The sequence below is a fragment of the Eschrichtius robustus genome, chromosome 9 (genome assembly GCF_028021215.1).
Source record: "Eschrichtius robustus isolate mEscRob2 chromosome 9, mEscRob2.pri, whole genome shotgun sequence".
Classification (NCBI taxonomy): domain Eukaryota; kingdom Metazoa; phylum Chordata; class Mammalia; order Artiodactyla; family Eschrichtiidae; genus Eschrichtius; species Eschrichtius robustus.
In genome coordinates this window covers 56,451,274-56,595,452 of record NC_090832.1, presented here as the reverse complement: position 1 = coordinate 56,595,452, position 144,179 = coordinate 56,451,274, and positions in this window count along the sequence as shown.

The following is a 144,179-nucleotide window of genomic DNA, read 5'->3' as shown; positions in this document are numbered from 1 at the left end:
AAGACACTGGCATCCATTCCACTGGTGAACTCTACCAACCTTTTAAGGAAAAATGTGTCAAATGTGGATTGGATGGGTTTCATTTAAGAAAAGAATAAATTGAAAACAGAGAGCATCAAGTTACATGAATTTAAGTGTGACTTGGTGGCATGGAATTACAGACAACTCCACCCCAGGTGCAAGCAAAGGATATTTATGGGAAATGTATGATTTACCTAAAAAGAGCTGTATTTTAGGTTGAATATGCCCAATTGGCCATCAGGGGGCACATGATAGTTTTGAAAGTAAAACATTTTCCTAAAGAACATGAACATCAGCAATGCTCAGTGGCAAATATGTGTTGGATTGATCAGCACTGTCCCTACCACACCAAGTCTCTTTGGAAATATTAGGATCTGAATTTACTGTATTGAACTAGGTGGAAATAACATTTCTGTAGGCTCATCAACAGGACTGAAATAATCATCATTATTGTTAACCCAAATAAGGATATTTGATGAAACTCAATTCCAGGAGAGTCGTACAGCTGGAGATACAGCAGAGGTCCAATTAAATTGTCCATTGAATAATGACTGTAAGGTAACACCATTCCCAAAAAGGTTGCTTTTATAGGTTTTTATCCTTCCCAAGGAGACTACTGGATATCTAATCACTATGGAATCTGTCATTAAAAGCCAGTGTCTAAGTGGGCATAGAGGGAACCTACCTCAACATCATAAAGGCCATATATGACATACCCACAGCAAATATCATTCTCAATGGTGAAAAACAGAAAGCATTTCCTCTAAGATCAGGAACAAGACAAGGATGTCCACTCTCGCCACTATTATTCAACATAGATTTGGAAGTCCTAGCCATGGCAATCAGAGAAGAAAAAGAAAAAAAAGGAATACAAATTGGAAAAGAAGAACTAAAACTGCCACTGTTTGCAGATGACATGATACGATACATAGAGAATCCTGAAGATGTCACCAGAAAACTACTGGAGCTAATCAATGAATTGGGTAAATTTGCAGGATACAAAATTAATGCACAGAAATCTCTTGAATTCCTATACACTAACAATGAAAGATCAGAAAGAGAAATTAAGGAAACAATCCCATTCATCACTGCAACAAAAAGAATAAAATACCTAGGAATAAACCTACCTAAGGGGGCAAAAGACCTGTACTCAGAAAACTATAAGACACTGATGAAAGAAAATCAAAGATGACACAAACAGATGGAGAGATATACCATGTTCTTGGATTAGAAGAATCAATATTGTGAAAATGACTACACTACCCAAAGCAATCTACAGATTCAATGCAATCCCTATCAAACTACCAATGGCATGTTTTACAGAACTAGAACAAAAAAATCTTAAAATCTGTATGGAGACACAAAAGACCCCGAATAGCCAAAGCATTCTTGAGGGGAAAAAATGGAGCTGGAGGAATCAGACTCCCTGACTTCAGACTATACTACAAAGCTACAGTAATCAAGACAATATGGTACTGGAACAGGATAGAAAGCCCAGAGATAAACCCACGCACCTATGGTCAACTAACCTATGACAAAGGAGGCAAGGATATACAATGCAGAAAAGACAGCCTCTTCAATAAGTGGTGCTGGGAAAACTGGACGGCTACATGTAAAAGAATGAAATTAGAACACTCCTTAACACCATACACAAAACTAAACTCAAAATGGATTAGAGACCTAAATGTAAGACCAGACACTATAAAACTCTTAGAGGAAAACATAGGAAGAACACTCTTTGACAAAAATCACAGCAAGGTCTTTTTTGATCCACCTCTTAGAGTAATGGAAATAAGAACAAAAATAAACAAATGGGACCTAATGAGACTTAAAAGCTTTTGCACAGCAAAGGAAACTACAAACAAGACGAAAAGACAACCCTCAGAATGGGAGACAATATTTGCAAATGAATCAACTGACAAAGGATTAATCTCCAAAATACATAAACAGCTCATGCAGCTCAATATTAAAAAAAACAAACAAACCAATCCAAAAATGGGCAGAAGACCTAAATAGACATTTCTCCAAAGAAGACTTACAGATGGCCAAGAAGCACATGAAAAGCTGCTCAACATCACCAATTATTAGAGAAATGCAAATCAAAACTACAATGAGGTATCACCTCACACCAGTTAGAATAGGTATCATCAGAAAATCTACAAACAATAAATGCTGGAGAGGGTGTGTAGAAAAGGGAACCCTCTTGCACTGCGGGTGGGAATGTAAATTGATACAGCCACTATGGAGAATAGTATGGAGGTTCCTTAAAAAACTAAAAATAGAATTACCATATGACCCAGCAATCCCACTACTGGGCATATACCCAGAGAAAACCATAATTCAAAAAGACACATGCACCCCAATGTTCACTGCAGCACTATGTACGATAGCCAGGTCATGGGAGCAACCTAAATGCCCATCTACAGAAGAATGGATAAAGAAGATGCGGTACATATATACAGTGGAATATTAGCCATAAAAAGGAATGAAATTGGGTCATTTGTAGAGACATGGATGGATCTAGAGACTGTCACAGACAGTGAAGTAAGTCAGAAAGAGAAAAACAAGTATCATATATTAACGCATATATGTGGAACCTAGAAAAATGGTACAGATGAACCGGTTTTCAGGGCAGTAATAGAGGCACAGATGTAGAGAACAAACATATGGATGCCAAGGGGGAAAGTGGGGGTGGGGGGCGATGAATTGGGAGATTGGGATTGACATGTATACATTAATATGTATAAAATAGATGACTAATAAGAACCTGCTGTATAAAAAAATAAAATGTAAAAAAAAATTTTTTAATTAAAAAAAAATAAAATAAACAAAAGCCAGTGGCTGAGTGTGCTAGAGAATCAAGACAAATAAACAAGTTGTGTCAACTACCACTGGGTAGTATGTAACTGAGCAATGTGATCTTTTTTATTGTTCTCTAACTGTGGTACATCTGACACCTAGAAGTGTCTGTAAAATCTTGTACTATGATATCTGGATATGGTTACATTCACAAACCAAATAAAATCTAGAATTTACTAAATAATAACCCTTATTAAGAACAAAGGACATCAGGAATGTATGGCACAAGGAAAACACTTTTTTTTTTCTGATGGGGTGATAAAGAGAATGATACTGTGTGTCATTTATTACCTCAATACCTCTGACAGCATAACAAAGTATAGAAAAGCCTGTGCAGGTTTACTGATAAAATTAAATAAAAACAAAATTTATGTAAATGATGAGTCCCAAAGTGAGAAACTATTTTGGAAAACTAAGAAAAGACTCCAATTGATATAAAATCCATGGAAACCAATAAGTGAACTTGGTATTAAAATTATATAAACTTGAATGTCATCATTAACACATATAAAAACTTCCAAATAACTCTGAATGATAAATGAAAATCAGAGATCAAACAGAAAAAAAGAATATCAAGGAATATGTGAAGAGACATGATCACAAGTAACAAAATTTGTAGATGGAATATGTATTCCCCTTTGAAAAGTTCAAATCTTGGTCAATTGGGGTATTTGTTGGATTTCTCTTTTATATGAGATATTGTAGAATATGCAGCAAGGAAATTATAAAAAAGATACCTGACTAACATGTAGCAAGATGGTATTGACTGAAGTCCCAGAAAAGGGTGCGAGAAGTTAAAATAGCTGGCCTGTGAGCCATTTCTTCATACATTTCCTAGAATTTCCTGGAACTAAGGTGGAGGAAGAGGGCGGGAAAGCAGGAATAATCTCCCTATAAACATACTAGTAACTGCACCACCTGGTAAGTAGGTTGATTATGTCTTTTAGGAGGATGATTCTTGTCTTTAGAATACCACTATCAGAATAGAATACAGACTGTCCCTCATTTTGAAAGTCCTTCATTTAGCGTTGTTTATGGTAAAAAAAAAAAAAAAAACTTAGAATGTATTGATATGTTTGCACTATCTCCCATAGAGTACTTATATAATAAACAACAAGCCCCAAATGGTATACAAATACATATGTATATGTATACCGTTATAAAAATAACTTTATATCAGTAAAAAACTGTATATCAGTAAAAAAAAATAACTTTAAAAGACAAAAATACTCATTAACAAAATAAAATAGAAATTCTATTGAAACAATATTTTTTCTAATACATATTAAAGAATAAATTTGTATGCTTTTATCACTTTATAAAATTTAAGGCATGATACAAAGATAACTAAGGAAAAAATAAAGAGTTGTTTATTTATGAGTTGTTAAGAATTCATCCAAATTCTATTCCTTTTTTATAAGAACAATATATGAATAAGTTAAAAATTAAAGAAATTAAAGCTAGTATAGTTAATTCTATTTAAACATCTTATTTCACATGTGAAAAAGTATTGTATTAGGTTAGCAAGCTGCATTAGCAAATGTCTCGAGATTTCAGTGGCTTAACAATAAAAGCTTATTTCTCACTCTGGATAACAAGGTTGAAGCTATAAGTTACAAGGCAGTTTTCCTCCAAATGGTGATTGAGAGACCCAGTCTTTTGAGTTGGGAGTTTGTCATCCATTAGGGGATCATTGTGTGTGTCCAGCTGGTGCAAGGCGAGTCTTAAAAGCATATCGAGTTTTTAAAAGCTTTGACCAGGAAATAACACAGATTATTTTCACTTTAAGTGCACTCCTAGAACTAGTCAAATGGACACATCCGGATGGTTAGATTGACTAAGTAGTTGGTTCTCCATAGCATCTCTGTACTGTAGAAGGCGAGCAGAAATTTAGGTGGACAGCTAGCTATTTCAGAAGCAACGTATGGTTTACTGTGTTGTTGTAAGTTCAAAGTTGTAACCCCAGCCTTGTCACTAACTTGCTGCATAACACTATGTACTTTTTTTTACCAGATTTTAGCCTTAGTCTCCTAATTTATAAATAGGAAAATGCTGAACTAAATAATCTCCAAGTTTTTATAGTTATACATTTAAATTTTTAATTAACAATTTACCTATCCACTCACAAATAAAATATGTATAGCAGAGGTTCTAATCGGGTGTGTGCATAACCACCGTATGATGCCTTTATCACTCTTAACAAAGGGTTAAAAATAAGATAAATGGATTTTAGAAACTATATTCATGTTATCAATTTAATTCTAAAATATAAATATTTCTACCCTCAGACTTGGCCCGATGACAAATATTTGGAGAATGTATTATCTTCACAGTTCAACAATAGTATATTTAAAGTATTTTAGCTAAAATATACTTTTTTTTTTTTTGCATTATGTATTTATTTTATTTGCTTTAATAGAATGTCACCCTGGTGACTTTTTTAAACATCTTTATTAGAGTATAATTGCTTTACAATGCAGTGTTAGTTTCTGCTATATAAAAAAGTGAATCAGCTATACGTATACATATATCCTCATATCCCCTCCCTCTTGCATCTCACTCCCACCCTCCCTATCCCACCACTCTAGGTGGTCACAAAGCACAGAGCTGATCTCCCTGTGCTATGCAGCTGCTTCCCATTAGCTATCTATTTTACATTTGGTAGTGTATATATGTCAATGTTACTCTCTCACTTCGTCCCAGCTTACCCTTCCCCCTCCCTGTGTCCTCAAGTCCATTCTCTAAGTCTGCATCTTTATTCCTGTCTTGCTCATAGGTACTTCAAAACCACTTTTTTTTTTTTTTTTTTTTTTTTAGATTCCATATATATGTGTTGGCATACGGTATTTGTTTTTCTCTTTCTGACTTACTTCACTCTGTATGACACTCTCTAGGTCCATCCACCTCATTACAAATAACTCAGTTTCATTTCTTTTTATGGCTGAGTAATATTCCATTGTATATATGTGCCACATCTTCTTATCCATTCATCTGTCGATGGACACTTAGGTTGCTTCCATGTCCTGGCTATTATAAATAGAGCTGCAATGAACATTGTGGTACATGACTCTTTTTGAATTATGATTTTCTCAGGGTATATGCCCAGTAGTGGGATTGCTGGGTCGTATGGTAGTTCTATTTTTGTTTTTTAAGGAACCTCCATATGTTCTCCATAGTGGCTGTATCAATTCATATTCCCACCAACAGTGCAAGAGGGTTCCCTTTTCTCCACACCCTCTCCAGTATTTACTGTTTGTAGACTTTTGATGATGGCCATTCTGACCGGTGTGAGGTGATACCTCATTGTAGTTTTGATTTGCATTTCTCTAATGATTAGTGATGTTGAGCATCCTTCCATGTGTTTGTTGGCAATCTGTATATCTTCTTTGGAGAAATGTCCATTTAGGTCTTCTGCCCATTTTTGGATTGGGTTGTTTGTTTTTTTGATACTGAGCTGCATGAGCTGCTTGTAAATCTTGGAGATTAATCCTTTGTCAGCTGCTTCATTTGCAAATATTTTCTCCCATTCTAAGGGTTGTCTTTTCATCTTCCTTATGGTTTCCTTTGCTGTGCAAAAGCTTTTAAGTCTCATTAGGTCCCATTTGTTTATTTTTGTTTTTATTTCCCTTTCTCTAGGAGGTGGGTCAAAAAGGATCTTGCTGTGATTTATCTCATAGACTGTTCTGCCTGTGTTTTCCTCTAAGAGTTTTATAGTGTCTGGCCTTACATTTAGGTCTTTAATCCATTTTGAGTTTATTTTTGTATACAGTGTCAAGGAGTGTTCTAATTTCATTCTTTTACATATAGCTGTCCAGTTTTCCCAGCACCACTTATTGAAGAGGCTGTCTTTTCTCCACTGTATATTCCTGCCTCTTTATCAAAGATAAGGTGACCATATGTGTGTGGGTTTATCTCTGGATTTTCTATACTGTTCCATTGATCTATATTACTGTTTTTGTGCCAGTACCATACTTTCTTGATTAATGTAGCTTTGTAGTATAGTCTGAAGTCCAGGAGCCTGATTCCTCCAGCTCCGTTATTCTTTCTCAAGATTGCTTTGGCTATTTGGGGTCTTTTGTGTTTCCATACAAATGGTGCAATTTTTTGTTCTAGTTCTGTGGAAAATGCCATTGGTAGTTTGACAGGGATTGCACTGAATCTGTAGATTGCTTTGGGTAGTTGAGTCATTTTCACAATGTTGATTCTTCTACTCCAAGAACATGGTATATCTCTTCATCTGTTTGTAACATCTTTAATTTCTTTCATCAGTGTCTTATAGTTTTCTGCATACAGGTCTTTTGTCTCCTTAGGTAGGTTTATTCCTAGGTATTTTACTCTTTTTGTTGCAATGGTAAATGGGAGTGTTTCCTTAATTTCGCTTTCAGATTTTTCATCATTAGTGTACAGGAATGCAAGAGATTTCTGTGCATTAATTTTGTGTCCTGCTACTTTACCAAATTCATTGATTAGCTCTAGTAGTTTTCTGGTGGCATCTTTAGGATTCTCTATGTATAGTATCATGTCATCTGCAAACAGTGACAGTTTTAGTTCTTCTTTTCCAATTTGGATTCCTTTTATGTCTTTTTCTTCTTGAATTGCCTTGGCTAAAACTTCCCAAAGTATGTTGAATAAAAGTGGTGAAAGTGGGCAACCTTGTCTTGTTCCTGATCTTAGTAGAAATGGCTTCAGTTTTTCAACTTTAAGAACGATGTTGGCTGTGGGTTTGTCATATATTACCTTTACTATGTTGAGATTAGTTCCCTCTATGTCTACTTTCTGGAGAGTTTTTACCATAAATTCGTGTTGAATTTTGTCAAAAGCTTTTTCTGAATCTATTGAGAGGATCAGATGGTTTTTCTCCTTCCATTTGTTAATATGGTGTATCACATCGATTGATTTTCATGTATTAAAGAATCCTTACAATACTGGGATAAACCCCACTTGATCATGGTGTATGATCCTTTTAATGTTCTGTTGGATTCTGTTTGCTAGTGTTTTGTTGAGGATTTTTGCATCAATGTTCATCAGTGATATTGGCCTATAGTTTTCTTTCTTTGTGACATCTTTGTCTGATTTTGCTATCAGAGTGATGGTGGCCTCGTAGAATGAGTTGGGGAGTGTTCCTCCCTCTGCTATATTTTGGAAGAGTTTGAGAAGGCTAGGTGTTAGCTCTTCTCTAAACGTTTGATAGAATTCACCTGTGAAGCCACCTGGTGCTGGGCTTTTGTTTGTTGGAAGATTTTTAATCACAGTTTCTATTTCAGTGCTTGTGATTGGTCTGTTTATATTTTCTATTTCTTCCTGCTTCAGTCTCGGAAGGTTGTGCTTTTCTAAGAATTTGTCCATTTCTTCCAGGTTGTCCATTATATTGGCATATAGCTGTTTGCAGTAACCTCTCAAGATCCTTTGCATTTCTGCAGTGTCAGTTGTTACTTCTTTTTAATTTCTAAGTCTATTGATTTGAGTCTCCTCTATTTTTTCTTGATGATTCTGGCTAATGTTTTATCAATTTTATCTTCTCAAAGAACCAGCTTTAATTTTATTGATCTTCGCCATCGTTTCCTTCATTTATTTTTCATTTATTTCTGATCTGAAATTTATGATTCGGCTAACTTTGGGGTTTTTTTTTTCTTCTTTCTCTAATTGCTTTAGGTGTAAGGTTAGGCTGTTTATTTGAGATTTTTCTTGTTTCTTTAGGTAGGACTGTATTGCTATAAACTTCCCTCTTAGACCTGCTTTTGCTGCATCCAATAGGTTTGGGGTCATCGTGTTTTTCACTGTCATTTTTTTCTAGGAATTTTTGGATTTCCCCTTTGAGTTCTTCAGTGATCTCTTGGTTATTTAGTAGTGTATTGTTTAGCCTCCATGTGTTTGTATTTTTTACAGATTTTTTCCTATAATTGATATCTAGTCTTATAGCATTCTGGTCAGAAAAGATACTTGATACGATTTCTATTTTTTTAAATTTACCAAGGCTTGATTTGTGACCCAAGATATGATCTATCCTGGAGAATGTTCCATGAGCACTTGAGAAGAAAGTGTATTCTGTTGTTTTCGATGGACATCCTATAAATATCAATTAAGTCCGTGTTGTTTAATGTGTCATTCAAAGCTTGTGTTTCCTTATTTATTTTCATTTTGGATGATCTGTCCATTGGTGAAAGTGGGGTGTTAAAACCCCCTCCTATTATTGTGTTACTGTCGATTTCCCCTTTTATGGCTGTTAGCATTTGCCTTACGTATTGAGGTGCTCCCATGTTGGGTGCATAAATATTTACAATTGTTATATCTTTTTCATGGATTGATCCCTTGATCAGTATGCAGTGTCCTTCTTTGTCTCTTGTAATAGTCTTTGTATTAAAGTCTATTTTGTCTGATACGAGAATTACTACTCCAGCTTTCTTTTGATTTCCATTTGCATGGAATATCTTTTTCCTTCCTCTGACTTTCAGTCTGTATGTGTCTCTAGGTCTGAAGTGGGTTTCTTGTAGACAGCATATATACAGGTCTTGTTTTTGTATCCATTCAGCCAGTCTATGTCTTTTGTTTGGAGCATTTAATCCATTTACATTTAAGATAATTATCAATATGTATGTTCCTATGACCATTTTCTTAATTGCTTTGGGTTTGTTATTGTAGGTCTCTTCCTTCTCTTGTGTTTCCTGCCTAGAGAAGTTCCTTTAGCATTTGTTGTAAAGCTGGCTTGGTGGTGCTGAATTCTCTTAGCTTTTCTTGTGTGTAAAGGTTTTAATTTCTCCGTCGAATCTGAATGAGATCCTTGCTGGGTAGAGTAAGCTTGGTTGTAGGTTTTTCCCTTTCATCACTTTAAATATGTCCTGCTACTCCCTTCTGGCTTGCAGAGTTTCTGCTGAAAGATCAGCTCTTAACCTTATGGGGGATTCCCTTAAGGAATTCCCTTGTATTTTATTTGTTGCTTTTCCCTTGCTGCTTTTAATATGTTTTCTTTGTATTTAATTTTTGATAGTTTGATTAATATGTGTCTTGGCGTGTTTCTCCTTGGATTTATCCTGTATGGGACTCTGTGTTTCCTGGACTTGCTTGACTATTTCCTTTCCCATGTTAGGGAAGTTTTCAACTATAATCTCTTCAAATATTTTCTCAGTCCCTTTCTTTTTCTCTTCTTCTGGGACGCCTAAAATTTGAGTGTTAGTGTGTTTAATGTTGTCCCAGAGGTCTCTGAGACTGTTCTCCATTCTTTTCATTACTGTTTCTTTATTCTGCTCTGTGGTAGTTATTTCCACTATTTTATCTTCCAGGTCACTTATCCGTTCTTATGCCTCAGTTATTCTGCTATTGATTCCTTCTAGAGAATTTTTAATTTCATTTATTGTGTTGTTCATCATTGTTTGTTTGCTCTTTAGTTCTTCTAGGTCCTTGTTAAACATTTCTTGTATTTTCTTCATTCTATTTCCAAGATTCTAGATCATCTTTACTATCATTACTCTGAATTCTTTTTCAGGTAGACTGCCTATTTCCTCTTCATTTGTTTGGTCTGGTGGGTTTTTACCTTGCTCCTTCAACTGCTGTGTGTTTTTCTGTCTTCTCATTTTGTTTAACTTACTGTGTTTGGGGTCTCCTTTTCACAGGCTGCCGGTTCGTAGCTCCCATTGTTTTGGTGTCTGCCCCCAGTGGGTAAGGTTGGTTCGGTGGGTTGTGTAGGCTTCCTGGTGGAGGGGACTAGTGCCTGTGTTCTGGGGGATGAGGCTGGATCTTGTCCTTCTGGTAGGCAGGACTGCATCCGGTGGTGTGTTTTAGGGTGTCTGTGAACTTATTATGATTTTAGGCAGCCTCTCTACTAATGGGTGGGGTTGTGTTCCTGTATTGCTAGTTGTTTGGCATAGGGTGTCCAGCACTGTAGCTTGCTGGTTGTTGAGTGGAGCTGGGTCTTAGCGTTCATATGGAGCTCTCTGGGAGAGCTATCACCGATTGATACTGTGTGGAGCCGTGATTGTCTCTGGTTGTCCAATGTCCTGAACTCGGTTCTCCCACATCAGAGGTTCAGGCTTGACACCCAGCCGGAGTACCAAGACCCTGTCAACCATACGGCTCCTACTATAGATTTTTGAGGGTCTCCACTTTCCTGTCACCCCACTGCCTCCGGCTTCTTACCGCCACCACCTCCCGCTGCAGCCTCTAAATTATACCCTCAAGCAAATATATTTTCCTTTTAATTTCAAGGAAGTTTTGAGTTACTCCTATTTGCAAAAGTTTTTACAGTTAGGGTTTTAAAGACTTCTAAAATTGAGACCTTTTCTAGAAACCATCAATGGCAATGCTCTAATTAGACAAAAGAGCAGTAAAAAAATCTTGTGTCATTATTAGTTTCAGGTTTGAAAGTATTTTAAGGTATAATTGAATTTTAAAACCTTCATTTATGCAGTAGTTAGAGGGTTAAAATCTTCATTAGGTGAGAAGGGTGTATATTTTAATGTCCAAAAGACATTACACTTTTATTATTTTTATAACTCTATTGTGAAGGAACTAAAGAGTTTCAGTAATTAATTATCTACTTCAGTTCAACATAGTTTCTGCGACAACAACAAAAAGGTTTTTATTGTACTTAATAAAATCTAATCTAATAGATACTGTGATAGAATCTTAACATAATATATACAAAACTCATCCCTCCCTCAGGCTCCAAAACCAATTTACATGTAGATGACACAATTTTATATCTCCTTTAGCATAATTTAGTTTGCATTTTCAGAAAGCATAAAATGAGCACTTTTCTGTCATGGTAAACAACAAAATTGTGAATGGATACTTCTCCCATAGTACAAAACACAATTTGAAGAACAATAATTGTGAAGTTCCTTGGGGATTGTAATTGATCTAATGCATAAATTTGAAGATAATATTATTTTCAAATAATAATTTATTTTTGATTAAACATTTATGGTACACTGGTTTTCTTCTCCACTATATCATATATGTGTGTATAGTCTGTATTAGTTACAAATCTTGTAATTATAGAAAAGTTATAATATTCTCATACAACAAATATCAGAAGTTTTCCTTCCTCACAGTTTGGTGTACATATGATTATTATCCCTACAATGCCCTGAAATGTAGCAGTTGAACTTTACCACCCAGATTATCAGCATGTATTCTCTCTCCTCATATGTTCGGACTCCCTACTCCCCGGCAATGGCTAGTTCTGCTTTGACCTCACTGTTAGAAACTGGTTTCTTCCCTTTCGACCTGTGGTCACATGTGATATTCAGGAAGTCTAAAGAAATACCCTGTTCTTCTCATCTTCCACCACCAAAGCACATCATCACCACCTGGGGTAGATATCTCAAGTGATGGTAATAGAAAAGATATGATCCCTTGTGCAGAATATTTCCTTGGTCACAAAACTCATCTTGGAACTTGGGAGGAGGAGTAATTGCCTTCTCTGCCTCTTTGGGCTACATCAGTCAAACCTCATACTCACCAAAGGCATCCTGAGACCTACTTTTATTGTATAATCCTAAAATGCTCAGGAATGCAAACAATAATTCACTTATTGACATAGATATTGCAAAGTAAATGTAAGATTAAGGGTAGTAGAAATTGTCTGGGAAACAGCATGTAATATACAAATAAATAGATCCACTGAAAATAAAACTCGGGCAAACATACTAGCTACATTGCTAATGGAAAATATTCTTTGATGTTAAAACATGTATTACATATTTTAAAAGAGAAAAGATAAATATGACCAATAAACACAGAAACTATCTTTGACTCATCTACTTTGTATGCTTTACTCTAAACACAGAAGTCCCATGCCCAAATAATAAAGTCCTCATTCATCTGAACTCAGCTAGAAAGAGCCAGGGTGTTACCCAGTGAGGTTCATAGTGTCTGAGTATGCAGATTTCATGTTTCAACTTCAGGGGGATCATTTCATGGACCAATACAAATTGTATTCACTCTCTTCCCTACGATTGTACAATTTGACATTCCTAACACTAGTGTATCTCTGTCTCAATTACTCTATTTCTACATCTGTTCTTAGATGCATATCCTGAAGCTGAAGAGGGAAATTGTGAATAATAGATTCAAAGACAGGTACAAATGGAAGCAGTAAGACAGAAACATGCTTGGAGGCAGCTACTGTCAGTGGAGTATAATTTTTAATCAATTGGACTATATTTTAAATAGTTTCTCCTCATCATTTTTTAGAAATAATACGAATGAAATGGCTTTTCCCTGCCATCACAGGGACGTTGAGGAAAGCAAACTATTCTGCTAATTTTCTGTTATACCTTAAGACTTTATTAAAGGATACGTAAGAGAGAAATTTCAGAAATGTATTCAACATTTTGAACTAATACCCTTAATCAGGTACACTTAATATTTGACCAAACCCGTTTGTATTTTATTTCATTTAGAAAAGTTTATATTTTATTAAAACTTATTTGAGTTGCAGAATGCCTTTCATCAATAATGTAGTCTTTTATCAGCCTTTAGAAACAATTTTTTAAAATTACTATCTTTATTAATTATATGAATTTGTTAAAATCTACTAAATTATCAGGCATAAACATGTTCTTATTAATCAACCCTGATTACTTGAGTTGAGTGCTTATCCCGTCTTAAACTCTCTCTTTGAGTTTTAGACATTAATAATACATTAGGCATAGTATTTCCTAAGAAAATCTCAGAGTAAACAGAACTCATATTCCTTTTATCAAAAACAATTAGAAACTTAATGCAACATTATGCCCAATACTTAATCTACTGTGTTAATAAGTAGTCATTTTAATGGCTCCTTTGGTTTTGGCCTTGCAAAACTCGTGTAAAATATGTCTGATTGTTATGAATTAAAATTGCAATAACATTTACTATCAAAACACCTGTTAGAATATTGCAGAAGTCAATATTTATGTTACAATAAATGATAATCTAAGGAAAAATATTTAACATATTCAGTTCCAATTACTAGAATCACTTGAGAGTCATGTGTTATTGGCTTTTTAATTTTGAGAAACACTTGTAAACTGATTTCAATTCAATTCACAAGCAATTACCCAACAAACACTATCTACTGAACACTGTATTAGATGCTAGGGAAATAAAGATGAATAAGGCATGGTCTCTGCCCTTGAGGCAATAACTGTCTTGTGCAATGCAGACACATAAACAGTTGGCCATTATAAAAAATGATGAGTGCAAGAAAAGAGACATGTATAAGTTTTAGTGAAGACAGATAAGGGAAAATGATTTCTACGAAAATAAGATACACCATAGAATAGAGGCAGTTTTATTGTACGTGGAATAATTCAATATTTTAAACACAAGGTATTTTTAGCGTATGTTTATATGTTGTAAAATGAGTATTTAAACTGTTAAATTTATAATAGTACTACGCATATAGTACTACATGTACGTTACTATAAAATAATGATAGTTAAATTTGAATATTGATAAAAAGCAATAAAGTATATTTTTGACAAAAAGACTAACATGACAAAAAAGAAAGAAAAATACAGGAGAAGTAGGTAAAAGTGGTAAAATCTGTAATTCAAATTACTGAAGAATTTTAAAACAATCTTTGCTTATTTAACAAAACAAAAAAGGCAGTTAGGTGATGTTGAAATAATTCATGTGAAAATGAAGAAGCTCTGGTACTGTTTATGGAGATAAAGAAATGGTATATAGAAACTTTCAGAAAGTCAATTGAGTTTTAGAGGAGGCATAGAAAGACAAAGAAAAGCAAAAATTACTAAAAATTATATAGTCTAAAAGAATAGAAAAAATGCTGAAACAATCTAGAGAATATCATAAATTTAGAATGTGAATCTGGGAGTGAAATCAGTTGATTTGATGTTTAGGCTTTGATAGCATATTGCTTAGACGCATGTCTGTAGGTAACACAGAATGAGAGTGCTTGTGAGAGCTCATTAAATACAAATATGTGAAAGTCATCAGGTTAGTATAACTTGATTGGATTTTAGGTGCGATAATTGGTACTTGAGAACTGAGTATAAAGAGAAAACAGCAGGATACCAAGATAAAGGATTCATGCCTCACACATAACCTTTAATGAATATATGCTTGGAGAAAGAACCATAAGAGGATCAGAGATAGAACATGGATCACAGTGTAAAAAAGCAGATAAACACTATATGAACACTTAGCTTTCCTGAATTCAAATATGGCCCATAGGCATGCATCAGAACAAAACACAGCAAAATGAAAAATTTAAACCAAAAGAGAAACAATTATTTCAATTCTACTAAATTAGCATAAGGTTAAGAATGAACTTGTCATAGGTAATTTCTGTAAACTTTGTGCAAGTTTCCCTCCAATTTGTGTGAGAATATAGGGCATAAAAATAATTAAATTCCATCAAAACCTCAAACTTTTGTCTAACTTTTTAATCTGATGTCTTGATAAACAATGATGATTTTTTTCTAACCCTAAAAGAAAAGCTGCTACGCTGGCTTAGTTGCAAAATGGTTAATTTTATCTATAATATATAGCCATCCTAAATTATTCTGTAAAAGATAAATAACTGCATAAGATTACATAACTGTGTAAGATCACATAACTGTGTAAGATTAGCTTCGAAAGGCATGCATAAAGTATAACAGAATAAGAAATGGCAATAATATTCATAGAAAATAGATGAAAATCAAGTTCAAAATGTGATTTCAGAAATGAATATGTGTCTCATTAATTACTAAAATATGAATAAACTGTACTGTCAGTTAAAAGATGAAGATTATATAACAGTAAAAGAAAAATATGTAGCTACGTTTTTAAAAAATGAAAACAGCAAAAATATAAGGGCATAAACTTCACAGTGGATATGTGAAAAATATGTGCTAGGCAAATACTAATCAAAAGATGACAGTATAACTGTATTTACATGTGACCAAGTAAACCTTAAGACAAAACTTTGCTATATATAGCAGTGCGTGTGTGTATTTATGTTTGTGTGTATGTATATGTGTTCATATTGCTAAAAGATTCAATTGGAGACTATTAAAATATTTACCTTTTATGTACATGAAATATAAATAGTTAATATAACTAAATAATAAAGAATGCTAAATAACAACTCATAGCAAAAATTCATCAAATAACAATACTCAATGACAAACATATTAAATATTCAATAGCAAACATAAAAATAGCAAATAGCAAACTCAATAGCAAAAAATTCATCAAACAATTTGATTAAAAAATGGGCAGAAGATCAGAACACTTTTCCAAAGAAGACATACAGATGGCCAACAGGTATGCATCATCACTTATATTCAAGGAAATGCAAATCAAAACCACAGTGAGATATCATCTCACACCTGTTAGAATGGCTGTTATCAAAAAGACAAGATATAATAAGTGTTGTTAAGGACGTGGAGAAAAGGGAACCCTTGTGCACTGTTGGTGGGAATGTAAACTGGTGTGGCCACTACGGAAAAAAGTATGAATGTTCCCCAAAAAGTTAAAAATATAACTAGCATATGATCTAGCAATTCCATTTCTATGTATTCAAATGAAGAAAATGGAAACAATAACTCAAAATGGTATCTGCACCCCTCTGTTCATTGTAGCATTATTGACAATAGCCAAAATCTGGAAACAAGTGTTCACTGATGGATGAGTGGATAAATAATATTCACACACACACACACACACACACACACACACATTGGACTAGTATTCAGCCATAAAAAAGAATGAAATCTTGCCATTTATGCCCAACATAGATGGACCTTGAGGGCAGTATGCTAAGTGAAATAAGTCAGGCAGAGAAAGACAAATATATGATATTACTTATATGTGGAATCTAAAAAACAAAACAACAGCAACAACAACAACAAAAAACAACCAACCTTATAGATACAGAGACTAGATCAGTAGTTGTCAGAGGCAGGGAGTGGGAGGTGGACAAACAGGTTAAGGGGGTCAAAAGGTACAAACTTCCAGGTATCAGATAAGTTAGTCATGGGTATATAATGTACAGCGTGGTGACTGTAGTTAGAAATAATGTATTGCATATTTGAAATTTGCCAAGATAATAGATTTTAACAGTCCTCACTACAAGAAAAAAACTTGTAACTATGTATGGGGACAGATGTTAACTAGACTTAATGTGGTGATCATTTTGCACTACATACAAATATTGAATCATTATGTTGTACACATGAAACTAATGTAATGTTATATGTCAATTATACTTCAATCAAAAAAAAATGACAATAACAAAACTTGGTAAACAATGATATTTAATAACCTTTACTATTTTAAGAGAACAAATGAAAATAAATGAGCTAAACATCTAAATTAAAGAGACTCAGTCAAACTGTGAAAAAATAATAAGCCTTTGTTAATTAGACACATGTCATTGGATGCCAATTTCTTAGATACTGATCTGTTCTCATAGAGGAGAACATTTACTGCGTTTATATAGTTAATGTTATAACATTCTATCCAATGAAGATATCCTTTTTCAATAGTTCTCACAATATGGAATAAAATAGTTTTAAGTAAAAGACTAGAAAGACAGAGGCAACTGACCGTGAGCACAGAATTCACAGAGCAGATGGTGCATTCTAGGGGCATCTTGTACACAGGGAGATGTGCCATTTTATGTGACATTAAAAACTGGTGAAATTCTTTTTCAGCTCATTCTGGTGTAAAATAAAGTTTTCTTATGGTCCAGGTCTACATGATAGACAAAATTTGAAGTTTCTCTAAGACGTATAGTAAATCTTGATTAAAATCATGCTAACCAACACAACCTTGTAGGAGAAGAACAAAGTTGGAGGACTAACACTACCCAACTCCAAGACTTACTATAAAGTTACAGTAATCAAGACAGTGTGTTATTGGCAAAAGAACAGACAACTAGATCAATGGAACAGAATAGAGAACCCAGAAATAGGTCTACATAAATATGGTCAACTAATCTTTGACAAAGGAGCAAAGGTGATAACATGGAACAAAGTCTTTTCAATAAATTGTGCTGAAACAACTTGACATCCACATGCAAAAAGAAAAATGGAATCTAGACACAGACCTTATACACGTCACAAAAATTAACTCAAAATGGATCACAGACCTAAACATAAGACATAAAACTATAAACTATAAAACTCCTAGAAGATAACACAGAAGAAAACCTAGATGACCCTGGGTATGGCCATGACTTTTTTGATATAATACCAAAGGCACAATCTATGAAAGACATCACTGATAAGCTGGACTTCATTAAAATTAAAAAATTCTGCTCTGTGAAATACAATATCAAGAAAATGAAGAGACAAGCTACAGACTAGGAAAAAATATTTGCAAAAGACACATCTAATAAGGACAGTTACCAAAACATACCAAGAAATACTAATATTCAACAATAAGAAAACAAACAATTGTTTAAATAGTGGGCTAAAGACCCTAACAGACACCACACTAAAGAGGATATACAAATGGAAAATAATCATATGAAAAGTTCCATATCATATGTCATCAGGGAAATGAAAATTAAAACAACAATGAGATACCACTACACAGCTATTAGAAGGTCAAAATCTGAACTGTCAGTGCCAAATTCTGGCAAGAATATGAATATGAAATGGTACAACTATGTTTGGGAAACAGTTTGGCAGTTTCTTACAAAAGTAAACATAATCTTACCATATAATCCAGCAATCTAGCTCCTTGGTATTTACCCAAAGGGGTTGAAAACATGTTCACATAAAAACCTGCACACCGATGTTTACAGTAGCTTTATTCTTAACTGCCAAAATTTTGAAGTAACCAAGATGTCCTTCGGTAGATGAATGAATTGTGGTACATACATGCAGGCTTGTGATATTATTTAGCACTAAAAAGAAATGAGCTTTAAGTTCTAAAAAGACATGGAGGAAACTTAGATGCATATTACTAAGTGAAAGAACTCAATCTGAAAAGGCTATATACTGTATGATTCCAACTATATAATATTCTGGAAAAGGCAAAACTGTGGAGACAGTAAAAAGATCAGTGGTTGTCGGGGAAGAGGGATGAATAGGCAGAACATAGAGGATTTTTTAGGCCAGTGAAAAATATCATACTCTGTATGATATTATAATGATGGCTATGTCTTTATATATTTAGCCAAATCCATAGAATGTACAATACCAAGAGTGAATCCTAATGTAAAGTACAGATTTTCGGTAATAATGTAGGCTCATCAATTGTGACAAAGTCACCATGCTGCTGGAGGATGTTGATAATGGGGAGACTATACATTTGTGGGGGCAGAGTGTATATAGGAAATATCTGTCTCTTCCTCTTAATTTTGCTGTGAAGCTAAACCTGCTCTAAAAGTAAAGTCATATATTGATATATATATATAATATGTATTACAATAGATAAATGATAAATATATAATTTTATTATAATACATTTATAAGGAATATATGATAAATATATATTTTTTTCTTGCCAAGAATAGAATAAGATCCAGGAATGAGAATGATCAAAAGACGACATGATTAAAAATAAGAAAAACTGTTTAATCACATGTGGTTAGGAATTCCCCATAATTCCTAGAAAGTGAGGATTATAAATTTACATCTTATATTAATTTATATTATTTAATGTATTAACATAACTCATTAACTAAACAGATGCTTATAAGCTACTAGGTGTCATGTTTTTCAAAACATTAGTGAGTAAATAGATACACGATCCTTGGCTTTATGGAACACGTTGTCTGATGAGGAAGAAGATGACTAATCGAGAAATATCATAAATGATCGTAGTTGGGACAAATGCTGTGAAGGAAATACAAAATGCTATGGAAGAGCACACTTGGGAGATTAAAGGTATTGATGGTCTCCCTGATAGACACTGCGGTGTAATGGATGAGGGAAGAAGAGAGGGAGACCATCCTGTGGCAAGCTCTGGGGAGGTGTCAGGACAAAGCCAGGGCAGTTTACCTTGGCCCAGCTGTTCTGAAGACAGCCAGAGGCTGACTGAATCAAATGCTAATCCAAACCTCCGGAATGGACTTGATTAGTGTCCTTGTTATAAAATCTAAAAAATCATTCTTATCCTCATCAAAGATGCATTTAATGGGACAAATTCCACTTGAAATTCCCTGGATGAAAAGGGACCTGTGAGGTCTGAGAGACTGTAAGAGGCTAGAGTAGAGGGAGGGACCCTGCATGAGGTGCCAGATGAAACAGGACAGGTCCAGATGATGCAAGTCTTGTGAACTCTCCACAGGAGCTTTTCTTATAAGAAGTGGGCAACGATTAAAAGTTTTAAGCATTGGAGACACATTTTTGTGCATTTTGGAAAAGTCAGCCGAAGTGTGAAGGATTGATCACAAGCATGTGTCAGTGGATATGGAGTGATTGTAGGAGGTTCATATAGTATCCCGGGTCAGAAAGCATGGTAGCCTTGACTAGGATGATGAGGTAGAGAAAGGGAAGTGGAAGGAATTGAGAGTCTCAGTGGAATGTGTGGTGAAGAACAGGGGGGTAACAAGTATGATTCCTACTTTTTAGCTTTTCTAACTAGATGGAGGTTGGTGCCATTCACTGAGAAATGTAAACTGAAAGAGGATACAATTTGTGGGGGAGATCATGTGATTTCATGTGGCTACATTAAATGAGCCACCACTTCCTCTCATCCTTCTCGGAAGTGCTCAAGCACCATATGGGTGAATAATTCCGTAAGGTTGTTGAACATAGTCTGCAAATGACTGAAAGATTGTCCTGATTGACTTCAAAGTCCTTTGTACCTTTAAGTGTTCATGATTCTAAATATTATATAAGCCTCTTCACCGTGTAAAAAATGAAATAAGAAAAGACTGAGGAAAGAGAAGGGGGATGAATAGTTAACTCCTCTTTGGTGCAGATTTATTACATATTCTAAAGTAAGAAGTTTGTTTCTCATATGAGATTCTTTGATCTGGCTTTTTCCTTTGTTTTTGTTTTGTTTTTTGTGGGGGTTTTTTTGTTTTGTTTTGTTTTGTTTTTGCCTTTTAAATCTAGAACAGTAGTTCTCAATCTTAGATGTACTTGTTTTATTCTAGGGTGGAGTCCAGGCACAGGAGATTATTTTTTTAAGCTCTCCAGATAACCCTAATATGAAGCCAAAGCCAAAACCCACTGACTGGTAAATAAAAAACAAGTGTCTTTTCTTCTCCCAGAATTAGAGCTTTGTTAGCAACTATATAGAAATATATGCAAAACACATATAGGATTTTAAATTTTCTATTAGTCACATTAAAAAAGTAAAAAGAAACATGTTAAATTAATTAATAAGATATTTAGTTTTACGTAATATATATAGAATATTTTCATCTCAAATGTAATCAATACACAACTTTATTAATGAAATATCTTATAATCATTTTTGGTACCAAGTTTTTGAAATCCGGTGTGTATTACACATATATTCACAGTAAATCTCAAATTAGGCAATATATTTTCATCAACAATGCTTGATCTTTATTTTGATTTAATAAAATTTAAAAATGAAAAATTAGATTCACATATCCAAGTTGTTCCAAGCATACTTAAATTTTCCATCAGATACTTTATCATTCATTTCATCAAAAAATTTATATTGATTATATTTGGAAATAATAATGATCAGTTTTTAAATTTAAATTTATATTAAGCCTACTTATATTAATTTATATTAATTAAAATTTCATTTTAAAACCAATCAACTTACATTAATATTAGTCAATTACATAAATTAAATTAAAACTAATCAATTAAATAAAATTAGAAATCCATTACATCAGTTGCAATAGTCACATTTCATTTGCTTAACAGCCACATGTGGCTGTGTCTACCATATTGGAGAGTGCAGGCTTAGAATATCAACGATATCCTAATGCTTTATAAACAGAATTTCAAATCCTGTAAACATTTTTTAACATTGGTAATATTAATCCTATCATACAGATTTAGGAATTTGAGGCTCAAGGTGGTTTAGAACTTTACCTATATTCACATATTAAGAAATACAGTTCAAATTCAAGCCCAGTTCTATCTGACTGGATGTTTTTTCTCTTTCCATTACATTATTGCAGTATCCATTATACTCTCTGTCTTCTTCAGAAAATGTAGAGCACATTTAATATACTAATTAGAAAGCAAACCACGGAAATAGAAAAGGACTTGCTGACAGGGAGACAGTCGACATCTTTTTAAAATACTTAAGCCCTATATTTTGTTTAAACAAATAGAAATAAATAACCAAGCCACTTGTTCACAACATTTACCTTACAAAAAGATGATGCTTGTTTAATTACCTGTGTAATATGCGTAATTTTAAAACAGAAGAAACTATGCCTATATAGCCCCTAAATTCCCTTTTTTTAAAATCTAAAACTATTTTAATTGGAGCTTAAGAACTCGCTAAAGCTATTTCTAGTTTCTCTCAGTTTTCCTAACACTAATATATATATATATATATAAAAAATTTCCTAACACTAATATATATATATATATATATATATATATATATTCTTTAGAATTCTACTTTTGGTTTGAATGGAGCTTTTGGTTTAAAAAAATTGATAACCAAATAAAACATTACTAAAACTGATTTACAAAGTTGATTGAGATGTCCTCGACATTTTGTTAGAGGCTAGCTTTATCTCAGTTGGGATATGAGTGTATCTTATAGTTTCATTTAGCTCACTGATTAATAAGATACAGGTATTTTATTCAATTTGAAGTCTGGCTTCTATTACCTGCCCTCTCTTTACTCTTTTGCTTTCTCTTATGTTACTTGCTAACCATCACTGGGGGAGGAGTGCTGCTCTAAACCACAGAACCATCTGCAGCTGTGACCTTGAGTCATATTTTGTGACTCACCACTGTCTCTACTGACTGTGCCAATCATATCTGCAGGGAAAAGGCAGTTGTAAGATTCTGGGAATAAGAACTTCCCCATTTTCTCTAATTCTTTCTCCAAGTTAAAAGAAGAAAAAAAAAAAAGCAATAAGGAGATTAGCCTGTTCTTTCTGTTATTGTCATGGCTTAGTGGCTCTGGAATCAGTTTGTAATAACAAATAAGACTTGGTGAAAACTTTGCCTCTATCCCAACATAACACCTGGGAGGAGGTTTAATATACTTTTGGAGGAAAGACGTCATCTTAAAACTGAGATCCTTCTGTTGAGTGAATGGCATTTTTATAAGAAATGTTCTTTTGTGCAACTTAATACTTCCTATATATTTCTCTCAAATAGCTCTCTTTTGGTGTGAAAAATGCAAATGAGGTTTATATTTGTACAGTGCATGGTATGTGTTTGTTACATTTAAATGTCCTCACAGCCTACCCAAAGATCTCAATGTGCTCTCTTAAAACAATTATTTCCTTGGAACTTATCTACAGGAGGAGCATCTTGCTGTAGAAACTGTCTAGCTTCATATTATCTTTTAACACTCTCCTGTCAGAATATACCCTCAAGGCAAACTATTGTAGATTTCTTCCTAAAAGATAGTAAAACACCATGGGAATTTAAATTATATTCAATATGTTATTTAAAAGTTAATTATGCTTATGGTTTCGAATGGATTTCTTAAAATGGTAAACATGTATATATGGAATCAAGATGGTTGTGATGTTGAAAGAAATGATATTGACATCCTTATTTTCTCTTTTGAACTATAATTTTCTTCAACATTTGTGTGCCCTTCTCAGAAGCTGAGAAACTTCTGCTGGAGAAGCAGGATCCTAATTAGGAGGGTTAGAGTGCTGGGTTTGAATGTCAGCTCAGTTTAGAGGTTTTGTAGCCTTGGCAAGTTAGCTGACTGATGTTTATGGTCTCGTGTCCTGTAATTAGAGATAACAGTGACCTCTGCAAAGCGTTATTTTAAAGATTAAATGTGAAGCCCTCTGAGAAGTTTCTGGAGTACAGTAAATGTGCAATATGTTTTTTTGTTTTTGTTTTTTGTTTTTTAGTAGTAGTAGAGTGGTTGCTATAAACTAAATGCTTCTGTTCCCCCCCAGATTCATATATTGAAACCTAATCTCCAAAGTGATAGTATTTGGAGGTGGGGCCTTTGAGAATTGATTAGGTCATGAGGGTGGAGCCCTCATGAATGAGATTCGTGCTCTTATAAAAGAGACCCAGGGCTCGCTCTTCCCCTCTTGTATTGTGAGGACACTTGGAAGAAGGCTGTGTATGAACCAGAAAGGGGGTGCTCACAAGAACCCAACGATACTGGCACCCTAATCTCAGACTTCCAGCCTCCAAAACTGTGAGAAATGAATTTCTGTTGTTTATAAGCCACCCATTCTTTGATAATTTGTCATAGCAGCCTGAAAACACTGACAGTGATTATTTGGAAAAATTAAAATTAAATGGCCATTTTGGACCTGCTTATCTATATGTACTACTTCAGGAAGACAACTGGTAATTTTAAAGAACACTGAATAGACACAGATCAGGGATGAACAAATTAGTGATAAATGTCTAAACCTAGGAAGGTCATCAACATCTATTGGGTAGAAATCCTGCTACTGCTAAATTAGTTTGTGTGTGTGCATATGTGTGTGTACATGTGACATGTTTTCACTTGAAAGGCATAATGTGAATTAAATGCTGAAATTGTTGAGCATTTCATGCTGAAATTGGGAGTGGAGAACATTCTCTAAATTCCTGTTGGATTTGCTAAATGAATAAAATTTATGACCCAATCATTTAAATGCATTCCAAAATGTATAATATTATCAAATCTAACTGCTATCTAATTTAACTTACAGGATCTGTGATATTTTAGAGCTGAAGGAAAATAGTTATACCTCTGAAAATAATGCTGCGGTTTAAAAAGTGTTGGTTTTAGTTATTTTCAGGTTTACATTTACCAGGAAACTTACAGATAGGTGTGATTTCTTCAACAACATCAACTGATTTTGATTAACCACAACATGCCATTTCATTTTGTAATTTAAATGCCAGATGTTTAAAGACCAGGATTTATTAACCTACCTAGTATTTAATAGCCTTCATGGAATCTTTAAATAATAGTTGGATAGACCTGGGTAAGATTAAATTAGAATTTCACTGTATTAAGCCAAGTAGTCTAAACTCATTCTTTCATGCAAAACTAGTCAAAAGAGTTTGTAAAGTATTTTATTTACCTTTCTCTTTGGAAATAAATGCATTTGCTTTCTCTTGTTTATATTCAAAACAATAATAGGTACATTTAAATTAATTACATTTAATTGAACTGCATTTCACTTAATTGCTAGTAGTTAGAACAATTCACAACATGCTGATATTCAAGTCCCAACTGACTGTCATAAAAATAAAATTAAAACATTTGAGAAAAGTTACATTTGTTATATGTAATTTTCCTTTTTTAAAAACAATTATACAGAAATTCATTTTATAAGGAACCATCTAAACTCAAATGTGTCTCCAAGTCACTTAAAGGTGGGGAGAAAAATAAAAAAAGGCTGAACTTGTAAAAACAGAGAGTAAAATTGTGGTTGCCAGGGCCTGTGGGTATAAACTTGCAACTAGTGCATAAAATAAGTCCAGCATGGTGATATGGTGATTATAGATAACAACATTGTATTATAAACATCAAACTTCCTAAGAGACTAGATCTTAATTATTCTCACCACAAAAAAGACATTTGTGACCTAATAGGGGTGCTAGCTAAGGCTAACGATGACAATCACTGCAATGTATAAATGTATCAAATCAACATGGTGGACACCTTAAACTCACACAGTGTTATATGTCAGATATATTTCAATAAAATAGTCCTCACTGAATCATATGAAGTGTATAATTCACAGGAAAACAGCATGATGAATACAGAGTTGAAAATAAAAGCAGTTATCTTTTCCTGATATCATTCCATGAGCAGTATTTGCGATGCCAACATTTACAGTCACAAAGTAAAACATGCTTTTTTATGACCTCATATTACCTCAAAACAAACAAACAAACTAAAACAAAACAAACCCTGAGAAATGGGAAGAAGAATAGAAAGAGCATGGAGCTCAGAGCTCTTAAGTGAATTGTCAAGAGCTAAAAGCAAAAACAACAAAAAAACAAATAAACAAAAACACTACCATCCACCCTGCCAGAGACTGTAGCATTTACAGAGGGCATTTTATACAGGCATAAGTGATTGTTCTTTCATAGTCCAGAAGGTGAATTTATACTCTTGTTCTATGCTGTAACTAGCCGTGAGACTTTGGACAGTCATTCAAATATTCCATGTTAAATTTCATCTTTGAAATTTATATTATTTAAAAACATGGACTCATAGAGCTTTTAGAGCTGTTGGATATTATAGAATATGTAAATGTCTCATGAATTATAGCTCAGTAAATATTATTTTTCTAGTTATGTGTGTGTATAATTTAATTTACTTTTTTCATAACCATTCTAAGCAAGGTTATAATAAAACTTTGATAGAACATGATGATACTATTTAGAGACATGAACAGTAAATGACAATATTAATTTTAATGTTGGGTCTATCTCCATCGTGTATTATTTTGAACCAGTAATCCCTTTAGTTTGTTTCTTCATCTATGAAATGTGAATAATAAAGCCTATTGCACATTGTTATGGTCAGGTATGTGAGAGTGCACTTAAAAAAGGATATAAATTGAAATCATTACACAAATATGAATTATAAAATATTTTACATGGAATTGATATCAATATATTAACATACTGGCTATATTTTAAGTCTATAATTTGCAGGCACTTTCATATGTGTTTTCTTTGATCCTTATAAAAACTCTGTTGGGGTGAAATCTCTGCTTTATTTCCCACCTAACAGTAAGAAACTGAAGTTTCAAAAGGTAAAGTAACTTGTAGAAAGTCTCTCTCCCCTATACTGGCAGGGAGGGACTTGCATCCCAGTATATGCCCTTCTTTTTTAGAACTCTGATAAACCTACTTGCTTTTGTGGAAAACCAGCTCCTCATCTTAAGAGTTAACAACTAACATTATTGAACTGTTTGTTCAGTTTTACACCTTTTGTTTTGTTTTACCAGAGTAAATTTTCTGATTCCAAGGAACGATAAGGATCTCCCAAGGGCAATTTGCTCTTGACTTGCTGCCATAAGTATACTTTACTTTTCTCTTACTCATTTGACTTCTCCATTGTAACATACTTCATTAAAGACATAGCAGAGACCAAAAATGTGCAAAAGTAGATTCCCTGTTATATCCGTCCTGTGTCATTGTTTAAAGACAAATTATTTGGGTTCCACCTGTAAATATTATAACTATCTGCCAAGAGAAAGTGCAAGGGACAACAAAATGGTTACTCTTCCAAAGTTATTCCTCTCACACTGAGGTACTGGGTAAAGAATCATTAATTTCTTGATCTGGGGATCATTAGTAATATTTATATAAACTTCCCTTTGGACAAGTTCTGTTACTTCTAACACATTTTTCCTAATTTCATTAGTAATATGAATATAAGACAACTACAAGGAATGCTTAGTTGAGGAAGATAAAGCCATACATATTTAAAATTCTGATAATTACATATTATTCCATTGATTATATAAGGAAATATTATTAGAGAAAAACTGACACATTCTTCTAAATCAAGTTGCATTTAAACTAGGCATACATTTTTGTAGTATCTGTATATTTTGTTTAAAATTACAAGATGTAAATTAATGGAGACAAAAGTAGAGGTTAAAGGGTAAAATAAGACAAAAAGTGAGACTGCTTGTGATAGCAAAAGTCTTACTCGAACTGATATTTGAACTTATTTTCTTTGCATTTTACAACATACATTTTCATTTACACTCAGTTCATGGCATACAAGTGTCAATACGCCTATTAGTCAATAAATCTAGGTCCTAGAAGCCTGATTCAATGCTCAAAACAAACAGAATACAGCATGTATTATCCCTTTTGATAAACTGCAATAGTCATACCTCCCTTCCAGAGAATACCTCTAAGTCCACTTTTTAACCATTTTTAATATAAATACCACTTTAAGAATCTGAATAAATATGTCAAACTGCTCCCCAAATAAATGCTATGTATACTGAACAAGGCATGCAAACTTTGTTTGCCTACAGTTGCGGGGGTTCTTCGAACTGCCTGAAAATCATTTAAATCTGTAGTCACCCAATATTTAGTGTGGAAAAAGAAAAAAAAAATCACATCTACACACTTACTTACAAAATCAGATGAATGTCAACAATGAGAGCCTGTGGAATGTTCTAACTGCTCTCTCTAGCTGTACATTTCTTCTTAGAATTTCAAAATACTCAAGAATTTTTCTATTGTCATTTGCCTTTACTTTCACAAGCCTCACAGTCCTCTGTGGCTCTGGTAATTGACTCCAAACCTTTGAATGGACAGACATCTTTTCTTTGACTAGTCCTAGGGGCTCTGCCACAGTCAGAAGGAAAGCTTCCAGGCAGCTACGGAAGAACAGATATTCTTGCTACTTGCGTTAAAAATTGCCTTAATCAGGGCTTGACCAAGCCTTTTGTCCCCACTTTGATAGTATAGTAGTGTTCATTGTATCATAAAAGGAAGGATTCCTTGATAGAGAAAATTATTCTGGTTCTCCAAATCTAGATGGCACCTGGACATGGGTGTTACCTTGCCACCCAAAATAGCACCAAATTCACTCTTCACAAACCATATCAAAAGTCAGAGGGACAATTTTTTTAAAAAGCTTATGCAAGCTAATACTGTTTCCATGTCTGTAACCACCTTCAATAAAGCTGACTGCAATAATGAACAATGCTTAAGTGAATAATTTATGCATATTCAAATTTTGGAAATCCATGCATCAATTATATTCTTCTAAATATTGAAGTGACATTTTCAAATTGGTTCACCTTTAAATTCTTAATTTCTACACTTAATGTCATGCTTTAATCAAATATGTAGTCCAAGAAATTATTTCCCTGCCTTCAAAGTTAAAGCAGGAAAAAGAACTTATACCATAGTGTAAACACATGTGCCCAATAATATATAATTCTTAGTAATCAAAAAAGCAAAAGTGGAATGTGTGAATTACTTGGCTGGATTCTGCTTAAATACTGAAGCATGGATTGTCTCTGGCAAAACTTAGAAAAACCAACTCTGTCAGGAGAAATTGTGCTTTAACAACAGACTGCTTGGAGGGTGTCATGAGTGGACAATCACTAAAATACAGATTGAAAGAATGTATTGTTTAGCCACCCACAGAAAATGCCACTCTTCCTATCAGACATATTAGATTAGAGGAGCTAATACAAAAAAAAAATAATTATACTATTCCTAATTCCACAGTGTTTGTGAAATGATGTTGTATTCTAAAATAAATGAGAAAAGTTTCTACATAAGCAATGTACCAGTTTCTGGTAAGACTTCTATAATCTTGACATAAAAATACGATTAGAAGATGAACATTAAAAATGAAAGTTGTATGGAAATTTTGAATAAAATAAACACACATTTTTTGCAACATTAAGAAGCTTACTAAGGCCTTTCTTTTGTATTTAAAGGCAGTGCTGTCGCTAAAATTTCTTGTTAAATCTGTTTTCTATGCAGCATTATCTGTTATTTAGATAAGACAGAAAACATAGACATTGAAAATTCACATTTATATGTTCATTTCTGAATTCCAACTAAATGAAAGCAAAGAAAGTTATAAATCCACAAGACTATAGAAACTGAGAACACATGAGAGAAGTAAATACAATTTTGGAGGATGAAAACTAAGTGAACAGGTGATAGTTATATTAATGACAAAAGCCAAAACCTGTTTATATAGAGAGATTTAAACAAGAGGTATCCTGTTTGAGTCTTGGAAGCCCAGAAAGTTTCACTAATTGGAGTAACTGCTGAATGTAAGGGCAGAATTGGGTGTAAAATCAAGAGAGATGATTGAAAAATCTGCATAAAGAGGTTTAAATCCTTAACTCTTTCCTACTAAATCACTCAGCCAGATCCTATGTCCCCATTACGCTAGCTGGAGACAAGAAGTTCACTCTTTACAAATGGGGGACCAGAAAGAAAACCAGACACAAGGGCCTAGAGGGCTTATGTAAAAGGCAGAAGCTGATTAAGTGAATGAACATCTGCTGATGAATGGCAAGATACTTATCCACTTTCCCATGTTTAATTCCCAGGCTAAGCTTACACTTCCAGGAAGGAGGTTAAAAAATGTGGATTATCTAAAGAAAAAATTTTTTTAATTATTCCATTTTGTGAATATCAGTTGAAGTGCTTGGTTCATACCAAAACAGCTGACAGTGAAACCTACCAGTAGACAAGTTTCACTCATGTGCATGAGAGCCTCCTGTCAGTTTTTCGTGACTGTTTTAAATATGTGCGCTAGCCTGTGATGGTTAATTTTATGTGTCAAGTTGACTGGGCTAAGGGATACCCAGATAGCTGGTAAAACATTAATTCTATTATTTCTGGTTTGTCTGTAGGGTATCTATAGAAGAGATCAGCATTTGAATTGGTAGACTGAGTCTATATATATATATACACACACACACACACACACACACACATATATATACACAAAGTATAGTATATATATATATATATCTACATCTATATCTACATATATATATGTTCATTTTTACAACAATATTTGGTTTTTGGGTTTTTTTCCCCTAGAGTTAGCACAGGTGGGAGTAAATACTTTACTCAGATAATCTCTAATGCCCTTCCCAACCTTTAAATTCTAGGATTCCATGAATTATTCAAATGATAAACATTATAAAATATAGCTATTACAGATAAAAAGTTCATTTCATGTTAAAGCTACATTGCTTTAAATGTGTTTTTGCCATAACTCAAAATTAGAGAAATATTTTCAGTCAAGCATGAATTTCATTTTATGGGGAAAAAAAAGGTTTTCAATAATGTGCTAAAATGGATAGTCTATAGTAATAAACAATTAGGTATGTTCAGATGCAATAATTAGATTTATGCTTATAGTTTCTAAAAATGAATGTAGTAAATTATCAACAACTGTAGGGAATTCAGAAGGCTTCTACTGATGTAACATCCTTTAACAACCATAAACTATTAATAATAGCTATTAGCAAAATCCCAAAACTTTCATTCTATTCACGGAGAAAACCAAATGTGACTATTTCATTTCTTTCCTATATTAGATATGAACTTATTTTCATTTACATCCTTTTATTGTTATCTATTTTTTCAGTGATTATTATCACAGACTCATAAGTACAAATTTAGTGTATTTAAATATGTACCACAACGCTTTGATATGAACATAGATTAAGACACTTATTTTCAACGCTAACCTCTCGAGATAGAATGCACAACACATTCTCACACTCACAACCTTGTGTGACCATAGTCTCACGATGTCCCTCATTACAAGATGCACATATATAAATGCAATGCTTTTGCAATTTAATCATTTTCAAAATACTCTTCATTACACAGAGGAAGACTCAAAACACCATATTACCCATGGACTAAATAACATAATGACCAGAGTCAATACCCTCAATATCCATTGTGGGAGAGCATTTTATCAGAGCTCAGTGCTGATTTCGAAACATTGAGATGATACCTACTACTGTAGTTTTGTTTTGTTTTTGATTTATGTGAGGTAATATTTAAGGCCCAATTTTATTTATAATGCTATCCAATTACCTGACGTAAAATAATGTTAACATTAAGCTCTTAGAAGATAGACTACTTTTTCAAATTTATTACATTAGTCATCAAAAGATATTTTTATTTCAGTAAGAACTGTTTTGCTTGTCCAAATATCCGCATAATGCCTTTGTTTCTTTGTCTCCCAGCTAATTCAGAAAGAATGACTATTAAGATCAGGAGAGCCAGATCCTTATGGTTTATTACAGCCCCTATCAACAAGTCTATAGATCAACAATGGTGAAGATTGCTTCGGATATTTGTTGCATAGCTTGGGGAGGCAAGGATTCAGGTCAAGGTCAGTTTATAATATCAACATTTCAGATATTAGGTGCCTAGCAATGAATAAGATTACATTTAGTCACTCAGTTTTCTGCAGCTTAGCTCGGCCCTTGGGGATGATCAACTTATTATTAAATGGATATAAGTAGCTAAAGTATTGTGATAGGAAGGCAATAGATTTGGTGGGAGGGAACTTGAAAACCATGGTGTATGCTCTGTGAAAGTATCTCTGTCTGTATAAGGCAAAGACTGATACATTTTGTGACTCCTGAGGCTTATTGGAGTTCACATAATATAAAATATCACTGTCAGATTCGGTTTACCAGGTGTTCCTATTCCCACCTGTCCCTAGAGGTCATTAAACCCGAGGTGGTCAATCCTTGCAAATATAAGAAATTTAAACATTTTATATATGGTGGTTCCTGTATTCATTAAAAAATAGATTGAAGCCCTAAAGTAACAGGCTCCAATAAAGATTTTATGGCTAACATAATTAAATAAAGATAATCCTGTGATATCCATTTAGTATGATATTTTACAGATAAAATCTAATACCAATTTCCTGTTAGGGAAATGCTCCACTTTCTGCTTTAACAAGATAAGACAAATATCTGTAGTTTAAAAAAAAATCCATTACTCTAGGAGGTGGATCAAAAAAGATCTTGTGATTTATGTCAAAGAGTGTTCTTCCTATGTTTTCCTCTAAGAGTTTTATAGTGTCCAGTCTTACATTTAGGTCTCAAATCCATTTTGAGTTTATTTTTGTGTATGGTGTTAGGGAGTATTCTAATTTCATTCTTTTACATGTAGCTGTCCAGTTTTCCCAGCACCACTTACTGAAGAGACTGTCTTTTCTCCATTGTATATCTTTGCCTCCTCTGTCATAGATTAGTTGACCATAGGTGCGTGGGTTTATCTCTGGGCTTTCTATATTGTTCCATTGATCTATGTTTCTGTTTTTGTGCCAGTACCATAATGTCTTGATTACTGTAGCTTTGTAGTATAGTCTGAAGTCAGGGAGTCTGATTCCTCCAGCTCCGTTTTTTTCCCTCAAGACTGATTTGGCTATTCGGGGTCTTTTGTGTTTCCATACAAATTTTAAAATGATTTGTTCCAGTTCCATAAAAAATGCCATTGGTAAACTAAAAATTCTAAAAATAGAATTACCATATGACCCAGCAATCCCACTACTGGGCATATACCCAGAGAAAACCGTAATTCAAAAAGACACATGCACCCCAATGTTCATTGCAGCATTATTTACAATAGCCAGGTCATGGAAGTAACCTAAATGCCCATCGTCAGACGAATGGATAAAGAAGTTGTGGTACATATATACAATGGAATATTACTCAGCCATAAAAAGGAACGAAATTGAGTCATTTGTTGAGGCATGGATGGATCTAGAGACTGTCATACAGAGCGAAGTAAGTCAGAAAGAGAAAAACAAATATCATATATTAACACATGTATGTGGAACCTAGAAAAATGGTACAGATGAACCGGTTTTCAGGGCAGAAGTTGAGACACAGATGTAGAGAACAAACGTATGGACACCAAGGGGGGAAAACCGTGGTGGGGTGGGGATGGTGGTGTGCTGAATTGAGCGATTTGGGATTGACTTCCCAAAAGGCAAGAAACCCCCCACATACCTGGGTGTATAAAATTGATGACTGATGTGTATAAAATTGATGACTGATTAAAAAAAATATATATATATCAAATATCTAGCAATAGTTTAACAAACGTGTGAAACTCTACACAGAAAACTACGAAACATTATTTGGAGAAATTTAAAAAAAAAAAAAAATCCAAAGCAAGCACTAACAATTTGTGTAAATCCTTGAGGGAATGAAATAAAAAAGTAAATATATATCTAATTTCACTAATATTATTGACATATGGAGCATCAGATGAGATAAAGAATAAGGAACAGTACTATAGGCAATTTATGGAGAGCTTAGATTATTTATCTTCTTCTATATAGCCACAAATTGAATATATGGGGATATTTGCACCATGTAAAACCATGGGTTATATCAGCATTGTTGGAAGAAAATAAAAGATGGAACTATTGCCATTAAAACTTTTCCTGCTCTTTTACACTACATGTTTAATTAGATAATTTTACCTTTAATAATTACTATGAAATCTGATCCAAACTCAAGCCAAAGAGAAAGTATTATGGAATGATTAATAACTTACTTGTAATATCCATTGAAATTCTCATATATTGCATTGAGAATAATCAGTGATATTGACTGAGGTAATATGAACTTAATTAAGGAATAATTTGACCAAGAGGAAGAGTAAAAGAGGTACATAGGTGCTATGATAACTTGTCACAGAAAATGTACTTCCTTAAACTACTGGGAGCATACATATGCAATAGAAAGTTAAGGATTTAAAATGTATTTATTAAAAGAGGAGGGACCTTCAAGATGGCGGAGGAATAAGAGGTGGAAATCACCTTCCTCCCCGCAAATACATCAAAAATACATCTACATGTGGAACAACTCCTACGGAAGACCTACTGAACGCTGGCAGAAGACCTCAGACTTCCCAAAAGGCAAGAAACCCCCCACATACCTGGGTAGGGCAAAAGAAAAAAGAAAAAACAGAGACAAAAGAATACGGACAGGACCTGCACCTCTGGGAAGGAGTTGTGAAGGAGAAAGTTTCCACATACTAGGAAGCCCCTTCACTGGTGGAGACAGGGGGTGGGCGAGGGGGAAGCTTCAGAGCCACGGAGGAGAGCACAGCAACAGGGGTGCAGAGGGCAAAGCAGAGAGATTCCCGCACAGAGAATCGGTGCCGACCAGCACTCACCAGCCCGAGAGGCTTGTCTGCTCACCCGCCGGGGCGGGTGGGGGCTGGGAGCTGAGGTTCAGGCTTCGGAGGTCAGATCCCAGGGAGAGGACTGGCGTTGGCTGCGTGAACACAGCCTGAAGGGGCTAGTGCACCACAGCTAGCCGGGAGGGAGTCTGAGAAAAGGTCTGGACCTGCCTAAGAGGCAAGAGACCATTGTTTTGGAGTGCCCAAAGAGAGGGGATTCCTTCCCTGTCTGCCCACAGAAAGCAGAGCACTGCCTAAAGGAGCTCCAGAGATGGGCGTGTGCCGTGGCTATCAGCTTGGACTCGAGAGATGGGCATGGAACGCTAAGGCTACTACTGCAGCCACCAAGAAGCCTGTGTGCAAGCACAGGTCACTATCCACACCCCCACGCCCCCAGAGCCTGTGCAGCCCGCCACTGCCAGGGCCCCATGAGCCAGGGAAAGTTCCCCGGGAAAACACAGGGTGCGCCTCAGGCTGTTGCAACGTCACACTGGCCTCTGCCGCTGCAGGCTCACCCCGCATTCCAATTATAACTACCATACCCCTCCCTCACCCGAGCCTGAATAAGCAAGAGCCCCCTAGTGAGCAGCTGTTTTAACCCCATCCTATCTGGTGGCAACAGATGCCTGAGGGCACCTACACACAGAGGTAGGGCCAGAACCAAAGCTGAATCCCACGAGCTGTGCGAACAAAGAAGAGAAAGGGAAATTTCTCCCTGCAGCTGCAGGAGAAGCGGATTAAATCCCCACAATCTACTTAATGTACCCTGCATCTGTGGAATACCTGAATAGATAATGAATCACCCCAAAATCGAGGCAGTGGACTTTGGGAGCAAATGTAGACTTGGGGTTTGCTGTCTGAGACTGATTTCTTTCTGATTTTTATTTTTATCTTAGTTTAGTTTTTAGCGCTTGTTATCACCGGTGGATTTGTTTATCGGTTTGGTTGCTCTCTTCTTTTTATTATTATTATCTTTTTAATAATTTTTTATTTATTATTTTCTTTAATTTTTTTTTTCTTTCTTTCTTTCTCTCTTTTCTTCTGTGCCATGTGGCTGACAGGGTCTTGGTGCTCCGGCCTGGTATCAGGTCTGATCTCTGAAGTGGGAGAGCTGAGTTCAGGACATTGGACTGCCAGAGACCTCATGGCCCCCTGTAATATCAACTGGCGAGGGCTCTCCCAGAGATCTCCATCTCAACGCTAAGACCTAGGTGCACTCAACAACCAGCAAGCTCCAGTGTTGGAAACCCCATGCCAAACAACTAGCAAGACAGGAACACAACCCCACCCATTAGTACAGAGGCTGCCTAAAAACATACTAAGTTCACAGACACCCCAAAACACATCACCAGACGTGGCCTTGCCCACCAGAAAAAGGCACCAGTCCCCTCCATGAGGAAGCCTACACAAGTCAATGAACCAACCTCACCCACTGGGGGCAGACACCAAAAACAATACGACCTACAAACCTGCAGCCTGCAAAATGGAGGCCCCAAACACAGTAAGTTAAACAAAATGAGAAGACAGAGAAATATGCCTCAGATGAAGGAGCAAGGAAAAAACCCACCAGACCAAACAAATGAAGAGGAAATAGGCAGTCTACCAGAACAAGAATTCAGAATAATGATAGTAAAGATGATCCAAAATCTTGGAAATAGAATGAAGAAAATACAAGAAATGTTTAACAAGGACCTAGAAGAACTAAAGAGCAAACAAACAATAATGAACAATACAATAAATGAAATTAAAACTTCTCTAGAAGGAATCAATAGCAGAATACTGAAGCAGAAGAACAGATAAGTGACCTGAAAGATAAAATAGTGGAAATAACTACCACAGAGCAGAATAAAGAAACAATAATGAAAAGAATGGAGGACAGTCTCAGTCTCAGAGACCTCTGGGACAACATTAAACACACTAACATTCAAATTATAGGCGTCCCAGAAGAAGAGAAAAATAAAGGAACTGAGAAAATATTTGAAGAGATTATAGTTGAAAACTTCCCTAACATGGGAAAGGAAATAGTCAAGCAAGTCCAGGAAATGCAGAGAGTCCCATACAGGATAAATCCAAGGAGAAACATGCCAAGACACGTATTAATCAAACTATCAAAAATTAAATACAAAGAAAACATATTAAAAGTAGCAAGGGAAAAGCAACAAATAAAATACAAGGGAATTCCTTAAGGGAATCCCCCATTAGGTTAAAAGCTGATCTTTCAGCAGAAACTCTGCAAGCCAGAAGGGAGTAGCAGGACATATTTAAAGTGATGAAAGGGAAAAACCTACAACCAAGATTACTTTACCCAGCAAGGATCTCATTCAAATTTGACAGAGAAATTAAAACCTTTACAAACAAGCAAAAGATAAGAGAATTCAGCACCACCAAACCAGCTTTACAACAAATGCTAAAGGAACTTCTCTAGGCAGGAAACACAAGAGAAGGAAAAGACATACAATAACAAACCCAAAACAATTAAGAAAATGGTAACAGAATATACATATTGATAATTAACTTAAATGTAATGGATCAAATGCTCCAACCAAAAGGCATAGACTGGCTGAATGGATACAAAAACCATACCCATATATATGCTGTCTACAAGAGACCCACTTCAGACCTAGGGACACATACAGACTGAAAGTGAGGGGATGGAAAAAGATATTCCATGCAAATGGAAATCAAAAGAAAGCTGGAGTAGCAATTCTCAAATCAGAAAAATACACTTTAAAATAAAGACTAGTACAAGAGACAAAAAAGGACATGACATAATGATCAAGGGATTAACCCAAGAAGAAGATATAACAATTGTAAATATTTATGTACCCAAATAGGAGCACCTCAATACATAAGGCAAATGCTAACAACCATAAAAGGGGAAATCAACAGTAACACAATAATAGTAAGGGGCTTTAACACCCACTTTCACCAATGGACAGATCATTCACAATGAAAATAAATAAGGAAACACAATCTTTAAATTACACATTAAACAAGATGGACTTAATTGACATTTATAGGACAGTCCACCCAAAAACAACAGAATACACTTTCTTCTCAAGTGCTCATGGAACATTCTCCAGGATAGTCATGTCTTGGGTCACAAATCAAGCCTTGGTAAACTTAAGAAAACTGAAATCGTCTCAGGTATCTTCTCTGACCACAACGCTATGAGACTAGATACCAGATACAGGAAAAAACTATAAAAAATACAAACACATGGAGGCTAAACAATATGCTATTAAATAACCAAGAGATCACTGCAGAAATCAAAGAGGAACTCAAAAAATACCTAGAAACAAATGACAATGAAAACACAACAACCCAAAACCTATGGGATGTACAAAGGCTGTTCTCAGAGGGAAGTTTATAGCAATACAATCCTACCTCAAGAAACAAGAAAAATCTCAAATAGAAAACCTAAACTTATCCCTAAAGCAATTAGAGAAATAAGAACCAAAAAACCCCAGAGCTAGCAAAAGGAAAGAAATCATAAAGATCAGATGAGAAATAAATGAAAAAGAAATGAAGAAACAATAGCAAAGATCAATAAAACTAAAAGGTGGTTCTTTGAGAAGATAAAAAAAATTGATAAACCATTAGCCAGACTCATCAAGAAAAAAAAGGGAGAAACTCACATCAACAGAATTAGAAATGAAAAAGAAGTAACAACTGACACTGCAGAAATACAAACGATCATGAGAGGTTACTACAAGCAACTATATGCCAATATAATGGCCAACCTGGAAGAAATGGACAAATTCTAAGAAAAGCACAACTTTCAAAGACTGAACTAGGAAGAAATACAAAATATAAACAGACCAATCACAAGCACTGAAATTGAAACTGTGATTAAAAATCTTCCACAAACAAAAGCCCAGGACCAGGTGGCTTCACAGGTGAATTCTATCAAAGATTTAGAGAAGTGATAACACCTATCCTTCTCAAACTCTTCCAAAATACAGCAGAGGCAGGAACACTCCCAAACTCATTCTATGAGGTCACCATCACCCGGATACAAAAACCAAAGATGTCACAAAAAAGAAAACTACAAGCCAATATCACTGATGAACATAGATGCAAAAATCCACAACAAAATACTAGCAAACAGAATCCAACGGCACATTAAAAGGATCATACACCATGATCAAGTGGGGTTTATCCCAGGATTGTAAGGATTCTTCAATATATGCAAATCAATCAAGGTGATACACCATATTAACAAACTGAAGGATAAAAACCATATGATCATCTCAACAGATGCAGAAAAAGCTTTTGAAAAACGTCAACACCCATTTATGATAAAAACTCTCCGGAAAGTAGGCATAGAGGGAACTTACCTCAACATAATAAAGGCCATATATGACAAACTGACAGCCAACATCGTTCTCAAAGTTGAAAAACTGAAACCATTTCCACTAAGATCAGAAACAAGGCAAGGTTGCCCAGTCTCATCACTATTATTCAACATACTTTGGGAAGTTTTAGCCAAGGCAATCAGAGAAGAAAAAGACATAAAAGGAATCCAAATCGGAAAAGAAGAAGTAAAGCTGTCACTGTTTGCATATGGCATAATACTATACATAGAGAATCCTAAAGATGCTACCAGAAAACTACTAGAGCTAATCAAATACACTAATGATGAAAAATCTGAAAGAGAAGTTAAGGAAACACTCCCACTTACCACTGCAACAAAAAGAATAAAATACCTAGGAATAAACCTACCTAAGGAGACAAAAGACCTGTATGCAGAAAACAATAAGACACTGATGAAAGAAATTAAAGACGATACAGATGGTAAGATATACCATGTTCATGGATTAGAAGAATCAACTTTGTGAAAATGACTATACTATCCAAAGCAATCTACAGATTCAGTGCAAACCCTATCAAACTACCAATGGCATTTTTCACAGAACTAGAACAAAAAATTGCACAATTTGTATGGAAACACAAAAGACCCCAAATAGCCAAAGCAATCTTGAGAAAGAAAAACAGAGCTGGAGGAATCAGGCTCCCTGACTTCAGAAGATACTAAAAAGCTACAGTAATCAAGACAGTATGTTTCTGGCACAAAAACAGAAATATAGATCAATGGAACAGCAGAGAAAACCCAGAGATAACACACGCACATATGGTCACCTTATCTTTGATAAAGAGGCAGGAATATACAATGGAGAAAAGACCTCTTCAAAAAGTGGTGCTGGGAAAATTGGACAGCTACATGTAAAAGAATGAATTTAGAACACTCCCTAACACCATACACAAAAATAAACTCAAAATGGATTAAAGACCTAAATGTAAGGCCAGACACCATCAAACTCTTAGAGGAAAACATAGGTAGAACACTCTGTGACATAAATCACAGAAAGATTCTTTTTGACCCACCTCCTAGAGAAATGGAAATAAAAACAAAAATAAACAAATGGGACCTAATGAAACTTAAAAGCTTTTACACAGCAAAGGAAACCATAATCAAGACAAAAAGACAACCCTCAGAATGGGAGAAAATATTTGCAAATGAAGCAACTGACAAAGGATTAATCTCCAAAATTTATGAGCAGCTCATTCAGCTCAATATCAAAAAACAAACAACCCAGTCCAAAAATGGCAGAAGACCTAAATAGACATTTCTCCAAAGAAGATATATAGATTGCCAACAAACACATGAAAGGATGCTCAACATCTCTAATCATTAGAGAAATGCAAATCAAAACTACAATGAGATATCATCTCACACCAGTCAGAATGGCCATCATCAAAAAATCTACAAACAATAAATGCTGGAGAGGGTGTGGAGAAAAGGGAACTCTCTTGCACTGTGGGTGGGAATGTAAATTGACACAGCCACTATGGAGAACAGTATGGAGGTTCCTTAAAAAACTAAAAATAGAACTACCATACGACCCAGCAATCCCACTACTGGGCATATACCCTGAGAAATCCATAATTCAAAAAGAGTCATATACAAAAATGTTCATTGCAGCTCTATTTACAATAGCCAGAACATGGAAACAACCTAAGTGTCCATCGACAGATGAATGGGTAAAGAAGATGTGGCACATATACACAATGGAATATTACTCAGCCATAAAAAGTAATGAAACTGAGTTATTTGTAGTGAGGTGGATGGACCTAGAGAGTGTCATTCAGAGTGAAGTAAGTCAGAAAGAGAAAAACAAATACCGTATGCTAACACATATATATGGAATCTAAAAGAAATGGTCATGAAGAACCTAGGGGCAAGACAGGAATAAAGATGCAGACCTATTAGAGAGTGGACTTCAGGATACGGGGAGGGGGAAGGGTAAGCTGGGATAAAGTGAGAGAGTGGCATGGACATATATACACTACCAAACGTAAAATAGATAGCGAGTGGGAAGCAGCCGCATAGCGCAGGGAGATCAGCTCGGTGCTTTGTGACCACCTAGAGGGGTAGTGTACGGAGGGTGGGAGGGAGACGTATGAGGGAGGGGATATGGGGATATATGTATACATATAGCTGATTCACTTTATCATGCAGCAGCAACACATATTGTAAAGCAATTATACTCCAATAAAGTTAAAAAAAAGCTTAAAATATACTTATTAAAAGTACTACTCAATATAAATATATATGTAAACATTGACTGAATAATAAGGATAAGAAGAAGAAAAAGATAGGATTTTTAAACTGTTAACACAAATTGTTTACACGATACTACCCAGACATTATAGAATGGTGAGGTTAAAGTCAACACAATACCTATACTCAGTAAGAAAGGCACTTTAGAGGGAGGGTAAGCAGACATCAGAAGGGGCTGATGAAGTTTGTGTTCAAAAGTTATATGTTAAGTGTAAGAAGGAAAGCTCATCTAAAATTCATGGCCTACTGAAAGCTAGCAAAAGGAAGTGTAAGATTTACAATTCTAGACATTGCTCATCTCTTAAATGCTCACTGATATAGAAAAGCAGGGAAATAAAAGCAATGGCCTGCCAACTAATAAGGGAGAAGTGAGAGGTCAAATCTGAAAGGAAAGAAAACAGAAAACAGAACTCCAAGGAGCTGAGGCAGCTGAAATGAAAGTGGTGGACCAGAGTAATTTATATATGTGTCAGCACTAAAACAAATAAATAATGGATAAATAGATAAATAAATAAAAGAGAGAAAAGAGATGGCACAAAGACGAACATATAGAAGAAAAGAAAAATAAATTACCTTAAAGTAAGAGATGATCAGTCCCAATGAAAATACTTTTAAGTTTAGGAGATAGAGTTGTGTGTGTGTAAATACTTATACATACATATATATATATACACACACACATATTTACACACACATACACAAGTAGATAGACATATTCAAAAAAGTTTAGGAGACAGACTGATATGTGTATATGAACATGTATGTATATATATACCTATGAACATTAGCATGTGAATACACATACACATAAGTATGGGTGTGTTTATGTATGAGTGTGTGTATATACACACACCTTTCAAAATAAAAATGACCTTTCAATATAAAATTGCTTTCCCTCACCCTGCTTCAACTCTCCCAAGCCCTCTTACCCAGATCTCTATTTTCATAGCAACTACCACTTTTTAATTCACTGTATAATTTACTTATATATTTTGTTTTCTTTTTTATTGCCACTGGAAGGGAACCTCCCAGTAGTTGAAGACTTTTTGTGTTTTATAATTTATGTATCCCAAGAACCTTTAATGGTATCTGGTACTCAGTAAGATTTGCTTTTATGAATAAATAATTTAACACTAACTGAGAAGCAGTTGCCAGAGTTACTTAGTAGAAATAAAATGTATATCTCATGTGGGTAGTTAGACTAGATTAGTGGTTCACAGTGTCTAGCCTCTGGGCTATGCTATGCTAACATTTCCCCCCTCCAAAGGGAAATGAAAAAGACATCGGCAGTGTAACTAGTTTTCCATAAGATTACGTTTATACAGTTTAAGATTCTATTTTATTATAACAGTAAGTTCTTTTTACCCTTCATAGTAATAAAATGCTTGTTCTTTTTGAAAATGTTAGCTACTGTGAGGAAATGATGGTACTTTATTATAGGTATAAAGTTATTACAACAACAAAATATTTGACATTCATGTATCCATCAGCATTATTAATCCTACTGATTTGTGACAAAGGTGTCATTGGGACCTGTGTGGTCCAAAAGCAATTTTCACAGCTTTGACAGGAACTGCTTAAGGAAAAGGTATAGGATGCCATTCAGCAATGAAACCTCTGAAGTTTTGCTGGGAACTTCAAGGAAGGCTCTTCTTAATTTTTCTCAACCTACACACAGACCCATCTATGTAGGCCTGGAGCCTCATGGTACAAGGGACTTGAAAATAACCACTGCCACACACTGAGTGAACAATAAGCTATTTTGACTTAGGGGTGACTCCAAGGAAGCCAGGCTTAAAAATCATATTTAGTTATTCCTGGCAGTCTGGAAGACAAGTGTGCATGCACAAGGTTTCACCCACTAAGGACTCATCAGAGAAAGAATCTCAAAGCTACAAAAAAAAAGTAGCGTGGGGCAAAAAAAAAAAAGTAAACCCTCTAAGTATGACAGCAAACTCCAAGTACATACACATCCAACTATAAAAGTAAAAATATAACATGCTAAATGAGCATAAGCACAATCTTTGACCAATAAGTGGAATATGATGATACAGAGATGACCACTAGGCAGCTAAACTAAGAGATAAAAACAAAGGTGAGAAGAATTGGTAGAAGAACATCAGAAGCTACACATTGCAGGGGAAATATACTTCACAAAAACCATTCATCTAAGTCACTAAATAAATAATCAATGAAGCAAATAACAACAGCAACTACATGGAGGAAAGGATCAGCACGCATAGCAGCAAAAATACATTTTCTAAAATGTCCAGTTTTCAACAAAAAAATTTTACGACACACAAACATAAAAGTGTCATCATACACAGGAAAATAATAGACAATAGAAACTGCTTTTGAGGGGGCCAAGATATAGGTCTTATCTGACAGAGAACTCGAAACACCTATTATAAATATTTTTGAAGAATGAAAGAAAACCATTCTTAAGTAAGTAAAAATGGTCTGATGACAGTGTCTCATCAAACATAGAACATAAAGATATTGAAATTTTTTAAAATTAACAAAATTGAAATTCTGGAGTTGGAAGTTACAATAAATAAATTGAAAAAATCACTAGAAAGGGACTTCCTGGTGGCTCAGTGGTTAAGAATCTGCCTGCCAATGCAGGGGACATGGGTTCAAGCCCTGGTCCAGGAAGATGCCACATGCCGCAGAGCAGCTAAGACCGTGCACCACAACTACTGAGCCTGAGCTCTAGAGCCCGCGTGCCACAACTACTGGAGCCCGTGCTCTACAACAAGAGAAGCCACTGCAATGAGAAGCCCACACACTGCAACAAAGGGTAGCCCCTGCTCACCACAACTAGAGAAAGCCCGCGTGCAGCAACTAAGACCCAACACAGCCAAAAATAAACAAATAAATTTATTTTTTAAAAAAATCACTAGAGAGACTCTACAGTAGATTTCACAAGACAGAATCAGTGAACTTGAAAAGATGAATAGAGATTATGCAATCTGAAGACCAGAGAGAAAAAAATAATAAAGTGAAGAGAGTCTTAGAGAAATGTGGGACACCATTAAGCACACCACCTTATGCGTAATAGGTGCATCAGAAGGACAGGAAAGAAAGGCACAGAAAAAAAATTACTCAAAAAATTAGTTGCTGAAAACTTACCAGACTTGATGATAAACATTAGTCTGTATGTTCATGAAACCCAACAAACCCAAATAAGAGGAATTCAAAAAGATATACACACAGACATAACATAGTCAAAATGTTGAAAGTCAATCAGAGAAAAATCTTAAAAGCAGCAAGAGAAAAATGACTCCTCACATACAAAGGAACCTCACTAAGCGTAATAGTTACTTCTCAGAAACAATAAAGGCCAGAAGATGGTGGGATGACATACTCAAAGTGCTGAAAATAAAAATAAAAACTCTACAGTCTCATACCTAGCAAAGCTATCTTTCACATTTTTCTGCTTTCAGCTTTTTAAAATGATGTTCACATAAAGTAATAATTTGAACAATGTGTCACTGAGTTTGTAACCTAAAAAAAAATAATAATATGTATAACAGTAATAGCACAAAAATGCCGGCGGGGGGGTGTGGGTATATAGGAGTAAAGTTTCTATTATTTCACTGGAGCTATGTCTGTATAAACCTGACACATTTAAAATGTACGAATGTAAGCCCTAGAGTAGCCAGTAAGAAAATGAAACAAAAATATAATTGAAAGATCATACACAATAATAAAGAGATCCATTCTCCGAGAACACAAATCAATTCTTGATACGTATGCACCTAAGAATAGAGCATCAAAATACATGAGGCAAAAACTAATAGAACTCTGAGGAAGAACAGACAAATCTACTATTATCATTGAAGATGTCAACATCTCTCTATCACTGATTTCCAAATCCAACAGGAGGAAAATTAGTAAGGACATATTTGAACTGAATAGCACCATCAGTCAACACAATGTAATTAATACTGGAGACTACTTCATGCAACAACAGCAGAATACACATTCTTCTCAAACTCACACAGAATGTTCACTGAGACACCGCATCCTGGGCCATAAAACACACCTTAACAAATTTACAAACATAAAAATCATACAAATAATGTTTTCAGAGCACAATGGAATCAAAAATGTTTAAAGAGAAATAAAAAATAGTTTGAACTAAATAAAGATGAAAATACAACTTATCAAAATCTGCCAGATGTAGCAAAAGCAGTGCTTAAAGGGAAATTTATATCAATCACTGAATTCATTTATTAGAAAAGAAGAAGACATAAAAATAAATAGCTTCCACTTAGGATACTAGAAAAAGAAGAACAAATTAAATCTAAAGTAAAAGGAAGAAAATAAATAATAAAAACTAGAGCAGATCAAGGAAATTGAAGACAGACAATCAGTAGAGAAATTCAATGAATCCAAAAGCTGGTTCTTTGAAAAGATCAGTAAAATCATTAAGCCAGTTTAACTAAGAGAACAAGAGGAAAGACACAAATTACCAATATCAGAAAAAAGAGGGACCATTACTATCAATCTCATGGATATTAAAAGGATAATACCAAATATTAGGAAGAAATTTATGCCCAAACATTTGATCAGCTAGATGAAATGGACCAATTCCTCGAAAGACACACTACCAAAATTCACACAAGAAGTAGATTATCTGAATAGGCCTATACCTATTAAGGAAATTGAATCAATAATTAATTACTTTATAAAACAGAAAGCACTAGGCCCAGATGGGTTCATTGATGAATTCTACCAAACACCTGGGCTAGAAATTATGTTGATTTTCTACAATCTCTTTCAGAAAAGAGAAGCAGAGAGAAAACTTCCTAACTCGTTCTATGAGGCCAGTATCACCTGAATACCCAAACCAAACAAAGGCACGATGAGAAAGGAAAACCACAGATCAATATCTCTCATGAACATAGATGCAAAAATCCTCAACAAAGTGTTAGCAAAATTATTCCAAGAATGTATAACAATTATACACCATGACTAACAGAATACATACGCAAGGCTACTTCAACACTTGAAAACCAATTCATGTACTCCATAAAATCAACAGGCTAAAGAATAAAAATCATATGATCACATCAACAGACATCCCTTGAATACATTATTTAAATGAAAGAACCTAGTCACAAAAGACTAGATTTCATATTGAATGATTCCATTTATATTAAATGTCCAGAATAGGCAAAACTATAGAGACAGAAAGCAGACTAGTGGTTTCTCAGCCCTAGAGGAGCGGGCAGAATAAGAAGTGACCATTAATGTATATGGGTTTTCTTCTAGAGCAAAATAAATATTCTAAATTCAGACTGTGGTGATAGTTGCACAGACTTGTGAATATATTAAAACTCAATTTTGTACATTAAATAAAGGAATTGTGTGGTATATGAATTACATCTTAGGCTCTTAAATATTCCATATGAATCACATTATGTAATGAAATGACATTAAAAACCTTTTTTTAAAAAGCATTTTGGGCCAATCTTCCCAAAAAGTATAAACTCATCAGAGATTAACTATATCATGAAAAGAACTGCATAATAATAAAAGTGTAGATATGAGAATATAATCTGTTGATAATTTACAAAGAGAGTGCTGTAGCCTGAAGTGGAAGGATAGGGAAAGCTTTCTCTTCTGTAAATGACAGATCTGCACCTTGCTCCTGATATGTAGAAAATTCGGAGAGAAAGTGCCATCTATGCCCTGAGGTGTCTGCCCCAGTAGCAGAGCCATCAACTCAGATCTAAAAGTGGTTCAGAGAAGAATGTCAGGTTCGTCAGTCATTAGACTTCCAGATATCTGACAGTAATTCCTTTCCTGGAGTCCAGCTGAACGCTCTCTACAGCAGATATTTAGATTCATTATGAGTGTAAAATAGAGCAGATTTTAATGCAAGCACGTAGAAAAATGGCGAGGACTGGCAGTATTATTTTTATACCAGTTTTAATCAGGAAATCAAAATAAGCAGATTTGACCAAGTTTTGTGTCCCTCAAGGAGACCCTGTTTGCCAGGTTTTTCCAAGTATTATGTGACAAAGTTTTGTATTACAAGTCAACCAAGGAAATCGAATGATTATTGTTTACATCTTAATTTTTATATATTTAGCACCCATTATTTTCTATTGATAAAATGTCTTGATATAAAGTTGTGGGACAAGTTCTTACTCAATTTTCAGTAAGATTCTGGCTTGCCAGACAAAAAGAGTAATTTATATCTGAATATTGCATAAAACGATTCCTATTATAAAACTTTCATAAATCTCTCATGGGTGATTGCAGTGTATGACAATGTTGTCTTAACTAGATTGGGCTTAGCAGTATTTACAGAAAGGAACATATCCAAGTTTAACTAAGACAGAGGGTAGCTATCTTTTGTTTGACAAAAACAGAGTGACAGAGAAATACTTAGTGTTCGCTTAATATTTCACCACCTGGACAAAACAGTCAAATGTCAAAATAGGGAACCAATGAAACCCAAATCTATAGTAGTAAATTTTTGCAAGAGCAAAGAACCAAATAGACAAATTCAAATTGTAGAAATATATGATTTCCCCAATCTAAGAGCTTTTACTCTGTTTTTCCCTTATTCAGTGTTCTAAAATATCTTAGCCAATACCATTTTCCATTTTATAATATGGCAAGTTAAGTTAAAGTCAAGAAGGATAACTAATTACTTAGTGAATGGAGCCAATTCTAGAACACAAACTTAAAAACAATTTTTTTTCACAGATGTCCAGCATATGTGAGATGAATGAAAGAAAAGCTGAATGGGCTAATTTTCTTAGAAAAAAAATATGGTATGTCTTAATAGCAGATAGCAGAAAACATAAGAGTGAAAGTAGTAGGAATTTAAAATCAATTTTAAAAAGTCAAAGAAACTGCTTGGTTAAATGTTAACGTTTGAAATTCTTTAATGTAACTGAAATTGTTGGAACAAGAACACCTTTGTAACATCTTCAATTCTCATTTTTAAGGACGAGAACTCTGAAATTCAATTATGTTGAGTGACTAAATAGCAGCATGCAAATAGTAACAGAGTTAGCTTTAGAATTAAAGGACCAATTTCCTACTGTGGAAACTCTCTACATCCATTCATCATACTCTGTATTAAGGAAGTTTGCTATGGGAATTATTTTAAAATATTGGTTAGTTAAGGGAGTATTCCTCATTTTCTTTATGTAGAAAGTTCCATGGTACTTTCTGATTTAATAATTAGAAAACATTTACATGTACAAAACTGCTTTGGAAGTCTCTAGTATTTTGAGTTAAAAAAAAACAAAACAACAATGCTGAGTCCATTCAAATAAAAAGGGGTTAAAATTACATAAATATTTATGGAGCGTTTTCCTGAACACAGTACTATGTTATGTGCATCTAGTTATTCGTTATAATAACAGGCAATAGAAAGTGAGCAAGCAAATTGTTTTCCATGTTATATTTAAATGCATTTCAGACTTAGGGTATCCTTCACATATTAAACTTCAAGTACATTATCAGTTATTTTTTTAGAGGAAAAGGTGAGACATCTCTCAGTCAGTAGAAGAAAAAAGGAAAAACGAGAGGAGAGAAAGGAAATTGAAAATTCTTAGTGATTCATGTAAGTTCAAGTAAAAGTGATACATGACCAAACACTTATCAAATTTTTAGGCAATCAGAAAACAAAAAGAAAAATAAGGCAAACAAAACCCAGCAAGCAAACAGATGTAAAATGTTACATAGAAGTTCAGAAATCATGCAGGACTTTAGACTCCTATCTACAAATAACAAGACACAATGAGCTTAGCCAATAAACATTTTAAGTTTCAATTTTTTAACGCCAAGATTTTTTTTATGTACAAATAAGACTTTGTTTAACTATACAGACAATAAAAATAAATATTCAAGAGTTTAGAAAACAAAAAACGTATATGCTCTTCTGTAAAGAATTGTTTGAAAACTGTATGTTGATCATTGCTGTGAAAACTGGACTCTGAAGAACTAAATCAAACTCAGTAACACAAGAAATAAGAAGTCAGGTGCATGAGTACTAAAAATTCAATGTAGAGTAACTAAACTATTTTTTTCTTATGGTAATAAATCTGAACATAAAATATAATTTTCAGAAAATGTGATTTGCAAAGTAAGAATAAGAAGAAACATTTAACTATTTCTATTTTATGATAATTTATGATCAGTACAGACTATAATATTCTTCAATTACAATTAAGCTTTCTAAGAAAACAATATAATGTGAATGAAAGAATAGAAAAATTGTGCCTTTACATGGTGATATATTTTACACCGTTCAGACAAAAAGTACTAGTAAGTACATAGTATGAATTATGGTATATCTTTACAGCAAAATTGTAAATCAAGGTTATTTTCTTTTTTATACTTTTTATACCCTCGAATTTCTTTAACAAGCATTTTGATTACAATAAAACATCCAGTAAATGTAATTTTAAAAAGCGGAAACAGTGAATGATGGGCTAGAATTAGAATCTTGATTATCTTCAATGAAAAGTTGAAAACTGTGCATTTTATTTCACAGTACGTACAGAGCAATTCTACATTCTTGAAAAGGATTGCTTGATCAGAAATGTAATTTAAGAAGAAAAATCGGTCTACAGCATATGAGAGTATAGTTTTGAATCATAAAAATTATTTAAGACATTGTGAACAATCCGGGTAAAGTGTATAGAAGACTTGAAGCGTGGCAGTAGTGATAGAAGTAAGAAGTTGAAACTGGAAAAGACTACAGAAGTAGAATTGTCAGAAATTAGCACTCGATTATATAAAGGTTAGAGGGTGAGTGAGGGGTCAAAACCTGACTTTAAGGTTTTTACTCTAGTTACAGAAAGAATGGCAGTGTTATTCACAAAGATGAGGAATGAGAGAGAAGCAGACATGAAGAGGAAAGAAGAGATAAAATACTTAAAATGTAACAATATAATCTGTCACTAGATCTATCTTACTATTGAATAAAATGAAATCTGAAGACTGTTAATATAGATTAAATGAATTTTTTAAAAATTGTTTTGACAGTTTTGGGGGAAAGTAGAAATAATTACTGAGGTCTTTGACAAGATCCAGAAATCTGAAATTCTAAGAGTATGTTTCATAACCAAAGGAACCATCTATCATGTTTCCTACTGTGTCATGCAAAAAAACCCACAAAAGATCACATTTTTTTTTCTCACTAGGAACAGAAGGTAGTACCAACAGTGTGTCGTGCGCTCACAAGCAGACTTCTTGTAAAAATGCTGCTTTCACTGCGGAGTAAATACTTTAGGAATTCAGCGTCAGCTGTGTTATTATACGCCTTAGTTATGAACTCACCATTTTAAAACCAAAAAAACAAAAGCCACTCGTATAAAATACCTCATAAAATAAATTATGAAATAATTACATTTTATGTGTATTTATGCATGCAGAAGGCACCATCATCATCAACAAAAAGTTTTCATAAAGTGCACACATACATTTATTGCTCTAGGTACTTTGCAAAAAAGTTGGCCTAGACCTCTCTGATTTATACCTGCAGAGCCTAACACGAATAAAATTGCGAGTCTTATTCTTTTCAAAAAAAAGATAATAATTCAAATATCTGGGTATTTAGTGAGAATTAAGGATAAGATTGGAGAAAATCTTGAAAAATTAATCAGGGAAAAATAGACAAACTCAGTAGGGAGAGATAAATCATTTAAATTCTATAATAAAACTTTGAATGAGTCTAGCAAAAGGAAGAATTTTAAAGACAGTTACATATATCTAATGCTTAACAGCTCTGTGAAGAACTGATCTCCAATTATATCATGAATGAGAGTTAATACACAAGTTATTTTTTCTCACTAGCTTAAAAGCCCATTCAGAAATGAAAAGTGTATTGTGATACTATATTTTAATACGTACATGAACTTGAAAATTCAGACAAAAGTCTATCTAATAAAAAAATTTTAATGAGTTTTATTTGTGGCTCATTGTGAAATTATAGCAAAAATTAACTGAATATATAACACTTATTTTAAAATAAGAAAGGCTCAAGCTTCCTCATAGGATTAGAACACAATTACCTACTCTGTTACTTTATATATAACTAAAGTATTATACAAAACCACTTGATGGTCATAAAAAATAGCCTGAGTATCTAAATGAAGAGATAAGTAATTTACACTCTGCTTAATCTTGGATTTTAGTGCATATTATGTGTTCTAAAACTTTGAAAAATGATCATTTTAATGTTGCATATATGAACACATAACTTTAATAACTGATTTCCTTCAGCATTAGAGGTACATTGCTGAATGGAAATTTTATTATTAAACTTCTGAAGAAGACATTTAAAATATATAAAATTTGTACCCTTTTTTTTTTAGATTCCACATATCATATGATATTTGTCTTTCTGTGTCTGACTTACTTTATTCAATACGACGATCTCTAGGTCCATCCATGTTGCTGCAAATGGCATTATTTTGTTCTATTTTATGGCTGAGTAATATTCCATTGCATATATGTACCACATCTTCTTTATCCATGCCTCTGTTGATGGACATTTAGGTTGCTTCCATGTTCTGGCTATTGTATATAGTGCTGCAATGAACATTGAGGTGCATGTATCTTTTTGAATTATGATTTTCTCCAGGTATATGACCAGGAATGGGATTGCTGGGTCATATAGTAGTTCTATTTTTAGCTTTTTAAGGAACCTCCATACTGTTCTCCATAGTGGCTGTACCAATTTACATTCCCACCAACAGTGTAGGAGGGTTCCCTTTTCTCCACACCCTCTCCAGAATTTATTATTTGTAGATTTTTTGATGATGGCCATTCTGACCAGTGTGAGGTGATAACTCATTGTAGTTTTGAACTTTACAAAACAGAAGTAGAGTCATGGATATAGAAAACAAACTTATGGTTAACAGGGGATAAGGGGGGGAGGGGAGGATAAATTGGGAGATTGGGATTGACATATACACACTACTATATATAAAATAGGTAACTAATAAGAACCTGCTGTATAGCACAGGGAACTCTACTCAATACTCTGTAATGGCCTATATGGGAAAAGAATCTAAAAAATAAAAAATAAAAGAGTAGATATATGTATAGGTATAACTGATTCACTTTGCTGTACACCTGAAACAAACACAACATCGTAAATCAACTATACTCTAATAAAATTTTTTAAAAATAAAAATGAATAAATAAATAAAATGTATAATAAAATAAAATATATAAAATTTGGGCAATAAAGTCTTGTTTTCAGTGGTAAGAAAAGTAAAGTTACATTTATACATCTAGAAAGTTTCAATTATTTCTTCACTATTAAACTATGAACAGTGAGAATGATTCCATGATGTTTTACTCTTATAATTTCAGTAACTAGTGCAAAGTCCTTCCTAGGTATTGATAAGAATTTACATTGAATATATTTGTATGATATAAAATATTTCATGTATAACTTTATATATCTTGTCCTGAGAGAATTTATTATACAAATGCCAACTTATTGACCCCATTCTCTAGTTTTATAAGACAATTAAAAAATAGAAGGGATAAAAATTTTAAGGAAAAATTACTTCATTGATAGATGTCTACCAATATCCCTCTTTATCTCTACTTTGGGAAGAACACTATTTAAATTAATGCATCCTTAATCTCTTCAGCCCTACCAATCCCAATTCCCACACTTAGTGATTAGAATAATGCCTCATCCCCAAGTCCCATTTTAGTAGAAAAATCTCAAAAATAATGGGAATGTGGGGGTCCACTATGAGCCATGTCTTGATTGGATATATTACCTTCTCCTGGTTCTGACAGGACTAGAGCCTTTTCCTCACTCTGAAATACAGAGTTTAGACCCTGGCTTTGGAGTGAATCAGGAAGATGGGAGACCACTTAAGATCCACTTTCAAAGAGATACAGAGTACTGAAAATTTTACCATCTTTAAGAAACAGATCTCCTTTTGAGATCCACAATTACCCAGCGATATGCCAAGGAGCCATCAATTTAGCCTAAGTTTCTACAGTTACTTCCCTCAAATAAATAGTTATTTAGTTAAACTTAGAACAAAAGGGCTGGGTTAGATATGTAAAGTTTTAACTCTGATACTAAGAAGGGATAGATTTTTATACAAGTCTTTATTTCTGTTGTAAATAACCACAATGAAACTAATTCTGTAAACAACCTTATAAAAACAGTCTCACTAATAACTAGCTACAGTCCGTTTATGTTCCATCTTGTTTTCCAGCTTTTATTAAAAGGGTTAATGTGTAGAGAGAAACATTCCTGTGATACTTTCTATTTTGACCGCAGAAAATTAATAACATTGATCCAATTTGGAAATCTATCAGATGAACTATTTGATTGTCGTGATTTTTCCTTCTGAAGTAGATGGTACTGAATGCTATGTTGTAAGTATTTTCTTGCTTCATGAAGATAGAATTGATGCTTTATGAAGTACTCAAGAAGTGACTAGTACAATGACAAGTAAGCAAGGCTATAAATACTTTGATCTCTTGACTAATGTCACTAATTGGGGGATGGTGTCTCAACTTCCTCCAGTTTACTTTTCAAAAGTGCCAAGGTCATGAAAGAAAAGTAAAGATCCGGCAACTATCAAGAAAAGGATAAAACTAAGGAGGAATAAGAGCTAGATGCAATTTAGGATCTTGTAACAGGAAAATGTTTAATGAAAAACCTGGCAAATCTGAATAAAGTCAGGAGCTTAGTTAATAGCATTGTGCCAATGCTAATTTCCTGGTACTGATTATGTTCTATGGTTACGTAAGATGTTAACATTACAGAAAGTTTGGTAAAGGGAATATGGGACACCTCTATATTTTTTGTAACTTTTCTGTAAGTATGAAAATATATAAAAATTAAAAAATTAAATAAAAATCCACCCAGGAGATTTTATGAACAAAGTTTAGATTTCTTTGCTCTGTGTCAGATTATAACAGTATAAGACTGAAGGAGTAGGCAAGAACCTAATCATGACTCTTATAAGTCATGCCAAGCCATATAAAGTAACTTTCAAGTGGGGAAATGACAGTATCATTTTTACAATTTAGAAAGAGTATTCTCATAAAATGCAAAGAGGAACCTGGCAGATTCTAAGAGTTGAGCTCGAGCTAAAAGTTCCAGGAGACCTAAGGAGCTAGATTTCACAGCACATATTACCTCAGAGCAGAAGGCTGCACAAAGAGAAAACTTCAGAGACCTACAGAAGGCCATCCCAAATAGTCAGCAGACTACCACTGTATACATATGAGAAAATTACCTGAGACTGGGTAAAGAACTAGCCAAAAGGATTAGAGAGAACAATGCCTGGTGCTCACATAGGGACCAGAATAGTGTGTGTTCCCACCAGTAAGACTGGAAAAATTCATAATTCATGAGGTAATAGGTTGAAAACACAGGAAGGCCATATTTCAGTAATGGAAAAAAAAAAAACTGGCTGCCTGGACACTGCTCTGCAACTATCTAAAGTCAAGACCTGAAAGGAACAAGTTATATCTAAGCAACTTAACTGAATCAATCCCAGGACAAAAGTCCAGAACATTTATAGGAATACAAAAAGCCAACATACAATGAATCAAAATTTACAATGTCTGGCATAAAATCAAAGATTACCAGGCATGTAATGAGGCAGGGAAATATGGTCAATAATAAGGGGAAAAATCATTCAACTGAAAGCAACCGAGAAATGGCACAGTGGTTAGAATTAGAGGGAAAGTTCTCTAAAATAGTTATTATAAGTTTACTTTTTTATGTTCTAAAAGTAAAGCAGAGATTTTGAAAATATATAAAAGTCCACAAGTTAAACTTCAATAATAAATTTTAAAATAATATCAAAATAATAAATAAAAATAAATGAAGAGACTTGCCAAGTTAATGAGTAGGACGACTCAATATAGTTAAGATGTCAATCCTTCCCACATTGAACTATACATTTAATACAGTCCCATTCAGAATCCTAGCAGAATTTTTTGTAGAAATTGATAAGCTGATTCTAAAATTCATATGAAAATGCCAAAGGCTGAGACTATAAAAACAACCCTGGAAATAGAAACAAAATTGCAGGATTAATGTTTTTAAAACATATAATAAAGCTACAGTAATCAAGACCATGTGATATTTTCATAAAGATACACAAACAGATCAATGAAATAGAGTCAAGAAATACCCACACATATAAAAGCAACTAATTTTTAATATAGGTTCAAAGGAATAACATTGGAGAAAGGACAGTCTATTCAACAAATTATTCTAGAACAATTGGATATATGTATGCAAAAAATCAATTTTTGATGCATATCTTGGAATGTAAACAAAAATGAACTCAAAAGGATCATAACCCTAGGTAAAATATCTGGGAAAAATAGGTTAAAATCTTTGTTACTTTGGGCTAAGGGAAAATTTCATAGACACACCACCAAAAACATGATTCATAAAAGAAGAAATTTATAAATTGGACATCTACAAAATTTTAAAAAGTTCCTGCTCTTAAAAACTCACAATTACGAGAATAAAAAGACAAGTTACAGACTAGAATGTAATATTTGCAAATCTTGTATCAAATAAAGAAACTGTACCCACAATATATAAGGAAATAACAAATTTGATTGTAAGAAATCAAACAATCAACATAAAAAATAGGGGGAAAATTCGGACAGACCACCAGAGGAGATATGCAGATGACAAATAAGCACATGGACATGTGCTCAACTTCACTTATCATTAGGGAAATAAAAATTAAAAACATTTATTAGAGTGACTACTGGTGAGGATGTGGAAGAACTAAAATTCTCATACACTGCTGGTTGCAATGTAAAATAGCACAACCACTTTGGAAAATAAATTGATAGTTTCTTGGGTATTTACCCAAGACAAATAAAAGCACATGTCCATGCAAAGTCTTACATAAATGTTCATTAAACATTTATTTTTGATAGGCAAAATTGGAGACTACCCAATGTCAATGTCAATCAACAGATGAATGGGCAAATGTATGGTGGTATATCTATACTATGGGATACTATAAAAATAAAAAAAGTAACTATTGAGATATTTAACAAAATGGATGAATATCAAAATATACAGAATAAAAGAAGCCAGACAAGAGCATATACCATAATATTTCACTTATACTAATTTCTATAAAATGTAAACTAATCTATAGCGACACAAATTATTTTTAAAAAAGGAGAAAAGAAAGTGTGTGGTGAATGGCATTCTGGTTCTTAAAGATTTAACCCAGAAATGAAACACATTACTTTTGCTCATATTTCATCACTAAAGTAAGTTATAGGGCCACATCTCATGTTAAGGGGCAAGAGGGTGTAACCATGTGCCCAGAAGTGAAGAGAAACAAAACTAGTTGTCAACATTATCAACTACCACACTTTACTCAAAGGAATATTTTATATTGAATATCAAGGAAAGTTGAACACTTAATTGAACTGATGGATACAAGATAGGAGATACGCTTGTGGTGTGGGAAAAAGGATGATACCCTACGCATATTATTCCTTTGGAACCTATCACTAAAGTTAATTCCCTTACATTTATTTGAATTGTATCCTTAATGCCAATATGGAATGTACTGTTAAAATAAGAATGTGTATGTGTTTTTGTTTTAGTAGTAGGCACACATGAACTTCCAATTAATTTTAACCATGTTACAACATTTACAAGTTGATGACAACAGGGAAGTTGCCGAACAGGAAAGTTCACGTTGGTGAACCTTGGTTTAAAAATCTATTTAGAAGTTGCCTTGGGATAATATTTAGATTGCTGTGCAAACTAAGCTGAGAGTTTCCTCATCAGTGTCTTGCAGTCAGAGATGACTAAATTTAGAGTCGTGCCAGGGGCTGCCTTAGCACAAATTTAACCAACTTCTGTCATGTCATTGTCAGTATGCTGAAATCCACATGTGTGTATTTTCTGATTTTAGGCAGAACCGAATATTACATTCAGAGAGAAGACCTTTCTACCTCTTTATTATTGCATAATATCCTGGATATATTTGATACTGCTTACAGCTCCAATACACCTGTCACTGCACCTCACTGCTAACTCAATGACAGCTCAGAAGCCACGTGTTACCAGACAATATAATCCAATGTTGTCTTTTTCTAGTCATTCCAAGTTAAGTTCAGCATTAAAAGACAGGATCAGATTTTTCCTGTATTAGTTGTCTCCAAAGATGCACAACACTAACAAGTTTGATTTTAAGAAGTTGTAATGAGTATTGCATTGAAGTACATCTTTGTATGGTACTTTCATTATTTGCAATTATAATCTGTCCTGTGGGGTCTTGAATATTGTACAGCCCCCAAACAGAAGGGATTAAAGCTTCCAAGATGGCTTGGATTGATAATGCCCAGCTTCCTCATCCTTACAATAGTGCTAGAATTATATAATTAAATTATTAAATATTGGGGCTGGAAAGTACCTTAAAATAAAAAAAAAAAAAACATATGTAGAGAATATACAGAAGTTAGGCATTGCAGTTATGTGCTTTTATAATCCAATTGAGTAGGTCTAATTATTCTCATTTTACACTTGGAAGAACTGGGTTTAGTAAATGGCAAATCTGGGATTAGAATTCAGGTTTTCAGTTCTCTAGGTTTTCTATATCCCATTCATTTTAGAGAGATATTCTATTAAAGAGTGCATACAATTATACACCTAAATCCTTCTGTTCAATATGAGAAAGCTAGGGCTGAGAAACTAAGTAATTTTACAAAGCTTAAATAGATAGCTAATAACAAAACAAAGGAGTGTCTTGCATTCCAGATAAATATGTCTTGGAATCAAAACAATATCCTGGCTTGTGTATTCTTTTCAGAGTAACACCTTATTTAATTTAATATTTGACACATCACCTAACATTACTTGAGAATCTACCACCCGTGAGGCTCTTGGCATCACATTTTATAAAAAGACAGCCTCTGTCTACATTGAGCTTACAGTTTAATTGAGGAGCAGATTGAGTAAAACAAATTAAACATCATTTCAGGCGGCTGTAAGTGGTATGAAGAGAAACAAAGCTGTGTCGATGAATAGGCACACTAGTTTAAATAAAGAAGGATTCTCTGAGGAGGTAACATTTGAGTAGAGAGAAAAATAATGAAAACAGTCGTGCCATGAGTAAAGATGCAGGAAGGGAATTCCAGAGATGGAAGAAAAATCACATCCCCAGCCTACGTGTGTTATAAAATCCATGTTTTCATACAATATATATATTATAGAAAAGTGATCCTCAAATGAATTCATCCCCCCTTCTGTTTTACACACACACATACAGATACACACACTGAGCAATGTAATGTTTTTATTTGTGAGGTAGTTATATGTGTCTGTGTATGTGTATTTGCTTTAACACACTATATAGGGGTATCTTTGTTGGAGTATTTCCATTATAACAACTCAAAATTTTATTTTTGTATTGGCGTTAAAGTAGCATTTTTTTCTTTTCTAAAATTTAAAAGTATCAATGCTGAAATCAAATCATCAATAATTCTAATATTTTAAAATTTGGAATCTGGGATATTTCTGGAAAATTTTCTATCCAGCAGAATTCAATGCCAGATAAATTTCCAATTATTTCATAGAGAGAAATTATAACATTTCTGAGTTAAGATGAATTTGGAAAACAGGTAATTTTATCTCATGAGCCATTGATCATCCAGTACCTGGCACATAGTATTAGAAATAATTGTTGACTAAATTAGGAAAGTATGAATAATTCAATATTCACCACGGCTTTAAGAAATTAAATGCATGATTAGATACGATATATATATATATAAAGTCTATGTATATATAGATATAAAGTCTACATATAAAATCAAATAGATATAGTATCACAACATATGATATACTCTAGAAAAAGTGGCAAGTTGATATTTGAGACAATATATTAAAAATATTAGGTGGTCTAAAATGTCTTATTTACAGATTTCAATTTTTCAATATATGATTTAAAGGCAAATAATCACATATCTATATTCAAAAAATCCAGTAAAAATCCTATATCTTTTATGTGAAGAATGTATCTTATAAAATACTCATGCATTTTGTCAAATATAAAGTATTTTATTTGGAAAATTCACTTCTTAGTAATAAGGAAGTTCTTGGAATTTCTATGCTGTACCAGCCTAAAATGCATATATATATTAGGTTTACATACTAGCTTCTCCAAATGTAAAAACATCTCTTACAAATCTACTAGATTACAAATACAGTGTTGTGCCAGACTTTTTTTTTTTTTTCTGTTTTTGCTTGTGTCTAACATAGTGTCTGCAACATACTGATGCTTACTGCTCCACAGGGATGACTTTTGAGTAGATATAAAGAAAAGATAACACAAAAAGGACAAAATACTGGAATAAGCTATTAAGATAGGCTTTGGAAACATTCAAGAACCAAAAAAAAAAAGAAAAAAAGCACCTTACACATTCATCTCCCCATCTGCCTTTCGGCAAAGGGTTTGAACAGATTTCTCAAAACCCATTTGAGCTATTTGATTCCTTTCACCAAGTAATGGCATGAAACATCACCATCTCCATTCACTTATATAATACAATTTAATGAATATAATGCTTAGTACCTTTTTCAAGCCAGGCATTCCAAATACTTTTCTTGCTTTTTTTGTCTTCTGTCTTTCTGACACTTTTACCATGTCTCCAAATGTACTGTTGTTTTTCTGAATTGGCTCTGTTTTTAGCCTATTATGCTTACATTAGATTCCAGGTAAAATTATTTGCTAATGGGTATACGACTGAACTCAGTTTTCTTAATTTTTGGTTTGTTCCCCCAATCTGTCCTCTTCTAAACATCTGAGCTGAATATTAGATCACATATACGCTAATAATTGACATAAAATAGGTGGTAATGGATATGCTTCTCTTCTCTTCTTTCAAATAGAATATACTACTAGAAAGATATTACTATCTTTCCTTTAAATAATAATAGAGAAGTTCAGAGTGCTAAATTTCAACTAATATAAATCTTTTTCTCCACATATCCAAGTGTATATGGTTATTTATGATGTATATTTAGTATATATTTAATAAATATAGAACTTTTGCTTAACTTCTCTTGCCTTTCCATCCTCTAAAGAGGTAGTACTTGGGCTAGATATTTCATCTAACATAGTGATAATCATTTCCTCATTTAGCAAGAAACTCTTTGATCCTAGTACACAGTATCATCCTGCAATTTAGCTGTGTGAGTGTGTGTGTGTGTGCGTGTGTGTGTGTTCTTTGTGCTAGGTCTGAAATATTCTCCTTAACATGGTCTGTTGTTTGGTAATGTTGAATATTCCACCCAAGTTGTATCCCAGAGTCTCACTCTTGATTTCAAAGTTTTCCTAACATGAATAATCTGTCTCATTTCCACTATCAATGGTCACCTAGCATATTTATTCATCTTATGATAATCATAGATAAAAAACCTTTTGAAAATTTTCTTAAACTTTTTATACACTATAATGTGGTTACACAATACTTTTTTTTTTTTTTGGCCGCCCCACACAGCTTGCAGGATCTTAATTCCCCAACCAGGGATTGAACCCGCGCCTCTGGCAGTGAACGCGCAGAGTCCTAACAACTGGACTGCCAGGGAATTCCCTGTTGTTACATAATACTGTCTTTGGTTAGTGAAGTAGTACAGGCTGAGTGAATTTTGCAGAGAAAAACCTAATGTATCTCTTCTCTTCTTCCTTCCTTCCTTCCTTTCGTCCTTCCTTCCTTCCTCCCTCCCTCCCTCCCTTCCTTCCTCTCTCCCTTCTTTCCTTCCTCCCTTCCTTTTTTTGAATGTAAAAGAGATAATCATAGAAATGCCCACACTGGAATTCCATGATTTGGGGAAAATTACTAAAGTGGTTCCACATGGATTTGTTTAAAATATATCTTTCAGTGTTTAAATTTTTAAACTGTGATTTGAGAAATACCACCAGGCCCCTGGATGAAGTTCATATTTGTGTCGGTGTGTGTATAGAACAATTATGAAGACACTTTCCTTACTATCAAGAGCTAAGACTTGGGCTACATATAAGTCTTCTTTAATAGAGATAGTCTTTTCCTCTTTTGTATGAGATACTTCTACCACAGTACATTGTACTTCCCCCTTCAATTTACCATTATTGCTTTCACCTTATCAATTTAACTTTACCACTTTGAAGTATATACCACTTCAAATTTACCAGTTGGAAAAGGCAAAATAACTAACAATTCAGTTTCTTTTTAAATCAAGGCTGTAGATGCTTTCAAATAATTGTGTAGTTTTTTTGATATACGGTTATTTATGGTTATTTAATTATTATGTACATATAGCCACTTATGCACAGAGCAGATATTTATACAGAAATTGTATTTTATGCATCGAAAGGCCATCACCAATGTATTACTCTAGTGAAAATAAACACAATTTAGTAAACCTCATCTTAAAATGCTGAAAACTTGTTCCCAGATGCATGATGAGAAAAAGCATTTTTATTTTCACTTTAAAATTTTCTCAATTATTTCTTTGTAACCTTTAGCCTCTTCCATTAATTCAGCAAGTTTAAGAGTAAACAATTATCACTCAATTAAATTAATTAGATAAACATTAATTAGAAGCTTACTGACAGAATCCCTATGCAATGCCAGAGTTGTATTTTTTCATCTTTGATAATTCCTATTATCTATTAAACTAAGAATTAATTTATAACCAATCTTACAATGTTTAACACAATCTATATAATTTAAATTTTCTTAAAGTCTTGAAATAAATGTGAGTCATAAGCTCAAGTGAAATTGCTTTATTAAATAACATCTGATATATGTCAATTCAATATATTTCACATTCAAGAAGATTAAAATGTGTGGATTTTTTAAAGTTGTTGACATTTCAAATAAATATTAAAAAGCATGGAAGCTTTATAAAAATTTTTCTATGCTGATTCTTCTAAGAGAAAGATATTGTTGCCTTACTCTGGTTTAACTACTACAGTAGAATCCAAATCCCACATTCTGGCTTTCAGTCAGCTTTTCAGTCACCTGTCACTATTCCATATTCTGCTTTATGCTTCATCCACACTAAATCCATAGTTATCTAAATATACTTTATTTATGTCTCTCTATTGCACATGCTATCCTTACTTCCTGGAAACTTTTACTCTCTTCTCTCCTTTATTACCTGTCAAGTTTCTACTTTTTTTCAAGTCCTGGGTCAAGTGTTCCTTCCTGTATGCACCTCATCCATCCTGACAGAGTAACAGAATCATTTATTACTCTGGTACTTTGTATACATCTCTATCATACCCCTTCTCACAAATTTCAACTTTGTCATATGTAAAACTACTATTCCCAAGTAGACTGTGAACTTCATGAGAGCAGTGACTGTAATTTAAGCATAGTTGTATCATTATCACTTGACAAGGTGACAGATAGATTATTTTCTTTCCTCTGTCACCAATATCACTCAGTCCAGGTGAGCCAAGACTGCACATTGTAAGACCTCTGAAGCCCCAAGCCTCATTACTTGATATGAAAGCCTCCAGGACAGATAAATTTCAGGTGGCATTTTTTAGGACTCCCATTCTCTCCTCTACTTAACATTAGTTTTAACTGGGAAACTTTGAAAAATGTACTAATGCTCAGGCTTTACCCAGACCAATAAAATACTAAATGAGGAGTCCAGCCCTAGGGAAAATTAACATCTTGGGCAGGGCTCATGACACCACATTGCTGTACCACATAAAATCAAACATATGCAGACATATTTGCCTCTGGGAGCTGATCTATATTGGTTTGGCTGTGTGGGGCTTGTCAGGGAGGAAAAACTTGTCCTCTACCATTTAGGTTCCATCTGTCGGGGCTTCTGAATTACAATTATAAAAGTTAAATTAACTAAAGTTAAAAGGTTTACTTGCATGATATGAAAGCTAACAAAAGGAAGTAGCTAGCTCACTAAACATTTAAAGTTTGAGACATACAGTTAACTTAGTAAGAGAACAGGAGTGGGGAGAAAAGGTTTCTATGAGAAAAAACAAATAGGTCTCTTTAGGAAAGGTGGTGAGGTACCAAGTGGGTACCCACAGGATGAAATCTCCAGCTAAAGGAAATGAAGCCTATGCTAAATGAGATGAGACAGCACACTGCTTCCCAGGCCAAATAAGAGGAGCTGGTGCCTAAACATTTGCTGCAAGTCTTGTGTTCAAAGTCCACCAGCGCCTAACAATATCTCTACAAGACAAGAAAGTCAAAATTTCTGAAATTGTGTTATAGAGATCGTACCATTTAAATCCACTATACCTCTCATTTCTGTTTGCTTAACTGCTGTTCAAAAACGTCAACTTTGGGACTTCCCTGGTGGTCCAGTGGTATAGAATCTGTCTTCCAATGCAGGGGACGCGGGTTTAATCCCTGGTCGGGGAATTAAGATCCCATATGCCACAGGGCAACTAAGCCCACGCGCCACAACTACTGAGCTCATGCGCCTCAACGAGAGAGCCTGCACGTCACAGATTACAGAGCCCACTCGCCCTGGAGCCTGCGCACCACAACTAGAGAGAGAAAACCCGCACGCCACAACTAGAGAGAAGCCTGCGCCACAACAAAAGATCCCACATGCCTCAGCGAAGATCCCGTGTGCTGCAACTGAGACCCAACACAGCCATAAATAAATAAATAAATAAATTAGATAGCTAGATAAATAAATAAATAAAAAAAATAGTTTTTAAAACAATGTCAACTTTCCCAGGCTATTTATCCTCAGGAAGTTATTCTCACCCCAAATGCTCTGCATACTTTGGGACCATGACACAAGTCATTCTGATTTTCCAAATCCTCCTAGTTCATTGATTTCATGAAAGAATTGATTTAAGCCTGAATCTGTAATTGGATTGACTTTTTGATATGTCTGCAAACTTAATAAGAGCAGAGAACTTGTTTGGTTTACTTATAGTTTTAATCAGATCATGTAAAGGCATTTCCTTACTCTTAATAAGGAAGTCTTGAATTAATGAACCCATGTTAAACAACAAAGTAGTTTTTTTTTAGATGTGTAAATATTCACAAAATAGGATACTAATTGTGATCATTAGAATAAGAATACCAGAACATAAAAATCCAAAATAAGCTTTGTTCCCTTTCAGTAATGCTTTCTTCTATTTGTGAGACCTTGGGAAATAATTTATTCTCTTACTGTGTCAACGTCCTTATTCATAAAATAAGGAATAAAACTGTACCTATCATTCACGGTTGTTGTGAGGATTAAATATGTTACTGAATGTAAAGCACATGTGATAATGTCAGCATATAATGCTCAATAAATGTTTGCTATTATTATTGTATAAAATGTCATTTTTTAAGGCATCTACTTCAAAGTTTCCTTAGCAATTTTCTGCTTTTCATCGTGGAATTCTACACACTGTATTGAAATACTCTGTCTATTTAAGACACTCTTTAGTCTAAGGTAGTAAGATGTTTCCATACTTAAAATTAAGCCAAAGTATATAATTTAATTCAGAACAATACGATAATATACGAATTAAAATAACAGGACCAGAAAAAGCTCCTTTTATTTTATCCCAGGCCACTGTTTTGGCTACATGGTATCAATGAAATTAGTCAATAAAAGCTCAGAAATTCTGTCTAATCCCTTACTTTAATCCATTTCCCAAAAGGTGAACAGTAGAAGAAAATGAAATTTAAAGTAAAAATTTGGAAATAGTTTTACATAAATAGAAAAGTCAGGATCTAGGGTATCTACATTTTTCACAAGAGTCTAGAATAAAAATATCTGTCAAATTGTCAGAAAATTTGTCAGGCTTTCTGGTTTAAAATGAATAAACACTACATAAATAATAGTTTCATATTTTTCAGTATTCAATCCACCATAGCACATAGTCTTGGAGAATGCTAAGGATATTCTCTAGCTAGAAAGAACCATTGGTTTACATGTGCTGAATAAAATTCCCATCCTACTTCTCCACCCACATTGTCATTTTAGTCTTTGATCCTTGATGATTACAGGTTAGTAGAATACGAAAATAGTTTGTCTTTCTTTAGAAGGACTCTTTGGCTCTTATTGTGTGGATATACTACAGATGATAATTTAAAATAAGATAGAGTAATCTATTATTGAGTCATTAAGCAAAATAATAATTGCACATAGGATCTTCCAAATTTACACTGGAATAAGAAATCCTAGGACTTCTTTGCATTTCATTTACACAATTCTTAAAGAGAGAAAGAGAAAGAGAGACTGAATCCCTTTCTATAGTCAAACTGGTTTCTATGGATGATTACAGAGCTGAAACTGTCACTGAATTCTGCTTTCCTCAGCAATGCAAAATAGAGGTTCGCAAAGCACTTGGTACCTCTCAACTTATCATTTAGTATGAGATTTAAAGCTGTCACTGATGTCACATTATTAGGGTATAAGGCTTGATGCCATGTTCACACCAAACTCCATTTAAAAGCTTCCAAAAATATGCAGGGTGTCTTGTTCTGACTTTTACAACCTTCGATACAATCATCTTGGACGTCAAACAGAAATCAGTGATTATAGTAAGCTCCTTAATGCTAGAGAATCAGGGCAAAGACATTTGCATTCTGATTCTTTGACCCAGAAAATGTGCAAGGTAATAGTAATGAGATGAGTTGGGCATATGGAAATGCTGAGAAATGATGAGATTCTGGACTTAAGCTGGAAAAAGTGCATACATCAGTGAAATAAATAATTTAAAAGTGGATTGGATCAGGAAACGTATTTGTGATTGGGGATGGGAAGGAGAAATAGAGGGCAGCTAAAATAACCTGTTTTAGACTGGCTAGATGGACGTGCTATTAATCTTCATATACTGGTGGGTAGAGTTTTCAAAAGAAAAGCCTAGAATTACTGCATCAATTCAAGAAGGTCTGGAACAGCTGCTTTGAGCCAGTTCCACCCTATACCTTACGAGCAACTGTGGTTTCTCTCAACCTCAATTTGCTTTGCCTTCTTTTTCTCTGGCCCTGAGGCATATAATTTGAACCAGACATTTCTTTAATCAACATGGTAAGACCAGAAATTTTATTTACAAATTTGGCTCAAGGCTTTCAAGTCCAGGAAAAAGTGCAATCCAACCTAGGTTACTAATATACTTCATTGTAGTTTTAACATTCAGGTCTCCATTTTATCGTGAAGTAAGAACAAAACAAAACAAACAAAAGCATCCAATGTCATTATTTGAGAGTCAGAGTGCTGGAGATGAACTAGGATGGAGTTTCCAACTATCTATGGTGAAGAACCAGTTATTTATTTTGAAAAAATATATAATGTGGGCAAACTAATACTTACACAAAATAAAATAAAAAGTGAATCATTAAAAAATTAGATTAAAATGCAAACTATCAATTCTATATTACTATTACATTTAATTTTGACATAAAATTACTCTGCCAATTTGCTATAAAAGTTTCTAAATGCTTTCGATTACTACCTTTATGTTATGGTGTGCAAGTGGCAAAGAGCTCACAGACCTCTGGTCTGCCAAACGGTTTCAAACCAATTCTGAGGTTGAATCCAGAAGGAAATAGTCAGATAAGCACTACTGAAGAATGAAAAAGATGTGCTTGGGGGAAGTACATGAAATGTGCAATAGCCCTGAATCACAGCTGAGATAAAATAAAACTGTGAGTGTTTTACTAGTCAGACCTCACAACCTAGGAGGGAAAAGTTGATAAGGCTGGAGTTGAGTGCGTGTCTATTTTTGACTGGGTGGAAAGAGAGGTACGTTGGAGAATAGGAGTAGGAGAGGTTGAAAGACAGGAGTGGGATTTCTGAATCTAAGATTAGAAGTTTGAATTTCCTGTCATACTTTTAGATCTCCATTATAGAAAATTTTTAGAATGATACTATTTGGAGTCTCCTAAAATATCAACTTGCATTCTTACATAAATGATCACCTGTTCCTCTTTTCAGCTTATAATTTTTCCTTTGTGGCTACAAAGTTGTCCAACAGGAATATGTTCTCAGTCCTCCACTCAAAGGGTAGACCCTTTCTCAGATGCAAATATTTACAAAAGTAATCTCAGAGTGTAGCAGAATAGTTTTATTTCTAGATGACACTTCAAGGAGGAAAGATGACCTGATATAAGTTTATTGACTGCCACTCATTAATCTACTATTCAAAATGTTAAAGCTAAGAAGTTTTTGACATTTCCACCCCCATTTGGGGAAAGCTGTCTTCAGTATTTTTTTAGATGACAAGTAAAATTTGATATTGAATTGCAAGGAATCTGAATTCTTGACAGATTTAATGATTTTGACAGCACCTAATTCAAACGGAGTTTCACAGATCTCTGGGGACCACAAAATAAAGAAACCTAAATTATTCCACTGATGGAAAAAGATCTCAAAATAGAATAAGTGACATTTACCTGACTTGTCAACCTTTGAACCTCACCCATGATCACTAAAGGTCTCTCATAGAAGTTTCTCTTCTCAAACCATTACTACCCATAGGAACCCCCTTTGAGAGAGCGTCATCTATCAAAAGTGACAGCTCAAGGGGCAGTACATATAATGGAGATATTTTAAACTAATGATTCCAAGAATTTCACAGGAAACTCTGTAGAGAAACTGATAAACTTAGCTGAATGTTTAAAAAAAAAAAACTGACAACAAATTTAATCCCAAAATTTTGATGTGGTCTTATTTTATGTAACCATGTATACAGATCATATATACCCATAGTGAAGAGAATGCACATATAAGAAAAATAGAATCTTCTAGATTTAGATATAAAAATCAAGTACTAGTGTTAAATGTTTTACTTAAAGAGGGTAATCACTCCAGAACATTATGTAAATCGGGCCAAAAATAGTAATAGCACTAATAGTTGGAGTAATAATAATAATAAATATCCCTGGCATACTTACCAAATGAAAGGCACTGTGCTAAAAGCTTTAATGCATTATCAGGTAGGTACTATTGCTATTTTTTAAATTCAGATATAACTGACCTATAACACTGTATAAGTTTAAGGTGTAAAACATGTTGATTTGATACACATATATTGCAATGATTACCACTTAGCTTTAGCTAAAACCTCCATCACATCACATAATTACCACTTATTTTTTGTAGTTAGAACATTTAAGATAGAGTCTCTTAGCAACTTTAAAGCATATAATACAAATTGTTAACTATAATCACAATGCTATACATTAGATCCCCAGAACTTATACCTTCTAACTGGTAGTTTGTACTCTTTGACCAAAATCTCCCCATTTCTCCCACCCCTCCAGCCCCTGGTAACTACCAATCTGATCTCGTTTCAACCAGTTTGTTTTTTTTTTTATATTCCACATGTAAGTGAGATCATACAGTATTTGTCTTTCCTGCCTGACTTATCTCACTTAGCATAATGTCCTCAAGGCCCATCTATGTCATCACTAATAGCCGGATTGCCTTCCTTTTTATGACTGAATAATAATTCCATTGTGTGTATGTGTGTGTATTTGTGTATATATCATAACTTTTTTATCCATTCATTCACTGATGGACACTTAGGTTGCTTCTATGTCTTGGATATTGTAAATAATGCTGCAATCAACATGGGAGTGCACATATCTTTTCAATTCCCTATTTTCATTTCCTTTGGATATATACCCAGAAGTGGGATTATTGGAGCATATGGTAGTTTTATTTTTAATTTTTTTGAGTATCCTCCATAGTGTTCTCCACAGTAACTGAACCAATTTTATTTTAACAGATAAGACAACGAGGATCAAAGAAGCTGAATGACCTACAGAATGTCATATTGATGAGTGGTAGATCAGAGATTTGAATGCAGACCCTGATAACATCATTTTATGTAGCTCCTTGTTCAGCCTGAAATACCTGAGTAGTGATCAGTTGTGTTATGCTACCCTCCCAGTAACAAGAACGTTGTGCTGGGATAAAGGAGACTTAAGCTGTGTTTCTGGTTCTTGAAACATATGGTTATGTCACTCTAAGTAACCCACTGTTTCTAAAAGGCTCTCACTTTTCTTACTTGTTAAAAAAGTGGCTGAAATAGGTTTTAAAATTCCATCCAAAGTGAGCAATGTATACATAAAAGAGCTACTAAATAACTATCCTATGATGATTTGATCTACTGCAACTTTATCTTCAGCCAGTCAACTCATGTTTATAAGTTATAAGTACAATAGCTAAAATAAAAGATTATAGACTCTTTAATGCAATCTAGCACACCATTAACAGCTACCACTAGAAATGACTCAGGATACATGCCCATCAAAAAGGTGTTTTAGTAGCACTTTCATAAACAAATGGCAAATTGCTGAATGTATATTTTATATTCTAAGTAATGTGTTCTTTCTGAATATGAGTCTGAGAATTATCTAAGCCTCTCCTTGAGATTTTTAGGTGAGATATTGACAGTTTTATGACTTTCTGAATAATTGGTTAAGTGCTTTGTAGCAGAAATGACACCAGTCTGGAAGTCAGACGTGAATATTTATTTCACAAGTAAAGAAACATGAAAACAAGTAGCATCCATTCTGCCACACAGAAATCATTCTAAAATCTTTGGAAAGATTGAGGGAGAAGGAATTGGTATTATTTTTAAACTAATACTATTCTGGGAGTTGGAGAAGTAAACATCAGGGGAACTCTATGAAGATTTTGTTCTAAATTTCATTACCATGAGTTGTATATAATTCTATGTCAAATGGAGACCACTATAAACTTGTGAACTATGTATCTTGCTTAGTAAGAATTCTAAAAAACAAACACAGAAATGCATACAAACACGCACTCACATGTGAACATTTTTCCATATCATTAACAAAACATACTTTTAAGACCAAGAACATAGAAAGAATATAATTTCAAATCAAAACATGTATCACTCAGTATACAAATCTGTTTGACTCCTAAGTTAGGACAGCGAGGTCAGAGAGAGTACTTCCTTAAGACAGTTCCATTACAACAATTTATCTACATGTCCTCATCTCTGAAGATTAGACACTGTCTGGGGAGTGAAGGACATCTGGCATTTGGCTTTATGAAAAAGTTCCTACAGTGACCTTATTTTTCTCATTTTGACAAGAGTTCAGTGAAGCATTATTGTTATTAGCAAGCAGCATCTGATTGCTGAAATAGATTACCAAGAAAATACGGTTTATAAATTGCTGACTTAAATAAACCAATAGGCCCTGAAAAGCATATTTGCAATAATATAAAATAAAATAAAACATATATTAGAAATAGAAGGACTGTAAATATATCAAAGTCAATTCATTTTTCATAATTTAACAGAGCCGCTTCCATGTTCAGTCGTTGTTAAAATACATCAGATGGTTTTATTCTTTTTAGGCCCATTACAATCACTCCTATACATAGAAATATACTGATATAATCTGGGAAAATTCTATTTCCTTTGATGATGGGAGGTTTTCCTTCCCTTAAAATATAATTTTTACAAAATGGTGCACAGTATTTTAGAAATAAAGGACAGCTTTCTTTGTGTGGTCTCTATAATATGGTCTGTCATATTAAGAAAAAGACTATTAATAATATCAATAAATCATATTGAAATGGTGATGAACTAATAGAATGAGAACACTGTATCTGAAAAATATCTTAAATAGTAGGAGAATCAACCTAAATCAATCCACTTTCTCAGCTTAAAAATAGTATCCATATCTCACTCTTTCATTTTCTTGTAATGTTAGAAAATAAGTATTTAATCATACACTGTATGATGGGAAAAATTCCTCATACAAAGTCCCAATAAGAAAGATTTTGAATATGGAATAACAAATATAAAGAAAATGAATTAGTACTGAAAATTTAGAAAGAGACACTAAGATAATAACATGAGCTTTCAAATAGAAGAAAAAAATAAGTACAATTTAAATTTTTATTTAGTATTATTTGAGATTTTGCCATTTTAATACAATCTCATTTCATTTTCCTTTTAACATCATAAGATTACATCTTCTATTGGTCACAAAGTGTTGTGTTTCTTTAATTTACATCTACATAGTTTATTACATACTTAAGAAATATTGTGATCAATGTCTCATATTAACACACATTTGCTAAATCATACCTAGGACAAAATCAATAGCTGAAAAGTAAAGCCAAAGAACATGAGATAAGGATACAATCCAGAGCTTCCCTGGTGGTGCAGTGGTTAAGAATCTGCCTGCCAATGCAAGGGACACGGGTTCGAGCCCTGGCCCAGGAACATCCCACATGCCGCGGAGCAACTAAGCCTGTGTGCCACAACTACTGAGCCTGAGCTCTAGAGCCCACAAGGCACAACTACTGAGCCCACATGCCACAACTACTGAAGCCTGCACGCCTAGAGCCTGTGCTCTGCAAGGAGAAGCCATGACAATGAGAAGCCTGCGCACTGCAACGAAGAGTAGCCCCTGCTCACCGCAACTAGAGAAAGCCTGCGTGCAGCAACAAAGACCCAACACAGCCAAAAATAAATAAATAAATAAATAAATAAATAAATAAATAAATAAATATACAATCCAAGACCTTCTTATGTAAGATTTTTATAAAATACTGTAATTTAATTCTGAAAGATAATGAATTCTGCAGTCTTGAAAATCACATGATTTTATAGGTTGATATAGATGTCTCATTAAATGAAAAATGTTGCTGTTTAACTCATTCCCCTTATACCTCTGATCAGATTAAATCTTCCACCTAGAATCCTAATGAAAATAATGCATCACTTTGCTTTCTTAATTTCTTCCCAACAAAATTTTCATGAGTGTGAAGAAAATAGAGAGATCACCTTTTGACAATATACTAAAATGAAAGCATTTTATGATGGATAGGAAACTTGAATTAATTTACAGTATTAGTTAATTAAGTCTTCAGTTTCTCTCACCTGGCACAACCTAAAATTAATTACCAACAGCAAATGGCAGAAACTGCTCTATTTTCCAAATAGGTTTTATATTATGACATTGTGGAACTGTTCATAAATGTATCAATTATTCTACTTCGTGTTATTTTTGCTAGTTTACAAAAAACCCAATGATTTTTGACTCTTTGTTTTTCATAAATATTTATGTACAATATAATTTTCCTTGTAAACAGGATTTTTCCAGCCCAAAGGGAAGAAAAACAATTTGTGTGTTAATTTTATCTCACTGGTTTTGTTCAGCTTCAGTAGTTGTGTATATAAAGGAAGAGATTAGATAAAGGGGAATGCAAGCAACCCCTGTTGCTAACGTAAAGAATTTTAATTAGCATGATGATAATTTTGCAGCAATTCAGGTACATTCCACTCCCTTGCTCATAGTACATGCTAGCTGCTAAATGGTTCCTGTCAGTAATCCTTCAATATTTGTTTTGTCTAGATTTTGCTGCCCCCTGCAGAATAACCAAAAGCACTCATGAGTTTGGAGTCAACCTGTAACTTCAAGATGAAAGCACTCCCTTTCTTCTTGAGATTCTGGTATAAATAGATTTTACGTAGTAATTATTATATTACCACTGCTTGACATATCTTGCATTACAAGTGACAATCTGAATTTTCCTTTTGAATATAAAATATAGAAATAAAAAATATTCCTTTCAACAACTCCTCCTGTTTTCTTCACATTGAAAGAATAGTGAATAATACATAATATAAACTAAATTATATTAATAATATATAATATAAACTAAAATTAGAAAATACACCATACTGAAATCAAAAGCATCTTGGTGCACTACTGTATAGCACAGGGAACTCTACTCAATATTCTGTAATAACCTAAATGAGAAAAGAATCTGAAAAAGAATAGATATATGTATATGTATAACTGAATCACTTTGCTGTACACATGAGATGAACACAACATTGTAAATCAACTGTACTCCAATATAAAATAAAAATTTTTTTAAAAAAGCATCTTCGTGCAAAGAGATTACAAATTTTTATGTTATCATGATGGGATAATATTGTGAACCAACTGGAATTTTAAGGAAGTTCTCCAATAGAAAAGCCTGACTATAGGTAAAGGTGCATGCTTAGAAACTTGACTGTGGCCTGGTTTTATTATGACTGTTAACAATACTAGTCACATTTGAGTCCTGAAAAAGATATTTCAATGATCTAATTAAAAATATTTAGACTTTTCACTGTGTTCTGAGAAAAGGGCAATATTTTGATTAAAAAAAATAAAAGGTAAGACGTATATTTTAAATATATTATTGAAAAAACACGGGATGTTTTACTAAGGGATAACATTTATTATTTTCTTTTTTATAAAATTAAGATTTAGATACAAAATTATAAAGGTTTTATGAAGATATTTGACATAATTGCTATTTGCTAATTACAAAAGTTAGCATGACCTCTATTTAAATTTAAGCCAGAGTCTAATATGTTAAAGTGGTTTTATATATATATATATATATATATATATATATATATATATATATATATATGAAGTTAATATGAACTATTTATAACTTAATATGAACTATTTGACTCTACTTTTTTTTAAATCTCCCATCTAGAGTCTGCCATACAGAGTGAAGTAAGTCAGAAAGAGAAAAACAAATATTGTATGCTAACACATATATATGGAATCTAGAAAACAAACAAAAAAATGGTCATGAAGAACCTAGGGGCAAGACGGGAATAAAGATGCAGACCAACTAGAGAATGGACTTGAGGATACGGGGAGGGGGAAGGGTAAGCTGGGACAAAGTGAGAGAGTGACATGGATATATATACACTACCAAATGTAAAATAGATAGCTAGTGGGAAGCAGCCGCATAGCACAGGGAGACCAGCGGTGCTTTGTGACCACCTGGGTGGGGGGATAGGGAGGGTGGGAGGGAGGGAGATGCAAGAGGGAAGAGATATGGGGATATATGTATATGTATAACTGATTCACTTTGTTATAAAGCAGAAACTAACACACCATTGTAAAGCAATTATACTCCAATAAAGATGTTTAAAAAAAAAATAGATGTGTTTAAAGATAAATATATCCAATGTGCACCCAAATAACACTTTTTATCTGCAATGTACATCAAGATTTTGCATGCTTACAGTCTTAAAAAACATCATTTTAGCTCCTAATATAGGGTTATAAGTGCTAAAAGCCTGTGAAGCGAATTACCACTCTCGGTCTTAATTTTAAGTGACATTTCTTTTTTAAAAAGAGGGGAAAAGAGCATAGAAAATAAAGACAATATAAGCCACACTAAGGAAGAGTGCATAATTTTTAAACTGAAATATTTTTATAGCTTGGTTCTTTACCTTTACAAATAACTTTTATAATCAGCTTATCAACCTCTACAAGAAAAACAGGAAAATGTCCTGGTAAAACTGTACATGATTAAATGTTTTTGTACTTCATAAAAGCATGAGCTGTACTTGCTTTATAAACTTACATATTTCCTTCCAAGAAGAATATTATATAACAAAACTATAAATCAAATTTTAGAAAAACACTATTCAACTAAAGTATTGTGTTAATATAATTAAAAGATAATGTTTTAATGTAACTGTAATTTTAGGATAGAAAATAAAGTGAAATTAATTTTAATTCTTTAAAAATCAAATACGAATCTCATATCCACCTGAAAACAGGCAGTCTAAAATTATATATATTATGCTCATAGCATAATTGCAGTCAGGAACAAGAAAAATTAAATAGTGATAACTGATTATTAACCAGGTAGCTTTTGTCTTGGGAATTCCCATAGTTTTTAAAATAGTGGGGTCTCTACTCAGGAGTTATTTTTAAACTTTTTAGAAGAGAAATATTTTCCTTAGGCTTTTACACTGTCCATATTTTTTTTTATCACTGGATGCTAGTCTGTGTTCCATCTTTTCATAAACACCCTAAATTTGTTTGTTAAAGGACATATTCTTGGAAAACAAACGCTATGACGGTGGTTTTTTCATATATAAGTAATTAGAAAATAATTAGAAATGATAAATGAATTCAAGCAAAATTTTCGTAAAATTTACATACATGGAAATGCCACAATTTAAATGTGCAGTTCAAGAAATTTATATATATATGTTTTTACATAAACGTATGTACATATATATATATATTTAACACTTCTATCAAAGTATATTTCCATTAGTGAAAATTTTCCTTGTGCCCTTTTAAAAGTTATTTTAACCTTCCATAGGTGACAATTCTTCTGTATTTTTACCTCCATGGATCAATTTTGACTAGTCTTGACTGTCATATAAATGGTATCATATATAATGTACTTTTATAACTGGTTTCTTTTTATCAACATAGTGTTTTTGACAGTTAAACATGTTGCATCTATCTGCAGTTTATTCTTCATTCTTTATAGCTGAATCACCTTCTACTGTATGAATATATCATAATATGTTTATCCATTTTTCTTTTGAAGGACAATTCAGGTGTTTCTAGTCATTTTTATCATAAGAAATGTTGCTATAAATATCTGCATACATTATTTATTGTGTCTCTTTTTATTAAATTTATTTATGTTCTTGTCATTATTATTCCTTCAACAGAGAATTACAAAATATAAGAACCAACTAAAGCTGAGGAATACAACAACTGAAATGAAAAGAACACTAGAAGTAATCAACAGTGGAGTAGATGTTACAAAAGAATGCAGAGGCTATTTAGAAGACAGAATAGTGGAAATCACCCAATCAGAAGAGCAAACAGAAAAAAGAACTAAAAAACTGAGAATAGTTTAAGAGACTTCTTGGACAACTTAGCATACTAACATTCACATTATAGGGGTCCAGAAGGAGAAGAGAAAGAGAAAAGGGCAGACACTTATTTGAATAAATAATGGTGGATAATTTTCCTAACTTGGGGAAAGAAATAGATATCCAGGTCGAGGAAGCACAGAGAGTCAACAGGATGAAGAGAAGGAGCACCACATTAAGATATATCATTATTAAAATGGCAAAAGATAAAGATAAATAGAGAATTTTAAAGGCAGAAAAAGAAAAACAATGAGTCACCTATAAGTGAACCGCCATTGGGCTATTAGCTGATTTTTTCAGCAGAAACTTTGCAGGCCAGAAGGGAGTGGCATGATATATTTAAAGTGCTGGAAGAAAAAAACTTAAACCAAGAATACTTTACCCAGCAATGTTATCAATCAGAATTGAAGAAGAGATAAAGAGTGTCCCAGACAAGCAAAAACTATTCATCACCACTAAAAAGGCCTTAAAAGAAATGTTAAAGAATCTTCCTTAAGCAGAAAAGGAAGGACCAGAACTAAAAATAAATGAAAGAAAAAATATCACTGGTAAAGGTGAATATATAGTAAAGACAGTGAATAAACTACTTAAAAATCTAGTATGAAGGTTAGAAGACAAAAGTCATAAAATCAACTCTAACTGCAATAAGTAGTTAATGGATATACAAAGTGGAAAGATGTAAAATATGGCATCAAAAACATAAAACATCAGAGGTGGGAAGAGTAAAAATGCACTGCTTTTAGAATACATTCAAACTTAAGCAACTAACAGCTTAAAATAAACTGCTATATATATGGAATATGAATTTCATGGTAACCACAAACTAAAAATCTATAATAGATAATAGATAAAAAATAAAGAGAAACAAATCCAAACCTAACACTAAAAAAAGCAGCAAATTACAGGGGAAGAGACTAAAAGAAGAAGACAGGAAGAGAAAACAACAAAACCAACCTGAAAACAATGAACAAGATGGCAATAAGTACTCACTAATCAATAACCACTTTACATGTGAATGAATATACATAATGTAATCAAAACACATAGGGTGGATGAATGGATAAAAAATAAGACCTATGTATATGCAGCTTACAAAAGACATCAAATCTAAAGACAGACACAGACTAAAAGTGAAAGGATGAAAAAAGATATTTTATGCAAATGGAATCAAAAAGAAAGCTGGGGAAATAATACTAATATCAGACAAAATATACTTGAAAACAAAGACTGTAACAAGTGACAAAAATGGCATTACATAATGATAAAGGGATCAATACAAGAAAAGTATATTACATTCATAAATATTTATGCACACAGCACAGAAGCACATAAATACATAAAGCAAATATTAACAGACATAAAGGGAGAAACTGACATTAATACAATAATAGTAGGAGACTTTAATACCTCCCTTACATCAAAGAAAAGATCATGCACACAGAAAATCAATGAAAACATTGGCCTTAAATGATACATTAGCCCAAATGAACTTAATAGATATATATAGAACATTTCATCCAAAAACTGCAGAATATACATTCTTTTCAATTGCACATGAAACATTCTCCAGGATAGCTCACACGTTAGGCTCCTAAATATGTCTTAATAAATTTTAGAAGACTGAAGTCATATCAAGCATCTCTTTTGACCACAACAGTACAAAGCGAGAAATCAATTACAGAAAGAAAATGGAAAACCACAAACATGAGGAGACTAAACAACATGCTACTAAACCACCAATGGGTGAATAATAAAATTAAAGAGGAAATTTAAAAATAGCTTGAGGCAAATGAAAATGGAAACAAAACATTCCAAAATCTATGAGACTCAGAAAAAGCAGTTCTAAGAGGGAAGTTTATAATGATACAGGGCTACATCAAGAAAAAAGAAAAACATCAAATAAATAATCAAACCTTACACCTAAAGAACATAGGAAAAGAAGAACAAATAAAACACAGTGTTAGTGGAAAATGGAAATAAAGATCGAGCAGAAATAAATAAAACAGAAACTAAAAAACAAAAACAAAACATAGAAATAATCAATGTAATTGAGAGATGGTTCTTTGAAAAGATAAAATTGATAAACCATTAACCAGACTCATCAAGAAAAAAAGAAAAAGGGCCCTCCAAAGTAAAATCAGAAGTGATAGGGGAGAAGTTACAAAAGATACCACAGAGATTCAATCATGAGACAACTAGGAACAATTATATGCCAACATATTAGACAACCTAAAGGAAATGGATAAATCCATAGCAACATATCATCTTTCAAGACTGAATCAGGAAGAAACAGAAAATCTGAACAGACTGATTACCAGCAATGAAATTGAATCAGTAATAAAAACGAACAAACAAAAGTACAGGACCACATGGCTTCACAGGGGAATTCTACCAAAAATTTTAAAGAGTTAATACCTATTCTTCTCAAACTATTCCAAAAAAAATGAAACAGAAAGAACACTTCCAAACTTATTCTACGAGGCCAGCATTATCCTGATACAAAAAGCAGGCAAATACACTAGAAAAAAAAGAAAATTACCAGTCAATATCCCTGATGAATGTAAATGCAAAAATCCTCAACAAAACATTAACAAACCAAGTTCAACAATACATTGAAAAGGACGATTCACCATGATCAAATAAGATTTATTCCAGGAATGTAAGGAGGGTTCAATACCTGCAAATCAATCACAGTGATACAACACATTAACAAAACAAAGGATAAAGATCACCTTATCATCTCAATAGATGCAGAAAAATCACTTGACAAAATTCAACATTTCCTTTATGATAAAAATTCTTAACGAAGTGGATATAGAAAGAATGCATCTCAATATGATAAAGGCCATATACAACAAACCCATGGTTAACATCGTACTAAATGATAAAAAGCTGAAATCTTTTCCTCTAAAATCAAGAACAAGACAAGGATGCCCACTCTTACAACTTGTATTCAATATAGTATTGGAATTCTTAGCTAAAGCAATCAGACAAAAAATAAAAAAGCATCCAAATTGAAAGGGAAGCAGTGAAGCTGTCACTATTTGCAGATGATATGATACTATAGAGAGAGAATCCTAAGGACTCCACCAAAAAACTATTAGAACTAATAAATGAATTCAGTACAGTTGCAGGATACAAAATCAATATACAGATATGTGTTGCATTTCTTTACACTAAGAACAAACTAACCAAAATATAAATTAAGGAAACAATACCATTTAAAATTGCATCATAAAGAGTAAGATATCTAGGAATAAATTTAACCAAGGAAGAAAAATCTGTACTCTGAAAACTGTAAAAGACATTGATGAAATAAATTGAAGACAACACAAATAAGTGGAAATATATGCTGTGCTCATGAATTGGAAGAATTAATATTTTTAAAGTGTCTAAACTACCCAAAACAATGTACAGATTCTATGCAATCCCTAAATACCAATGGCATTTTTCAAAGAACAAGAACATATAATCCTACAATTTGTATGGCACCTCAAAAGACCCTGAATAGCCAAAGTAATTTTGAGAAAGAAGAACAAAGCTCTGATTTTTAAAATATACTACAAAGCTACAGTAGTCAAAACATTATGGTACTGGCACAAAAACAGACACATAGACCAATTAAACAGATAGAGAGCCCAGATATAAATTCTTGCTTATGTGGTTAATTAATCTATGACAAAGGAGCCAAGAATATACAATGAGGGGAAAACAGTTCCTTCAATAAATCAATGTTGGGGAAACTGGAGAGTTACATGTAAATAATTAAAACTAGACCATTTTCTTATAACATAGGTAAAAATAAAATCAAAATGGATTAAAGATATAAATGTCAGACCTGAAACCATAAAATTCCTAGATGAAAACATAGGCAGTATCCTCTTTGACATCAGTGTTAGCAACCTTGTTTTGGATCTTTCCCCTTATGCAAAGGCCACAAAAGCAAAAATAAACAAATATGACTATCAAACTAAAAATCTTTTGCACAGTGAAGAAAACCATCATCAAAAATGAAAAGACAACCTACTAAATGGGCAATAGTATTTGCAATAGATATGTCTAACAAGGGATTAATACCCAAAATGTACAAAGAAGTCATATAACTCAGTATGAAAAAAATCAAGTAATTCAATTAAACACTGGGCAAGGACCTATATAGACATTTCTCCAAAGAAAACACAGAGATGGCCAATGGACACATGAAAAGATGCTCAGTATCACTAATCATTAGGGAAATGCAAATCAAAACAACAATGAGACATCACCTCACACGTCAGAAATGCTATTATCAAAAAGACAACAAATAACAAGTGTTGGCGAGGATGTGGCGAAAAGGGGATCTTCATGCACTGTTGATGAGATTGTAACTTGGTACAGCTGCTATGGAAAACAGTATGGAGATTACTCAAAAAATTAAAAGTATAAGTTCCATACAATCCTGCAATTCCTATTCTGGTATGTATTTGAAGAAAACAAAAATACTAATTATAGAATATATATGACCCCCTATGCTCAATGCAACATTATTTACAATACCCAAGATATGGTGGCAACTTCAATGTCCATCAGTAGATGAATGGGTAAAGAAGATGTGGTATACATACATATAAAGGAGTATTACTCAGCTGTAAAAAATAATGAAATCTTGCCATTTGCAACAACATAGATAAACCTGGAGGGTATTATGCTAAGTAAAATAAGTCAAATCGAGAAAGACAAATTCTGTATGATTTCACTTGCATGTGGAATCAAAAAAACAGGACAAATGAACACACTTAACAAAACAGAAACAGAGGCATAGATACAGAGAACAAACCGGTAGTTGCCAGAGGGGAGGGGTTTGGGAGGATGAGTGAAATAGGTGAGGTAGATTAACAGGTACATATTTCCAGTTATAAAATAAATAATTCATGTGGATGTAATGTATAGCATAGGGAACACAGTCAATAATACGTAATAACTTTATATGGTGATAGTAACTAGACTTATCATACTGATAAAATTGTAAAGTATAAAAATATCAAATCACTATGCTGTACACCTGAAAATTATATAATATTTAAGTAAATTATACGTCAATATAAAAAATAGAAAATATTGAGATTGCCTGCAATAAAAAGGAAATGCAACATGAATTTCATGACATCCCAGAAACACAGGCCGTACCCTTGCTAGGACATTTTCAGTTGAGAGGCTACATCAGAAATTCAACCTGATCAGACTACAAAGCATGCAAGTGGAGCAGGTTGTGAAATTCACTTCCTGAATTAGTATTTTTGAGATTCATACAGTCTGGGACTATTCTGTTAGATCCTGCCATGGTGACTTTTTCAACTGTTATGAGATATTCTTGTTAAAAGATTTTAGTGACACTTTTCATTTCAAGCTGTTGAGGAGACTGGGATGTGGACAGAGCAGCTGTGAGTTTTATCTGTGTCTGGGATACTGTCTTTGAAGGCAGGAGTGAAACATACTCACAGAGCAATAAACAATCCATCTTCAAGGGGCTTCTAAAATAATGAGGCAGGTTAGAAATGATGAGAGATGGAACTAAAAACTAATGAGAGTAGTCATATAGAAGAGAGAAAAGATATGAGAAATGCTTCCAAGGTAGAAGTGACTGAACTTGGAACATATTTTTGTCAGGGGGAGCAGGAATATATAAAAGGAACAAATTCATAGTACAAACACAAATTTATACAAAATGACAAATACTTACCCAAGACTCATGTTCATAATGTTTTACAATAGACGCAGACAGATTAACCGCCCACCCAATAAAAACCTCATAATAACTGTGATATAAGGAAAAAAATCAAAGGCACACCAAAAGAACAACTATTTACAGAGCAACTATGTATGACAACAACCTGAAGACTAGCAGAAAAGATTTTCCACAACTAAGAATATGAAGAAGGAACCACAATGAAAAGGATAAAAGGGGCAGAGAGTAGGTATAGTCAAGATTCACACACCCAAGTAGGCAATGTATATACAAGAGAATAATCACAACTGCAGAAGTTCTCCCTAAGGAGCAAGGAGTCCAAGCCCTACATAAAGCTCCTCAGTCCATAGATCCTGCCATGGTAAAATGAGACCCCAACATCTTGCTTTGAAAGTCAGTGATGCTTGCATATGGGAGAGCTGAAGAGTTGTAGGAAACAGACTGTTTTTAAAGGGTGCTTTCAAAACCTCACATGCTCTGGATCCCAGTGCAGAGGCAGTAAATCGAAAGGAGCACTGGTCAGACCCAATTACTGATTTTGCAGAGCTTCATAAAGAGCCAGGAGGCAACTGGGACTCCTCCTGGGGACACAGATGTTGGCAGCAGCTTGTGTTAGGCACTCATTCTATGAGATCACTAGTTCTGGTAAGAACCATTTTGAGTCCTCCTTCTAGCCTATTAGCTCTGGAGGCCTACTTGCCCACCTGTGGGCTGGCACTAATCCTGGGAACACAGGGCTAAGCAGCCAGCCATGCAGGGACCTGGCCACACCCACTAGTGGGCTGGTGGCCACCATACAAATCAAGACTTGGCAGCCAACCAGTTTGGGGGCCTGCCCTGCTTATTAGTCAACCCCACCACAAAAGAAGGACCCATGCAGCTCACATGGGGGCATGCTTACATCATATAGCTCTGGTGACCAGAAGAGAGTGTGCTGCTAGATGTCTCCTACATAAGGCCACTTTTCCAAGATTGGGAAATGTAACTAAACTGTGTAATACATAGATGTAAACACAGAATGGAGCAAAATGAGAGGAGACAGAAGAATACGTTCCACAGGAAGGAACAAGATAAAGCCCCAGAGGAAGAAATAAGTGAGGTGGAGATAAGCAGTCTATCTGATAAAGAGTTCAAGGTAATGATCATAATGATACTCAATGAACTTAAGGACAGGAATAGATGAACACAGTGAGAAGTTTAACAAAGAGTTAGAAAAGAGTAGAAAAACCAAACAGATCTGAAGAACACAATAACTGAGATAAAAAATACACTAGAAGAAACCAGTAGTAGATTAGATGGTACAGAGGAATAGATCAGTGAACTGGAAGACAGAGTAGTGGAAATCACCCAAGCTGAACAGAAAAAGGAAAAACTAATTTTAAAAAATGAGGATACTTTAAGAGACCTCTGGAACAATGTCAAGTGTACTAACATTTGAATTATAGGGGTCCCAGAAGGAGAAAAGAAAGAAAGAGGCAGAGAACTTATTTGAAGAATTAATAGCTGGAAACCTCTTAACTTGGAAAAGGAAACAGACATTCAGATCAAGGATGCACAGGGAGTTCCAAAGAGGAATGAGCCCAAAGAGGTCCACACCAGGACACATTATAATTAAAGTGGCAAATATTAAAGATAAAGAGAGAATCTTAAAAGCAGCAAGAGAAAAGCAACTAGTTACATACAAGCGAACTCTCGTAAGATCATTAGCTGACTTTTCAGTAGAAAATTTTCAGTAAAAGGGAGTGGTATGATATATTCAAAGTAATGAAAGGATAAAACCTATAACCAAGAATAAACTACCTGGCAAGGCTATAATTCAGATTTGAAGGTAAGACAGAGTTTACACACAAGCCAAAGCTAAAAGAGTTCAGCACCAGTAAACTGGTTTACAAGATATGTTAAAGGGGCTTTTCTAAGTAGAAAAGGAAAGACTACAACCAGAACTATGCGAATTATGAAAGGAAAAATCTCACTGGTAAAGGCAAACATACAGTAAAGGTAGTTGATTAACCACTTACAAAGTTAGTAGGAATATTAAAATATAAAAGTAGTAAAATCATCTATATCCACAATAAATATTTAAGGGATATACAAAACAAAATGATATAAAATATGATGTCAAAAAAACATTAAATGTGGGGAGTGGGAGTAAAAATGCATGGTTGTTAGAGCATGTTCAAACTCTGAACTTAAGAGATCATCAACTTAAAATAATCATATACATATATATGTATATATATATATATATATATATATATATATATATATATACACACACACAAATATATATATATGTTTTCATATGTGAACCTCATGATAACTGCAAACCAAAAATCTATAGTAGATACACACACATAAAAGAGAAAGAAATTCAAACATAGCATTAAAGATAGTCATCAAATCAAAAGGCAAAAGAATAAATGATCCCAGAGAGGTCTCCTCCCTTCCACCATGTGAGGTTATAATGAGAAAACAACTGTTTATTAACCAGGAAGCAGGCCTCACTAGACTCCAAATCTGCCATAGCCTTGATCTTAGACTCTCTATCCTCCAGAACTATGACCAATAAATTTCTGTTTCTTAAAAACCACTCAGTCTACGGTATTCTTTATAGCAGTCTAAACAGACCAAGAGGCAGACGTTAGTGGAAAAGCTGTTGAAATCTAAATAAAGTTTGTAGAGTACTTAATGGCAGCATACCAATGTTAATTTATTAGTTTTGAAACAGGTACCATGGTTATGTAAGATGCTAACATTAGGAGAAACTGGGTGAAGGGCATACAGAAACTCTGTACCATCTTTGCAACTTTTCTGTAAATCTAAAATTATCCCAAAATTAATTTTAAAAAAGAAACATTAAAAAAACTCAACAATATCATAACCCTATACATTGAGTAATCCTTGGCAGCTACACTCCCCTGACCAAGACACACAACACCAAGACCAATGCATTTGCCAGTGTGTTGTATCTTTTATCTTAGACACACGATAATTACAGATATTTTTAATAGGTGTATGCAGAAAGATAATTGAAAATATTGGGCTTCCAATTATAACTTAGCTTTCAGGAAAATAATAACTAAGACATCAATAATAAAATAAATGTGCTTTTCTGACATTTTGAGAAAAATTTTAGAAACAACAAAAATTTATCCTAAAGCTTGAGAAGTAATACCACAGCTTCTTCCTACGTCTTTCCTGTAACTTAGATCCCAACCACTGCTCACTGCTCATCTTCTAAAAATTTTCCAAAATAAGATCACTGAAATTGTTATTTTTTGCATAGAATTTTAAAGAGTAATAATTTATTTAAAATTAAAGAAAAAAAATAAGTAGAAAACTAAAGTATATTGGTAAATGAATTAGAATGGATATAAAATACTAAATTTTAGACTGCACGGTAAATAAATAATAAATGGTAATAATAAGTTGCTTAGTGACATAAGATTGAGTAGGATGAGTGAGAAATATTGAATAGCTAGGTGAATAAAAGAGTAGACGAGAGATGAAAAGAGAATGATAATTGAGATCTATTTAACTAGAATTTTTAAAAATACCATCAAAAGTAAAAGTTTTATCTTAAAGTGATTTTGATCCTGAAAAAAAATAAGTACTTGAGAAGTAGGTTTAGTTTTCTATATTATAGCGTTAATCTTATTGCTTGATTTCAACATTTAAATGATACATCATATATACAAAAGGGTAAATGAACCATTGTGTAAAATAGGCTTCATTTGTCCATTTTTTCTATAGCTCAATGCCATTCTGAAACATTTTTAATTAAGAATATGAAGTGACTCATTAACATTCAGTTCTAAAAATAAGTGACTAATTACAGTATGTTGACAAAAGCAAGTTACTTTATGCATTTCCCCCAAATCTCTTCAAAAGAAGCAAAAAAATGGACTCAGGAAATTATGCTTCAAAAAACTTGGGGAGGGGGTGGAGTCAAGATGGCGTACTAGGAGGACACAAAATGCGCCTCTCCTCACAACTAGGCCACCTACCAGGCACCGGTGGGGGACCATGGACACCTAAGGGGATGGGAGGAACCCCCAGTGACCCAGTAGGATGTGGGGTGTGGGCGGAGTGAAGGGGGAGGAGAAGTGGAGGCAAGACGGGACTGGCGCCCCTGAGGAGTCTCTGGGGCAGTGGAAGGGATCCCATGCCCGAAGGGGGAAACTGGGGAACCACTGGGAGGGCAGAGGATCAAAAGGGAGCTTGGCCAGGCTTCCCCTGCCCACTTGGGCCCCCAGGAACCTGCTGAGATTCTGGGCCTGATCCTCTGCCCACCTAGGCCCCCTCCAGCCACCCAGGTCCTGAGGGAGTGGGAGGGAGGAAAGGGGGAGCAAAAGTAAAGACTGGATCTCCGGGACCAGCACCCCTGAGGGGTGGCTGGGGTAAGGAAGGAGTTCCTAAACCCAATGGGACCCACCCGCGGCAACGGGGGAGACCCTGGGGGAGATGGTGGGGGAGGGGCGTGAGGGAACGGAATGGAGCCAGTGATTTCCCTGCCCATGTAGGCACTGGGAAGCCTGTGGGGCTCCCGAGCCTAATCCTGTGCCCTCGTAGCCTCCCTCCTGCCGTGCAGAGCCCAAGCCCCGCCCCTACACCCCACCCAGGGCCCTATCTCTACTTTCAGAGAGACCCTCCAACACACTGGGCCTAAACCCTACCCACACACCCTGAGGGCCCTACCTCCAAACTCCGGAACTCCACACTCCAGAGACCCTCTTTCCACGTGCGGCGCAGGTCCTAAGCAGAGGGCCCGCCCCACATTCAAACGTCACCACCCCACCTCTCTGGTCCTGCCCCACCCTAAACCCCGCCCCTGCCTAAGTTCCACCCCCTGGTTAAACTCCACCCCCATAGCCAAGGCTTGTTTATTTTTGTTTTCTTTTCTTTTTTCCTCTTTTAGATTGGGGTTCTGTATTACATGTTGATTCATTGTTGTTGATTCTTTTATATTTTTACTTTTCCTAATACATATTTTATTTTTCTAATTTTATTTTATTCTTTATACTTTGTTAGTGATCTCTCCTTTGGGCTTGTTGCCCCCCACCCTTTTTCTTTCTTTTTTTGGCTGTGGTTTTATTTTACCTTATTGCAGTTGTTTCAAATATAGTTTTATTTTTCATAATATATTTTTTATCTTTCTAATTTTATTTCATTTTTTTATTCTTTGATATGGTACTGCTCTTTTTCTTTGTTTTTTCCTTTTTTTCTTTTTACTGCACCACAAAGCTTGCAGGATCCTGGTTCCCAGGCCAGAGGTCAGACCCAGCTCCTGTGGTGGGAGCTCTGAGTCCAAATTGCAGGACTAACAAAGAACGTCAGACCCCAAGGAATATCAATCAGAGTGAGGCCTCATGGAGGTCTTCATCTCAGCACCAAGACCCAGCTCTATCTAACTGCCTGAAAACTCCAGTGCTGGACATCTCAGCCAAACAACCAGTAAGACAGGAATACAGCACCAACCATCAAAAAAAAAAAAAAAGAAATGACAAAAAAAATGTTACAGACAAAGGAGCAAGGTAAAAGCCTACAAGACCAAATAAATGAAGATGAAATTGGCAAACTATCTGCAAAAGAATTCAGAGTAATGACAGTGAAGATGATCCAAAATCTTGGAAACAGAATGGAGAAAATACAAGAAACATTTAACAAGGATCTAGAAGACTAAAGAGCAAACAAACAGTGATGAATAACACAATCACTGAAGTTAAAAATACTTTAGAAGGAATTAATAACAGAATAACTGAGGCAAAAGAACAAATAAGTGAACTGGAAGATAAAATGGTGGAAATAACTGCCAGGGAGCAGAATAAAGAAAAAAGAATGAAAAGAACTGAGGAGAGTGTCAGAGACCTCTGGGGCAACATTAAATGCACCAACATTCGAATTATAGGGGTCCCAGAAGAAGAGGAGAAAAAGAAAGAGTCTGAGAAAATATTTGCAGAGATTATAGTCAAAAACTTCCCTAACGTGGGAAAGGAAATAATCAAGTCCAGGAAGCAAACAGAGTACCATACAGGATAAACCCAAAGAGAAACACGCCAAGACACATATTAATGAAACTATGAAAAATTAAATACAAAGAAAAAATATTAAAAACATCAAGGGAGGAGCTTCCCTGGTGGTGCAGTGGTTGAGAATCTGTCTGCCAATGCAGGGGACACGGGTTCGAGCCCTGGTTTGGGAGGATCCCACATGCCGCAGAGCAACTAGGCCCGTGAGCCACAATTACTGAGCCTGCGTGTCTGGAGCCTGTGCTCCGCAACAAGAGAGGCCGCGATAGTGAAAGGCCCGCGCACCGCGATGAGGAGTGGCCCCCGCTTGCCGCAACTAGAGAAAGCCCTAGCACAGAAACGAAGACCCAACACAGCCATAAATAAATAAATAAATAAATAAATAAATAAAAATTTAAAAAAAACAACAAGGGAAAAACAACAAATAACATACAAGGGAATCCCCATAAGGTAAACAGCTGATCTTTCAGCAGAATCTCTGCAAGCCAGAAGGGAGTGGCAAGACATATTTAAAGTGATGAAAGGGAAAAATCTACAACCAGATTACTCTACCCAGCAAGGATCTCATTCAGATTTGATGGAGAAATTAAAACCTTTACAGACAAGCAAAAGTTAAGAGAATTCAGCACCACTAAACCAGCTTTACAACAAATGCTAAAGGAACTTATCTAGGCAGGAAACACAAGAGAAGGAAAAGACCTACAAAAACAAACCCAAAACAATTAAGAAAATGGTAATAGGAATATACATATTGATAATTACCTTAAATGTAAATGGATTAAATGCTCAAACCAAAAGACATAGACTGGCTGAATGGATTAAAAAAACAAGAACCATACTTAAGCTGTCTAAAAGAGACCCACTTCAGACCTGGGACACATACAGACTGAAAGTGAGGGGATGGAAAAAGATATTCCATGCAAATGGAAATCAAAAGAAAGCTGGAGCAGCAATTCTCATATCAGACAAAATAGACTTTAAAATAAAGACTATTACAAGAGACAAAGAAGGACACTACATAATGATCAAGGGATCAATCCAAGAAGAAGATATAACAATTGTGAATATTTATGCACCCAACATAGGAGCATCTCAATACATAAGGCAAGTGCTAACAGCCATAAAAGGGGAAATCAACAGTAACACAATCATAGTAGAGGACTTTAACACCCCACTTTCACCAATGGACAGATCATCCAAAATGAAAATAAATAAGGAAACACAAGCTTTAAATGACAAATTAAACAAGATGGACTTAATTGATATTTATAGGACATTCCATCCAAAAACAACAGAATACACTTTCTTCTCAAGTGCTCATGGAACATTCTCCAGGATAGATCATATCTTGGGTCACAAATCAAGCCTCAGTAAATTTAAGAAGATTGAAATTGTATCAAGTATCTTTTCCGACCACAACGCTATGAGACTAGATATCAATTACAGGAAACAAAATTTAAAAAACAGAAACACGTGAAGACTAAACAATACACTACTAAATAACCAAGAGATCACTGAAGAAATCAAAGAGGAAATCAAAAACTACCTAGAAAAAAATGACAATGAAAACACGATGACCCAAAACCTATGGCATGAAGCAAAAGCAGTTCTAAGAGAGAAATTTATAGCAATACAATCTTACCTCAAGAAAAAAGAAAAATCTCAAATAAACAATATAACCTTACACCTAAAGCATCAGAGAAAGAAGAAAAAAAAAAACCCAAAGTTAGCGTAAGGAAAGAAATCATAAAAATCAGATCAGAAACATGAAAAAGAAATGAAGGAAACGATGGCAAAAATCGATAAAAATAAAAGCTGGTTCTTTGAGAAGATAAACAAAATTGATAAACCATTAGCCAGACTCATCAAGAAAAAAAGAGAGAAGACTCAAATCAATAGAATAAGAAATGAAAAAGGAAATGTAACAAATGACACTGCAGAAATACAAAGGATCATGAGAGATTACTACAAGCAATTATATGCCAATAAAATGGACAACCTGGAAGAAATGGAGAAATTCTTAGAAAAGCACAACCTTCCAAGACTGAACCAGGAAGAAACAGAAAATATAAACAGACAAATCAGAAGCACTGAAATTGAAACTATGATTAAAAATCTTCCAACAAACAAAAGCCCAGGACCAGGTGGCTTCACAGGCGGATTCTATCAAACATTTAGAGAAGAGATAACACCTATCCTTCTCAAACTCTTCCAAAATATAGCAAAAGGAGGAACGCTCCCTAACTCATTTTACGAGGTCACCATCACTCTGATACCAAAACCAGACAAAGATGTCACAAAAAATGAAAACTACAGACCAATATCTCTGATGAACATAGATGCAAAAATCCTCAACAAAATACTAGCAAACAGAATCCAACAGCACATTAAAAGTATCATACACCATGATCAAGTGGGGTTTATCCCAGGAATGCAAGGATTCTTCAATATACGCAAATCAATCAACGTGATACACCATATTAACAAATTGAAGGAGAAAAACCATATGATCATCTCAATTGATGCAGAAAAAGCTTTTGACAAAATTCAACACGCATTTATGATAAAAACTCTTCAGAAAATAGGCATAGAGGGAATTTACCTCACCATAATAAAGGCCATATATGACAAACACACAGCCAACATCATTCTCAATGGTGAAAAACCATTTCCACTAAGATCAGGAACAAGACAAGGTTGCCCACTCTCACCACTATTATTCAACATAGTTTTGGAAGTTTTAGCCACAGCAATCAGAGAAGAAATAGAAATCAAAGAAGTACAAATCAGAAGAAGTAAAGCTGTTACTGTTTGGAGATTACATAATACTATACATAGAGAATCCTAAAGATGCTACCAGAAAACTACTAGAGCTAATCAATGAATTTGGTAGAGTAACAGGATACAAAATTAATGCACAGAAATCTCTTGTATTCCTATACACTAATGATGAAAATCTGAAAGAGAAATTAAGGAAACATTCCCATTTACCACTGCAACAAAAAGAATAAAATACCTAGGAGTAAACCTACCTAAGGAGACAAAAGACCTGTATGCAGAAAACGATAAGACACTGATGAAAGAAATTAAAGGTGATACAAACAGATGGAGAGATATACCATGTTCTTGGATTGGAAGAATCAACATTGTGAAAATGACTACCCAAAGCAATCTACAGATTCAGTGCAATCCCACTCAAACTACCAAAGGCATTTTCCACAGAACTAGAACAAAAAATTGCACAATTTGCATGGAAACACAAAAGACCCTGAATGGCCACAACAACCTTGAGAAAGAAAAACAGAGCTGCAGGAATCAGGCTCCCTGACTTCAGACCATACTACAAAGCTACAGTCATCAAGACAGTATGGTACTGGCACAAAAACAGAAAGATAGATTAATAGAACAGGATAGAAAGCCCAGAGACAAACCCACACACATATGGTCACCTTATCTTTGATAAAGGAGGCAAGAGTATACAATGAATAAACGAGAGCCTCTTCAATAAGTGGTACTGGGAAAACTGGACAGCTACATGTAAAAAAATGAAATTAGAACATTCCCTAACACCATACACAAAAATAAACTCAAAATGGATTAAAGACCTAAATATAAGGCCAGACACTATAAAACTCTTAGAGGAAAACATAGGCAGAACACACTATGGCACAGATCACAGCAAGATCCTTTTTGACCCACCTCCTAGAGAAAGGGAAATAAAAACAAAAATAAACAAATGGGACCTAATGAAACTTAACAGCTTTTGCACAGCAAAGGAAACCATAAAAAAGAAGAAAAGACAACCCTCAGAGTGGGAGAAAATATTTGCAAATGAAGCAACGGACAAAGGATTAATCTCCAAAATATACAAGCAGCTCATGCAGCTCAATATCAAAAAAACAAACAATCCAATCCAAAAATGGGCAGAAGACCTAAATAGACATTTCTCCAAAGAAGATATACAGATTGCCAACAAACACATGAAAAGATGCTCTACACCACTAATCATTAGAGAAATGCAAATCAAAACTACAATGAGGGAAAAAAAAAAAAAAAAAAACTACAATGAGGTATCACCTCACACTGGTCAGAATGGCCATCATCAAAAAGTCTACAAAGAATAAATGCTCGAGAGGGTGTGGAGTAAAGGGAACCCTCTTGCACTGTTGGTGGGAATATAAATTGATACAGCCACTATGGAGAACAGTATGGAGGTTCCTTAAAAAACTAAAAATAGAACTACCATATGACCCAGCAATCCCACTACTGGGCATATATCCAGAGAAAACCACAGTTCAAAAAGACACATGCACCCCAATGTTCACTGCAGCACTATTTACAATAGCCAGGACGTGGAAGCAACCTAAGTGTCCATCGACAGATGAATGGATAAAGAAGATGTGGCACATATATACAATGGAATATTACTCAGCCATAAAAAGAAACGAAATTGAGTATTTGTAGTGAGGTGGATGGACCTAGAATCTGTCATACAGAGTGCAGTAAGACAGAAAGAGAAAAACAAACACTGTATGCTAACACATATATATGGAATCTAAAATGAAAAATGGTTCTGATGAACCGAGGGGCAGGACAGGAATAAAGATACAAACATAGAGAATGGACTTGAGGACACGGGGAGGGGGAAGGGTAAGCTGGGAAGAAGTGAGATAATAGCAGTGACATATATATACTACCAAATGTAAAATAGATAGCTAGTGGGAAGCAACTGCGTGGCATAGGTAGATCAGCTCGGTGCTTTGCAACCACCTAGAGGGGTGAGATAAGGAGAGTGGGAGGGAGACGCAAGAGGGAGGGGATATGGGGATATACGTATGCATATAGCTGATTCACTTTGTTATACAGTAGAAACTAACATACCATTGTAAAGCAATTATACTCCAATAAAGATGTTAAAAAAAAAATTGGGGAGGTAAAAGCTTAAGATTTTTAAAAAGTGAACTCAAAATGATGTCATATAAAAAGGGTTACAACTAAACACAATTGTTAAATATATATATTGCTCCCCTATCAAAATTTCATGTTGGTTAATGGTTATAAAGGCCTACTTTTCACCTATGGAGCAGAAACTCTAGTTTTTATGTAACCAATATTTCCAAAGTGTCCAATCACCTTTATTTATTCATATAATAAATGATGAGTCAAGTTATTCACTTCTAATTTTGCAACTGAAACCACTGATATAGAGGAGCTAATATAGGCTGTCTCAGAATCACACAGGAAGTTGATAAAAGGTTCAGAAATATAACTGAAAATGTTATATGTCCATTTATGTCTTATCTGTATGAAAAAATTAAATATATGTTTCCCAGAAAAATTTAGGTGTCCTAAAATTAACAGAAACTTCATTTGGAAAACCATTTATTAACATTTTTATTGCAGCTTTCATCATTTTTTCCCTCTCCAACAGCCTACCTCTATCCAAGTTCCCCTTCATACCCTTGTTATAAATTCATCTATTGGATCTTGTCAAAAACTCTGTTTAATAAAAACCATGACAATCAATAAAAGGCTTAAAATAAGAGAAAATAGGATAGAAACATGCAAGACACTACCAAAAAATCCTTATGTGTGGATATACATAAAGGCAAAAATAAATTAGATGGGACTGAATTATTTGGTCAGGCTGATTTTCTGTGACTCACAAAGATCATCTTGCAGGGATGGGTACTTCTGGGTTTCACATCATTCTTGGAGGCAGAGCACCCTTTCTGATTGGTCAAGTCCTTCTGCTCTCTGGAAATGTTCTTAGAAACTCATTATAGACATGAACAACCTAAATGTCTACACTATCTAAGCAAGCTGTGTGCGTGTGTGTGTGTGTGTGTGTGTGTGTGTGTGTTACATTATGAGTTTAAAAGAAATGAAAAAAAAAATAATTAGTTTCATTTATGGTCTGTCATATTGGCAAACATTAAAAAGTATTACTCCAATCTGTCTGTGTGGTGCAAGGCGGTTACTTCCATACTCTTCTGGTGGGAATATTAATTGTTATAGCCTTTTTTTTTTTTTTTAATTTTTATTTATTATTTATTTATTATGTTTATTTTTGGCTGTGTTGGGTCTTCGTTTCTGTGTGAGGGCTTTCTCCAGTTGCGGCGAGTGGGAGCCACTCTTCATCGCGGTGCGCGGGCCTCTCACTGTCGCGGCCTCTCTTGTTGCGGAGCACAGGCTCCAGACTCTCAGGCTCAGTAGTTGTGGCTCACGGGCCCAGTTGCTCCGCGGCATGTGGGATCTTCCCAGACCAGGGCTCGAACCCGTGTCCCCTGCATTGGCAGGCAGATTCTCAACCACTGCGCCACCAGGGAAGCCCTGTTATAGCCTTTTTGACAATAAATTAAGCAAACTACATAAAGATATTTTACTATATAAGGATACCAAATGATATTCCTTCTAGAAAACTATTCTTAGCCTGAAGCAGTCTGGGCAGGACTTCCAGAGTGGCAGAGTTAAGGATCACCATAAATCTACTCCTTTAGGAAAATAACAAAAACACTGGAAAAATGGTCAAAATCAATATTTTCAAGGCTCCAGAGTTAACCAAGGGCTTTCAGTAATCTGAAGATTTTACTTTAGAAAAATGCTGAACTTGGAGCAGCAGGATTTGTGGCATTACAACTAGACCTACTCGCATCCCCATATCTATATCTCTGTGGTAGCCTTAAAAACTAGCAGCCTTGCATGCCTTGGAGGATGCCATCTGGGATTTAACCCTTCAAATCATGAAACCCTAGAGCATTATCGCTACTGAGATCTGTTTCACAGCTTTTTGGGAAAGCCCATTTCCAAGATGTTTTCATTGTATTGATTTCCAGTGGAATTCAACTCCATTGGAAAACCAGATTTTCAGAGTACTTATCAAAAATAATCCATGGCAACTATTTTTCATCACAGTTGACGGAGGCTGTGATACTGAAATGGAGCAGGACCCTACGGTCCTTCCCCCTCCCCCACCCCCTCGCCATGTCCTCAGTCTGCCTTTTGTCTGGGGGAAAACTTTAGCCAAACAAGTTTAATCAGAGAAGCAAGACAATGCAGAAACAAAGGAAAACAGTCAAAAGAGACCAAATAATAATAGTTTAGTCATTAAGCCAGGTCAAGGACTTTACTTCCTCCTCAAGGGCTATAGATAACATTCTGAACCATATTCTGTGAGCTGTCTTATAGATACTGAAACCCACACCAGGTGAAAGAAGTTAACTACATAATGACCAGACTGGAGCCATGACGTAAGCTGCCACAATTCTGGCTTCAAAGAAACGGGAACAAACCGACCCTGGAACTAAAGACTAACTGTATTGAAAACAATCAACATGACGCTGATCAGACCACTGCATGACTAATTTCAAAATGACTGTCAGAGCTGACTATGCTGTTTCTGCGTGTAGCCCCCTCCCTCCTTTTATAAAAGGTCTATAAAATCTCTTGCCCAGTGATTGTCAGTGGGAGAAGTCAGCTTTTGGAAAGGAGTCCACCCTCCCCCCACCCCCAGGTTGCTAGCCTCCAAAATAAAGCAAACTTTCCACCAACCTTGCCTCTTTATTGGCTTCCGAGCAGCGAGCAGTCGGATTCCCACTTTCGGTAATACTTTTCTGGCGTCCAACAGGAGGCTGTTGCGTTCTCGCGAGGCTGCTGCGTTTCTCGCGAGGCTGCTGCGTTCTCGCGAGCTGCTGCGTTCTCGCGACATCTAGCTCTCCCGGGGTTTTCCAAAGTAGAGGCGCGGGCCATGGCGATGGCGTGGGGTGGTTGCAATGAGCCAGGTCCTTGTGGTTAGCTGGCCCCATGAGGGTGATTTTGGGGGACGTTCCTAGCAGCTGCCGAAACCATTTGTTTTGGAGATCCTCCCTGTTTCTCCCCTGCTCCTACTACTAGCTGCCAACTTAACGCTTTTCCTTGGTGGAACGGAAACATGCATCTGGATGAGCTGACGAGCTCCAAGACTGAGAAGGTCCACCTGTGGGCACAAGGGCAAACTTCTCTTTTGAGCATGAAGTGCTATTTGGACATTTTGCCAATTGGTTCTGACGTGGGTCTGATGTTGAGGACCGTTTGTGAACACAAAGTGCTATTGGACTCCTTTGCCAATTGCTTCTGATGTGTGCCTCATATTAAGGACCGTATGTGAGCCTGAAGTGCTATTGAGCATTTTTGCCAGTTGGTTCTGATGTGCCTCTGACGTTGAGGACTGCTTGTGAACATGAAGTACTATTGGGCATTTTTGCCAGTTGGTCATGACGTGTGTCTGACGTCAGTGACTGTATTAGGGAAGTCTTTGTTTGGGACTCCATTCAGTCATCCTCTTGGCAGATTTGTGACAGCTCTGTCTTCTGATGTGTGAATGTATATTCCATTTGTGTGACTGCTATTTTTGTTGTATTTTGTAAAATGGGAAATTCAGGTTCAATTCATTAGAAAAATTTTAGCTATGAAATTATGACTCAAGAAAAAAACAATAATTTTTTTAACAAGGTATAACCAAAGTATTCTTCAGACTCCAGAGAAAATTGGTTAAGATGAAACTCTTTTGAAACTCCAAAACTGGATCTTTTTACATATGCCGTTAGAAAAGCTAGCTTGATAAAATACTGTTTTCAGAATTCTGACCCTGAGAGAACAAAAATATGCCTAAGAGAAGGCTTGAAGTTAACTCTTATCATGTCCTTGAAATACAAACAGCCCACTTTGCCTGAGACTTCAGCCTTAGGTTAATTAGTAGAACTTCAAAAGATGTTTGGGTTTATTAAACACACAACTTGTGCCATATTAAAGAGAAATTATGTTATGGAAAAAATGTAAGCTTTCAGAGGTTATAAAATATGTTCTTAAGTTTGCCAATCAGTAAACGCTGTTAGAACAGTTTAATTATTTGTTTCTTGGTTTTGTTAGGGTGCTTAAGGGTTAAAAATTGTGCTATGTAATTAAAGCTACTAAAAATGACAAGAGAAGCATTTTAGTATGTGAAACAAGTAGGATATGTGTTGTCAGCGAGAAAAGGTATAAAAAGTGGAGATATTTTTATTGAAGAAAAATGATAATTTTTTCCTAGAGCTGGTTGTTTCTGGATGGGGAAAAATAAGGGATAAATCATGTGAGTACAAAAAGTGGATAAAATGTTTGTGAAAAAAGGAAACTTTGAGAAAAAATTTTGGATGTTGTCAGGAGTGATTAAGATTAGATTGGATTTAATTAGGTAAATGAGCTTTGTTATTAATAGTAAGCTGGTACAAGACTGGAGTTTCGTTTTCTTTCTCCCTGTTAAGAGAACAAAATTTTCCTGGAATATCAAGCTGCTTTTTATAACAGATTGTAAGTTTCTTTCTCTAGCTAACTTTGAGTATTCCAAAGGGCCCCTAGGCATGTCAGAAGAAATATTAAAGTAACTAGGATTATTTGGTATGTTAAATTATATGGAAAACATTTGATAACTTTCAGACCATATTGTCTGTGGAAAAACTTTAGCCAAACAATAAGTTTAATCAGAGAAGTGAGAAAATGCAGAAACAAAGGTAAACAGTCAAAAGAGACCAAATAATAATAGTTTAGTCATTAAGCAAAGTCAAGGACCTTTACTGCCTCCTCAAAGGCTATAGATAACATACTGAGCCATATCCTGTGAGCTGTCTTATAGATACTGAAACCCCTGCCAGGTGGAAGACGTTAACTACATGATGACCAGACTGGAGCCATGACGTAAGCTGCCTCAATTCTGAGAACTGTCTTCAAAGAAATGGGAACAAACTGACCCTGGAACTAAAGACTAACTGTATTGAAAATAACCAACATGACGCTGATCAGACCACTGCATGACTAATTTCAAGATGACTGTCAGAGCTGACTGTGCTGTTTCTGCATGTAGCCCCCTCCCTCCTTCTACAACAGGTCTATAAAAGCTCTTGCCCTCTGACTGTCAGTGGGAGGAGTTAGCCTTTGGACAGGAGCCCACATTCCCTCCCCTAGGTTGCTAGCCTCCAAAATAAAGCAAACTTTCCTTTCCACCAGCCTTGCTTCTTTATTAGCTTCTGAGCAGCGAGCAGCCGGACCCCCCCTTTCAGTAACAATATCATTTTGTTAAAACAAGATCTTGGCCAGAAACATTTGGAGAATGAAATGTGCATAGGGAATTCTGAAAATCTCCAACATATTCCTGGGAATTTAGAAGGCTGAATATATATGCCGAGCTACACACATGGTCAAGAGACCTGAGAGGGTACCAATCTCTCACTGCTGTCTAACTTGAGGTCCTGCACAGGAAGTGAAGGCTTAACACAGATTTGTGAACTGCCTGAGCACCGAAGGCATGTCCCAACACACACACATACACACACACACACAGCACTTGGCAAAGGGCGGAAAACTTATTGTTTAAGGCATTTAAGAAAAACTCTAACCAATCATCTGACTCCAGTAAGCTAACTGAATGCAGACTTCAGTGAGTCACACATCAGGAAATACAGAATCCATCCAGGAAAATCAGTAAACAAAATACAAACAATAATAGCAACAACAACAACAAATTCTAAGTAGGGGAAATATGATTTCCAGAGCTGCCACCTTACATTATCTAAAATAAACAGTTTTGGCAAAATGTTATGAGACATACAAAGGACAGTACACGAATACGCAGAGAAAAACAAAATTAATAGAAACTATCCCTGAGAGGGCACAGATATTGAACTAAGTAGACAAAAACATTAAAATAGTGACTTTAAATATGCTCAAAGAAATAAAGGTACCTGTGTCTAAAGAATTAATGTATGGCAATGATGTCTCACCAGATACAGAAAACAGCGAAGGAAGGAAGGGAGGGAGGGAGGGAGGGGGGGAAGGGGGGAGGGAGGAAGGAAGGAAGAAAAGAAATAAGTTGTGGGGTAAAAACAAACAGAATGAAGCAATGTTATTCTCAAATATTTAAACACAAAAATGTTTATTACAGCTTTGCTTATAAGAGAAAAATGATGGAAATAACATTAAAAAAACAAGCAGTTTAATTTCATTGTTTTGATGTGGAGAATTGAGTCAAATAGTCTGAAGAAGTTTAATCGTTTAATAAATTTATGCTTGACATCCAGAGGTAAGAGCTGTGAACACACATTTCTGCAGAATTAAACAATGTTAATGTGAATTTTAAAAACATTTAATTTGTTGGTCAAGAGGTTAAGGATTATTCACATATATTACCTGAATTTCGTTAGTGCACCTCTGCATAGCTTTCTTTGTTAAAGATGAGAAAATAATAACTAGTTACCAGAAAATTAATAAAATAAAGTCAAATGAAAAAAAAATGTCAAATTCTGGCTCAAAATGTAATGTGTATCTGTATAAAGCGAACTTGTTTGTTTGGCTTCTGTTTGTTCTGGTAGACAGCTTATAGCTAAGTCTTGCTTTTCTTTTTTAATCCACTCTGACAATTTCTGCCTATAATGGGGTATTTAGACCATTCCCATTTAAGTGAACACTGATATAGCTGGATTAAAATGTACTATGTTTGTAACTGATTCTGTCCATTGTACTTATGTTTTGTTTCTTCGGTTTTTTTCTTCCTTTCTTATTCTCCCATCTCTTACTGAATTGAGCATTTACAAGATTCTGTTTTCTCTCCTGCCTTAGCGTATCATTTATATTTCTTTAAAAATATTTTTAGTACTATAAGTTGCCTTACAGTATTTTAGTTGCCCTAGTATTATTAATATGCATGTACAGCCAATTCGTGTCTATATTCAAGAAACACTGTATGTACTACTTCAAGGGTAGTTCAGGTACCTTATAACAGAGTGTTCCCAATTTCTCCCTTCTGGCCTTTATAAAATCTGTGACATTCATTGAACTTATCCATCTTCTATAACCATGTAATATATTGTTTCTATCATTACTGTGAACAAACATTTCTATATTTTATCAAATAAGAAAAAGAAAGTTTATTATCCCTTCATTTTATTACTTATCTTGTGCTTTTCTTCTTCTTCCTTTTTTAAAATATAGATTGAGTTCTGATCTATGTTATTTTCCTTTATTTAAAATGTCTTGAGGGGCAGGTATGCTGTGACGAATTCTCCATGTTTCAGTTTTTCGAATAAAGTCTTTATTTCTCCCTCACTTTGGAAGATAATTTTGCTGTATATGTAATTCCAGATTTATAGTTTTTTTTCTTCAAATATTTCCCTTTGCTTTTCTTGTTTGTATGGTTTTTGACAAAAGTTGGCTCTAATTCGTATTTTTTTTTCTTCTGTAGGTAAGGCATATTCTCCTCCTCTCTCCTCCGGCTTCTTTCAGGATTTTCTTTTCATCTTTGGTTTTCAGCAGTTTGAATAGGATATGCAAGTTGTTTTCAAGTGCAATGGCTTCCTTTGATTTTGAAATGGATCCATTGTTTTTAGTCTAATTGGCACAATTACTTTTAAAACATTGTGGGCTTCCTATGTATTAGATTGAAACTGACTCATTATGGGGGGGGAGAGGGAGAAACATTGTCACAAATCCCTGTGAATAGGCCCCTTTCAACTTCAGTCTGTCAGTCAGGATACTATGGGACAACACCAGAGTAGTTCTTAGAAGTCCTGTTATAGTGTTCTGAGATTACTGGACATGTTCCTCAGATACTGTGAAGATACTCTGAAGCCATTTTATCTCACTTAGAGGACCTATGAAGCACCACTTAAACCTTTTTGAGATCTTAACAAATGTTTTAATGACCTTAACTATGACACTGTGTTTTACTGTCAGTGTCCTAAATTTGATCCTTACTCTGAGGCCATTTGTATTTGAGAATAATTTTTTCTGGGAAACAACATGGATGAGAAATAATTTTATTTTCCAACAGAGAAAGTCCTGGCTACTTTATATTTCTTTTATACTCTGTTTGAAAACACAACATTTCCTTCTCAAGCTCATCTCTCTCCTCCCATACTTAATCATACTTAATTTAGACGCAGCTAAAGGAAACTATTTGGTACTTTCACAGTCTGCCTGGAAATCCGATTAGCCAGGTCCACCAGTTAATTAAATATCCTGTTGTCCATGTTACCATAGAGGATAATATCATTAATTTACTAACAGCATATAACTTGGGCTCTTTTTCCTCCGGCCTCTCATAGCAATTTTGCTACTGCTATTCCAGCCTTTCACTAACAATCTCCTCTTCAGGTCTTTGTTAAGTGCCTGATCCCAAAGTTATGGCATGGGTTTGTTGCAAAAGGACTCTACTTTCTGTTAGCAGTTTCTACTTCAATTAGTGTTCCCTCTGTAATAATCCAGCCCCCAAATTATTGGCTTGACAAAACAATGATTTAATTTCTCAGAACTCTTTAATCTGTACTGGGCTTATCTGGTCGTTTGTTTGTTTTTTGCATGTCTGGCCGATGATTATGTGAACAGCTACATTTAACTGGCAAGTTGTCTGCAATCTTGGTTCATCTGGGACATTTAGGCGGTTGGATTTCTCTCTCACTCCAAGTAGTTTTGAGGCATCTCTGTCTGAATGTAGTCTCTTCATCTGGTCTTTTCATTTGGAAGTTCCAGAAGAATAGCTAAACTTTGAACATGAAGAATCAGAAAAGCTGCTTGGCCTTCTTAAGGCTCTGGCCCAGTACTGGCACACTGTACAATCTGTCACTTTCAGTTTGGCTAAAGCAAGTCTCTGGCCCATCACAGATTCTAGAAGAGGCTACACAAGAGCATGACTAGCGCATGTCTCTGGTTCATTGATGGTAACCAATGTAATGGACTATCACAATTGCATAATCAGTATAACCAATGGTATAAAATAAGGCTGGAAAAAAATGGCTACAGCATTAAAAAATACTTTAAAATGTTTTCTGTATGTTTGATTTTGGTTATGATAGGATTTGGGAGATAAGTAGGGATAAGAATGGGATAAAAAATTATCTGCTGCAATTTACCCACTGAAATGTTATTTCTTTATAACAAAAATGTTTGCTAACACTACACTTTAAATAATAAAATTTCTAAATTGACATCTATAAATCACATTTAGAACTTGCTGCTACTGTCACAACTACTTTTAATGATTTTTGTTGTTGTTTTACTGGTCTGATTTGAATTGTTAACTAAAATAAAAGAAAGTGAATTAAATTGCTATTTGGTAAGTAGAAGTGAGACATTTACTGTGTAAGTCAGCAATGAAATGTCATGTAGTTGACCTCTAAAATGTCAGTTGAAACAAATGAAATCAAAACAAACTGTGACTCCTATAAATAAATACATTAATGGCTTGCCTCTTAGTCAACAGGAACATTAAAGTTGAATGGCAACACCTGATTATGCATTTCTAAAATAGAAAGAGCCATCTCATGTCTTGTTGGGTAAAACAGTACATTACTCCAATTTGCACAGATATTTTCTTTAGAGGAGTCATACTGTGTTTACAATGATTTCATAATTTTCTAGCCCAATTGCATGCTGTGACTTAAATATAAGTGTGGGCTAATGGGAAAAAGTAAGGAGGAGAAAAATCACACATTATGACTAAAACCCAGAAATATACAGATGTAAAATTCTACATTATATTCCCAGATTTTCCATTTTACATTTATGTTCATCTAACAAAATGTTTATCTGGAGTCTAAATGGATTGTCAGAGCTACATATATTGAAGATACCTTACTTAATCCTGTTTCAGACAACAATAATTCTAGCGTTTAGATAAATCAACTCCCAAGAATATGGCAATGTTTAAGAAAAAACATTTTAGTTTATCACGTATCTATGGAATACATTCTGCTATGTTTAAGAAAAAAACATTATATCATGTATCTATGGAATATGTCCTGTTAAGAATTTTATTTATAGGAATAACATGTGAAGCAATTAATTAATATTAATTTCAATATAATAGATGGGTTTATCTGAAAACAAAACCAAGATGCTTAACACTAAATTCTAAATGTTTTGTGAGGGCGAAAAAGGACCATATTTTATGTATTTATTTATTTTTAGAGTAAAAGGAAGATTTCGCAATACATGCCATTTTTTATTGAAGTATAGTTGACTTACAATATTGTGTTAGATTTGGGTGTACAGCAAAGTGATTCAGTTAGACATATATATGTATATATCTATATCCTTTTTTCAATGATTTTCCATTATAGTTTATTAAATACAAGCCATTTTTAAGAGAGGATACCAAGACTACTAAGAAATAAAATGTCTTTTTTTTTTGGTGGGGGATCAAGACGTTCTAATTGATAATTATATAGGAATATTTCAGAATTGCTGCTTGTAGTAGTGAATGTTAATGACATCTACATATAGAAAAGATTAAAGAAAAATCAAGGCAGTGATGGTATAAAGAGACCCACTATTGATGACTGCTTACCTGGGTGTTTTACGTGTCTCCTGAATAATGATAAATAAACTTCATTACACGAATTGTATTCGTTTTCTCACAAAATAATGAACCTCAGACTTAATCATTTTTAGTATTTTCCTAATGGCAGATACTGCCATTCCTAGTATGCCTCCTACTTTTCTGTCTTGCTAATAATATCTAGTTATAGCTATCAGACCACAGCAACACCACAATGCCAATAACTGGAAGTACCTAAGGCTTAGGATTCCTAAACAAAATATATTTTCTCATAGTTTATTCTCCAGTTTTCTAGTTAGCTAGTGTTGAGAAGGAATGGTTTTAAACCCCATTAGTAGTAGATTCTTGCTCTGGACAAACCACTGTTCTTCATGAGGTCTCTCTGGGAAATAAATGTCCAGAATATAAAGTGATGTAAATTAACACATTTTTAGGTGTGACTTTGGCCTCAAGATTTTATATATTCGCCTGGGATAAACTAAGTGACTAAGTGACTAAGTTTCTCTATCTGTGACTCTTTATCTGTGACTTAAAGAAGTGTTAATCTGAACGGTCAATCTCAGCTTTTCTAGAGACTATCTTGGATGGCAAGAAGAAACAGGAAGGAAGAAAAGATATAAAAAGAGAGAATAATGGACAACACTTGAGCAAGATTTGACTAGGAAGCAGTCATAGCCAGATCAAAATCAATGACTCAACCTTTCAAAGTAATAATGAGAGTTAGTGAGAAATCCACCCAATAGCACAGTGACCAATACAATATTACAAAAGGACCACTGAAATTCAGATTGTCTACAGGACTTGTCAGCCTACCTCACACAAATATCCCCATCTAAAATAATTTTATTTCATTAGACACCTCTTCGGAGCATCCACATAGTTAAATAAGAAGATTCATCTATTGAAAAATTATTTATCAATGATCTGAATTTCAAAATTATATTGAACATTTACTCTATGCATAGTATTAGAAGAGGTCCTAAGGTCTACAAGATAAGGTCCCTTTGTTTTCAAAGATTACACTCTAACAAGGGATGATGCAATATGCATACAACAAAGAAAAAGAATGCACCACTTATTGATTACCCACTACATACCTCAAAATTACTTAAGCATTTTATATATGTCACTTAATTTAGTTCTCAAGAAAACGGGGTGGGGGGCAGATTCAAACTCATGTTTCACTCTAAACTCATCTTTTGTGCCATCATTTCTAATAATATGCTTAATATATAATGGTATTCTATGAGCATAAATTTCAGTTTATGCTATATCTGTTTTTAGGAAATGGAACATATATCCTCAAATGCCAGGAAGTCTCATTAGAGATCATGTAGCATACGGTGCATGATAAATCATTCCATGCCCACATTTGTAAGTGTTCAGCATGCAGAGAAAACTTCTACCTTGAAGCATATGGTCTATTGATAAGAGCTAAGATGTTGTTTTATTACTGTAATAATTTCTGCATATATTTGTAGTGCCTACCATATTTATTATATATAATACAGTTATAATACTAAAGGTAATACTAACATGTGTTGTATGGTTATTATGTCCAGGTATTACGCAACATAATTTTATATCCTTTATTTCATTTAATTCTCATAGCAATCCTAAGATGCTAGCATTATTATTTTTTAAATTTCCAAGTAAGAAATGGGGTTTATAGATGTTAAGTAATACATCCAAATCACATAAGTGATCAGAAAACTGAAAAGATTTCAAGATCTTATTTATCACACAAGCTAATTCACTATGCATAAGAAAAAAACTGTTTTAAATGGAAATGCTCTTGAATTACCTAACTCAGACAAACAAAAAATTTAAATGCTCAAAATGAAGATGAAAGTCACAGGTTTCAGTTTCAACAACTTATGGAAGAGGCATCTAAGGTGAAATAACTAATTCTATTGGAATAGTTTAATTCACAGACACATGAATAGTAATAAAAAAACATTTAATGTTTCTTACTTTATGACACTGTATCTATACAAATTGAGTTTTCATGTTCTCCAACAGAAATCAAACGTAAGATTGGACTACATGTCTCACTAAACCAGTAGATTGTACTTAGTAACATATTAATATTAAATTGTTATGTAACTTTAAAATAGAACTTCTTAAACCAAAACTACCAATTCTATTTTATTTAAATATTTAAAGGCAATGTCCTTTAATCAATTTGACATTTTCTTATTTATTTTTTCCTTATTATGTATGACACAATAAACAGGATTTTTAAATTATCTGCTATTGAAGTTTTTTTAGGGAGAATAAAGTAAGATGGCTAGGGAATATGTAAGCAATCTCTCAAGAAATTCCAAAAGCAATTGTCAATGATTATACCCCTTTTCACTGTGAGATCACTATAGTGACAAATATCAACATGAACTTTATACTTATAAAGAAAAATGACACAGAGCCACAGGTTTGCTTATATTAAGCAAATAGAAAATTTCAGTGCAGTCATACTATATATCAGGGATTAGCAATGTTTATTTGTGACAGATGAAGTGCAACCTTCTGTATTTACCATTCAGAGAAAGCAGGAGGGCTGAGCAACCCATCTTGAGGCACAGGCATATGTGACCTACTCAAGTCTGAAGGCAGAGAGGAGAACTGAAACTAAATTCACAGGCAGTATGGGCCATACACTAAAACCAGGCAGCAAGTGTACACTACTTATAAAGACACAGGAGAGGTGAGAGACTTATTAGACTCAGGCGCAATGCTATCAGGGACGATTTCCTGAGGGAAATTCCACAGGTACTAAGACCTTGTAACAAGTACCTGGCAGTAATCCTTTCTATAATACCATGGGAGAAGTGGACAAGACCTGAGAAAGATACCTCTGGCGACTTGATGCCTGATGGATGGCAGAGACAATGAGTCAAATCCTCCCATCATTCAGATCTCAATCACTGCTAAAGAAAATGTGTAACCCTGGCATCAAATAATTTCATCCTGTGGTGAACTGAATGTAAATGAAGCACAACAGTTCCAAGAAGCATTCCACTAGAGACTTCTTTGACTCAACTGCCCCAAATGAAGACGTGGCAGAAGAAGAGGTATACCTTTTCCCAGACATAAATAATACTTTCATTAGAATTCTGTATATAATTTCAATAAAAAATCACCAGACATGTGAAAAAGATAAGAAAATATGATTTATTGTCAAGAGAGGAAAAAAAGTCAGCAGATCCAAAGAGATTAAACAGATGCTTTAATTTTCAGAAAAGGACTATAAAATAAATGTAACAAATGTGTTACATAATTATCTCTGGCTATAATACATGTTAAAGAATATAGTGGAAAAGGTGAACAAGTTATATGAACATGTAGGGAATTTCAGCAAAGATATAGAACTGAATATGAATTCTAGAAATAAAAACTATGATATCAGAGACAAAGAATTCTTACGGGCTTAACAACAGACTGTAGACAGCATGAAAACATTTACTGGTCTTGAAACCAGGACAAGAGAATTATAAAAACAGAAACAAAAGAGGATAATGTGAAGAAGAAAATGGAAGAGAACATTCTGAGATCAGTGGGATAATATCAAATGATGTAACATACATGAAATGGGAGTTTAAGAAGGAAAAAGACATAATAGTAAAGAAATATATTTGAAGAGATAATGGCCAAGGTTTTCCAATATTAATGAAAACTATCAACCAACAAACCTAAGAAGTTCAGTATATTCCAAAAAGGAGTAAACACACAAAAAAACTTAAGAATATTAAAATAAAATTACTGAAAAACGAAGAAAACAAAGACATCTTGAGAGCAGGCAGATAAAGAGGTCACATAGACGTGTAGGTAACATAATTCAATAGATGGTTGATTTCTCATAAGACACAGTGAAGACCAGAAGACAAAAAAGTGACACCTTCAATGTGCTGGAAAAAGAAAATCATCAACTTAGAATTCTCTATTTAGGAAAAAAAATCTTTCAAATATGAAAGTGTAATAAATTTGGTCTTCAAAAAACGAATAGTGAAAAAAAAATTTATTTCCAGACGTTCACTACCAAAAAAGTTATTTAAGTTGCAGGAAAATTGATGTAAGACAGAAGCTTGGCTCTGCAGGAAGGAATGGAAAATTCCAGAAAGAGTGGTCGCTAAATATAAAGCACTTTTCTAAGTAGTTGTAATTAAAACCATTTCAAAACTCTTAATTGTTTAAACTTAAAATAATAAAAATGAAATATGGAGTAATAGTTTATAGAGAAGTAAAATATATGACAAGAGGAGCACAAAGGTGGGAGTGTTGAAATTGGAAGTGTAAATGTACCTTTGCAAGGTTCATTTTGTTGTAACAATCACACTGTTCATGAAGCGCTACACACACACACTTCCCCAACAAAAGCTGCCTTCAAGAGACTTAAATTTTATCAGAGAAATTAGGAAAGTACAAAAAGCAAATGCAGTAAAAATAGAAAAATAAATGATACAATAGAGCATATGACAAATGTGAAGAGAACAGAGAGAAGACAGAAATTGATTCAAACCAATGGGAAGAGCGTTACTGTGGAAGAGGCAATATTGCCTTTTCCCTGGTCTTTCTTTGAGAGAAAATAGGTATGCTAAGTGAAATAAGTCAGGATAATAAGAATATATATTTTTATTAAAGTACAGTTGATTTACAATATTATATTAGTTTTAGGTATACAACATAATCACTCAACTTTTTTATAGATTATACTCTGTGAAAAGGAAGTAAGACACAAAATGGCATTATTGATAATTAATGAGAGAATATATAGAAAATAGGAGGAAAAAAGACCCTTAAAGCTAAATTATTATTATAGATTTTATCAAAATATGATTCTACATTTTGTCAAAGTATTGTTCTACTTAGTTAAATAATTGTATGATTTTTCTCTTTTGTTTGCAAATATGAATGCCATTGTTTTATTTTTAAATAGTAAATATTTCCTACTCTTATTCTTTTGTTTTACATGTGAAATTTAATAATTTATTCAAGTATTTATCAATAGCCTACTATGGAAAAATTAAAATTAGAGTTAATGTGCAGTAGATAACATAAAACAAATGCAAAAATTATGACCTGGGATTCTAAAATTTTAATTCTTATTGATATTATAATTTAATTGTTTATAGTTTGATTTATAAATCTTCATGTTTGTGAAGTACATTGAATATTACTTTTCCAAAGTAGAGACAATATAAACAAAATATCTCTGATTTTTAGTACATGAAAAATCTGATTTTTATTATTTGAAAGTTTTTATAGTATTTTTCTTAATGAACTGCCTCTATTACAAACAAATGGTTTGCTTTTTTTAATGTGTTCTCTCCAGGACAGATCATGAGATTTCTCATGATGTATTTTATTACCATTAAAGAAGAAAATACAGTTATACAAAACAGACTTCTTAAAATATCCCAATTATTGGCCCTTTTCTTGGTTTTATACATTTCACAGCCAGATATAATATGAGTAGAAATTTTGAAATAAGATAAAAAATAGAGTTAGGGCTCATAAAACAATTGAGTCTGATGATTCTATCAAATCTCTCAAGGGAAGAAATCGAGTCTGATAAAAATCAGTATCCAATAATTTAATGTAGCACTGCAAACACGTTATTGGGACTAGGTATTGTTAGTGTACAAGCTGTAATGCTGACATTTGATTACATTTTTATATTGTTGTGAAACTAAACATGACAGGATTTACTTTCCAGTTTGTTTTTCACATTCAAGGTCATTTAAGCCTTTGTGGTACACCAGAAAGAAAGTTCTATGTCATATCAGCATATATTACAAAATAAAATCTTATGGCATAATTAATTTTCTTATCACTTATTGTCTTATTTATTTTTTGATAACATATTGGACCATAAAAATATACTCATGTTAGTTTGTACATTTTAGGATTAATATATCCAAATATAAAAAAAAACATAGCTTGAGATAGAAAAATATTGAAAATATGTATGCCAACATATGGACACATATACAAGATTACAAATATTTCTCTATGCATACATAGGTATATATGTACATTTATTTTAAATGTTAACTACATCTTTTAATGTTTAGTTTTACAAATAGGACAGTATAAAATTTTCCCAGATGATACACGGTAATTATTAATAATTCAAAGTCTACTCTTTCACTTTTATTTCCATTATTAACATTTTGGTTTGCACTCAAATGACTAAGCATTTTTAGTAATCAGGAATAAGGAATAATATTTCCCCACACAAATTATGATAACAAAGAAAGCTAAATAAAATTGTTAAACCTATCAGCATTACGAATACATAGTGTTCTATACCTTACTTGGGAAAAATGTTGTTTAAACTTTCTGATCATGAAACTATCCAGATATGTTAACATTTTAAATTTTATTTTTAACTTTGGGCATACACATATACTATAAGTATTTGCTTTGCTATAGTTATTCATATTCTGTAACTATATTGTGGCATTCTAAATTAAAATTATACTATTTTGGGGGGAAAATAAAGTATCTGTATGTGATTTTTCAGCCTTCAGATAGATTTTTATGTTTGATTGTTTTGGTTTCTGTAATAGACCATCAAGCCTGTCAACTGAGACATAGAGACATTAGGCAAACCTCTGTCAGTAAAGTTCAGTTTATAAAAATTACTGCAGGAAGTGAAAAGAGCACCTTAACAATCTTAGTAGTTTCTCAAAGGAAGTGAGTTAGGAAAGGGTGTTCATTGCATTTTGAGATCTGGGCATGACTAAGAGAAACCTTTCAAGGAGGTGTTTAGGAATGGGTAAAGTTTATATAATAATTAGGAATGGCAAAATGTGGGTCTTGATGAGTAATCTGATAAAAGAGCTGTTTGCCCAGCAGTGAAAATTTTTGCATGGATAAACTTGTTTGAAAGAATCTCCGTAAGTAAAGTTATTATTGTTTTTTGTGTCTCATCTTCTGGGTAAGAATTTCCTGGAGCCAACAGTTAAATTATGTTGGCCCAGGTGGTCTCATTCTCAGACCCAATAGTTGAGTTGTGTTGAAGCAGGTGTTCTCAGTTCTCACAATTTTGTTCAGTGATCTAGAGGAATTTAAAGGAAATCTCCAGATATACTTCACCCAACAGAGGTAATCCAAACTTCTACTGGGCATGTTTGGCAATTATATATGTCCATGATATAATAAGAGGAGAAGGAGCTGTCACTAGGACTCCAAATGGTCCGGAAACTCTGGTCCAAGTACAAATTTTATGCAAAAAATTTGGAAAATTCTTATATTCTTATTTGGAACTCTTTGTGGTGACTGTGATCTTTACATAATCTTCAAACTAAAGTGCTTTTTCTCAGGACTCATTGTCTCTTTGTGTTGCTGAGTGAAGTAATCTATAGGTGGCAATTATATGCAGTCAATTGATGGTGTTGTTGAATTCAACTATGTTCTTAACTGATTTTTTTACCTGTTAGATCTGTCCATTACTGATAGTGGATACTGGAGTCTTCAACTATACTAGTAGATTCATCTATTTCTTCTTGCCATTATATTAGTTTTTGCCTCTAATATTTTGATCCTCAGTTGTTAGTCACATACACATAAGGATTTTTATGTCTTCTTGAAGAACTGACTCCTTTATCATTATGGAATGCCCCACTTTATCCCTGAAAACTTTTCTCGCTCTGAAGTCTTCTCTACCTGAAATTAATATAGCTATTCCTGCTTTCTTTTGATTTGTGTTAGCATGGTATGACTTTCTCCATTATTTTACCTATAACTTATATGTATTTTTATATTTAAAGTAGGCTTATTGTAGACAACATATATTTGGGTCTTGTTTTTTGATCCGCTCTGACAATCTGTCTTTTAATTGGTATATTTAGACCACTGATACTTAGATGATTATTAATATAGTTTGACGAATATCAACCATTTTTATTATTCTTTTAAATTTTGCTCTTATTCTTTGTTCCTATTTTTATCTTTCACTCATTTTCTATCTTTTTTCTCAATTAAATTGAGAATTTTATATGATTCAATTTTCTCTCCTTTCTTAGTATATCATTTATACTTCTTTTTTCACTTTCTTAGTGATGCCTTAGAGTTTACAATATACATTTAAGACACATCCAAGTCCACTGTCAAATAACACTATGCCGCTGAGAGGAAGGAATTACCTAACTACAGCCCACTCCAGTCATCCTGTCCCACTTAAGGGAGGGTGACAAAAAACTGAGAAACAATTGTGAAGTTCACAGTCCAGAGGCACAGGATCACTGAAAGACTGAGAACTAATCAGAGGATTAAAGAATGCTTCCCCTCCCTCCTCACCTTATGATCACATTACTAAAGCCTATTTACAGAATTTCCTTTTACCCAGTACCCAGCTGTGCCCAGTACAGCTTTCAACAAACGTCACAAGGCATACTTGTAAAGGTGAAAAAAACAAAACAAAGCAAAACAAAACAGAAAAAAAAAACCAACAACAACAGTTTGCAAATACAGAGCAACCATCACAACCAGACATGGCAGCGATGTTGGAGTTACTAGACTGAGATTTTAAAACAGCTATTATTAATATGCTAGGAACTCTAATCAATACTCATAGACAGTATGCAAGAACAGATTTAAGCAGAGAGATGGAAACTCTAAGAACTACCAAAAGGAATGTTACAGATCAAAAACACTGTAACAGAAACAAAAAGTGACTTCTATGGGCTAATTAGTAGACTGGATTACCTGAAGAAAGAATCTTTGAGCTGAAGTATATTCAATAGAAACTGCCAAAATTTAAAAACAAGAATAAAAAAGACCGAAAAAAAAAAAAATAGAATATACAAGGATTGTGGGACCTCTGCAAAAAGTGTAACAGACACATAATGGGAATATCAGAAGTAAAAGTAAGAGAGAAAGAAGCAGAAGTAATATTTGAAGGAATAGTAAGTTAGAATTTTCCAAATGAACGTCAAACACCAAATAAGGGATTCAAGTTCGGGAGCACAATGCAATATAAAATCCTCCCCATTACCCCCTCCCACTTCCCCCCCAACAAAACCTAAGCCTAAGCTTATTATTATCTATAGGTAAGCAAAGATAAAAATTACATCCAACTTCACCTCAGGAACAATGCAACAAGAAGTGAGTAGTGTGAAATAATTAAATTATTTAATTATTAAAATAATCATTTAAGAGAAAAAAGCCCATCTACCTCAAATTTTTATTCAGTGAAATAAATTATCTTACAAAAGTGAAGGAGAAATAAATGCTTTCTCAAAATTTGAGAGAATTTGTTGCCACTAGATCTGCCTTGCAATAAATGTTAAATAAGATTTTAAAGGAGAAGGAAAATGATATACATTAGAAACTTGAACCTATATAAAAAAAGAACGAGTACAAGAGAAAGAGTAAGTAGAGATAAAATTTTTAAAAAAACTTTTATTTTTCTTATCCTTAATTGATCTAGGAGAATCATTTATTCAAAATAGCAACAATGATGTATGCAATTATGTGTGCTTATGAATAAATGGAATAAATGACAGCAATGATACAAGGAACAGGAAGGAGAAATTAGAATTATTTGATTATGTGGTACTTGGTATTACAGGGAAGGGGTGTAGTGTTATTTGAGAATGGACTTAGCTTTCTTTTAAATATACAGTATATTGCAAACTGTAAGGCACCACTAAAATTTTTTTTAGAAGAAGTATAAATGATATGCTAAGAAAGGAGAGAAAATGCAATCATATAAAATTCTCAGTTAAAACCATAAAAGGTAGAAAAAGAGTAGAAGATAAAAATAGGAACAAAGAATAATGGCAATAAACAGAAACATATGAATTGGGGGGGCACTTCTTATGCTCTACTTCTGCTGCAGATAGTCTACTGTAATCCTACAGCTTCTTTAAAATGTTATAATACACCCTACTCATTAACAGATTTGTTTCCCACCTTACATATATAAAAGGTGATTCTTAGAACTTAAAACCAGCTGAAGATCCTCCACATTAACTTATGAAAATACTTTGGTAAAGCCTAGCTGCTTTCTTTCACTGTTCTGAATGACATCTTCAGTGAAGTAGAGTGAAGCAGACTTCCTGGTGGGTTTAGTTTTGTCATACCATGACCATAAGCCACCATGAGCTACAGTCACAAGGACTTTACTTGCTACTGTGAGTTTCTAAACTCAAGCATCCCTCAGGCACTGTGCTTCTGCAGGAAGGAGAATTCACCTAGCTTCTGGCAAACCTCACTTCCTTGTTCCTTCCTCTCCCATAACCTCACTGCTATAAAGTAGACTATAAATATAATTTACATGCTGAAGATGTCCAATTATTCCAGACTTCTCTGAACGCATTCCCTGAACTGCAGATCTGAACTAAGCTCTCTACTTGGTAGCTACTAGGGTTTTCTAAGTTAAAATGCCATGAACTTATGATGTACACAAGATTTTATGTACTAGCTGCTTCTCTTAGTTTTCCCTACCGGTTAAATAATATTTTTTGGCCAGTTGTTTAAACCAAAGTCTAGATATATAGTGCTTACCTCAAGAACCTACTCCTGTCCACCAGCCTCAAAGCGAACGCACTAGTCAACTACCATTCCTCAGAAAAATTCAGTCTACTGAAAGAGTATGGCCCTTGTAGTCTAAGAATGGTAGATATGCCAATGTATTATAATTATTCATATTATAATTTTTAAAACAGTCTATAGTTATAAAATCAGAATGGAATAATCGTAAGTTCAGGCATACAAAGTGGAGTTGGGCAGCCATTGAGGATCTGGTCTCAGACAACTTCCTGCACCAATGAGAACCTGAACTTTCTGAACTGTACCAAACCACCACCTCACAAGAACACTGTGAGCCATTGTTTTAGAAGAACATCTGCTAGCTGCAACCTTGTGGTCTCAAAGTCCCCCTTGCAACTATATAACCATTTCGGACCTCAACCAATCCTTTCTTAACAAGTACCCTTACTTCTTGCCAGCTCCAATCATAATTTTTGACAAATAACTCATGTAACTAACTGTGGCCTTGAGGTTTTGCTTTTATAAGATTACTCCATTTTGTAGTCTGATGGGAACATTATTCAGGTGCTTCTAGAATCTGTGTTTCCTGGGCTGCAGTCCTAACAATCACCGAATAAACACCTATTTACCTCCATCAAGTCTTTTTTTCTGAAATTTTTGGCTAACAAAAGTATTTCCAATACTAGGAAATACTTGCTATATCATGTAAGCAATATTTTCTTCCATTAATAGGACTTCATAAAGGAAATAACTGGAAGTTAAGTCTTTAGAAATTATGTTAAAGAGAACTGGTAAACTATCTGCATATACAGCTAATTTAACTCTTTTGATCAAATTGTCTAACTAGTCCATTAACAGCACCAAATAGGTTGTTAGTTGAATAATCATTCATAAAAAGATGCATTTATGAAAAATGAAAAAATATTAAAAATTTTGGAAACTTAGTGCCTGAGCATTTTTCTGTCATATCTCTATTTTCTATTTAGACAGAGAAATAAAATGGGTTATTTTTGAACATCTAAAATAAATATAGAGGGGCTTCCCTGGTGGCGCAGTGGTTGAGAATCTGCCTGCCAATGCAGGGGACACGGGTTCGAGCCCTGGTCTGGGAAGATCCCACATGCCGCGGAGCAACTAGGCCCGTGAGCCACAACTACTGAGCCTGCGCGTCTGGAGCCTGTGCTCCGCAACAAGAGAGGCCGCGACAGTGAGAGGCCCGCGCACCACGATGAAGAGTGGCCCCCGCTAGCCGCAACTGGAGAAAGCCCTCGCACAGAAACGAAGACCCAACACAGCCAAAAATAAATAAATAAATAAAATTTAAAAAAAATAATAAATAAATAAAATAAAATAAATATAGAGTTAGAGGTACCAACATGCATAAGAAATGTAGATGAAAACAACTGATATTTTAGAGAACTTTCAAATACCCAAACTATTCATAGGCATGCATTTTATAACTTTATTCACCCAACAGATCTTTGAGTACGTAGTATATTAAATATGCCCAAATTAGGTATAAGTAAAATAAGACCAGAAAAGTAGATCACCTTGCCCAGCTTCCTTCACGTAGTAACTGGTTTAACATGGAATTTAGCTAGGCCTCTGACTCTCAACGCACTGCTCCTTCTTCTCTGTTGCAACCATTAACCCAGGCTTCCAAGAAAGAAATGTCTCTGTGAAGTCTTTTCAAAGAAATAACTTAAAGAATTTCACAGTATTAGGCCTGCTGAGAAAGCCATGAGCTCAGAACAGAAATCTGTAGAAGCCAAAACCAAAATAAACAAACAAATAAGTAAAAAGTACTTGGAAAGAGCTATTTAACTTCACACTATGAAACAATAAAGCAGCAATTCAGAAAAGAAAATAATCAAGTAAATATGCAGGAAGCTTACTAAAAAATTAGGAGTCACTATAGAATGAGTTAGGATGTAAATAAGTATGGAATCTGTTGTAATGTATGAAAACACATAATAAGCAATTTTAGGTAGCTCTGATATTACTGCAGGTGTGCAAATCTGGAAAACCTGAGTGTAACACAAACATAAATACAATATAAGTATAAATCAAGCAGTAAATGACTACTATGTGTAACATACTAATAGATTCGAATTCATTTTTAAACTTTTGCCAGTTTTACCTATTATATTTAAACTTTAGAATATCAGACTGAAGTATTCAAGAATGGCACTGTCCCATAGGACTTTCTGCAATGACAAAAACTTTCTAGATCTGAACCTTTCCCAAATGATAGCCACCTGCCACATGTGACCACTGAGCACTTGAAATGTGACTATTGTTTCTGAGAAGAAGTTTTAAATTATATTTAATTTAAATGAATTTGAAGTTTTAAATAGCCACATGTAGTCAGTGGCTATCATACTGGACAATGCGGTTCTTGTATAACATGAGACACAAATCAAGAATTCCAAATGAAATCATTTGTTTAGGTTTGTTCTTTCCTCCCTATTTTAACAAAATCACAAATAAATACCTTTTTAGAAATTGGAAAAACTTAACAATTTAGTCCCTTTGTAAAGCCACGCATTTTCAGTTTAAGCCAGGCTATATTTGCCAACAAATAGAATTATATAATAGGTATGGTTTCGTTTTTGCATTTGTTAGTTATTGAAAGGAGCTGGTGCACTCCACTGGTACCTGCCATTTCCATATCTATGTCCGTACTTTCATTTCCACATATACATGAACTATAATTTTAGGAATTGGTTGCTAATTATGTTTCTTATGCACTTTGTGAGGTTTATCTTAATGTATTGAGACTAGTTCATTTAAGATGAAGTGTTTCATTTTCCACAAACTACATTTTTAATTCTCCCATAGCACCTTGAATAGAGGTTATGTCCTACATATATTTAATAACTTATCTTAAATGCCTAGCAGATACTGGCACATAGTTGATGCTCAATAAATATAAGTTTATCTACTATCCACTCCTTATCTCTTTCTCAATATCAAGCAAAACTTTTAAAAATGTAATAGATGTTACAGTATTATAAAGAAAATTACTGACTTGACAAAATTAAATGAATTGAAGACTATAACAAATGCCTAAACATGAAAGAGACTAAAGTATAGGGTCTTTCTTATTACAACCATAATCTCTGCTTTGGTAGAATTTCATCTCAGAAATAGTGGGAAACACAAAAGCATTCCACTGCTAAATATTTCCTATAGATTTTCAGCAATGATGAATACAAGCTGCCAGAGAGGTTTTCTTTTCTATTGTTAGTGATTAGATAGAGCATATTATCTATAGAAACTTTATGAATAAATTTGAATCACATCTAAAAAAAATTGGAAACAATATATAAAAACACTTTTCTATATTTTAGTGAATTTTACCTTTTCTTACAAAACAAAGTTTCTAAATATAAGACAACTTAAAGTCAAATTTTTTAAAGCTTGTGACTCTTTAATGATGACTAATTTAGGTAGTTATCTAAGACAACCCTGGTTTAGATAAAAGAGGTCGACTTGAAATGTCAATTTTCTTTTTCATCTATCAATGCCTTATGTTGTAAGCATTTCTAAATGATATTTAAACCTGGCTCATACATCTAAACAATAAAAGCTGTGCATGTTCTGCTTGTTTAATAATGATCTCACTTACACAAAAAGAATGTAAAAAGCCAATTCCATTAGGGTTTTAAAAATACCAGCATTTACTCATCTGTAGTTATCTTCTTATTGTAATAACATTTCATTCATCATTATCATCCCCAAATTCTCATATTTAAAGATATTTATGGAGAATGCAAAGAAGATTCTATTTGACACCAGTACTGATTTTTAGATTGGCACTAGGATCAGATTATTTTTTATTATAGAAGATAAAATAATTTTACCTTCTCCCTTCAATGTATTTTCAAAGTAAAACAAAGCCATAGAAAATTGGTTGATGCAAATTAATATGTCTTTTTTTTTTAAGCAACCTAATTTTACGTTTTGTAAATGACTGATGAGTAATTTTTCACATAAATGGCAGCTGGAGTTCACCCACTAGTAAGCCTTCTGGGATGATGTGAGGAGATTGACTTCCATAGCAGTTCTATGTATAGGACCATCCTTTCTCCTGCATGGTTCTGAGTAATAGAGGGAAAGTATAGAAATTCCAGCTCTCCATTTGGATCTCTAATTGGATATTACAGCTTCAAACATTTGGTGTTTCAATCTTTTTGTATATCTATTTAAGAGATATAGTTTAACCTCCATCAGCTTTTATTTTGATTCTTATTCTTTTTGTTACACACATGCATAAGACTGTTTTGGAGATATAAAGAAGAGCTAAATTGCAATATTTACTATATTAACAGAGTAAGTTGTATAGTAATTATAATACACAAGACGTAGGGGAGAATATATCATTATGTATGCTCTTTTGTCCTAAAGTTAAATGTAATTTTATATTTTATATTAAATAACCCCAGACTAGTAGCTTAACAGATATAAAATACTAAATTTCAGCTGATTAACGAAGGTGTTCTTAAAGGAAAAGGATGTATCTACTCTTCCTGTGCAGCAACATATACAAGTTATTGTTGATTATTTATTATAGATACTGAGACATTGAGTAGACACACAAAAGGTGTTGAGGCCTTTAGGGCTTTTAATCTTTAGGAGGAAAATTGGCAGAAATTGTAGGCATATTGTGATAGGTAAGGAAAAAATAAACTGTTATCCAGAAACCTTTTGTATATTAAGATTGGCTCTAGTAGTTAAACATAGGTGAACAGAGAAAACTGTGAAGTGTTTTCTTTGTCTCACATAGTGTCTAAGCATTACCATATATGAAGAACTTTTTATTATTATTATTTAATTATAATGATAGCCCATAAACATAATTTAAAGATTCCACCAAAACAAATGTTATAAAACACAAAGTAATTTGTCCTCCTAAATTGTCTTAGATTGATCTATCTATGTAACTTTAAATGTTATATGAGATAGATGGAACTTCATGACACTCAATTACATAAAATTTACATTCATCCTATTTCAGAGGAGAAGGGGACATATAATCCCTGGTGTTTCAAATTTTGATGACTTCCCTATATCATTATATCTTGATATTTCATATTATCACACAGAGCTCTGCTTCATAATTGATAATGATTTTTGAGGTACTACAAAGGGTCCATTCATTAAATCAGATTCACAAGAAACTTATACAATATAAAGCTTTATGAAGAATTTCAGGGATGAAATTCACCTCAAGGCACAAGTGAAGCAGAGATTAATTCAGGATTGTCAACATCACTTCAGAGGCACTTTCTTACTGCATTAGGATGCACTCCCGCCCAGGTTTACCTTATAATATCATGAAGTGATGCATGCAATTTTATCACTTATGCAGGAAACTATAACACACAAATCCATAAATTCCTGTTCGTTTTATTATTATTATTAATATTATTATTATTATATGCAAGCCTAGCCAAGCCAAATACATCTGGTCAAAATTATTCTATGGTAAAGGATTCTCCTGCTGGCAAATACCATCACTATGTTGGTCAGAAGGTCTGTCATTAGCATGTATGTAAGGATATTTGAACAAGTCATATTCCTTATTAATTTACCATTGGTTTATAGATTAAAAAAAAACAAAAAAGATTGAAAATTTTCAGAAATATGATGACTATATAATGCCTGTATGGCGTAGGGCACAATGGGATGGAATTTTAGAGATTTCGTAGACTATTAAAAACTTAATGCAACTGAAGCTGTTTTTCCCTGTGTGATATCTTTACCGGAGCAAAGAAACAGAGTTCATGGCAATTTATAGAAAACTACTTATCTGGAAAACACTGTGTTTTTTGTTGGTGTTATTTCTATATAACAATTTTCAATAACCACCACAAAGTAATTTTTTACTTGATATAGCCAATAATACACTTGTTTTATTTTGTTTCAGTTTCATGCCAACTTTTTGCTCTCTGACATTCCAGTCGAAAAGATCATGATGCATCACATAAAATATCACAATGGTACACTATATTAATGGCATAATGCTGAATAATCCAGATGAGCACAAGTTACCAAACATCTTAGAAGTATTTGAGAAACATTCCTTGAAAATAGAGAATTGAATACAACAAATCTGTTAAGCTGTCAATGAAGAAATAAACAATCAAAAAGTAGTGAATAGGTAAATGCCAAAATAATACCTGCAGAAGCAGCTACTGCCTCTGGGATTGTAGGAAACCAAGAGGAGGAGGAAGATTGGAGTTGTTAGAACTTAAAATCTTAGAATAAAGTTCCTGCGATCTGGGATTCCAAACTCTGAGAATGATATTGTGCCAGTACCTCAACAACTTTTAGAATGTGTCAGTTTCAGATGTTGCTAGGATGCAGAAATCTGAGAAAGGGTTTCTAACCAATTGGTGCAGGAATCTCTGAAGGGACCTGATGAAGTTGGTTCTATGAATGCCAAAGGAAAGTAGATACTAGTATGAATAGAATCAACTGTCGTACGCATTACTCAAACAATAATAACATCGCAAAAGAAGAATCAAGTTCCTTTTCTCCTACTCACACCCTCCAATCTCCCTCTACTGCCCTCAGTTAGTTGAACCCAGAGGATCAACAGGTAAAGAGAAATGTGGTTTTCAAAGTCTCAGCCCCAGTATTTCTAAGCAGAATATAAAAGGATAGGTTTAAGAATGAGAGACAAAAGCATAATGATTAGTACTTCATTAAAAATTGGATTACTGATTTTTGACTTCTGGCAATGAGGGATTAATATCCTACTGGGTGACTACCCTCATAAAAGAATCATATAACCCGAACACAAAGCAAAAAGCAAGTACCTGAAGTTGCAGGAGAGCGAACATGAACTGACAAGTTCTGGTAAGGAGCACACACTCAAAGGATGTGAGGGGGAGAGCTGTATGAAGTAAGTTTCCATTTTTGCAGCCTTTAGCCTTGCCTATATGCAATTAACAAGATACAGGTGCAAGATACAGGTGATGAGATGTTGATGCCAATAGTAAAAAAAAAAATCTTTCTAGCCAAGGAAACAAGAAACTTTTCCATAAAGGAAAGAACCAGAAATGAGACCCCCATATTCTGTCTACCCTCATTTCTGACTGATAGCTTAATGTGTGAAATACACTCAAGCTATGATAAAGAGAGAAGGTCTAACTGTTACTGAAGCTGCTGCCCAAGAAAAAGAGTTTTCAGTTAGGATAACTGCCTGATAAAAGTCAACACTTATCAGAAGAAAAAGAACAGAATCTGGAATCTCCACAGTTTAACATTCATAATATCCAAGAAACAATTCCAAGTTAACCAACCCATGAAGAACAAAGAAAATAAAACATATTCTCAAACAAAATTTTTAAACTCAGCCAAGAGTGATTCTGCTATGAACCCAATGTTGAATTCAGCAAACAAACAAAAAAGTATTTTAAAGAGGCGCTTACACTTACCTTCAGTTAAGTTAAACAAAGTAAGAATGTAATGAAATTATATGCGTATATTCATAAATATAATATTTTATGTGTGTTTATATATGTTGGAATTCTAAAGAAAATATAAAAATTACCAAAAAAATAGAAATTCTAGAAGTGAAAATTAAAATAATTGAAATAAGATAATCACGAGGTAATCTCAATAGCTGAATAGAGATAACATAGGAATGAATAAGTGAATTTGAAGACAGATCAATGAAAATAAGTCAATCAGATAAAGAGAAAAAAAGAAAGAAAAAAAGTGAAAAAAGATAAACTGACCCCCAGGACCTGTTAAAGAATGCCAAATGACCCCAAATTGGAAGGGTCATATCACATCTATGAGATACATCATATCCAAACTGTTGAAAGCCAAAGACAAATAAAATTGTTAAAGTTGGATTAGAAAAAAAAACACTCACTGCAAACAAGGGTATAGTGATGAAACAAATGATTGAATTCTCATAAGCAACCATGAAAGCTGTAAGAAAGTTGAACAACATCTTTAAAATGCTTAAAGGAAAAACAAAATAAACCAAAAATTAAGCAAACCCCTCCCCAAAGTCTGGTCTCACTAGCCAAAGGAACAGGAAAAGGATGGCTGGCAAGACAGAAAACTTTCACACATGACTATTCTATTTCAGCCAAACACCATGGAAAAAAAACTGTGGTCACATGCCCCCTCACTCCATAAAAGGCTATGTAGGATGCCTAGAGTCCAAAAATAGCAAGGCTGTGCTGAGGTCTCTCAACACTCTTGCCAAGGTAGTATCCAAAAAGGCCAAGTTGGGAGCTGGACCTTTCATTCCCAATGACCATTAATGAAACTATCCCCTAAAATGGCTTCAATAAAGACCATGCTGTGATCCTGAATTCCACCCAAACCCAGAAATAAGAGGCTGCCTTCCCTATGTCTGCTGTGGTAGCATCAGAGGAGGAAATTCAGGAATTGTACCCTGGCCCATTAGTAAGGAGCTCAGTCCCCTCATGGCATCAGTGGAGAGACCATGTGGTTAGCCAGACCTGTTACCTCCACCCAGACATAAAGAGGAGCTCCCTGCTCTGGTGTCAATGGAAGCCAAGTGGGGACCCTGGACCTTTATCTTAATGAGGTAATAATGAGGTAGAGACCCTCTTCTCCTGCCAGAGGAATGTCACAAAAAGCCAGTTAATATGAAAATTTTAAAAATATCTAGTCTTACAACATGATATAAAAAATATACAAATTTCAATTGGAAATCACCTGCCATACTAAAACCAGGAATCTGTCAAACTGAGTATAAGACAATTATTAGATATTAAATATAATAATTGCAGTGAAGTTGCATAAATGAAGAAGAAACTAACTCAGGCTTTTAGGAAATTGAGTCTTATATCCTGACTAGATATTTAAATGGCAGAAAAGAGGATTAGGAGAAGGAAATTTCACTCAAAGCACCATAAACAAGAGTGAATGAACATGAATGAGAGAAAGCGAATGGAAAGAGAAGAGAATGGAAAGAGAAGAGAATGGAAAACTAATAAGTTTTATTTTGTTTATTTAAAATTTTTTTTCACCTGACTAGACATTTTTGGAGATTAGGTGTAAGTGATTAAAATTAAACTGGGAAAATAGGGTGGAATCATTTGTGGATAGATTGAAGGCCATATTTAGGAAAACCTAAGGGAAATAGTGAACCATCAAATTGTTTTAAGCAGGACAGGAATTCATTATGCAAATGAATGTCTTAGAAAGATTACTCTGGCAAGAATATGGAAGATGGATTGGAGGGGCAACACATTGGGGTCTATAAGGGCAGTTATATTTAGCTACTATAGTGAGAGCTGATAAGCGGAAAAGCCATGGGGATGGTGTTGGGAGTGGAAAAGAGGAAAATTGTTCAATTATGTTTTAATTAAGCTTTTTGTGCATAGTGCCTAAAATATAGATCAAGCAGAGATTATCATTTGGGGAGATACGTGCTTTGACATAGACATTATATGCTTCCAAGGAAACTATGTTTTCTCCATGAGCTCTTCAGTTGTTATTAGCACATTGCCCCATCCATGGCCATCTATGCAAATATGCACCACTTGGCCTTGGGGTGTAGACCCCCTGTGAAGAGAGGATTCTTATATCTAGGGAATCAGTTGGCTTTCACCTGACACAGAGGTTAAATAAGGAGACAGCCATCTCATTTCAGGCAGCTTGAGCTGTTCTCTTCTTGATACCTTTTGCCTGTGTTGAGAAGTCTCTTGATTTATTGGAAATAACACACCACACTAGCCCTTTGCCAATTCCACTTCTCATATGCTGTCTAGAGTTTGAAAAATGAATGGCAAAGTGTTCTATGTGTAAGGCCTCAACGCTAGAACCCTTTGCCTGAGAAAACAGCTGCAGCAGCTTTTAAGTTCACAGCTTAGGACTTACATAAAGTGGACTTGGCAGGATTTTGCTTAGGAGCTGAGGAATCAAACTTACTGGTCTGTGTGAAATTTGATTAACTGAAATCTCATCAGTCCTCGCGCTGACCGCATCCCCAGAAACAGGCAGCTGGGCTCCTGGGCAGCTATGGGACCAAGCAGAACTGAGCCAGCTGTCAGCTTGCTCATGGAGGGGAGCCTCCAGAGTGCAGCACAGCTCTCTCAGCAAAAGCAGCAGTGCCTTGGAGTGCACACCCAGCTTTAACCATTCCACGAGCTGGCATCTCTTTGATCTCCTATTCAACGCTTAAACATCTAATGAAGATATTTTGATCTGGAAAAGGAGATTGACAGTGTTGGCTTAACTTTCAGATATTTGGAATAGTCACACCTTCTTTCAGAGTCTGAAGATGTTACATGTGCAAATCAGACACAAAGAGATCTGATAATAACTTCTTGTCCTACTCAGAATGGTCTCAGAGAGACTCGTCTGAACCTGCACTTCATTCTAACAGCCAAATTGTGGGCACAAATAATTGAACTGGGGATGTGGATATATGGCATCCAGCAGTGTTTGTCAAAGGCCTTTAAAAGGATGACTGTTTCAAATCAGAGCTCATTTTTTTTTAACATCTTTATTGGAGTATAATTGCTTTACAATTGTGTATTAGTTTCTGCTGTATAACACAGTGAATCAGCTATACATATACATATATCTCCATATCTCCTCCCTCTTGCGTCTCACTCCCACCCTCCCTATCTCACCCCTCTAGGTGGTCACAAAGCACCAAGCTGATCTCCCTCTGCTATGCAGCTGCTTCCCACTAGCTATCTATTTTACATTTGGTAGTGTAATGTCCATGCCACTCTCTCACTTCGTGCCAACTTACCCTTCCCCCTCCCCGTGTCCTCAAGTCCATTCTCTACATCTGCATCTTTATTCCTGTCCTGCCCCTAGGTTCTTCAGAACCGTTTTTTTTTTTTTTTTAAGATTCCATATATATGTGTTAGCATATGGTATTTATTTTTCTCCTTCTGACTTACTTCACTCTCTCTATATGACAGTCTCTAGGTCCATTCACCTCACTACAAATAACTCAGTTTCATTTCTTTTTATGGCTGGGTAATATTCCATTGTATATATGTGCCACATCTTCTTTCCTTAAAAAACTAGAAATAGAACTACCATACGACCCAGCAATCCCACTACTGGGCATATACCCTGACAAAACCATAATTCAAAAAAAGTTGGGCTTCCCTGGTGGCGCAGTGGTTAAGAATCCACCTGCTAATGCAGGGGACACGGGTTCGAGCCCTGGTCCGGGAAGATCCCACATTAAAAAAAAAAAAAAAAAAAAAAAAAAAAAGTCATTTACCACAATGTTCATTGCAGCTCTATTTACAATAGCCAGGACATGAAAGTAACCTAGGTGTCCATCGACAGATGAATGGATAATCAGAGCTCATCTGAATAGTTAGTCAACAATGAAAAGATAATTTTAAAGACAGTTAAACTTAACCCCTAAAGTCACAATTTTCAATTACCATGGCTTATTTGGAGGAAAATAAATTATTCAGTGTGAGTCATTATCTTTATTTCAATAAGACTTTTTTTCCCCCCTGAATCTAATCAAGTCTCTTAAAAACTCCATCATAAAACACATAAAATTAGTAGAGGATTAAACTTCATGGAGTTTTCACTACTGGTTTTTATGATAAGTAGTTTCTGTATTATATTTAAATTGGTTTGCATTTCTTTAAGGTATCATTAACATGCTGAGAGCCAAATCATGTGGCTATAAACAGTCACTGTGACTTTTACTAGTTGCTAATGCAACCATTATAAAATTTTTCTAATCAACATTTGGAAGGAAAAGACATTATCATAAACTCAAAACAAGCTGATTTAATAACTATTTTAACATGAAATATAACAAAAATATCATTTCATATACTTTATATAATGACATAGTATGTTGCCTCTTATTCAGAGATACTGAAACAAAATTAATAATCAGACTTGATCTATTCATTAAGGATTCACTTGTATAACTTATAAAAACATAAAAAACAGGAAGCAAGCTAAAAGATAAGGTTCCAACTCCAATATTAAAAATTATTTCATATTTTTACTAATTTTAAAATTAATTAGTATATAGTGTACCTGTTATAAATTTGCAAATGTAAGATGGTAGGATAATATTTGTTTTTTCCCCTTTTTTACTTAGGTCAAATTTAAAATATTATGTCATATATTCAGAATATTCCTAGCTTAGGGCATCAATTTTGTATATGTTTTGTACCACCAGTTCAGCGGGCACTTGTATGCTGCCAAAGTACATGGTTCTCTAATTAATTATACATCTTTTAACCAACAATATTAAAAGCTAACCCAGGTTGACCACTTACCTCACACCAAGCACTATTCAACATTTTGAGTGTGTACCTTCGTGTGTGTGTGTGTGTGTGTGTGTGTGTGTATTAAGCACAGTTAATCCTCATAAAAACCTTATAAGGAAGGTCTTGGTCTTGCTATTACTCTAATTTTATAGAATTAAAAACTGAGATACAGAAAGGTTATGTAACTTGCCGACCACTTCACAACTAGTGGTTGGTAGAGCCAAACACCCAATTATGCAGGTCTGACTACAGCCAATGTGCCTTCTCATGAAGCTCATTGAAGAGTCGAAATTTTCTTCCTTCTCCACAGCAACTTGGTTATCAGTGAGAATGTGTGGGAGAGTCAAATTTAGACTCCCACCAGAAATTTCCTCCTTTTGCTTTTACTCTCTTACAAGCAAACCTCTGAGCATAATTTGCATTTTGGGGAATGGAAATTCTCTAACTGTTTGAAGCAATATTATCATTTCAATACAATTCAACCTAATTATTACTTGTAAAATGAATGCATTAAAATATATTAAATAATAAATATCTGAGGAACTTCAGAAGAAGAAATAAAAGTCATATGAAATACCCAAACTCATGTATAATTGTTAGAAGTGGGCCACCAATTTGGCAGACTTCCTAAAGACAGAGTCAAGCATGATCAGACATAAGATGCTCAGTTAATAGGATGAACAAAAACAAGTGCGCAGAAGAAAATTGTTTTTTACTAGAACTGAACGATTTCTTCCAGTACCTTTTAAATACAGTAAAGTATCATGTGCATGGTAGCACATGTACTTTAAAAGCAATATGGTTTATTCAACTAGTTGTCACAAAGTTAGTTACTATAGAACTTCCAAGTACAGTTCCATCAAATCCATCCCACAAAGGAAGAAAGTAATTCATAGCTTTCTTTTTCAATCCTGTAGTTATAAGCATGTAAGATATAATTTAAACTATCTTTCAAAAAATATTCCAGTAATATGATTCTTAAACTTATAATAAGAATTGGTCACTGGAGTATTAGGTGTCTAAAATTTCTATGAAGAACCTGAGGAGGAGATAGTTTTCATTATTAACTAGGGAAAGATATAAATGTTATGACAGTTAACAGAGGAGGGCTGGTGTGTCATTTTATGCAAATAAATAGATGGGTTAAGGGCATCTCTCTCAGTATATGGCTGCTGCTTCATCTCACATAAATTTGTGAGATACAGTAATGTGGGAAAGGGCAACACATGGCCGGGAAATAGTTGTTCATCTAATTCAACACAGAGGAAGACAGATACCCTTTTGTATCAAAGCATCAATAGAATAACTTTGCCTAGACATTTTGAAAAACAGTGTGCTAAAAATTACTATCCATGCCAATACGTTTTGTTTCTTCATTTATTGTACACTATATAATTTAATAAGATGAACTTTTTAATACTATATCACCTTCTTTTAGGTATGGTTGGTGAAAACTGATAAGAGTGTCTGAGCAACTTAGAGATTACTATTTGCATTTAGTTTCCTGAGCTGCAAAGTTCAAACTCTTCTTCAATTGTGATCCTACAAAATAGTGACCTACTAATGAAATTTTGCTTGGGGTTTTAGCTGAATAAACTTCTGGCCTATTTCTTGGAACTTTGTGTATTTGTTCTTTCTAACTATTTACCTGAAAGTTGGGAAAATATAGCCTCTATACACAGCATGCTTGAATGGTAATTCTTACTAGAAAAGCTATTAGCTTTTATGAGATATTAGTTGCTTGTCTTAGGAAAACTTGAAAGAGAGTAAAAGGAAAAAGCAAAGATTAAAGTTATTCAGTTTTTGAAAGACTTAAGAAGACATATCATAGATGAAAGTATTTCTAAAATATGTTAAATTATTATAAGAAGTAGACTTCAGAAAATGTGAATATATTTGGTAAAATTTCAATTTAGTTAATTTTTAATTTAACTTATTTTTACATCGTTGAATTAATCGAATGTTTCTTATATAAAAATATTCTTTTAGATTTTCACAAAACATAATCCCACTTTTCACAAGATTGGAGTTTATAGAAGAAGGTGTCAAGTGAACAAATAATTTTGATGTAATAGAGTAAGTACTATTTGAGAAGTATTCACAGAATAGGACTGCATACAAGGGACATACAATCAACCAGGAGGAGATGGTGTCTGCATTTCGCATAGTAAATAGTACTCACATAAGGAGAACCCAAAACTGGCCTCTAAGAGTGCACCCTCTCATTTTACAAATGAATAAAATGAACAAATATGTAATTGTTTCCCCCGAAGATCATATATTTAGTTAAAAACAAAACCACAATTAAAAACCAGATTATCTGTCATGTCCAGTTCTTTCTCCTTCCTTCATTTAAAAGTTGGAAAATAATTTAATATAATCACATTGTTTTATAAGCAGACTTTTTCCAGGAATTTTGTCTGAACAGCCTTAAAAAAAAAAAAAAAGCAGTCAAAGAAGGCTATTTGATTCAATTGACCTTTACTTTGATTGATGTAGCCAATTTAGTCACACATTTCAAAATAATTTTGCCTGCAGACAAAATTTAAAAGAGCTATTTAAGGTTTCAACAACTCTCTCACCTAACGTGTCCCAAAGTTGGTGGTTATTTTTTTCTGTATATCATGAACCAATTCTTTGCTACAATACAGTAAAGATAAATGTCTAGAAATTCTACTTTCTCTGTGAGTGTGTGAGGAGCTCTATGGACCCACCCCCTGGTGAAAATTACAAAAATAAAAACAGTCTCTGGAAATGGCCCTGAGGACATATAGCAAATAAAGAAAAATTTATTCAAGATAAACTACTAAAATTTGTTAAGAACTGTTAGAGTCTGTGATATTTGAACCAAGAATCATGCCTTCCCACCCCCCTCCCAGCTCAGTGAGATAAAAACACTAGTCCAGCCAAGAACATGGGGCTCCCTTTCCCAAATTCCCTGTCATAGGTAATGCGCTTATGTTTGCTCTGTAATTGTCTGACATGCTAAAAATATTTAACACAAAATTGCTTCAACTAGAGAAAGGGAATATAAAAAGAGCTGGGTTAAAATAATTTTTAGTACCTTTTTATGCTGTATTTTAAATTAAAAAGAAAGAAAAGAAAAGCCTCTAAAGGCAAAATAAGGTTGCTATGGGTATAAGATTTAACTAATTTTATACGAAGATGGGACTGAACCAAGAATCAAATTTTTGGTAACGCACTCCTATAAAACATATTCTGTGAGAGAAATAATATAGAATGACAAATTTCATACATTGGAGTAACATAGTTTAAGCTGTCCAAGGGTGCTTTAGTTGTCTAGAAATGGAAGTAATTCTAAAGAATATAGTAAGAAGTCACAATAGAGAAAATGTGATCAGTTTCCTAATTGGTTAACAGTGTTTAAGTCTGGCAAGTAGTAGCAATGGGAATTAGGGATATTTAAAAAGGGGGAACATTATTAAAATCCAGGTAAGAAGTGGTTATCAAATTTAGATGGTGGTAGCAAAAACAGAAAAAACACATCCACGTCCAAGAGATATTTTGAAGAACAAAATACGTACAGTCAACATGGGCAAATATCTCAAAGAGTATTTAAAATACGATTTCATCCAGAACACTTAAAATTTATAGACCAAAAATAAGATTAGAACCATCTTTAAATGTTGGTTTCTTTGCAGGCCTAGCTAAAGGATTTCTCAGAAATTTTATTTTCTGTCAGGTTAATAGGGAGAATAATAGAAAGATGAGTTCTTGTAATTCAAATCCTAAAACATTTGATAATTTGTAACAAAACATTTTCAACTCTCAAAAAGAACTAAAGGCCATTGCAGACTTCTTTCTCAAAGAAAATTATTAATGCTAACCTAAAGTATCACGGGTTTACAGAGCTCTTATGGAATACAAATTTAAAATAAACTTTAATCAAATTATGCTGATGTTAAAAATTTATTTTTAACAATGGTGTTATAATGACAGAATTATGATTCGTTCAGATTAACTTTGATTTTATATTAGTATTTGCATAGCTTATATGCAGAGTTTTCATGCTGTTTTATTTTCTGGGAAGGAACTGTATTATGTAAATGTCCTTTAATCTAGATTAATAGGGTCATTCATATGTGATTTAGAAAGTAATTATATGTTACACTGAATTTAGATAAAATATTATTTTTAAACTTCCCTATCATATACCCCACATAAACATATCTTACTGACTTTTGGAAATAATGGTCAAAATGATCATAAAAGTTTGCTGCTGCTGTAGATAATATTTCTGGAAAAGTGATATATAGATATATATATCATATTCATTATTAGTTAAAAGTCTCTGTTTAGTTAAACATTCCTTTAATACAGCAGAAAATTGTCCTTTCAATAATAATTCAAGCTGGAATAACAAGAGAAAGATGTAGAAAGCCATTATCTTTATTTTTAGAAGATGTTTTATCTTGTCATGTTTATACTGAGCTGACTTCAGAGGTATCTCCGAATATTCTGCTATCTACTTGTCCATGATGTCTGTTGTTATTCCTGGCTTGTGGCCCATTCTAATTACTTCTGAAGGGAACTGCTATAAGGTAGCAAGTGAAATATAAAAATAGCCAAATCCCCCGATAACTCCCCAAAGCAATCTAATTTGTAAATACAGCATTGATTCAGCTCTCTAAGTGTTCCTTAAGGACTAAGTAAACGTTTTGGAGAAGGGTATTTCAGAGTTCGTGGAAGCATGACAATTAGGGAAGGAAAGAAAGACACAGAAGTGCTGTTGTAGAAGGAGGCTATAGTGAATTGTATACATATATGTGTGTTTTTAAGTAGCTTGCTGCAATTATATTTTGCTTTAATGATATTTTTTTCTTCTCTATATGTCCAGCACATAGAACTGAAGTAGGGCTTAGCTGTGAAGGCTCTTGGAGAGCAAAAACTAAAATTATGCAATTATTTCTCTATGTGTTCTAGTGCAGTATATCTAATGCAACCAGGCTCTTAATAGCTGCTTTATGATCGTGATTACTCCTTTAAGTTTCAGAGAAAGTTTTTGGTTGTAAACTTCCAGTTTCTTTAAGATATATCAGCATGATTTTCTAGCAATTTGATTTAACATAAGAAGCAATGACAGCCTGCATTTCTTGGAATTTAAATTATGCTTCATCTAGAAACAACAAGACTTTAAATCTGAATCTCTTCAATTAGTACTAATGTGATATAATGACAAAATTAGTCCAGAGGATGTTCAAAATTTTAGAAATAAATCATGCTAGAAGGAGTTTCACACTTAAGAATACCAATTCATCCCTTTTATCCACTCTTGAAGCGAATACAAGAAAAATCACAGAGCAAAATCATGCTCTCAATAATTGATTACAAACTCAGGTCAAATATATGTTTCACAACATGAAAATTAATTAATAATGTGATCAGTGAGATTATTTTTCTTCATGTTTAACTAACCAATTCCAAAATGCTGATAATCAAATGAAATACAGGGTGAAAATACTTTGCTTTAAAAGTTAACAGTGACCATGAACTGTTTGCAATCTAAATTTAGGGAAACAAAAAATAAAAGTTAGTTAAAACTTTGATAATCAAAACTCACAAATTCAGGGCTTCCCTGGTGGTGCAGTGGTTGAGAATCTGCCTGCTAATGCAGGGTACCCGGGTTCGAGCCCTGGTCTGGGAAGATCCCACATGCCGCGGAGCAACTAGGCCCGTGAGCCACAACTACTGAGCCTGCGCGTCTGGAGCCTGTGCTCCGCAACAAGAGAGGCCGCGATAGTGAGAGGCCCGCGCACCGCGAGGAAGAGTGGCCCCCGCTCGCCGCAACTAGAGAAAGCCCTCGCACAGAAACGAAGACCCAACACAGCCAGAAATAAATTAGTTAATTAAAAACAAACAAACAAAAAAAACTCACTAATTCAATTAATGATATGGGTCTTTGTCTCATAAGTCAATCAACAAATAGTTAATAAGTGTATATTTTGTGCTCTTTCATTTTCTTACTCAATAAGCATAGTATAAAAACTTTTCAACTCTTCAGTCCCCAAATCATGGCAATGTGTTCATATTTATAACCTCTATTCTGGCCTAATTTTCTTCACTACTGAGCCATAATTACAAGAGCCATCACCTTACTTACTCTCTTCTTACCTGAAATGGCTTTCTATCTTGTTTTTTTTCATTACATATGCTCTGCAAAATCACCACAGCCACAAATAATCTAACCTGTATAAATTCCCAGCACTTTTCTCAAGCCATTGGAAAAGAAAACAAAAACAAAAACCAAAAAATCCCCGGAAATCTATGTATTGGGTTCACTACAACTGCCTTCTCTACATTCTAACTTGGCCCTGAATGTTGCCTATAAATTTTTCATACCTCCTTGCCAACTCTCTTCCATTATCCTTAATTTTTACTTAAAGTTCACCTCTGTCTTTGAACTGCTTACATCCTCTTTAATCCAGAAGAGAAACTTATGTTGGAAATCATTGAAATAAATCTTACCAGTTTGATAAAAACTCGCTCAACTTCCTTCTGTACTACCTCTAAGTTTATTTATATCACTGCTTTTACATTTATAATTATAAATGCCCTTTTTTTGGTTTCTTGTCAAAATCAGGATAACACCTGATAGCTTAAGTGTACTTATAAAAACACTATTTGAACCATTTGAATATAATTTTAGTTGGCTCCTCAGTTCCTATAAAAGCAGATTATATAAATGTAAAAATGGAGATGGGGTGGAGCGAGGTGAAGTAGGCTAGGTGTCAACGTGCAGGACACATTCATCTCTAATTCTCCAAATAATTTTTCAATTATAATACTTGGAAAAAAACTGTTTTACATTGATAGATTAATTTTTGGAAATTAGGTTATTTGAACCAATCCATCCACAAAAAAGCAACTAAAAATGCTGAGTAAAATATATATTTTTAAATCCTCAAATGTATCAAATAACTGGAAAAATAGGAAGTCCTACCAAGTCAAACTAACAAATGCAGGAGCCCACAGCAGTAAGACAAATAATTACTGAAGCCACTTTTATCCCAAAGGTCTTTATTGATACAGGCGAACTTAAGCTTGAATTTTGAGGGCTGCATGGAGGAAAGTAAAATAGGTCCAGAGTCCACTCTGCAGTCAAGCAGCAGCCTTCCCTAGAAAATTGGACAGAAAAAAAGCGATATCCTTAGGATAAAGGTAAGTAGGAACTACTCTATCCTCATCCCTCTAGACCTCCAGATAAATGCAAATACATTTGCCTCAATCCTGAGCCAAAAAAGAGAGAATTAAAAACTTCCTGAGAAGTAGCAACCATGTGCCAGCTCTCTTATCAATCTGTAGCACTACTTGTGATAAATTATTGATAAAAACTTTAAACTATGAATTTAATTATTTTTATAATTTTTTTTCTCAGAGCAACATTTTATTGCTTATATGAACCCTATTATATTATTAATGCTAATATTTATAATACTTAATATTATTAATATTATATATTAAATTAGTTATTTTAAAGTCCACTTGACTTTGCATTTTATTGTTTTTATTTTTCACAGCATTTTGAAGGTGTTTCTGAATTGCCTCTAGTTTTTTAGTGTTGGGGATACGAAGTCTGATGCCAGTATGACTCTGCTTTCTTTAGGGATAATCGTTTACTTTTTCTTTATCAAAATTATGTGATTTTGTTGTTGTTGGTTTTATCCAGTGGTTTTCTGAAATTTCATTGAATTGTGTCTATTTGTCTTTTTTTTTTTTTATACTTTTTTATGGACACTTGGGGACACTATTATATATGAAGACTTGGGATCTTCTGATTTTTCTCATCTGTCATTTCCTTGTTGATGTATTTTTCAATTTCCACTTTGCTTTATTTTGTTTTCAAAAATTGTTATTAGGTATATGATGTAATTCCTGGAATGTATTATCTATGAATGTTATCTTTTTATGTTTTCAATTGAGTGATATTTGCCCTAATTTTGGAGAGTTTTATAAATATTTTCTTTTGATCATACCTATTTCAGGAACTGTATTTTTTCACATTATGATTACTAAAGTCCTTATTTTTTAAAACCTAATGCCAGATTTCTGTTGCAGTATCCCATCCAGGACACTACATTATTTTTAATCATTATGTCTCCTCAGTCTCTTCTTGGCTGTGCAATTTCTCAGACTTTCCTTGTTTTGATGACCTTGGTAGTTTTGTGGAATACTGGTCAGGTATTTTGCAGAATATCCCTCTATTGTAATTTATCTAATATTTTTTCGCATAATCAGACTTGGATTATGTCTTTACCACCGAGGTAAAATGCCTTTCATCACATCGTATCAAGGGTAAAAACTATGAACATGACTTTTCACTATTGATATTAACCTTGATCAGTGGAATTATTAGTGGTTGTGAGGTTTCTGCACTGTAAAATTAATTTATTACCACCCCTTCCTTCCATACTGTACTCAGGAGATTTCTCTCTCTCTCTCTCTCTCTCTCTCTCTCTCTCTCTATATATATATATATATATACTTATTTATTCACTTGATCATTTATTTATACCAGTATAGCTTCATGATGTTGCTTCCATCTTTGGCTGATTAAGAAAAAGCCTGCTTGCTATAAATGTATGTGTGCTTGTTTTTTCATGGACATAAATTTTCAAGTTAATTCAGGAAATATTTAGAAAATTGAGGTAATAATGAGATATCCAAGGAAAGATGCCGTTCTATAACCAGAGATTTGTCTCAAGATTTCATCAGCTGGATCAGGTCTAAAAATATATTTTTTCATAGAGGCAATGCTTGAAAATCTTGAAGTGAAAGGACTTAAATCAGAAAGCTAATAGTTATCTGCAATAAATTCAGAATGGAGAACTGTGAAAAAATAGTGATGGAATTGGGAGGAGGGTAAAAGTAATTGTAGATGAATTTGTATTCACTATTATTTCATTCTCTTAGTAAAAAAAATCTACAGGTTAGCTTTTATTTTCTCTGCAAGCTAATAATGAAATAATTTTAAGATTGTTAAGTAACTTACCTCTATTTGCACAACAAATGAATGGAATAAATAGACCTGTTATAGCCAAACCTTTGTTCTTTCCACTAAAACACACTGCCTTTATAGTATGTATAGAAAGAGTTTCGAGATGGCTATATCAATGGTTGACTTTTGAAACTTCTTGTTTTTTTCTTTTAAATTTTCCTAATAGTCCTAGCCATGAAATATATTAAAGACAATCAAGGACAAAGAAATGTAGTGATTACTAGTAACACCAATTATTACACTGATAATTTATAAAAATTCTAGATTGTACTTCCACTTTTGATTTTCATGGACAAAAGTTAAAATAACAATAAAATTGAATATTTTGTTTTGTAAGTTTCAGTTAAGTATTTCCTCAAAAATTATAAACTTATGTTTAAATAAGTAGAAAGCTTTTATATGTTCCCTGTGGTGTTTCAGTGTGCATCAGTCATCTAATATGGAAGTGCTGTTATGGAAACATTTTGTTGATAAATAAGCATGTGATTGTCAGGAAACACTGTGTGTAAATTGTATAGTTTACTCTTCAGTAAAAGGTCTGTCAGCATTTTCTTTGTAATTGTCATTGTTTAATAATTTAATTTACAGTAGCCTGAAACTTGGTGCTCAAATGCGTCAGGCAAATATTTTCACACTTAATGACTTTAGCTCACCTCCACCACATTGTAGACAAAGAACAGAAGGAAGTAAAATGGCACACAATGTCTTATTCATCTTAAGTAACTTAAATGTCTAGCTCACAACATGAAGATTATATATCATTTAAAATAACTCAACCAGTTTCTTCAGACAATAAAGAAAACACTCAGAATTATGTGGATGTTATGAGAGATGAAAAGGAATAAGATAGTCAGAAAGAAAAAAGAAAGGAAGTAGAGCTAAAAAAAAAGTGGGAAAAAGAAAGATCACTGCCTATGTAACCTTTAATAACAGTACGGGGTAAAATTGAGAATGATGGCTTTCTCATTTCCCTCCAGTATAATCGCCCTATTTAAAGTTCGCTTTGCTTCATGTGAATAATGTATGTGGGCTGACATTCCAGGAGAGGAAGAAATAACATGAGCCACAGTTTAATAAGCTTTAAGTGAACAATACCATCTCTTAATATACTAGAGAAGGGGAAGTAGAGTTCATCAAATCGAGCCACGGTAATTATTAAGCTTTTTAAAATATCAGTACTTAGGTGAAGTAGAGCCAACATTTTGCTATTGTATTTAAGTATGAGAAAATATATAAAATATTATTCTTTAAATGTCCATTTTTGTTTTATTTATTTTCAAAGTACTGTTTTGTCTAGCACATGCAGCAAAAACTGCATCAGTTACAGAAATCCTGTGCTATAGGTAAAATTGATGATTAACAACACAGAAAAAAAAAGTCACAGGATTGTCTCGAATATCATAGACCATTAGGAAAGTAGGACTGTAACACCGCATGTATCAAGCACTATAAAGCAGTAGGAATATTTAACACAGACAAATTTTCTAAATAACTGAGATTTCTACTTGAAGATAAATTACACTTCAATACACACTTCTTTATGTGTCTTAATACTTGTGTTTTATATTAAGTTTTGCTATCTTACTTATGTTCCTGCACCTCCATCTCTTTTTCAGATTATTAGCTAGTCTTGACAACTGAATTTCCATATATATTTCAAAGTCAGCTGTCTTATTTCCACTAAAAACACGCTGTCATTTTTATTGTGATAGCATTTAGTCTATGCATAATTTTGGAGGAAATTGACATTTTTATAGTATTAAGTCTTTCAGTACATGAATGCATACAAATATATCGAATAATTTAGACAATTCATAACTTACGTCTATAATATTTCATTGTTCTCTGTATAGATGCCTTTAATATCTTTCATTTGATGTAAAATGAAAAAAATGTTTTGTTTATCACCTTGCTAGACTTATCACTTAAAAAGGCCTTGCAGTGAGATCCCATGAAGCCTTCAGATGTAGATATTTCCCTATCTAAATGAAGGTACATGTTGAACATTGGAAAAGGAGAACAGATCATAGTACCATCTCTCTTTCCCCATCCCACCAAAAAACCGCTATTCTAGTAGTTACATATCGAGGAATCACATGGACTAAGGCCACCTTGATAAAACCCAGATATTTGAAATAAATCAGAAACAATGGTTCTTGAACCTGCAACACTTGATTTAAACCTAGTTTTTTGAATATTCCTTGCTGGTCTTATGTACAATATTATATTAAAATTTCACTTCTGACATTTTATGACAAACTGTTACTATTTTATGTTTAAAATCGATATTTTATTAATGTTAAGAATCTATCTTATACTCTTTTGTATTTCTATTTTTTATGAATAAAAATGTCTGTCCCTGTGTGACCACCAGGTATTGTTACTTCTAATCCTTTCAGAGATTCTTGACATGCTCCTTACTAGCTTCTTCACCTACGTTTTCTGATCAGTATTAAACTCAATACTTAAGGGGACCCTCTGAAGACGTCCAGAATTCTCTTATTGTTTGTCTTCCCCTTTATGGTGCTCTGTCCTGTAAACTCCAACTACCTTGTTTACTCAGACTCTAAGCTTTGGTCCCTAGGCTCAGGGTGTCCCCTGGGTTCTGCCTGGTTTCCCATTCCCTACCACCTGGTCTGAAAACTCTTTTGCAGTAGTAATCAGAGAACAAACCTTGGTTACCAGAGGGAAAAGGGGTGGAGGTAGGGGCAGATAGGTGAAGGGGATTAAGAGGTACAAACTACTAAATGTAAAATAAATAAGTTACAAGGATATAATGTACAGCATAGGGACTATAGCCAATATATTTTAATAACTTTAAATGGAATATAATCTATAAAAAATATTAAATCACTGGGCTGTACACCTGAAACTAATATACTATTGTAATGCAACTATACTTCAATTTAAAAATTACCTTATAAATATTTTTAACATTTGTGATTATCTTATCGAGGATTGTAAGGTAAAAGCAAATCTTAAGTTTGTTTATATTCTAGAACAAGTTTCTAAAATACATATTACTAACATGAAATAACATGACATCCTAAGATATATGCTAATTATATTATAAACATTACATGACTAATTATTCACACACAAAAATATAGTAGTAGTGTTCCTAAAATCTTTAAGGACAAAAAATAGGGATAGTTCAGAGACAGGATGGCCTTGATTGATAACTCTATTCTATAACTGTGTAAAGGTAGAACTTTAATGAGCCTATGGTTTCACACAATAAATAAGGAAAAATGACAATATTACCAAAGTATGAATATTGTATTATTTTCAGTGTTTAGTACCCAAAGAAAGTGATTAAAACACTTGTAATAGGGACTTCCTTGGTGATGCAGTGGTTAAGAATCTGCCTGCCAATGCAGGGGACACGGTTCGATCCCTGGTCCAGGAAGATCTCACATGCCGTGGAGCAACTAAGCCCATGCACCACAACTACTGAGCCTGTGCTCTAGAGCCCACAAGCCACAACTACTGAGCTGGTGTGCTGCAACTACCGAAGCCCGCATGCCTAGAGACCATGCTCCACAACAAGAGACGCCACTGCAATGAGAAGCCTGGGCACCGCAACAAAGACCCAGAGCAGCTAAAAAAAATTAAATTAAATTAAATTAAAAGAAAACACTGTAATATATACAGTGATGACTGTGCTATGAATTAAACAAAGGCCTAATTATATCTTTTGAAATTCTTTACTACTCTTTTAATTTAAAACCTGTTTTGAAAGTAATTATTGAAATTGATAATGAACTCGTTTCCTAATAAGTTTTTAAAACTTACTGATGTTTATTTAAATTCAGTATCAGACAAGTTCCTCCCTTATGTCATTCCCAAAACCATCATCACCCTGGAAATGTGGGAAGATTAATGGATTTGAGAATGTATTGATATAATTTGGTTATGGCTCAAGGCACAAAACAGAGAGAGAAGAAGACGTGCAGAACACAGGAGGAACAGAATATAACTGGAGGAGAAGCAGGTGAAAATTGGGTGGATGTCATCTACGCAAAGGGAAAAGAGTGGCAGAATGAGAGAGAGGTAGGGAGTGAGAAGGGAGAGCACCAGATGGTGAGAGAGTAAGCAGGTGAAATGCAGAAATAACCAACACTCAACAGATTGAATAAGGATGATACCAAAATACAGGAACAAAAGTTGAGAAGTGAATATACTCTAGCCAATATTATGAAGTGGAAATGCAAATTATCTGATAAGTCGTTTAAACAGTAAAATGTTACAGGAAAGTGTAACGGTGGAAGGAAACTAACAATTTTTAAAAGTAAGCGAGAATTAAACATTTTATGAAAACCATCTCTCCTCTAGTTGAGTCCAATGAGAATAAGATACCTATTAAATAGAGACATTTATTTAAACAAAAACGAAACTGCATACCTTACAGAGTGGGTTAAGTCTAAAACCTTTATATTTACATCTATGGTAACTAAAGCCAAATGTGAATAAAATTATTCATTACACACATTTTGACTTTTCAGTTCCATTTTTTTACTCTAGAGAAGTAAACATATTTAACACCTCTTTTAGTTCAACAAACTGTATATTGACCCATAAAGCTTGAAGGGAGTTTAAAGGCCAATGTAAATCCTCTCTTATTTAAATATTGAATATATTAATCATAATACACTGTATAATTCCTCATGAAAATTAAATGGTACTAAAAATCCCTAATGAGACAAAGGGATTATTAATATTCCCCCTCTTCATTGTTTATGCAGTTACCAATGAAGTGTTCCTACACTTTATAATTGCTTTATCTTTTGTCCCCCACAGTAATTTTTTAAATCTATTTTATACGTATTAGTGTATATATGTCAATCTTAATCTCCCAATTCATCCCACCCCCAACCCCACAGTAATTATTTACATTTATAAAAGTATACTTATTTTATGCATATTTAGTTTTATTGGCAGTGTTATTATTCACTTTAAATAAAATAAATTTCATTTAAAAATAATTTGAAAATTGGAAAAATTATCAAAATACAATGGACCTCACAATATTCTCTATAGCATAAAGGCAAAGTTAAATGAGGTGAACCAGTATATTTATAGTATAAGTAATTTTTTTTTTCTAAGTACCCTCTGTTTCCCTATGATTTTGTACTTTGTGGAAAATAGTCTTAGCTTATGAGTAGCTTACAACTTAAAGCAATTTATACTGCCTTTATATAGAACTAAAATATTCATGACAACACCCTTTCCTATCTCTAGATCAGATCTACACAGTGTCTGCATATAGTCTCCACATTCAAAGCAGGGCTATGAATTCCAACTAATTAAATGTCTCATTTCAGATATCACTTCAACTAATGTTTATTGATAATTTGAACATTTGTAGTTTAAAGAATTATCATTTACACATATATTGTGTATTTTTTCAATTACAGCAATTGGACAAAAATTAAGACCCAGATAGATTTGAGAGGTATTGATAGAACAGTCAATTATGAATCACACACCAACCAGGTCAATATAGTTGACTTCATTTACTTAAGTAGCTGACTAAGCTTCTGGGTTTTCCAGTTTTTGTTTGTTCTCTGAGGTTTTAAGGTATTCTAAATTCCCTACTTTTTTCCTGATTTATACTTTTCTGGTATTCTAAGAAAGGCCTTATGTGCCCAGTGGTTTCCTTGGCCTCACATAAAATATACTCAATACAATATACTTAGGCCTCTCCTTCTTTAGACACTATTTATTGATTTTTCTACAGCAAATAATAATAAACTTGTATCCTCTGCTTTCTCCATGATTTTCCCTTATTCACAACTTGACTTTGTCCATAACATTGTTTTAATAGTATTCATTTTAAATACACATATTTCAATTGATTTTTCCATTTAAATAACATCTCTGGTATCCAGTTTTTGCAGAACAGGAATCAACAGGCTTATTGTTCTTTCCAACTTTTCTCCGTCTTCTCCTGTTTTCGTTTAGTTGGGCTATTTCCTAAATGGTCAGAAGTTATATCAATTACGTTCTCTTTTGTCACACTTATCCTCACCAAAATAATTTTCTTACATCTAAAATTACCTATATTCAATGTTAATGTCCAGTCCGTTGATGGAAATGTCATCTTTTAGTGGTTGCAGTTTGTCTTAAAGAGATCTGCACCCCCATGTTCATGGTAGCATTATTCACAAAAGCCAAGACATAGAAAGAAACTGTCTGTTGATGGGTGAATGGATAAAAACAATACGGTGTCTACTTACATAGCCAATGGAACATTATTCAGCCATAAAAAAGGAGGGAAACCTACCATTTGTGACAACATGGATAAACCTTGAGGGCATTATGCTAAGTTAAATAAGTGAGACAGAAAAAAAACAAATACCATATGACCTCATTTAAATGAGGAATCTAAGAAAGTCAAACTCACAGAAATAGAGAGTAGATTGGTGGATATCAGGAGGTGGGAGCTGAAGGAAATGGGGAGATACTGGTCAAAGTGTATACACTTTCAGCTATAAGATGAATACGTTCTGGGGATCTAATGTATAGCATGGTGATTAGAGTGAACAGTACTGTATTGTTTACTTGAAATTTGCTAAGAGAGTAGCTCTTAACTGTTTTCACACTCTTTCAAATAATGGTAACTATGTGAGGTGATGGATGTGTAATCACTTCACAGTATATACATATATCAAACCGTCATGTTGTACACCTTAACTTACAAAATGTTATTTGTCACTTATATCTTAATAGAGCTAGGCAAAAATGAATAGAAGTTTCCTGGTGAATGGAGAGAAGGGACAGGAGAATTTTATAGGTTCTCTGCTCCAGAACTCTGCCTTTTATTTCTAACATGATGGACAGGTGGTTTTTTTTTTTTTTTTAAATCTCTTTTGCCTCTCAAACATAATCACTCCAGGAGTGTTTCTACAGCCAACTCTGAGCTCCCAAAGTCCCTTCACCTGAAATTGCTATATCAGTACAGAGTTCCTGCTTTCTAACTGTGCCCCTCCTTTGTGGCAGGTGCTGCTTTTTTGAGATTTGTCACTCTTGTGCTCCATACCCTCCTCCCAGCAAATACTTTCTTGCTTTATCTGTCTGCTTTTTCTATTGAAGCAGGCAAGATTGATCTTAGTCTTATCTGCAGTGTCTCGCACTCAGGGTGGACCCTACGGTTCTGGGAGTGGGTATGTCCAGCAGATTTCTGCCGTTATCTGACCTGCTTCACTTCCTCCAGAATTCTCTAATGTTGGGCCACAACACTGAGGCTTCTCAGGCATGTTCTGATATTGTCAGTTGCTTTAGTCCACAGTGAGATGTAATTTGGAGTCTGTGGAGTTTTGCTGTCTACTTTCATAGAAAAGTTTCTGTTTTGATGTTTTCTCCTGGTTATTAGTTAGGATTTCAAACATGAAAAGTAAGAAGATTTGGTCCTAGGCTTCAGCTATATTTCTAGCATATTGTTATTTGTCTATAGATAATTAAATAGCAATAAGTAAAAATACCAATATTGGGTCAGTAGAAATGAAGGAGATTCAAGAGCAATAAATGTGTTGAATGGATAATAAAATCCCAAAGGAAGTAAAAACAATATCACATAATTCAGGAAAATTAGCAGCTTATTTTATATCTGCTGCTTTATCTTTCACTTTTCCTTGATAAAGGGGTTCAGAGGTTCATATACTATGAAGTTAAACTATTAATGTGAGATTTGTTTAATGTTGGTTGCCTTCATTAGAAAGTTGGCTTCAAGAAATCAGAGGCTTTCTCCATTCCTCCCTCCCTTTCTTCCTTTCTTTCTTTCTTCTTTCCTTTCTCTCTTTTTATTAAGTAACATTTCTCCAGCAGTAATGTGTTGTCTTAATGAATGAATACATAAATGAATAAAAATAAAATGTAAAGTTCAATTGATTTTCTTTTTTAAACAGCATGTCTAGCAAATCTAATGAACGTTATAATTCTAATTCACTTTTTTTTTCCTTCATTTTTTTAATATTACATTAATGTTAGCTGTGAATACTAATTTAATTTTCTTCTCTACTATTTCTATTTTCTTTTCTTTACTTAACATGCTGGCTAGGATTTTAATGGTGGACCCAAACCCCTATGTGGCTGAATTAGAAGTACAATAGCTTGTTTAAAGAGTGGTCCCCATCCAACCTGGTTTCCTAGGGACCTGGGACATAGCTTCGTCTCCCACACTCTTGAACATGTTTTATCTAATAAGGAAATCCTGGAGCTGACTGAACTTCAGAAGACTAGAAGAGATCTTTCATCTCTGAATATTTTGCCAGAAATAATCTGTGCTTACAATTTCCCAGGACTTTTCTTAGGCCTTGTATCAGTTGACTCTGATCTTGGACCACACATCTTAACTAAACAGAGGTCCTGTTCTAATGTTTTTAAGTCTGATTTTTTTCTAGTCTACTTCTCTAGAGATTGCATTCAATTCCAACTGCTTTTTAAAATAATTCCCTCACATTTATGCTCTATGCATGGTGCTTTACTTATTTACAATACTGCTACTATTTATTTTACTTTCATCTTAGAGCATTTTGTGTGGAAGTAGATGTAGGTATGGCCTTTATTCCTTCATAGTGAGTCAGTTCTCAAAACGTACTCTTAAAATCACTGAAGTATAGTAGTCAGTCCATAGATAGAACAGACTATGCTGACAGAGGAAATAATTTCTCAGGGGCATGCAATCTGAATCCCTCCAAGATTATTAGTAAAAGTTGTCACCAGAACAAAATTTTAACAAACAGAATTTGAAACCGAAAGATATCTTTATGTTCTTTGGATATTAATAGGTACCATAAATTTTGAATTGTCAATGACAGTAGTTTTATTGAGAAATTATTAGATGCTTAGCACTTTACTAAGTATACTACATAATACTATCTCAGTTCTCACAAAAACATTAAGAGGCAGGTATTACAATTATTCCCATTTTTCAGATGACAAAAATGAAGCAAAAGTGTTAACATAATTTGCTCAGGGCATATCATTTAGTCCAGCATTCTCATTTTCCTAAAAATGCAGTGGCATACCAGAAAAACTAGTATTGCATTCATGGTCACACCAGCAGGAAAGAGCTCCTGATATTGCATTCAATAAGCTTTACATGGCATCACCCAGCCTTAGGATTATACAGTATGGTCTGTGTAGAAATAAGCCTCATTTTCCCCATCCCACTTCCCTTATTGTGCTGAATATCATTCTTGGTATTCTCCATAAAATAAATAACACTGTATGTAGGCAATGGTGACACATTCACCATTCTTTCACAAATGGGAATTCTGTATGTTTCAGTTCTAATTTAAAGCATGAAGAGCATATACCATAGGTATATCAGTGCCTAGTGTTCT